This window comes from Bacillus rossius, chromosome 1 (assembly GCF_032445375.1).
Source record: "Bacillus rossius redtenbacheri isolate Brsri chromosome 1, Brsri_v3, whole genome shotgun sequence".
NCBI classification, from domain to species: Eukaryota; Metazoa; Arthropoda; class Insecta; order Phasmatodea; family Bacillidae; genus Bacillus; species Bacillus rossius.
This window is the reverse complement of record NC_086330.1, coordinates 152,949,429-153,093,607: the sequence shown is the minus strand read 5'-3', so window position 1 is coordinate 153,093,607 and position 144,179 is coordinate 152,949,429. Positions and strand designations below refer to the sequence as shown.

Here is a 144,179-nt window from a genome sequence, read left to right as displayed (position 1 = left end):
GTCACCACAGTCTTCAATCATGTCAGCATCACAAACTTGATCAGGATAATTTATTTTATTACGTCGTTTCCATCTTTTTGGTCTCAGACTGCCATCACAGTCTTCGATCTTGCCTCCTTTAGGTGCTTCAATACAGTACTCAATCATGTCAGCTTCAGATGTGTCACCACAATTTTCAATCATGCCCGCTTCAGATGATTCATCAAAGTCTTCGCGCTTGTAAGCTTCAGGTGGTTCTCCATCTTTCACATTTTCATGGAGATGACTAGATATTGGAGTAAATATCTTTTCATTTCTAATGTGGTTCAACTTCCTTCGCTTGTTTTAAATTTTTAATTATTATCTTCATCTAGATCAGTAATTTTAGCATTAGCTTTTTCGCCTTCGTTCCTCTTCCGCGATGTTGTAGCCCATTCTTCGTTATCTTTATTCATCTTAATTGTACAGGTCTTGCAATGTCTATCCAAGTAATATCTTCTACCAAAGGATTTCTGACACTGACTGCAATGAAATGGTTTTTGACAAGGACCCAAATTACACTCGCTTCTCTCATGTCGTTTAGCATTCTTTCTCAAGCTAAACACCTTGCTACAGTATCTACAGTGATGACGTTTTGATACAGCAACCAATCCCGAATCAAGATTCATATTAGTTACTGAGAATAATGCCAGATGCAAACTAAGAGTTTTAAATTAGATATATTACTTAAATAGAATTTTTTAATTATTTCATCAGCTAGAATTAAGTTATCTAATGCAAAGCAAATTGATGCAAGTAGTTCTGCTTTTCAACATCAGATGTTGCCTCATGTTACTTGCAGGTAAATATTATTTAGTTCTTTTATGCGGGATGCGGGATGCTCACTAACGATCGCAAAAGAAGGATGGCTTCGCTAGACTCCAAGGAGAAGGAAGTTCGTCCTTCCTGTAAGTGCTTCTTAGATTTCTCAGAGATTATTATTTGACTGAGTAAAGATGTTTTTTTTTTTTTTTTAAATTTACACCTGATAAAAATATTACAAGTGTTGATTAAGTGGCAGAAATTCACTAATTACATGTAAACTTGAATAAAATGACATGCCTCATTAAGTAAAAAAAATCCTTCATGCAGAGATCAATTTCTCATCTGTAACCAGAAGCACTCGGAGAAAACCATCAGAAGTCTAGTCAGGAATAATCAGAACCACTCGGAGAAAACCACCATAATATTGACAAGAATAATCGGAAGCACACGGAGAAAACCACCACAAGTTTTCTTTGATATCATTAAATTACAAAAAGAAATAATAAAAAATTAAAAATAAAAACGAAAAAAATCAAACATTCTGCTAGCTTGTACTGGAACTCTAACTTTGCACATCAAAGAGAAGTTCACAAGCTAGCTGATTGTTTGTATTTTTTTTTCGTTTTTATTTTTAATTTTTTATTATTTCTTTTTGTAATTTTATGATATCAAAGAAAACTTGTGGTGGTTTTCTCCGTGTGCTTCCGATTATTCTTGTCAATATTATGGTGGTTTTCTCCGAGTGCTTCTGATTATTCCTGAATAGTCATCTGATGGTATTCTCCGAGTGCTTCTGGTTACAACCCTTGTAATATTTTTATCAGGTGTAAATTTAAAAAAAAAATATCATTACTCAGTCAAATAATAATCTCTGAGAAATCTAAGACGCACTTACAGGAAGGACGAACTTCCTTCTCCTTGGAGACTAGCGAAGACATCCTTCTTTTGCGATCGTTAGTGAGCATCCCGCATCCCGCATAAAAGAACTAAATAATATTTACCTGCAAGTAACATGTGGCAACATCTGATGTTGAAAAGCAGAACTACTTGCATCAATTTGCTTTGCATTAGATAACTTAATTCTAGCTGATGAAAAATTTAAAAAATTCTATTTAAGTAATATATCTAATTTAAAACTCTTAGTTTGCATCTGGCATTAGTCTCAGTAACTAATATGAATCCTGATTCGGGATTTGATGCTGTATCAAAACGTCATCACTGTAGATACTGTAGCAAGGTGTTTACCTTGAGAAAGAATGCTAAACGACATGAGAGAAGCGAGTGTAATTTGGGTCCTTGTCAAAAACCATTTCATTGCAGTCAGTGTCAGAAATCCTTTGGTAGAAGATATTACTTGGATAGACATTGCAAGACCTGTACAATTAAGATGAATAAAGATAACGAAGAATGGGCTACAACATCGCGGAAGAGGTACGAAGGCGAAAAAGCTAATGCTAAAATTACTGATCTAGATGAAGATAATAATTAAAAATTTAAAACAAGCGAAGGAAGTTGAACCACATTAGAAATGAAAAGATATTTACTCCAATATCTAGTCATCTCCATGAAAATGTGAAAGATGGAGAACCACCTGAAGCTTACAAGGGCGAAGACTTTGATGAATCATCTGAAGCGGGCATGATTGAAAATTGTGGTGACACATCTGAAGCTGACATGATTGAGTACTGTATTGAAGCACCTAAAGGAGGCAAGATCGAAGACTGTGATGGCAGTCTGAGACCAAAAAGATGGAAACGACGTAATAAAATAAATTATCCTGATCAAGTTTTTGATGCTGACATGATTGAAGACTGTGGTGACACATTAGAAGCTGGCATGAACGAAGTCTGTGCTGACACATCTAAGGCTGACATGATTGAGTACTGTGCTGAAGCACCAAAAGAATGCAAGAGCCAAGCCTGTGATGGTGGCTTGAGACCAAAACGATGGAAACGTCGTAATAAAATAAATTATCCTGATCAAGCTTGTGATAATCACTGGCAAGATGACGAAAGTGACCACGTGGTTGGTGTTGAAACGATAGACACCAGAGATAATAATATTTATTATAAACATGCAAGAATGATGAACGCAGCAGAAGAGATTGATTATACCTCATGGGAAGATCCTAACATATTGGTTGACAGGCTACGACTACTACATGGATCGCTTTGTGCAGGAAACTATTCGAACATTAAAGAAATATCCTTCATACTCAAAGAACTGAGGGAAGCTGGCTACACACAATAATGGCTTAAAATAAATGTATATGTATAAACTTGAAGATAAATTAATATATTTTCTTTCCAGATGGTATCTACCATTTATCGAAATCTGATTTATAAATAAAACTTATAACTGAAAGGTGTAAAAAACGTTACCACTGCCAGTCAAAATGTATACTAATAAAGTCATGTCAGTAATCATGCCAAGTTCGATAAGAAAAGTAATTGGAATCAGTTGGAACCAATTGAAGATGGTGCTGTTGGAGCATTTGGAGCCGTTTGAAGCATTTGGAGCCTTTTGGAGCTGTTGGAGCCATTTGGAGCATTTGGAGCCTTTGGAGAATTTGGAGGCTATTGTAGCATTTGGAGCTGTCTTAAGCATTTGGAGGCTGTTAGAGCATTTGGAGCCTTTTGGAACATTTGGAGCCATTTGGAGCCATTTGGAATATTTTGGAGCATTTGGAGCCTTTTTGGAGCTGTTGGAGACATTTGGAGCTGTTGGAGCATTTGGAGCTGTTGGAGCTAAGAAGTAGTCGTTGCACATCTATGCAGGGTTGAATGTTTATAAGATTGCTGGCTTTCGCAAGTGATTCTGTAGTAGGATAGAAATTGTGTAATAAATATTATGTTTGTAAAAGACTTTGTGGTGTTTTAATCTCAAACCTTACACTTTTCTGATACTTAAATTAAAGTTGTTTTGTATCGGTCAGGGATCGAACCAAGGACCTTAGTCGATCTAATCAATCAGTATATAGATTACAAATTTATTTAATGAATTTTGAACTTTTTCCCGAATCTCTAGGTTATTTGTTACGAATTTCCAATATGGTGGGCTTGATGTCTGATAGGATGATGGTAGTAGAGTATTTAAAGTCTCTTTAAGAATGCTGAACATGGTTTATTGAAATTATTTTTTTTTTTTATAAAATTAAACATTATTGCATCGATCGAGGATCGAACTAAGGACTGGAGCGGATCGAATCAATATGTAAGTTAATGAGTGATTTTTTTAATGAATTTTGGATTTTTCCCGCTTTTCTAGCTACATTATTACATGATTTCAAGATGGCGGCCGAATTTCAGGATGGCGGGGGCACCTCCGTAATAAATGATTACTGCACTGTAGCGGGTTAGAATAAAATTATCCAGATGGAAATGTACTCTATAATACAAGTACTAACACAAGATGGCATACTCCAGCAGGTGGTAGCTCCTGGTAGCATGTACTGAACATAAAATGTCGGATCCATGATGGTCGACAAGGACAAAGTCAAATTTCAAGGTCAAGGTCAAAGTTCAAGATCAAGGGCAAATTTCAAGGTCAAGGTCAATGTTCAAGGTCAAGGAAAAATGACAAGGTAAAGGTCAAATTTAAAGGTCAAGGTCAAAGGTGTGGTGACCAGATAATTATACTAACATGGTATTGGTACACTCTAGCAGACGAAAACATGATGGTGGTCTCCAGCGGATGAAGACAAGATGGCGGCCGTCACGAAAAGTGCAACGGTGGTTTTAAGGATTTTTTTATTATTTAATTAGGTTAATTAATTTTTTTAATGATTTTTAAATTTTTTCCCGAATCTCTAGCATTAAAATTACGGATTTTCAAGATGGCGGACATGACGTCATACTAGGTGAAGATATATATTCTTTGACATAAGTGGTGGGAGTCAGTCTGCCAGCAGCCACCACAGGGGGAAGGAGCGATCGCCATTTTTATTTTTTTGCCCTCGTCGGGTTCGAACCGAGGACTCCGAGCTCCGTGTCGTAAATGTATGTTTTTAAAATAGTTTGATTAAAATTTTATTAATTAAATTTTTTTATAATTTTTAATTTTTTTTCCATTAATATTGGATAATAAATTAAAAAGTTAAAGATGGCGACTGTAAAGGAAATTGCAACGGTGACATCATCATCCAATATGGTGGTCATAATCCTAGATGACGTCAGAGGCTTAACAGCGGCTAGCTCTTAGGAGTTTTAAGCCTCTTTTAGGAATTTGGGTTCTTTCTAGGGCAAAACGACTTTTGAGGATTTTCGAAATCCTAATTTTTGTATTGTGTTTTTTTTTTTAGAGATTTTTTAGCGGAATTTTTTTCCACGAAAATGGAAATTGTGGCGATTTTTGAGGAATTTTGGGCAATTTTTGCCCAATTTTGTTAAGTGTTGAGGATAAAATTCAAGGTCAAGGTCAAATTTCAATGTCAAAACCATCCAAGATGGCCGCCGTGACGTCACATATGGACGTGACGTCAGAGATGTGGCTCGGCACCAGGCACCGGACCCTGGACCCTGTGCCAGGAGCCCCTATTACATACTACTCTGTCTAAAGATAACGAGGACCGATGTCCAAAACCAAGGAAGTGAAATGAAGGTAAAATATTAGACGACTATAATGATCACGAAGAAGTAAATATGCTAATGATAAAAATATTTTACTAGATCTCGCTAATGATTTAAAGTTGAAAACTAACAAAGAAAGTAGCATCTGCATGGGAAATGAATTTACACAAAATTCTAGTTGCCTCCATAAAATTGTGAACAACAGATAACGATCTGAATTTGAAAAGATAGACTGTGATGGAGTACGTGAAGCTCACAAGATCGAAGACTGTGATGAAGTACCTGAAACTCACATGATCGAAGACTGTAATGAAGTACCTGAAACTTACAAGATCGAAGACTGTGATGAAGTACCGGAAACTCACAAGATCGAAGACTGTAATGGACCGTTGAAACTAAGAAATTGGAAACGACGTGTTAAATAAATTATTATGATCAAGCTTCTGATGATCACTTGGAAAATGACGATAGAGACCTTGAGGCTGGTGTTAAAACGGAAGACTGTAGAGATCTTATACATATAAGATGACAACAGCAGAAGAGATTGATTACGCATCATGGTAAGATCCTAACATATTAGTCGATCCTCTGAGACTACTGATGGCATCGATTAGTGGAGGAAAATATTCGCACCTGAACGAAGTATCCTTCTTACTCAAAGAACAGACTGAAGCTGACTACATACAATAATGACTTGTTTTATCTGCATGTATATAAAATTATATATATATATATATATATATAGGTTTTCAAAATGATTGTTTATATCTTTTATTCTAATTTCTAGCTATGACTGAGTTTTTTTAATACAACTTCTAACTTAAAGATGAAAAATCATCACAAATGACTCACAAAATAAAGAGTAATAATTAAGTCATTCCAGCAATCAGAGTATGTTCGATCTAAATGCAATTGAAATAATTTGGAGCAATTGTAACATTGGATCACTTGGAGCTTTGGAGCACTTGGCGCATTTGGTGCTTTGGGGCACTTGGAGCACTTGGAGAATTTGGAGCTTTTGAACTTTGGATCACTTGGAGCTTTGGCGTATTTGGGGCTTTGGAGCATTGGATCTGTTGGAGCACTTGAAAAATTATGGCATTGGAGCTTTTGGAGCACTTGGTTCAATTAGAACATTATGGATTGGAGCTGTTAGAGCACTTAGTTCAATTGGAACTTGCGATCATTTGAAGCTTTTGGTATTTTGGAGCATTGGAATATTCGGATCACTTGAAGCTGTTGGAGCACTTGGAGCTTTGGGGCGTTTTGAGCATTGGAGCTGTTGGAGCACTTGGTTCAATTGTAAATTTGGATAACTTGGCGCTTTTGGAGCAGTCAGGTCGTGATTTGTCTCTTAGTTTGGAGACGCCTGGTCTATATGTTTGAAATTTTACATGACCTGTTTGAAATATAAGCTAAGTATCGAAAATAAGGCATCTTGGCTACTGACTATATATACCTAACCACCAACTGGATGTGGCAGGCCACCCAATGGGTGTGTCTGGCCACCAACTGGTCGTGTTAGCATAACCAAGCAACTGGTCGGGTATAGTCATCTAACTAGACGTACCGGGTTGCTAACTAGTAGTGTCTGGTAAACCGACTGTCATCTATAACTGCCCTGAAAACACATGCAAATGACTCGCTTTGCTTTCTAAGAAGACTTCAGAAATCGAGAAACACTAGTAATATGCTTGTTTATTTTACTTGTAGAAATATAATGGTAAATTTTTTTTTGAAAATGTGTTGTCTCATTTTCTGAACCTTTCGCTCTTTATATTATTTGGTCCGATATTTATTCAAATAACGTTTTGCATCAATAAAGGTTTGAACCAACCACTGTAATCGATCGAATCAATCATTATTTTACAAATTTTATTGAATTTTGGAATTTTTCCCGAATTTCTAGCTTAATAATTATGGATTTTCAAGCTGGCAGCCAAGACGAATGACAAGATGGCGAATGTCATGGTGATAAATAATACTGCTCACTAGTGGGTAAAACATAAAACTATATCGCGGCAGCATCCTCTAGCAGATGGCATGTGTACTACATGGCAATAGCACTTCATTACTGCGGTAGCGCTGTCTTAACAGGCAATGTGTTTTAACTAGCACACTCTAGCAGGCGATGTGTTTCAACTAGTGCTTCTCGCAGAAACTATTGAAAAAAACTATGGTGGCAACGTTCTATAGCAAGTGATTCTAATATTCATTTATAAAATTACAAGTCCGGATATGTGTGTTAAATTTTATATAAATTATTCAATTCTCGGTCTGGTAAATGTCTCGATGGCCGTTCGGTCAAAGGTGTGTGTTTTCCAACTAAGAGGACCGATCTGTCATGGTTCGAATTACTGTGGTTTCAATGTAATTTGTATAAAAACAATAACATTTAATTTTTCTATAAGTACCACAACATTGGTGGGTAATTGAACATCGACCTTACATGCATGTGGCAGAGCGATGCTGATGCTGTCTAAGAAAAAACAGCAGAAACAAATATGTTGGTATTCAAGATGGCAGCCCCAGCAGAACAAAGAAAAACTAAGATGGTGGTTGTGTTGTCATACAAGATGGTGGCCTCCAGCAGACAACAACAATATGGCGGACTTGCTGTCAGAATCTAAATAAGTGACAGTGATGTCAGAACCATGATGGCGGACGTGACATTATAATTCAGGATGTTGATCGTAACGAAAAGGGCAACGATGATGTAATACATGTCTAAGATGGCGGCCGTAACGAAAATTGCTACGTTAGGGGAGTGGGACGTTCGATTTTAAAATGGAAACTTAGGTCAAATGTCAAGGTCAAAATTGAAGGTCAAATGTCCAGGTGTAGGTCAAGGTCATCTTTGATGGCCATCGTGACATCATAATCTAAGATGGCCTACACCGAAACCTACATACTACCTCACACTTCTCTTCTACTTCTGTTTCAGGAAAAAAATACAAAATAAAAATTTAAATAAAGGGGCGGAATCCAAAATTGTAGATTCCGAAATTGCCATCCGGTTCAAGGTCAAATGTCAAGACCAAGGTCATCCAAGATGGCCACCGTAACCTCATAATCCAAGATGGCGGCCGACAATTTCAATCCTCACTCCTACTCCTGTTTCATGACCGACCAATATGTCCAATATACAGTAGGTACTAAAACCTATTCATGGCCAAAAATGCAAACCAGTTTGTTAGATATACATCATTTGCACCGGCTCCAGACTTAACAGACTTTTTAGTTTTTTTAATATGTGACCTATAATATTTTTTAAGCTAATTTTGTTTCTCATTTATGACCTCCACCGCTGTACACCAACTTAGGTTATTTTTTATTCTTTCCCACGCGTCATACATTAAATGTTTCGTTTTACTCTCGGGGTATCGAAGATTCCATAAATTTGGCTTCCTTTTTTAATTTTTATAAGCACCAATATTTTCTCATTAACCCATTCTATGTTTTAGTTGGTGTCGATATTTCCCAACAAAAAAAAATCAAGTACACGTTCGACGCTCTCTAAAGGCCTCCCACACACGATCAGTTCGAATGGAACAATCGGAACTGCCGTGTGCGTGCAAGGACGATGGATTGATCAGTCGGAACTGATGCGCTAAACTAACAGTGCAACAGCAATTGCAGCATGCAAAGTTTCTTCCGTATTATACGATGAAACGATACATCCAACAGCAACCACAAGACTGGTCGTGTGTGGGGAAGGCTTCAGTTAAGTCCAAACTGTAAGTGCGGACTCTTCGGTCCAAACTGAACACCTGGACTGATCGTGTGTGCTGAGGGCCTCAGTTCAGTCCAAACTGTCAGTTCGGACTGAGCAGTCCGAATTGGGAGCTGGACTGATCGTGTGTCGCTGCAACTGGAACAGCGAAGTGCAGCCACGCGTACGAGGTCTGTCACGACAGAACCCTCAGACGCGCGGATATTTAACGACAGCTCCGGGATAGGTGCTCATGTTCGCCCGAATAACATCGTGTCTCAACGAACTACTTGGACAGACTTGTCCTGACAGCGTGGCCGCAGCATTACTGAAATTTACGTTTTTTTCAGTTGTAAACGACGTTTTCACATCCCAGTAAAGATTTTCCACTGCCAATTTAGTTCATGCGGACATTTGACTTATGTAAGTCAACTATCACCTTCTGCGTCAGAGCTAACTGTTCAATAACCTTGGAGAAAATTTTTAAGACCACGGTAGATAAGATTTCAAAAAACGCTTTATAACGTGAAAATATAACGTGGCATAGTGTTCCCAGTTCAACAATGGTGTTGAAACGTACGTTAGCTTTGACAACGTAGCATGCGCCTATCTAAACAGCCACTTGTTAATGACAGTTGCTGGCATTATCAAAATTAAGTACTGATAAGAATGTCAAATATGCAGACATTTAGAGGACAAAAGAGTAAACGATTTACTGATACGAATGCCAAAAACTGTTATGAAATATTTGATAATACAACTCTTTAAGTGGCAATATCAGATAAATGCGGTGAACGCAGTTGTTTCTGTGCTATACAGACTGATTTTTATTTTGTAGTATACTCCATTGCTTATATAAAAAAAAAAAACTTCCAACTTCTCTTAACTTAATTTTTTGTAAAATTTTATACATTAGGATTTTTGTTTTAAAGCTGATTGAGAAGCCTCCTTAATATTTAGGAAAGGTCTTTAGCATGATTTTCAATCAATGTATAAATATGCAAAAAAATTAGATACACATTAAAATTATTAAAATACACTTTTATTGCTCTTTTAATTAAGTGTACTGTTTTAAAGTAGTTTATTAAATATTAGAAATAAAAAAATAATTTTGTGAAATATTAGTGAATAGAAAAAAAAATATTTAACTCAGACCCTACTTTTTAACGTACTATCTTAAGAGATAAAAAAATATATATTTTTTTGTTAAAAAATTACGATGATGATGAGTTGTTTCACTCATAACTGGGTGTCGTAAGCAACGCCTCTGTGATGAAAACTTTGTCGTCCTAATTGCTTGTTGAGGCAGGGTGATTGAGCTGGGATTCACCATTGCCTTCCCTGGGATGACGGAGTACTCAGTTCTGAACCCATGGGGACAATGTGAAAGACCGCTTCCCGGCCGGGAATCGAACCCGAGTCCCTTGGTCCACGAGCCAGACCCACCCGCTAGCCAGTAAACCAAGTTTACACTGGCAAGTGTGCCAATCATCTCCCCCTCCCCCCTCCCCCCTTAACGTTGTATTTTTATGTAACCACGAATCGCGAAATTGCCGTTGTATTTGTTGGTGTATGGGGTCAGTACAAGGAGACGATTAGGACAACACAAATATTACATCCATGCCTTACCCGGGATCCGAACCCAGAGCCCCTGCATCGTAGCCCGGTGCGTTGCCGTCTGCGCTACGAAGGTCGACAACCAAGTGGGCGGACGAAGAAAATAATGCCACCAGAAATATTTTCTTAATGATATATTTGTATAAAAATATTTTTATACGACAACTGCTGTACATACTATTTTATGAAATACAATATAGGAAAACTGAGATAATAGTATCTTGCAACTGTTCGCACGCATAATTTTTTTTAAGTTATTAATATTATTAATTAATAATAATGCAGGATAATGCACGAGCTTCTTGAAATCCGAGAAAAAATTTACAACTGCTTAAACTGTCGAGATAGCATCACGTTCATTCTATACATTTCTGGCATTCTAGAAATTATTGCTGAAAAACACTGGCACCGATAAAAATATCTCTTTTTCAAACATAAAAGTTTGAACGACAGAGAAGTCAATAAGTTTCAGTATTACAGAAATATTATTTAATGTACAGAATGTTCGGGAATCATGCATTCATTGGTTGGGAGAAATGCCAAAACAAGTTTAAAAAAAAAAAAAAAAAAAAAAAAACGTGTGTCTGGAAACGGAACCCGGCAAAAATGGATTGTAGGATTATTCTCCCATCTACATTGAACATTGTAAACACGATTAGTACATATCAAAGGGTTGGTATTTTAGACACGACTTACTTTATTTCATAAAAGTTAACTAATTTTTAAGAGGGGAAAATTCTGGATTAAAATTTATTAAATAGCCAACTTCAAATAAAAGTATATGGCAGAGGGTTAAAATATATTGGAGATTTATGATTAGATTTTACCTGAGATCCTAGTTAATTTAATTAAATTTATTAGTTTTGAAATTTTCTTGCAAGTAGAACAAATTTGAATGGATTATTGTGCGATCCTTCATATTTCATGTTATAAATTAACTTATATTATTCTTTATTATTTTTTAATTTGTTTTTATTTTAGTAATAGTATGACTTAGAATGTTTTATTATGTACTATTTTAACGAAAATTACTCTAATTACTCGAAAGAAAAAATTCTGTTAATTTATAGTAACGTGATGAACCATTTCCGGTACCTGGTACGTACTAAGAGGCGGATTGCGGTACGTGTACCAGATATCCAGTACGTCTGGCGACAGTGGCGCCGGGCCACTCAGTGGCGCCACCGCGCCCACCTGTGTGACGTCACGTGTGCGCGCGGCCTTGAGACGCGGAGGAAGGCGCGCCTGGCAACAGCCAATGGGAGAGCGCCGCTCGCTAAGGCGTGTCCACGGCGGGTTTTACCATTCTGTAGTGGTCCCCATGGGGTCGGGAACTTGTTCCTGGCAAGGTCGCTACTGCTTCAGTTCTTTAACCCACACATCTAGTACGTATTTTTCCCTTCCAAATAAAATAAAGATTTTTTTTGTTTTAATGTTTTAAGCTTTTAGCTAGACAAGGCGACAATAAAATTAAAAAAACTAGTTAATTTCAAACACAGGCTGAAAAAAAAACACCTTTGGAACACCTCCTTACCATGATCACTAAGTGGCTTACCTATAGCTTTAATCTGTGTGTGAATGCGTGTTTGGTTGCAATGTAATACTACTTACTTATTATTGGTCTATTTTAGGAAACGCCGAATTTGTAAGTTTTAATTACTTTCCAGCACGTGTATGCCTATGCTTAATTTTGAGTTACCTGTAAATTATCTTTTTTTGTTAAACTTTGTAATTGTGACCTCTTATTTTTGAGCATTTAGTTAAAACTTATTCTTCGCTATCTAACTGTTTACCTATTTTATCGTCTTTTTTTTTTGTAAAATTTCAATGTATGATGCAATAGTAGAAATTGTGGTTAAGTGTAAGAAAAGGCGTATCGCCTTAACTTCGACACCAATAAAGACAATTATTAATAAATAAGCGTTATTTGTATAATGTGTACGTTTTGACGTTAGGGCTGTTTTATTTTTTACATCTCTGAGATACTGAGATTTTATTCTCGAACGCTTTTGAAATGCTGGTATGAGTGCTGTGAAACTCCCTGCCTCTAAACTGCTTTCTCAGGATTCCTGTGTACAGGAAGGAAAATAATAAAATCCCTTACAGCCAATTTTTAAACTGCAAGTGGCGTGAGATCACTAGCACATTATACCAGTGGTCCAAAGTTTTTGTTTGAAGTAAGTGTTGGTTAAATACTTAAAGGTTTGAGATTTAAAAAAAGATGTGAATGGGTCTTTCAGTTCTCACCAGAGATGTGTAACATCGGACCTCTGTAATGAGCAAATTCGTGTGTTTTCATGTTGTAAATAAATATAAATAAACATAAATAAATACGAATCTCGTACACTCAATTTAACGTAGAATTCTTTAAAATAATCCCGATCGTAATAAATATATTCCAAATGTGTTTACAACTACGTTTCTGGACGCGAATCACACGTAGTTTCTGCACCCGTTGCTAGAACTCGCTGTCGTAGTAGCTACGTCGACTATTGAATCATTTTATTTGCAGACAGATATTTTAAACAATATATAATGAAACGGCTCCGATAAAAGCGAAAAAGACTTGAAATAGTAGGCTACAAACTTCGTCTGAGGACCTGATTTTCAGCAAGGAATTTTATTAAAACAATGCCCATCTTGTTTAAATTCACGAAACAGTTAACGCTATAAAGTTTCCCTTTGGCTTTTTCTTTTATTAAAACAATGCCCATCTTGTTTAAATTCTCGAAACAGTTAACACTATAAAGTTTCCTTTTGGCTTTTCCACAGATGGCAGCATCGTGCTAACACATTTCCTTTCCATGCGACTTCCGTTCCATTCATGAACTCACTCCCACCAAATGCCGCACACCGAGAGATAAGATGTTACATATACAAAAAAATAACTTTTTTCTTACAATATGTTGTAAATAATATTGTCTTATAGACATGAAAAAGTGGATAGGAAAACTTTCTAAAACTAACTGTGACTCTGAATCTCAGGCATCACTTATTAAAGCATAAAAACGTGTAACTGAAAGTGAAGAAATGTCCTAAAGACGGGCCTTCCCATGCACAATAAAACAATCCCTGAGAAAGGTAACTTGGATAAAATAGATCGTGGTGTCTCTTATGATTGGGACTCAAATTCCGAGTTGCAGATATCATCTTAAAAAACAAAAGAGCAGCAAGCAAAAATTTTAAGACGAATTTTCGGCGGATCCCATTTATAATTTTATTGTTTAAATCTAGTTCCACATACCATTGGGAAAACTATAGTTAAAGAGACTGAATTAAGATTATGCTCATATTTTGCAGAACACAACCTGCCATTGAGTGTTATGGATACTCATCCAGCTCTGTTAAAAATAGTTTTCCCAAACAGTGAAGTCGTTAAGAAAATACAGAGTGGACACACAAAATGTAAAAACTTAACTAAAAATGCTTTGTCTGTAGATTCAATCAATGAAATTTCAAAGAAAATTAAACAATATTAGGTACTTTTCATTAATTATTGATGAGTCAACTGACAACTGCAAAAAAAAAATTCTCAGTTGTGGTTCGTTAGTACGATGACTCCACAAAAGCAGTAAAAGAGCTTTTATCCAAGGTTTTGGCTGACCACCAACATGATTTGGATCCACACATCCAGTTATTCCTGTTGGCATACAGGACTGTCATTCATGACTCGACTGGGCAGACTCCTGCCAGTATTGTGTTTGGACGGGAGTTGAGGCTACCCTGTAACGTCAGTTCGGCCGTCCTCGCCAAGAGCCGACCAGCACCACAGACTATGTCAATCATCTGGAGGAGAGTATGCCACTCATACACAACGAAGCTCGTACAAACCTTCGATTAGCGACGTACCGGATGAAGACAAGGTTCAACCTGAAGGCTAATTCGACCGTATTTCAGGAAGGCGATTCGGTGTGGCTATACAGCCCGCAACGAAAGAAAGGCAAGTGCGTAAACTTCAAACTGTGAAGGAAGGCTGGTATGAAGTGTTGAAACGACTAAATGATGTGGTATACCGTAGTGAAGAGGGTGAGCGATAGCGAACGGTGAGAGACGAGCTTCGTGGTGCATCGGGGACCAAAGCAACCAGGTGTTGTATGTGCGACGGACTAGTGAGTAGTGTGAGGCAGTGTGCTGGGACAGAGGTGCGAGGTAAGAGACGAGCAGCAGCAGGTAGAGCCAGTCGTGCCGAGCTCCAGTGGGGAGAGTACACTGTGGACTGAATGAAAGAGTGACTAACTTGACAGGCAATTAAATTGTTACAACTTAATTAACAGTATAATTATTAGCTTATATATAAAACTTTTTAAGTGGGCTATCCTCTTTGAACCTCTTTTTCTTCACTAGTAACAATATCATAGCTTCGTAACAGTGTCGGCTAAAAACTTATTTTACATTCATGCAAAAAAATACGACTAAAACACGGCAGTGTACGTAATAGATAATATGCGTTTGTTAGCTGTAGGCTACTGAAATATGTGGTGGGCCACCTAGATGCTAAGCTTCTAGAATAGCCTTTATACAGCTTCGGTTCGTTTCGCCGACGAACATCTAACCAGGAGGACTTCAACCTCACAAAGGACACCCGCTCCACGGGCTACTACCCATAGCGGGGCCCTGGACCATTTGTTGCTGGCTACAGGGGCATTATATTTTAAAGAGGGGTCCTACAAAATAAAAATATTACGTCAATCTGGAACTTAATAAATTCAAAATTGTTTTTTTCTCACTTATCTCGAGAATTATGTTTTTTTCCTGATAAAAACTCTCGGGTTGGTTTTATAAATTCTTACGAAAATATTCCTGTGAAAACGCGTTATTATGTGAGGCAATAAAATACAAGAATGATTTTCTTGTCCGAAAATCATGACTTGAAAAATGGATTGACCAGGATTCTAAATTGCGTGCTCAAAAAAAAAATCAAAATGTTTGTTTTCCCAATAAGTCCATAGTTATAACCACGATAGTTAAAATGGTTCGAGTCGTCGCGAGGCCCTGGGAGGTTGCCCCGGCCTCGCGGCTAGTAGCTCCATGTGCCCCGTGTGTGCTGCGGCCTAGCAGCGAGTGACGCTCGGGAGCAGGTCCCCGGGCCGACAAGTGTTCCCTGTAGGCACGTGGCGGCCTTGGCTAACTGCGCAGTTGCCACGCAGCAGCCGCTCTTTTCCCGCCTGCAAGGTCGCGTCTGGGTCCGCGGACTAAACACGCCGTGGAAACTTTAAGAGATTCCTGTCTCCGCCAATGGGCTCCCGACCTGACGCTGACGGCAGATCTTTCTATGCCAGCTTCGTAAACAAATTACGCGTGCCTTTGTTTGCTAAGTACTTCAACAGAAAAAACTTGTTTCTTCTTTTTTTAATTAAAGTATCCCTTCACTCTACTTCACCTGAGCTGCCAAAAGGCGCACAGGAACTCGAAAAAAAACAAAAACAATTTAAGGCCTTTTTACGATAAGCATTTGTGCCCCCGCCTACATGGTCACATGGTGCAGAGCTTCAGACTACAAAAACCCGTGATTATATAACTGTTCAAGACATCATTGTGGTGTCTGTTTGCGAAAGGCATTTAAGTATACACTCAGATCGGGTGAGTTGTCCCGTTTCCGTATTTCATTTTTAAACTGTAATTTTAGTAGAGTGAAAATGGCTATAAAAAACTGTGTTTGCAGAGTAAATTTTAGACACGAAACATCCGGTACAGGTTCTTGAAACCACTCAAATAACTTGCATTAAACCTTTCTGTAAATTTCTCCGCCATAAAACGTTGTGGTCACTGCTCATATCTCACAGTTGTCCTTACGCACAGAGGCGGGAAAAAACTGATTTGACAGACGATTTCAGTTGAACAGTTAGTATAAAATAAGCACAAGAATTATTGAGCGTTCGTGAATGTTTGTTTTGATTATAACGTTGTTATTACTTTTGAAATTCTAAGTCTGGCTTGCACAATATTTAATTGTTCAGTAAAGAATTTCTACATTTGATTAACCTGCAAAGTTTTTGCTTAGACTTCACTTCACTTACTCTGCAGCACTGCAGCAGCCCTAGTTGTTGGATGTATCACCTGTCCAACCAAGTTCAACCTTGTCTGAAAAAAAGTTGCTAACCACGAAACAAGTGTATTATTAGGGTCTAAGTAATGTTTCGATTGTAATAGGTTTTTACATCCTGCATTATTAATTGTTACAAGACTGTAACTTTTGCTCACCAAATGTCTCATTTTCCTATGAAACTTAAATAGGAAACAAAATTTTTTTTTTTTTTTAATATATGAAAGGCTCTACTAACGATTCATGAAAACAAGCACAGTAATTACTGTAAACACACATTCTCTTAAAAATGCAGAAATTTGACACATTAATTGATGCTGCAAGGTGCAGTCAACTGTTATAATTGACAAATAATAAATCTAGTGCATTCTACTCAGTTTGTAATATGTTTTTAAAAGTAATTCTAAATGCATTGCATCTTACAATGTTTTCTTTCCAAGAGTATTACATTTGAAGTATTAATTGTTAATATTTATAACTTCATCCCCAATGAATGCTGCTAAGTACAGTTTGAGTTGGAATAAAAACACGAAGATGGTGGAAGTGATTAAGAGGCACTATTGTCTCTAAAGATGAAAATCTTTTCAGGAGAAAATTTTTTCATGTGATGATGCATTGTAGTTTATTTATCAGTCTTGTAGTCAAGATTATTTCTGTACCTACTGTTACGAGCATGTAAGGGAAAACTGGGTTCGTAAAGAAAAACCCAATTAATTATTATACAGTTTTATTAATTACTTATAACTACTGCTTTAATTTAATCAAGAACACTCTCATTACAATCTCTGATCGTAACCTCAGTCTCATGCCGATCAATCACGCATTAGCCCGCACACTGGAGCTAGGCTCGCCAGCGGCTCGCTCTGTCAGTCTGTGCGCTCACCGCAGTCCTCGGCGACTGCCTCACCACTCGCCCACGCCGACCCTGACCGTCGCTACTGTCGCCCCAACTCCTGCAGCAGAGGCTCGAGACTCTACCTCGCGGGTCGCCCTCGCTGGTAGCGCCACCACTCTGTGGCCAGGCCTAGTCGCCCCGATGCCGCGGCTCCACTCCACTACACTACACTACACGCCTGTGCTCGGAGGCGGGGGTCTTTTATACCCGCGGAGGCCAGGCGTGGAAGCGCCCAGAAGCCGCGTGTAAGCGGCCCTGGTCGGGCGTGGAAACACCGAGAAGCCGCGCGTGACGTCACGAATGTACCTGACTCGATGGCGCATGCCTCACCCATCCCCCGAGGCGACGACCCCAGAACTCTTCAGACCTCCCAGCGACCAGATTGGTGGGCTCCATGACTGACGTGGTGGATGCGTGGAGGGGGAAGGTTGTGACTGCCAGGCCGCTAACGGCCATGCGACACACATCACACAAACACACACCTCCTTCGCTGCGGGTGGGAAGGACTTCGCGGCAGCCGGTCGCCTGCGCAACCTTTACATTATTATGTCATAAAACAAATTTGTCAAGACTAACACTTAAAAACATCTCCCCTTCTTCAACATACCACAAAAAAAAATTCTGCTAATGTTTACATTTTTTGTAAAACAGATTTTATTTTGTAACAAAGAAAGTTTACAAAATGTGAAACTGCATTATTTATTGAATATTACTTGGTGCTAGGCTTGCTAGCACAGTAATATTAATGTGAACTGCCAATTCAAACTTGCACATAGCCTTCAGTAAAATTAAAACTTAAAAAGACTATGATAATTATTGCATACTCTTGACTTTCACTTCAAAGCTAATCAACTGCATATTCAATCAGCAAAAGCATTTTCAGATATACAGATGGCAATAAAAAAATATATAATTTCATTTCATTTCTGCTATAAATAAACTAAATTTATTAATACGTTATTAGCTATCAATAAGAAATTTATGCATCACAAATAGAAGTTAAAATGGTAATAATGCTGTTCACAGGCTTTTCATGGGTATAATTTTAAAAAATATATAAACTGTATAATTTATTTTATTTAGTTTTCTACAACTACATTTAATAGGGCTTTGCGATGTAATAATAATTATATTACCTTGCGACTTTCTATTCCGTAGGTTTTTGAAATTTTTAACTTTCTAGGTAAGGTTTGCACTTGATAAGGTATTAAGTAAAAAAATATGTTAGGTTAGGCCACATACAATGATCTTTTAAAAAATTTAAGTTGCTGTTTTACCAATAAGATACCTATTATTTTTTTCAAACAGTATAACTCTTTTAATCGAAAAAGTCCTTAATCTCCCCTTTTTAACAATTAAATAGATTACATAAATTTGTTTCAAAAAACTGAAACTCCAACAAAAATTATAAATGACAATTTTTTGAGCACAATAGAGTTTTAAAATACTTTATTTTTTTAATTATTCATTGATCTTATGAAATAAATCTAATGAAATATTGTTAAAAAGTTTGCAAATGGAAAAAAACTCTGTTAAGTTACCAAAAACAATTATATAATTACAACTACAAGTTCTATGTCAACAGCATTAATAAACAACAAAGACAACATACACTAGTCTATAGCTTGAGACGAAACTTTAAGAGTGAGACAGCGATACTTATCAACAATGAACAAAATACTGATGTTTTAAAATAGATTCTTATATGTCTCCAGAATTATACGTTTTCCAAAGTATACAAATACCAAAGCAATGAGGGTATCTTGCAAAACCTATGACTGACGAAACAATAACAATGGATAGTTGAAGCTAACAGTGTAAACAACGCTCAATCAGGCTATAAACAAAATACTATAGTTCATTCCTTCAATAAAACAAGGATAAGTAATCTGTGCCAGACGAATGCAAATTAAAAAATGGAAATTAAATCCGACAATCTCATAAAAACAGTATCATCACAAAACTATAGTCATCACGTTACAATAGTTTCTCAGGGTTTTAGTTTTTATGCTATAAATTTTTCCGGCTAGCAGTAACCCTGTTGTAGGCACAAAATCTATTCAAGTGATTACTGGGCTAAACTAGAATGATATTTGCAGTATTGACGAACAATAGCTTGTTTACAAAATGTCAGTTGGACACAGATCGTCATTAGGGAAAATTAGTTTTTTGCGTTTCTATTGTTTATGGCCTCCAGTGGCGTAACGAGTAATTGTTACCTGCGGTGCGCCGCGATGGAAACAGCTGCCAGCACAGGGAACACCAGTAGGACGGCTGGTGTAGCGACTTACTTACTGCTATTGTTGCATCGCACTCACACACACGCACAGTCCTATAACGCAGCCCAGCCAACACTGTATTGAATGTTTGGCAATAATATACTGCACGTCCCTAGGCCTACAACAAAGGCAGATGCTATTTTAAAATTTCGAGGTTCACAAAGTCCAAATTGGCGCCTAAATATACTGCTAAGGTTGCAGGTTCAGTCCGTGCAAGCACGAGGAACTCCCCGAAAAAACGGGATCTGGAGTTTATATACCGGCGACGGAGTACCAATACTTTGCTGGGATTGGTTCAGATTTGGCACCTAAGTGCCTAACGTAACAATCGCAATAAACAACAAAACAAAATAAAAGTTTCGTAGTGGTGCATATACCACAACACTCTTAGTATTTACTGAAGTATTATTAAAGTTTAATAATAATTAACTAAATAATTAATATGAAAATATTTCCCGTGGCTTACTGATTACAAGTGTGTAACCACACTGCTGGTAATTTGAAACTCGGTCCATGGAGTACTATGTCTGTAGGATGCTCTCAAAACGTAAACAATGAAACAATGGAGCATAGTTCATGACAGACATGAGTACGGGAGGCGACAGTTCATAAGGATTATGTTTTTATAGTTTATATTTGTTATATTTAGCTTCATATGCGCCGAGTATCTGCACAACAAATTTCTTTGAACTTGCAGTAGGTTTCATCGCTCAGGAACATGGATGGTTTGTTTGTTATGTTTCTTGCTTTTAAAGTCCTTCATTCTTGCTGATTTTCAAATACTTGCACGTTGATACATCGCAACTCTGCGTATAAAATACTTATGTAATTTTTACACTTTGTGTGAATGCACATCATGACATAATCATGGAAAATATGTTACAGTTAATTAATTTTCTTCCAATTTGAATAACCTCATTGTTAATAGGTATTAGATGCCGAATTGAGGTTGTCTAAACTGCTTGGCTGTTCTGATCAGTAAGTACACGAACTGTTTCTTATTCATGTTTAAAGAATAATCACACACATTCGGATGCAATAAACGAATAATATCTTAGAATTAAATTGCATTCGACGTAACTCATAAAATCTAATAATCCATTCCTTTTACGTGTAAACAAACATCGCCGGTTCCAAATGACGCGAAAAATATACAACAAAACAAAGATGTAAGTTTAAAATAAGGCACAGCAGCGCGACTAGCGGAACCGCAGTAAAGCTAAAGTGGTCTCAGTTCGGTCCTATGTAGCTTCCACCCCATGACAACATGTCCATCTCGAATACTTAGGTGTTTTGAATGATTCCTTCAATTGGGAAGATAGATTCAGAACATTTTTATGGCCGCACTCTACTGTTTATTTTCACTGTATGTAATAGAAAAACCAGAAAACAAACAAATACACAGACAAAAAAAAACAAAATCAGTCCATGTCAAATGTATGAATGCACTGACAGCACAGAGAATTCTGTGGAAGGAATTTGTCGGAAAAATATCACGGCACAGACGAACTCAGTGGGCTGACAACGACGAGTCAGTTGTAACAAGAACAGAAAATATAGACAAACAACAACTTTGGAAATCAACAACAACCAACTGACGGGGCCAGGAAATTTATCACGTAAAGTGTAAGGTATGCACTCTAATTCTTAAAGTATTTACGTCACAAGACACAGCGCTGGAAACAGGGTGTCTTATAGTTTGTTTTAGGTACCACAGTTCACAAAATTTAGCACTTAAAATCTGAAGATTGTGTTTCAAATATGGAAATAGAGCAGCACATTTAATAACTGCCCGCACTTACATCAACATAAACACAACTACTTAGTGTCTGGCAATGCTATAATACATGTATCTGTTCCGGTGAAGTTTGTCGGTTGAATTCCGACTCACTCTGTTTATTACAATACACATTTTTATCACAAAACATTTCAAGAAACGTACTTACCATTCATAATTGACTATAATATGATTTCCTACACAAAACTTAGTTTACACCGATATAATTTCATTAAAATTACGTAATCAATACTTTCAGCCTTAAAAGAAAATAAAGCTAATAAGTTTGACTTAAATTTGTAACGATACATTTAGGATTTTGATCAGGATATTGGGTTTAGTAAATGTTATACAAAAGAAGATAATGTGGACAACACAGCGACAACACAGAAACGCACAGGCGAACCCACCGATGAAACTAAACAAATATACTGGACAACACAACGGCGACAGCACTGACGAACGCAGTATGCTTCCCAAGTCAACCAGTTGCGACGTGTAGAGAGCTAATATCTGTTCTCGTCATCAGAGACAAACAAACTGATAGTGGATACAGTAAAAACAGGGGCTTATGTATGTTTGACCCCTTTTTCTATGACGTACAGTGAAAACCAGCAATGGTGTATGTCCGTTAAAATGTTTGAACCCAATTCTCAAACACTAGCTGCATTTAAACTCAAACATAATAAAACTCTACGATGTTTCATAACCTCAACAACAAGCATGCCACGACACTAAATTTATTTTTCTCAATCTAACTCTGTTGATAATCACGCTGTTCAAATTTGAACCCTGTAATTTGTGTGCTGCGCACTTCGCTTGCGCTGTCTGTCTCGACATTAGTCCATGGTCGGCACGGCCCGCCGTCCCTCGGTAGTCGTTCTTGACTCTGCGCCATAAAGTACTCCTTCGCCTAGTCACAGTGTTTGTCCTCGCAAATTTGGCAAGGGGGGGGGGTGTTAAGGGGGGAAGAGTTACGCGAGATTTATAGCCAGTGTTCGTCGAGGGACGAGCGTTGACAAAGCAGTAAATTTCTTTTTCGGTGAGAGTCAAGTTTACGGCAGGCAGTTTAAAAAAAAATCTTCAAAGTAAACAAAAAAATAATCTTACGAAACGCACAAGCTAGTGCAGAAAATAGAAAAGAAATGAATAACTTAATAGCCAGGGACAAGATTCCATGGTAAATTGCAAATAAATTAAAATAACTCCGAAAGGTCCGTCAATGCACCATATAACACCAAAATGTATTTACGAAATGAAAATTTAATAATATCGATCAATATTTAAACAAAACAAATCCAAACTAAAATCACCAAAACAAAATAAATATTAATATGTTAAAAACAATTAATGATTTATTTAGCTTGATTTTCATTCCAAAGTCTATAAACCAAAGGTTGTGGGTGGGGGAGGGGGGGGGGGATTTTATAATTTGTCGGATCTTACATATTTTACTAACTCATTATCACATACCTGTCGTTGTTACATTTTTCAGAACACACAAACGCTTGTCGATTTTTACACGCTTTATATTAGCTTCACCTGAATGTTTGTTTGTATGTTTGTAACCAACTCCTTTGCACTCGATTTTGACCCACTTTAAACGGACAGATTTAATCTAAACTTTGTACACTTATCGAGGACCGGTGAAAATACACTAATTTAATAAGTTTATTTCATTATCCTTATTAGGATCGACAGGATTAAATAATTTCCTCACCCATCCTCTGAGTGAGAGCAAGTGATACAACCGTGCAGTCGGCGCATGCGTACCGTCTGCCTACTTCCCTGCTCGAGCACACGGTAATAGCATTATTACAATGTATTATTGTCAGTTGGTTTGTTGGCCGAGCGGATTAAGGTACGGTTCTTCTTGACGACAACCTACGGATTCACCGGTCGTGGGTTCTAATCCCGTCCACGGTCGAAAAAAAAAGTGGTTTTCTTTTCAACAAATTTTGGGATTGGTGCCGTAAATCCAACTGTAATTCGTCTGGGACTTCACCAATCCTTCTATTCAAACTATAAAGTGAAAAATAAATATAGTTTAAAAAACTAATTAACACGCTTTTGAAGCACATCGAACTAAAAAGTGAAAAACAGTTTTTAAAATAAGCTTAAAACAATAATGAATCAAAAATACTAGTATTATTGTGAAAAAAGCGTGAAGCGCTTTGTTCCATATTTATCGTACATTGAGCGCCCGATGGTAGAGCAGCCGACATGTCATCGGAAGGCTCTGGGTTCGAATCCCAGTCCGGGCTATCCGAATTTTTCTCACATATTCTATACACTCTCATTGAGAAGGTCCTTTCCACATCTTTTCTCAATCCTTATCCTTCCCAAAATTCCTGTTACGTAAATGTGGAACGCTTCACGTAATAATTAATCGGTATCTTCCATTCTTTCCTGCTTCACAGCATTAATTTCGTACAGTATGTAAGACTGGTCGATATCACTTGTTCGTCAATAACCTTATACCATGAAGTCTCACTGTATATATTGATAACGTTAAAATCTTTGAATGGCTTCTAAAATCGAGATTTGACTATCAACACAGCTGTACACATTATTAATTTGGAAAATAATTACAGTTACTTATAGTTATCACGGAATTAATAGTAGATTAGAACAAATAACAGTTTTAAAAAATTTAAAAAAAACATGATTTTATAAATAAACCAAACTAAAAAGTAGAAAATAAATAATAGTTTAAAAAAACTAAAAAAACACGCTTTTATATAAAATCCAACTAAAAAATAGAAAATAAATTTTAATAAATTTGAATTAAAAATAGTGTAAAAAAGTATGTTATTTAAAAAAAGCGTGGGGTGCTTTTTAAGATATTAACAAAATAATAATCTTTCTACTCATATCTGTCAATAAAGAATTATAACTATTGATACCATGCACCCCACGCTTTTTTTTAAATAACATACTTTTTTTTTATTTTACACTATTTTTAATTCAAATTTATTAAAATTTATTTTCTAATTTTAGTTGGATTTTCTATAAAAGCGTGTTTTTTTAGTTTTTTAAAACACATTTATTGTTTATTTGTCCGAGAAATGCTGTCCTAGACATGCATATCGCAATTTTTTTTTTCTTGAGAAAATTTATTTCGTGTGGCAATAAAAATTAGTACATTGTATTAGTGGAAATGAGAGTAATAAAAAAATGTTTGAATGAAAACACTATCTTTATAAATAAATAAAATGTATAAAAACAATAGCACCTAAATCTCTCGTTTTAAGAAATAATCTGATCCGAAAATAAACCTGTTATTATTTTAAAGTCTTCCATATAATACAATACTACCATTTAACAATGTTGTTTCCATCAAACATTGAAAGATAGTTATGGATTAAAATACTTTTGAAAGCAATATTTACTATCTCTCCACCTTACGCCTATAAAAAAAATTCAAACTGTCGAAAAATCCGTTAGTCGATGGTATTAAAAGCCGGTTTAACTTCAATCACTGTCAGTTACGGTTCAATAGCCGGTCACGCTAAGTTTCCTAAAAACTTTATATGAATAAACTGTCAGCCAAAAAAAAATTACGAGCTGTATTACATGTGCAGATGAGCTAGGTGTTTCAAGTAAGTTTGTACGAAATACAGTAAACATCTACAAGACAGTAAGAAATACAGCATCCACGTAGCTTTCAGAACAGCTTTAATCCTGCTACCTCTCTGCTATAACATGCAGTTTGTTAAAACAAAATGTGCCAATGTATGAAGTGTTTTACATATTCGTTGCTAAATTATCGTGGAACAGTTTCACCCGACTTTTGTCATTTGCGGGTAGTTAACATTCGTCATTAATCTTTCTCTGTGGACGCGCGCTCCAAAATATACATTCATCCCTCTGACAAAGTCCACTCGTACATTTTCGAAGCAAAAATAAAAGCATGGCACCAAATTTAGAGAAAATTTTATAATTCGTCATATATGATGCGACCACATGTTTAGTTTCACGAATAAAAAGTAATGTGAACAATTTTTCGCTACATTTCTGTCACATACGTTTTTATTTTATTTTATCGCCAAGTAAAACTTGCCATAGTTTACAATTATAGCTGTGAAGCCGTATGGGCCGGATAGCGAAAATGCTCATTATTTTGCGTTTATAATTTTTTTTTCGTACGAAGTTAAACTGTTACTAAATTTTGTTTATAATTATTATATTTTCCTGACATACTCATTATGTACGCTGTTCAAACGAAAATGTCCAAAACACTTTTATTTTCATTTCAAATCCGTGAGAGAGTCTGCATATAAAATATAATGACCGCAGTTTCAATAATTTGAAACATAAGACAAATTAGACATCAGTGAGATAGTAGTAAATTCATTTTTCCTCCTTCCAGCACCCAACGTTTTGTTATGTTTATTATTTAACTTCACGCCCAAATAGATAATAAAGGAAATATAATTTTTAAATGAAATAGTTTTACTCACAGTTCTGCTACAGTATATTTCTATCTTTCCAATTCTGGCGTTACCTCCAAAATGTCTCTCCTTCTACAATGTTGGTACTACCTCCAAGCTTCTGTCTCTTTACAATATTTGCACTACCTGTGTGCAAACGTTCAGCTTGAGTTGTGGCAAGGAATCAGTGATACCAGCTGGTTGTTGCCTTGCTTTGGACAAGTATTATTTTATTGATTACTGAATTAGTAACAAAACTAATTTACCTATTGAATTTTCATTGTAAATTCCTAATTCTGTTTCAAGGTTGAAACGTAGAGCTATGAAAACAAAGAAAAAAAGGTAGGCTCACCAAACAAAACCATTTATATCCATCTAGTATCGTTATCTTTACCGAGGCAGATAAGGATAAATAGCGGGCCAGTGTACTTGAGAGTAGGAGGCGTAGCACAGTTTACCAAAATTGTTTTTTTTTTCTCTTTAGATATCGGCTCACTAATAGTTTGCCCCCATACCTGATTATAATGCAGTTAGGTTTGCGCTACTGACTGGGCGCGATGCAAGATCTCGTGACTCCACGAACCGATAGCGTTCGTCAGTTAACAGTAAAATGGCGTTGGTACTTACATCGTCAACTGTGGAGGAGCAACGAACTGTGTTAATATTTATTTTTGCAAAAGGAAATAAAGTTGGAGAGATCCATTTGGATATGGCGGAAGTTTACGGAAAATACGGTAATGATGACCTCACCAATCCGTGGAAAATTGCAGGTATACGATTGGAAGTTTTGAAGAACCAACCATACAGTCCGGACCAGGCAACCTCCGATTTCAATCTATTTTGACCCTTGAAGAAGTTCCGTGGCTTTTATCTAAGCGGACGGAGTTCTTTGAGACCAGGGTTTTAAAACTGATTCATCGTTGGGACCAGTGCCTCAACATGAATGGAAGTTATTTGAAAAGTAATAAATTAGTATTACTTTCATTTCTGTTCCACATTGTCATTTTTTTAACATTATGTATGTTACTTATTGATACGCCCTCTTATTTTGAATCTTTACTAAGCTCAGAATCTGATTCCAACAATCTCGAAGACGAAATAATGGCAACATTACGTCATGAAAAGCTTTTGAAAAAATCAAACACATTATACCTAGAATTTATTCTTAAAACCTATATTCTATTAAAAAAAATATATATAAGAAATATTACCGTGTAACTCAAGAACATTTTTTTTTATTTGCAGTGTTTTAATCAGAGAGCCATTAAATGTTTTGGGTTGCAATGTATCAAGGCCAATTGGAACTGAAGAAAAACTAGCTGTTTTGTTAGTTTAAAATATTTATTTATTTACTACAAATTGACAAAATGTTAAAAACTGGAAAAAGATATAAATTGATACAAAATAAAAAGTAAGATTCAAAAATTAAAGTTATTTATAAAGTAAAAATTTACACTAATAAATATTTTCACTTTTCAGTTTGCAGAAATCTGAGTATCACTTTCTCCTCGGCCTTCTGATGACACTTCTGGAAACAAAACTCTTCGCTGCGAGCAGGTTGTAGTAACTAGTGGAGACTGCTCACGGACGCGCTGAAACCGAGTCGCTTCCCTCTGCCTGCGAACACTCGCTGCTACGGCGAGGCCTCTCACCTCACCGCGCCGAACTGCGTCTCAAGTTGCGCCCGACCTAATGCGCGGGAAATTCAAATCTGCGCGATACTTCGCAAGGATGCGATTATGAGCCATTTAAATAAATCGCTTGATTTGGCATTCCCTACCACCTATTGAATTTATGACCCATTATTTACAAACACATTTTATACAATACATAGCCTACGCCTTCATCTTTAGCAAAATGATATTCTCCTTTGCTAAAGACAGCAAAGGAAAGTTAAAAAAAAATAAAAGAACAAAGAAAATTGTGTGTATTCAAGCTTCAACTCTCCCTATTCGGTGCTTTATACAACTGCACTGATTGGTTGCTAAAGCGTCTGGGTTAGAGGCTATACGTACTATTGAAAGTGCTGAAGTGAAGAAGGAAAAAAAAAGTTTTGGGTTTGATACACCATTGGGTAAATGGGCGGGAATATTAAGCAATCCTTACCGTTCTTGTGTTTTGAGCAAAAATGTAAACTGTAAACTCCTTCTATAAGCAAATTTTTAAATATCAATTTATTGTACCTTCATGATATTTATGTGTATCCCCAGCGATGTCAACACCTGTGGTGTAGTCAATGGTTGTAAATATCAGTGGAAAATGTTAATTTTTGAATTACGAATGTAATAATTTAAACGTTAAGTTAAAAAAACATACAATATGCATTGCGTACAAGTCACAGAACAAAGAACTAAGCACAATTAACTTTCTTTTATCTAAACGTAACATATAAAGCTCTTTAATGATACAACTTTTGTCATTAGACAGTGTAAAAACACCTATTCTTAAACAAAAAAAATGTTTTGATATCTCGGTTGTAAAATACAATATGCTATGAAATTATTTTCTTTTGTTCAGGCTTCATTACAGTAAAAGAAAAAACGCAAGGCGTAATACAGTTCCTGATAAAACGCATTCTAGTTAAGGTGCAGTGAATGTATTCAGTAGAAAGGGTTACATTTAGGCACGAAGAACTGTTGCAAATGTAAGAACAATATTCACAATTTTTATTTTTGCCAGACTAATAAATTGTGATATGTCACTCTCTGAAATCATTCCGCCGGAATACATACAAAAGGGCTTTTACACATTCATTTCTAAAAATATTTCATAGTACCTAATCAAATTAGCAAAAATAATTACCATGGCGAGAAAAGATCCGCATTAACACATTTTTGACAATACCGAATTAAATAAAGTTTTATGTGCATGATTAACTTTCCAAATATATATTTATTCATTTTTAAATATCTCAGTATACTTATTTATTCCTACATATTAATGCTTAAACGGTATTATTGTCAGTCATATAATTATAAATTACAAAAAAATAACTCAGAAATTTCAGCAATTTAATGAAATTCGAACTAATATATTGTTATGATTTATAATGTGGGGAAGAACTGGGTTCGTAATGGATATAGCCCAATTAAGTTTTAATACAGTTTTATTGATTACTAATATTAACAATAATAATAATAATAAAGGATCTTAAAAATGTCCAATCACAAAACACTGGCATTTAAAAATGTATATCCTCCAGTCACTCAATGTCTGTCAAGTTATGCAGTTCGCACTCCTCACTGGAGCTAGGCTCGACAGTGGTTCACCCCTTACCTCGCGCCCTGTCTACACACAGTCTCACGCCACTCAGTCGCCGCACTCTCAGGATCCAGTCGAACTCCGCGTAGCTCTACTCACGCAAGGGGGGGGGGGGGTTGTTCTTCCACCCTATTCGCCGATGTTGCACTTCCCTAGCTCTACTCTCGGAACTTTCGCGGGACTCCGTCGCCGAACTCGTCGCGGAACTCACGTGACGTAGGTTTGGCTCCCGGGAGCTCACTGCCTGTGTTGTTTAGGGCTGACTCCCTATGTACGATGGGCATGGCCCGCCTGGCAGGCTTCACCTCCAGTGCCGGTTGTGTTTCTGAAAGACATGGTATTTTGAATTACAAGCTTGCAACAAATGCCAGAATGCGAATAGGTCTTGACTTAATTCACCTTTAACTTTATACACCAACAGTTCCTCTATATTTAACTAGTAGTATAGTAGTAGATATTAGAGATTTGTAAATTAGTAATAAGTCCTAGATACTTAGTAATAGTCATCAAAAATATATATTTCTAAAATAATAATAAAAAATCTTTAAAAAAATTTAAAAAAAATATATTTTTAGTTCTTATTTTAGTTTTATCTTAAGCACTGCTCGTCCATCCCTGAGTTGGGTGTTTGCATATTTCGTAACGAAATGCCTAGTTTGTAAGTCATTTATCTTTTTTCTGTTTTAGTTTCTTAGTTTTTTAGGTGCTGACTGGCGGCGGAGTGAGTGGTCAGTGCAACCACTCACCACCAGGGGCGCTTGCGTCCCTGGTCACTAAATCCAGTACTGGACAACTGGAAAAGCGGACCACGAGTCCAAGTGCCCAACCCCCGCATGGTAGACTCTTTTCTACTCTGTCCAACACTTCATCCAGACCATCCTCTGTCTCCTGTAAATTCCTACACGTAATGCATGCCAATTTGCATCCCGCATGAATGTGCCCAGGGTTTTCCCTGTGTCTATGCAGGTTTTACCTGGGCCCAACCTATCTCTAGTTATAGTCTAGATTTAAGAGTGAGGGGAGTTAGTCATGGCGCCAATCGCTGCCATGGCTGGCCAATCCCCTCCTAGCACATGATGCATGCGACCCTCTCCCTGCATGGCTAATCCCAGCATGACTAGGCGTATAGGCTTCGGCCTGAGACGCACCTAGGTCCCTCCCTAACCCGGACCCCTCCAAAATACACTTAGTTTTAGTTAGGTTAGGAAAAAAAAATCGAACTCTAGTGACACCCGTTGCGGTACTCGCACGGAGGCCGGCATCGCTGCTTAAGTACCCCAGTGCCCTTATCGAACCGACAAGAGAAACAGTGACGAGTCGCGTCATTCCGAGCCAGCCAGACACCTGAAATATCACGACTAGGGTCGTTTGTTCACGTCACTTCACGCGGCGGCCCGGGGAATGTCCAAGGCCACTCACCGATATATATAACAGTGCCAAAGCAGGACATTGCGAGCGTAGCGGAGGGGGGATGGGGTGGTAAAGACCCTTGTAATCCGACCAGGTGCGCGTGGCATGCCTTACGTCACTGTACGACACGTGACACGGCGCGCGACGTCAGTGGCCGTGCAGGGCAGCCAGCCAGCTCCGAACCTGGCATCGCGGTCTGGTCTGTTACGTCCGTAACAATATTAAGTGTAAAGGTACAGCGTGCGACCGCCGACTGAGAGACTGAACAAATAAATGTTCTCCTATCACGTAGTCTACTCAATGGAAAGGTATTAGTCCGGTCAAAATAGACATATCAAATAACAAAAATTCCGACAGAACTTAATTTTGGTAGAGACCTTGGGTACACCAGTGTAAATAAAGTGCCAAAAGTCCCCATGGATCCCATGTGTGCTAAAAAAGTTTTTCAAGGTCAAAGATAAAAAATTTCAGTTTTTTTTTATTTTTCTCTAAAACGGTAAGTTTTATCAAACATATAGCCCAGACAAAAATTGTACATTTTAGAATTATCTATAATAATAGTCCTAATTATTTTTCCTAAGAATCATTATTCCATATATATCGCTACTCTAAAAGTTGTTGGAGTTAGATTCTACATGATATGCACACAAATGCCACGTAAATACCTACGTCGATATGTTAATATTAACTTCTGCAATGGCTCCAATTGATAAAATTATTTACTTTTTAGACCCTGGAAAAGCTCAACAGCGAACAGAAATATATTCTTCAAAACGTTTATCTACTTATCCAAAATGCCAAAACCATAATTTATTTTTACATGCCATAACCGGTTGCGATATTACATCAGCAATGTTCCGAAAAGGTTAAACATCAGTATTGAAATTATTTGAGAAAATGATTTAATTAATTTCGCTCAAGTATTTGAAGAAATTTGCTCTCCTCCTCAAACTATAATCACAAAAGGAATTCGCTTTATCCTTGCTGTTTATGGAGCTCCAAAAAAAATTAATTGCATCGACAAGTATAGATTTTTAAATTTTGTAAAAAATACGCGGAACAAGAAACAAGTACAACTATCATGTCTTCCTTCAACATCGGCTGCTGTTTATCAACACTTGTATCGAGTATACCATCAAGTTCAGACATGGCTAGGCAATCAACTGAACCCCGAAGACTGGAATTGGAAATTTACAGGTAATACTATGGAACCGATTCAAACTATACTCCCACTTGCTACGGAAAAACTCCTAAACACTATTTTTTTGCAATTGCAAAAAATTTGTAGTGCTAAATGTGGCTGTAGAATAGTAGGTTGTTGTGTTCACCAGCGTGCACTAATTGCCAAGGCCAGGCTTGCTCGAATGTTCAATTTAATCCAATACCCGAAAATTCATGTGATATCGATGAAGAGACAGTTGATTCATCTTCAGTTGAACAATTTCTAAACATCCAGCAAGAAGAAGAGGAAGAAGAAGAAATCGAAGAAGACATGACTGTTGAAGTTGAATTTGAAGAATATAAATCAGATTAGAATATTAACAGAAATCAGAACTACAATTTAAATCAATCACCTATATAAATATCAACATCAGTAATCATCATGCAGTAAATACAATATTTTCCCATAAAACTCTGTCATAACAGATCGTGGAGTAGGCCTACCGGGGAAACCACGTTAAATAAAACGCGCCAAGTATACTATCTCACAGGTGACGTGGAAATGTGTGCATATAGTGTAGAATCTAACTCTTACAACTTTTAGAATAATGATATCTTAGGAATTGTGATTCTTAGGAAAAACATGTTTTTGGACCATTTTTGTATATAATTTTAAATTCTACGATTTTTGTCTGGGCTATATTTTTGATAAAACTTACCGTTTTAGAGAAAAATAAAAAAAGAATTAAAATTTTGATCTTTGACCTTCAATAACTTTTTTAGCACACATGGGATCCATGGGGACTTTTGCCACTTTATTTCTACTAGTGTATACAAGGTCTCAACCAAAATTCAGCTCTGTCGGAATTTTTTTTATTTAATCACTATTTTTATGTCTATTTCGACTGGACTAAATGTATTGAGTTTTAATGTCTCGTCCCTTAATATCTCACTAAATCCTTTGCAGGCAATACATTTTTCCACCATTGTTGCAAATAAATATGTATTTCATGTTAAAATATTAAAATCTGTTTATTAGTTTACAAGTCCTGAAATGTTACATTTTTTTAGAAACGTAGAATTTTTGTAAAATAAATTATAGGCATAATAAAATGTCCCTGTAACTAAACAGTTTTTCAAGGATATAATGGTATATTTATATATTGAAAGTGGTTTCGAAGACAGATTACCTATTCTTGCCGTTACGATGGTGCAGTTTCAAAGAAATCTTTACATATTTTTTTTTGTTTCATAGTCCACAGACCTCAAAAACATTGTAAACTCAAAAGTTTATCTACACTACTATTATAAAGAGGAAGTGTTTGTTTGTATCTAAGGGGTAATCTAACTACTGATACGATTCTGACAATTCTTTCACTAATAAGAAGCTACGTTAACCCTGAGTGCTGTAGGATACGTTTTATTTTGAAAAGCTTACTAATGAAATAGTAAATATCAGCAAACTACACCAAATATATATGTATACATTTATAAAATGCATAATACGAAGAAATAAAGTTACACCAAAGAGATTTATGGAAGTGTAGATATAAAATGGTGTGAATTAAACTAATATTTGTTACATTTTTTGAAGTTATACTTCTTTAGGCGCGTTATGAAATAATCATGAGAGCTAAATTTTTAGATGCGCGCGCATCACTGTCACACAAAAATTAACAGGTTCAAGCTGCCCGCTAAACCACTCATTAAGTCTCGAAAAAAAGCTATTAGTCGCGCATGTTGGCACGCTCGTCGCCTCTGATCACTGTTTTCATATTTATAATATTTATGCACGCGTTTCTAGTTTCTACATTCACAACACGTGTTTTAGTTTCATACAAGTGCGAATAATTAATGTGCTAATAAATTATTTTCAGTAGTGATTTAAATTGAATATTTTGATAAATATTATTTACTATTCGTAAATATTAGTAAAAAAAATTTGTGCATTTATATTTTTTCAAGTGCTCCAATATAATTGAGGTTAACTATCCGTATGTATTATTTTTGATATAAATTAAAATATTATTATTTAATATAATTAATATTAAATATTATTGAATTACTAACGTTAAATATTTATTATTGGTTATTTAATATTTACAAAATAAAGAAATGAATTTAATAAAACATTTTATAAAAAAATTGTGATAAAAATTAAAATCGAACATCAAATTAAACTATTAATTTTTAATATTTATTATTATATGGAATAAATATAAAATATTTATAAAAATAAATGAACAAATTTAATTAGAACTTTTTGATAAAAATAAAAAGTGATAATTTAATTTTAGAAAATAATAAATATTTAAAAAATGAATAAACTTAAATTAAATTTTTGAATTTATTATTAAATTTATTTATTTTCTTTTAAAATATTTAATAGTCAATAATAAATATAAAAAAATTAAGAATCTTTTAATATTTAGTACAAATTATGACATATATATTTATTATTCTCTAATTTTTTTTTAATTTTTCAAATTTAAACTGAACTTTATTGACTGTGTCCACTATCTTTTTCCAGCCGTTTTATTATTTTATTGTAATTAATTATTTGCATGCAATTAAAAACTATTTTTAATGATGCCAAATAACTATAACTTCTCACACGCGTACATAAGTACACGCACCCATTTTTTTAATAACGTTCCTAATGAAGTATAACATAATTTAACTTACGTAGGCCCTATTATTTGTATGGGTCTGTTTTTAATTATGTCAATGTTTGCTGCAAGCTGCGCGCGCATCGTAAAAATTCACTCTTTTTTTTTTTTTAATATATAACGTGCCTAAAGAAGTATACATAACCTCAGCTTTATATTTTCATTTGAAAAACGCTTGAACACGGCTGGTGCACGTGGTGAGCTGCAGCGAGGCCGTAACTACAGCGGCGCATACCTACAACGGACGCACGTGTAGCAACATAATCCCAGCGCATGTGCAGTTGGAGGTATGTACCGCTACGGTTACCGTCGCTGGAGCTCACCGCATGCAGCAGCCGCAGGGAGACTTCTGCAATTGTGTTAATAAGTTCAGTTCAAGTATTTTTTCCAATTTAATTATTTACGTGGGGTATGTTATTATATATATATACCGATAAAAATTCTAATAAAAAGGTTTTTTTTTTTCCTTTTCTAAAAATACTCAGACCCTAATATATTTATTTCTAGCCAAACACCGTTAAATCAAATTTCACGCTTCTTACTTTGAAGATGACTGATTTTCTAGTTTTGCAAGCACAAAGCTGAATTTATATATATATATATTTAAATAAATATATTAGGGTCTGAGTATTTTTAGAAAAGGAAAAAAAATAACCTTTTTATTAGAATTTTTATAGGTTTTATTTAAATTATGCTAATATTTAGTTTAGAACCTAATATCCGGAAAGTATAGCGATAAAGGAGATTAGACTCTTTACGGAATGAAAAATTATATTCTTTTCTGAATTCACGCACTAAAAAAAATATGACTTTTACTACCGTATTTTGTTTTCGCTTGCCTGAGTACGAGTTTTACGAGTTGGCTCACAAGAAGTCATTGGAAAAATTAAGCGATACATTGAAAAACTGGAGAAATAGTCAGGTTCAAATTGGTGGAGCATTGGTGTTACTATCCAGTGACTCAAGCAAACGCTTCCATTTATACTTCGCTCAACACCAGTTGAAGAATTGAATGTCAGTTTGAAATATTCAAATTCTAAGAGCACAGTCAAAAAAAAATGCATTTAACAACAAATATGAGAGTTCAGCTTCAAACCGATCCTACAGCTGACATATTTCCAAGACGATTACTTGAGGTTGGTAACGGCACTGTACCTAAAAATCCAGAAACAGGAAAAATAATTTTTTCATTTAATTTTTACAATATTGTGAATTCCAAAGAAGAATTAATAGACAAGGTTTCCAAAGCATCGAAACAAATTATCGAAATCACGCATGGCTAACTATGTCGAAATTATCGAAATGAACAATCTAAACAGAATCGCAGGTGTAACAGTGACATACAAATCCATTGACTCCGTGATAAACCAAAGTCAAGTAATGAATTTTCTCTCGGAATTTCTTAATTCAGTCGATGTTACCGGATTACCGTCACACATTTCAAAATTGAAAATTTTCATGCCAATTATATTACTCCGAAACATCAGTCAGCCAAAGTTATGCAATGCTATACGATTGTTAGTTTAAAAAATTATGAACAATTTAATTGCAGCAACAATTCTAATTGGAATTCATAAAGGTGAAGATGTACTACTTCCACGAATACCACTTATTCCGACCGACATGGCGTTCTATTTCAAACGGCTTCAATTTCCAGTACGCCTTGCGTTCGCTGTGACTGTCATTAAAGCGCAAGGGCAATCTTTGCAAGTGTGCGGTTGGAATTTAGAAAACGAATGCTTCTCTCAGCACAGTTGTACGTCACATGCTTAAGAGTCAATAGACCATATAATCTTTATTTTTATGCAGAAAACGGACAAACAAAAAATGTGGTCCATTCACTAGCTTTAAAATAAAAATTATTTTATGTGAAACAATTTTCTTTCTTTCCTTTCATTCCACAGCATATATATGCCACAGCAACGCAAAGCAGGGTATTGAATTGAATGACGTGTTTCCTCGGTGAATCTATGATTGCTAGAATACTTTGATTTACTTCCCTATTCATTTAATTTCAGACTGAGCCACAGCGAAGCGTGGCCGGGTTTAGCTAGTATACATATTTATAAAACATTTTTATTGATATTTAAAATGCCTTTTTTTCCACATATCACTTGCAAACAGATACATTAATAAAGTAACGATAATCTCAGTCGAGTTCGTTATTGGGCAAAATCCGACTAAAGGGGGTATAAATGGGGAAAACAGAATCATTTTATGACATATATGTTATCCTATGACAACTTTTATCTATTTAGAGTAATACCAAAACTTTTGTCAACAACAATATTTTGACACGACCAACCATAGCTGAAAGGGATGAAAAAATGGTGGTTGAAGGACAAAATAGTTCAAACATTCCTTTGCAGGCACACAATCAAATACGTTCCGATTGTTTGTCAACCGTATAAACAGTTGATACATCTAAACATGGTTGCAAGGATTTGAAAAAATCGGGGTTTGAAGGTTCATAACTCTCTATTAGATACATTATAAAATCTGTTACGATTTATTGTGAATATTCTGAATATTATCTTTAAAAAATTGAAATAATGTTTGATAAATGGAACCATTAATGCAATGCGTGAAAATAACAAGGGTTGAAGGAACAAAAAAAATCATATTTTCTTTTGTACTTATACAATAAAATATGTTATAATTTATTGTAAAAATTATAAAAATTATTTAAAGTCCTGGCTGTACTATCTTTTGATGAGAAAAACTACTACTGCAAAGAGTTAAAAAAACAGAGGTTGAGATTAAAAAAACTTTCATAACTTCTTTACTGCGTACACTATCAAATTGGTTTTAACTAATTGTAAACCTTCTAAACATCGTCTTAAATATTGGTCAAAATACAATTTTTACACGACTACTTAATTTTGCGAGGGATGATATATAGTGTTTGAAGGTTTAAAAAATTTCACAACTACATTAGTAGGCATAGTACGTACGAAGTTCGTTCAAAGTTATTCCATGCTGGATACATTGAATTAAAAACGTTCGAAACATTTTTATTACTTGGAATATGAGAAAACGTTAAATCGATCATTTTGGAACATTAGAGAACATTAAGGATGTTATGTACATAAAGTTCTCAAAATTTTCCAGAAGAATTTAAAGTTTAAAGAACGTTCAAGCAGAAATAGTTACTTCGAAATATACATGTGCCTGTAGGCTGTGCCAAAAGGATAATTTTTAAAATTTATCGCTTGATATTTTCTAAAGAAAATTTAAAAGAAAGGAGAAAAAAATACAATAGCTTTTTTTAGTATAACTGATATTTCCATCTCATTGACTTAGCTTGTATTGAATAAATATAAATATAATTGTGTATAATCTATATTTGTTAAAGCATTTCAAACCTATAAAAATTTTATATAAACTGTTTCCTTCTTGGTTTAATTTTTATATAAAGTAAATATTAAGATGTAATATAAAAATATATGTATAACACTGAGATAATAAGGGATTTACTGTGTGTACAATTTTTTTCCCACATAAAAAATGTAGGTCTACCAAAGTTCTACTTTACTAAAACTTTTACAATTTCATAACTTGTAAACTAATAAACATATTTCAATATTTTTAATTTATAAAAAATTTATGTGAATGGCTTTAATGTTGGAAAAAAAATTGCTTTACAAAAATTGCACCACATGTTTAGGAACAGAAACGTTTTGTTCAAATTTCTTAATGGTCCTAAACTATTGACGCTTTATGATATCGTAAGAGATACTTACGGAACATTGACGTGGAGTAGGGGATGGGGAATACGCTAAGAAAACCTGCCGGCTCGCGGCAACGTCCACCACGTTTCTCGCTGCGAAACAAATAAATAATCGGTGTTCGAAGCCGGGAACCTCCTTGGTGGGATACAAAGGACGCGATTTTAACTTTCGACCATCCTGTTCTGCGAGCGTAAAAATTGCGTGGTCGGCGCGAACCAGCTTTTCACCGGAGCGCAGTCGAGTCGTGATCGATTAGTGCTTCGAGCACTGCGTGTGGGCTTGCAGTCGAGCCGCAGTGGATCGAACCAGTCATCACCGGGTCGAGAACTGAGGTGGCGTTCAAGTGCGCATGTTAAAAAAAAAATAATGAGTTGCGAAAACGTTGACGTGTGCGGAATGCACGCTGAGGTCATAGGTGCCGATAGATAAGGCTGAGATAAGCAAAACAATTGATTGCAACCATAACCGCATATCGACCTTGTTTTTAAGTGTGTAATACTCATTTTTTTTATGTCGTGCTTGAGTGAGCTTCGTGGATGCCCGGAAATAACAAAATCGACCTCTCGTTGTTTTGCTACATAACAAACCTTTGAGTCAGTCGCTGATGCTGCTGCACTTTAGTGTTCTAAATGTATGTAATAATACAAAAAAAAATATTTGTTTGATTTTAATTTAAAAAGAAAAAAACTACCTGCTGATATCTGTACGGAAAACAAAACCGTGTTTACTACTCTATTTAAAAATAAACATTAAGTCGTTTGCTCGAGTTGGTCATTTCACAGTATTGTGATTTGGTAGGTTTAGTTCGTTATTTGCTCAAACTGACAATCCAATGCAGTTAACATTAAAAATTACAAAAGTAGTTTTGAGGAGTATCATTGTTAAAATATCTGTTCTAATTAATTGGTCTAGATACATCCTGTAAAAGACTTTAACGCCAATTTTAACAAACCGAATTACAAACTTTAAGCACAAATGGTTTTCATCCAAATATTCGTAATTAATTTTTAAATACAAATTATTTATTTTTATCTCCATAATAAATTTTCAAGTTAAAATTAAGTAAATAACAGTCTCAAGTTTTTTTTTTTTATTATAAAGGTCAAATCCAATTATGATTCATGCTATTGTGATTCGATAAAGTTTGGGTCATGTAACAAGTTTCGTAACTCCCGATTCTCAAAAGTACAGCTTGTAGAGCAGGTGGGCTGTCTCTCGGGCTAAGTACCCCCTCTCCCCCGCGGGCTGAGGGCCGGTATGTGCCCTGCGAGCGCCGGCGGAGCTGCGAGACTGGCGAGCTGACCATCTGCTACCGACCGCGTCCCGCGGGTGGCCGATACACCCTCCCAGCACTCTCGCCGGAGTGGCTGCGAGTGGAGTCAACACGGCTGTCAGCGGTCTCGTCGGCGCAGGCGCCGCAGGGGAGCGAACTGCGGGCTGGAAGATGCGGAGCTGAGGAATGCTGCGCGCGCAACAGAACTGAACAGCATCGGAACTCGGAAGGGAGACAGCTGTGGACTTGGGCTGGGGCCGCTGTGAGGCCAGTGGCAGCCCTGGGCGGCGCGACCTGCAACCGACTCGGGGATTCTGGACACGAGGGTCTGAAGGTCGCACCCTCGCCGGACTGGAAGACTTGCCCCCACCCTGGCACGGGAGATATTGCTGTTCACTGGAAGAAGGAAGATGAAGATCGAGCATCGCCGGGCTGCCTGGAACCTTGTGCGCCCGCGGTTCGAGCCTGTTCACTCAAATATTTTAGTAGAACACTGTGGGAATATCGTCCCTTTTAACATGGCGAACGCTGACGATATCCGATTGCAGCGATCCTAGCAACTTGCCCTTAAGAACGCCCGCGAAATTCAAAGTCCCTATGTATTACAATGGGCGATACCGGCAAAGATTTTCTCTCGTCGTTTGAAATATTGTTGTCTCAGAGCGATAAATTCATACTCCATACATGTATCTGTATGAAAACAGTGTATTAATAATCGAAACAAGTTTTCGCAATTAAAAAATATATATTACTTTAAGCTCGTAAAAAATAACCTGACTTTAAACTTAATGACGAAACTTTTAACAATGAAACATATTTGACTTTAAAACAGAATTTTTAAATCCTTTATTTTGTAAATAATTGCGTGAAACATGATAAAAAAGTTTATCTCATATTTATACCTGGGTGCTCATATGAAAAAAAGTGAATAAAACTCTGGAAAATTGTATTTGGACTACAACTGTCCCAAAGACACCGTTAAGTGTTTATAATGTCGCTAACTTAAAACAACCATTATTTTACTGCATTTTAAATGTAGCTAACCTAAATTTATCAACAGTAAACTACTTAAAATATTTCAATGTTGTTTATCAGTCATCAAATAGAATGAGAGGAACTCAAAATTCGATTATCTGAAATGTTTATCATATTTTAATAAGAGCACCTACTCTAGAAAATTACGATTTAAATATTTACAAAAATGATTTTAAAAACATTAATAGTTATATTAATAATAAATATTTAACAGTATTGTAAATGATGCTGGTATTTTTGAATACTTTGAATTAGTTCTTTACTTCACAGTCAATGAGATTTTTGTTGACACGCTTTTTTCACAGTTAGATGAAGACAGTAATATTTTGTCATTTTAAATAGCAGTTGTGCAAAATTTTACCAAGAAGTACCAAAATTACGATTTAAGGGGTGAGAATGGGAAATGGGAATTGTTTTAGTAATATTATGTAGACAGTGACATTTTACTTATTTTGAAGGTCAATTGTGTAAAATTTCATCAAGTTCGATTAAAACTTTACATTTGTATAAAAAACATGCAAATAGACAAACATAAACTCTTCTTTATATTTATGTACATACACATGTATGCGTATACACAACAATTATTTCGATTATGTTTATAAGATTTATTTTCATTGTAAGTAAAAAAAATTATTTTATATGCTTACTTAGTGTAAATTAACCAAAGCACCTGATTGGGTTTTGCATTTTCAAATTATTATTGTAACACTTACTTAAACAATAACAAGTACCTAATACCCTTTAACTATTGAGTTAAATTTAATGAAATAGGTTTATAAGAAATTGTAAAAACGTAAATTTAAACTAACGATGATTGATCCCATATACTTTCGTACACTAGTCACGCATAATATCACACTGCTATGTATTGTTATTAATTTTATTTATTTATTTCATATCCTTTCATCCCATTTCTGGTGTATGATACATGTCAAGTACATATAGATTATATATATTCTATATGTACTTGACATATATATATATAAATATTAAGTTTTACAAAAACAAAACACAAAATGTACAATTTCACTAAAAACAAAAACACAAAATATACAATTTCACAAAACAAAACAAAAAAAAACACTAAATATACAATTACATTTTACTTATAAGTTATTAATTACAGCATATGAAACTACTGAAAGTATAATTAAGTGAAGCAGAACATATAACATATAATTAGTATGCAATGAATATAGTAATAGCATAAGTTACAAGTGGGTTTGAAATTACCCTATAAAATCTGTACTATTATTTTTTATTTTTATAAAGTCTTCAACATCTTTGAAGGAATAGAAAAACAGTTTTTCTGCTATTTTTTTAAATTCTATTGCAACTTTTTTACTATTGATATTTTTAACATGCTGAGGTAGACTATTATACAAGCAGATGGCCACATAATTGCAGTTTTTGGCATATTGGCTGGTGGAATGAGATGGTATTCTGAGGTCGAGTGTAGTAGTTCTTGTTTTATACGGGTGTATGTCACTATTTGTTTTGTGTAGATCAAGTTATCTTTCTTTAAAATCGTTAGGTGGATATAATATTGACAGTAAAAAGGTATAATTTGAGATCTTGAAATAGGTGTCTACAGAATGATGGTGGTTTCGAAAATGAAATTAGTACGAATTGCTTTTTTCTGAAGCTTAAATATTCTGTTTCCTTCTGCTATCGTAAGTATAGGAAACATTTTGTATAACCAATGTTTAGTCCTAAAACTATAACTTATTTTTTAAGTTGTGACTATTTCTTTGTGTGTCTCGAAGTTTGCAAAATGTATTCCAGAACGTTTTGCTATCACGAAGATTTATTTGGCACACCGTTAAGGTTAACATGTCCCCCGGTGTTCATATAACGATTACCTACAGGTTAATGCTGCAACACGCAGACGACTTCGGCAACAATGCCCTAAGGTATTTTAACTTCAAACGCAACCTTTTCCGACTATAACAAATAACCACAGCTGCAGAAAACTTGGGAAAAAACGTACATTATAAATGGCCAGAATACCCTTATCACATATGCGCTAACGGCGCAGGATCAGGCCCTGCCGCTAGAATGCGCTGCATGTGTATCCCATTTTTTTTGACGAGTTTTCCTACATTGTTCTATTACAATGTTTGGTTCGCTGGCTCGTCTGTCCGCCGCGGGAAGCCTAAGATGCACATAAAGTTCTGCCATTCCCGATTACACCCGAACAATTCACCTTCGGCCAACCTCGGGTTTATTTATATATATTTATATTTCTCTGTTTATTTTAATGTAGCTATACTAACCTAACTAACCGACCATAGTGTTTTAAAGTGTTTTAATGTAGCTAACCTAACCGACCACTTTTAATATTTGAATTAATTTTTCTTGCGCAAAAATAAAACAAATCCCGAAGTTGGCCGAAGGTGAAATGTTCGGGTTTAATCGGGAATGGCAGAACTTTATGTGCATCTTAGGTCTCCCGCCCGCCGCGGCCGCGCGCACTGCCTCGCAGCTGCAGATGTCGCCTGGACCAGGCTGACCCGCGGCTGCGGCGCTAGGGGGCGGGCACAGTTTACACCCAGCTCACTGGCAGCTGTGGTCGCCCGCCGTAGACCAGTGGCACTACTTTTGAAAGAGAAAAAAATCGTTCACTTGGAAACAAGTTACGTGATACAGACTATACAAAATTCGTAAGCAAAATAGAATCACGGAATCATTTGGCCATTTGAATGGCGTAAAAGTGATGATTTGAATCGTTAAAATTTTATAGATAGTAAAGCACCACGATAAACGAACTAATTCTATAGATGGCTATGTAATATGTTCCAACGTGTGTGATAGTTACCAGTTCCCGAAATTTAATTTACACCAATAATTAAATTAAGTTCGACGCCATTATTTTAAAATTAATAATCTTTCCATATATTTTATGAAATATGATGACTAAGAAAATAAAAACCAGTGGGTGATTGTCAGCTAGTGTGTATGTGAGACCACAGCTGATTCAACATAAAGCAGACACATTCAAAACACTGGGCTTTGAATCGTAAATTAAACTGAATTAAACAAAATAATAATGTAGCATTTAACGAAAAGGAAATTTTAATATACAGGATTAAATGCATAAATGACATAATTTTACAATTAATGTAACATTTATTAAGTATTGTCACTCTTAGCCCCTGCCAAACTCGCTGTCTTCACCTGCAGTGGTACAGGTGAGTGGCCTTGCCTGACAGCATTCAGCCGTGCTCAGTGTTTCCTAGTTCTGGAATGCGTCGCCTTGCCTTTCTCTTCCTCCAGCGCCTATAATTAGAACTGGCTGTAAACAAGTTTCAGGGTGGGAGTAGCAAGTGACGTAGTGTGTGTCATCTCTCCCCTCTCCCCCAAATACCCAAATCTGTTATTGACCGTCACGCTTTCACTAGTAAAATCCTTACGACAATGGCATCAAGAATTCTCTTAAAGGCCTTTTTCTACACTATAAATGTATTTTTTTCTGAGCATTGTTGTAGGTAGCACATAATTTCCATATGCTGGTATTGGTGACATCTAATAAATTTTGGTTTTTGTATTGTAATACATTAATTCGAAAATGCCAAATGCATTTATGTTAAACGATAAAGTGTAATCGTTTATATAATATTGGCGAGGCTTAAGTTTTGCAATAATACAGTTTTTTATTAATTAAAACCAAGACTTTTTGTTACATATTTACACATAGCCTACATTTAGCACATACATCCGACCAGCTTTTTCACATTTACATATAATAAATTATTTTTTATTGCTTGAAATAAATATTTAGTTTCAGAATTCATTTATTATTTAAAAAAAAAAAAATTTACACAAACGTGTTTTAGGTTTTTCCATTATTTCAGTTTGCATCAGTACGGAGACCACGTAGTTCATCGAATGTTGTCATTGACGTACGAAAATAATTCAGAAATTCCCCTTCATCTTGTGTCAGTTCTTGTGACTAGCGAGTCGGTTTGGGGTGAAGTTTGGCAAAACACACGACTGAATGATCGTCAGACACGATGGCACAGCGTTGGGAAACACACAAAACCCGTGCTTTGGCTGCCCAGCAACGTTGTAATGTAAGAAATAGTGTGCTTGCTATTTAATAAATGAAACTGCATTTAACTGGGCTAAATGTCCCGGACTTGTGTTTGTTTGACGGCGTCGTTTGCTGAAGCTGGTGCGTACCAGACCAGAAAGAGGCTACTGCTTGATGAGTAAGTGTCGCCGGCCTGGGAGTGACGTCTGTGGCGACTCCGCGCCGAGAGACCGCGACCAGACCCAACACCCGGGCAGCGGCGCTCCTTGACCGTGACCCCGTGACCCCGTGACCTCGGCGGCGAACCGCGCGCGGAGCGAGGTCGCGGGCGGGCGTCAACGAGTGCCAAGTGGCGGGAGGACGCGACGCGACGACACGCAATTCCGTGCTCATCCACATCCACGCATCGGTCTCCCGCCATGTCGACACCGATGAAGTATCCACGTTTTCGTTATATCGGTGTATTATATTACACTAACTTCCACCAATGCTTTAGGCATACTTATTATAAATTGTTTTTATTTAAGTTTACGTTATATTTAGTTCTTGTTATATCTAAGCTACTACAAAGCCCTGATACAAGTTTAACTCTTTCCAGCAAAAGTGTAGGTATGCAACTATTTTTCTATTTTTTTATAATTCAATTATATATTTTCTGTAGGTTTCGATGGTTTTTCTCCATTTTTTTTATTTTTAAGTAATTTTCATATATTATTGATATACGCTTCTGAAGATGTTAAACGAAAAAGAAGCTAACAAACGTGTAGACTTTATTTACATAAAATTTTAATGAATATTTTTACTTTAAAATTAAATATTTTATTCGAATTCAATATTATCGGAACAAAATATCGGTATTGAAAATTATCGGCACTCAAATATCGATTTCAAACTATCGATATTTGGAATGTGAAATATTGTTTCATCTATATCGAATTATCGTTGCCATTCATACCCAAGGCTTGTCATCTCTTCGAGCCAGGGCCTCCCACAGGAGGGATGTATAGTGTGAGTTGCACGACTGAGAAAAAATTTTGGATTTCAAATGATTGGGGAGGGGGAATAAAAAAAATATATGATCACAAAGTCTAAAACAATTTAATCAGTTTACAACAATTGTTCCTAAAGTGCAATATTTCGCTTAGTATTTAGTGTTATATTTGCATTAAAAACGATTTTAATGAACTAATTTTCAATATTTTTTGGAGTTAGAAACCTCAGACCAACTAGTTGGACAAAATCAAATTCAAATTCCTTGGTAAGTAACAGATATTTTTGACGGTGGGGGGACAGTTGTTGGATTAAGGAGGGGAGGGAGGGCTTATGCGCCATCATCATTGGGGGATGGGCACCCTGAGTATCAGTTCCGCCTCCTCCTCCGCCCGTTTTCCTTACTATAACGGTGGTAGCATTGGCCGTGGCGGGGGATGGCATTCCGAAGTGGACAGCCATGAAGTTAGCAACTTTCAGGAGACTGCATGCTCTAAAGGATTTAGTCCGTCAACACTTAGATTGCAGTACATAGTCAATGGCTCCCACTGTTGCCAGATGGACACTACCCAGCTTATTAGCATTGAATTCCTTCTTTTTTATACTTTAGACAATTGTAAAGTTTTAGAATATTTCGAATTGTACTATTTCTTGCATTTTCTAATACCATAAAATAGTGTCTTTTGATGATATTATTACAGTTGTATACATTCTGAAGAAAAAAGATTCAGTTCTAAACACCATTTAAACTATTTGTAGCAGTCAGTCATTATAAATAACAAGGTATTCCATCATATGTCTTATGGTCAAACAGAGACAAAAAAATTTGTTAACGATATAAAAAATTGTAAAAATAAAACTGTTAAATCCATGATTGTGTCTTTCTGATACATTTTCCTCAGAAGTTAGAACATAATATTTTCAGATGATGCTTTTAATGAAATACAAGAAAATGAATTTACAAAATTCCCATTCCACATTTTTTCTAAATAAAATGTATTACGTACATTTTTAAAAATATTACAATATAAAGTTTTATCTAAAACCTTTATGCTCAGTGTATATACCTGGAAATGACAGTGCTTATGGCAGATATCGTGCATTGAAAAGAGACAGTAAATGCCCATGAAATCGCCCACATTGCACAATGTAAGAATGAGACTCGCTATAGCTGAAGGCAGTTTTTACCTCGCCATGAAAAATGTATGACACAGTACTGTGAGAAGGATAGGCAAGCGCGGAAAACTTTTTATATTCCACCATAAAAATAATAGTCTTAGTGTGCCATAGAGGAGTGTTACCGACTATAAGACTGCACGTCAGTTCGGTGCCTAGCGCGTAGAGGCGAAAAGGCGTGTAATGACAGAATCAGTGCCGTCCTTAGCGCCCCAAAGCTGTTAGAGCTTGTGCAAGAGAGTTAGATTGCTTATCTTTCTGTTTAAACTTTGATGTGCACTTTTACTACCTGTTGACGCTTCAATCCTGATTGTCAATATGTTGGTTTTAAGTGTCCGGGATACTTGGAACACACTGTAAAGATAGCCTACGTAACTACAACTACCATTTACGAGGCAGATTTCCTGTTATCTAGAGAAGAAACACGGAAAATTTAAACAAAACTACTATTGATATCGTTTTGCAATGGAATTTTTTTTCTCGCATATTAAAAATGACTTCATTTAGTTTACGGGATTGTAATATTTTTAAAATGAGCTTCAGTAGTATATGATAGGGGCTCCGGAAACAGGATTCAGGTTGTGGTGACTGTGGTGACACCCGCCATCTTGTATTTTGACGTCACGGCGGCCATCTTGGACGAGCGTAACGTGACAATGTGCGTAACGTGACACTTTTTCGTGCGTGCAGCCGGCGTAACGGGACACAGCGTAACGGGACACAACGTAACGGGACATAACGTAACGGGACACGTATATCACGGCGGCCATTTTGTATCCGCCATCTTGGATCCGCCATTTTGGATGATGTCATTTTGTTTTCTCGAACATTCCGGCGATGTGTTTTCCGCCATTTTGAATCATGACGTCACCGTTGCAATTTCCGTTACGGCCGCCATCTTTAACTTTTTTATTTATTATCCGATTTTAATGAAATTTTTTAAAAAAATTATAAAAAAATTAAATAATATAAATTTAATAAAATATTTATAAAAAACAAACATTATCGACACGGAGTTCGGAGTCCTCGGTTCGAACCCGACGGGTGCAAAAAAATTAAAAATGGCGACCGATCCTTCCCCCCACGGTGGGTGCTGGAATACTGACCCCCACCACTTATGTCAAAGTATACATATCTTCACCTAGTATGATGTCATGTCCGCCATCTTTAAATCTGGACGCCATCTTGAAAATCTTTATTTATTATCCGATTTTAATGAAAAAAATTCCAAAATTCATAAAAAAATTAATGTATTTGAATTCTGTATGATTATATCGATGTACGTCCTTGGTTCGATTCCCGACGAGAGTAAACGGTCGATCCTTCCTCCATGAAAGCTACCTAGACTGATCTACCACCACCAGTACCAAGGTTTATATCATCAACTGGTATGACATCATGTCCGCCATCTTGTCTTCATCCGCTGGAGTCCACCATCTTGTTTTCGTCTGCTAGAGTGTGCCGATACCATGTAGTATAATTATCTGGTCACCATACTTTTGTCCTCAACTGTTGACATTGATCATTGACCTTGACCTTGAAATTTGACCTTGACCTTGAAATTTGACCTTGACCTTGAAATTTGACCTTGACCTTGAAATTTGAACTTGACCTTGAAATTTGACCTTGACCTTGAAATTTGACCTTGACCTTGAAATTTGACCTTGACCTTGAAATTTGACTTTGTCCTCGAAATTTGACTTTGTCCTTGTCGACCATCATGGATCATACATTTTATGTTCAGTAGATGATACCAGGAGCTACCACCTGCTGGAGTATGCCATCTTGTGTGTGTGTACTCGTATTATAGAGTACATTTCCATCTGGATAATTTTATTCTAACCCGCTACAGTGCAGTAATCATTTATTACTGTGACACACGCCATCTTGAAATTTGGACGCCATCTTGAAAATCCGTAATTTTAATGCTAGAGATTCGGGAAAAAGTTCAAAATTCATTAAATAATTCACTCATTAAAGTAATTATTGATTAGATCGATTCCCGTTCTTGGTTCGACCCCTGACCGATACCAATCAACTTTAATTTTAAAAAATACCACAAAAGCGACAGGTTTGAGAAAATAAAAAACAACACAAGTTCTTTTAAAAACTTTTATTACATACATTCTAATCTACTACAAGTACATAATAAACACAGACAAAGTACTAAAGTCTTGTGAATTCCTCGATTCAAACAGTCTTCTTATTGTACGGACAAAGCCTTTTACATGACTTTAAATGTCTATCCGATCCGTTCATCACCGCAGCCAGAGACGGACTGAAGTTCATATCACCAGGGTCCCACTTATATATTCTCATTTGCTGGTACAACACACGAGTCAAAACAATAACCATGTTCATTATACTTCTCGGAGCATTTTTTATAATGAAGATGTAAGCTATCAAGACGTGAAATTAGTTTTTTGCACTTATTGCACTGAAATTGAATCAGGAATTTGCAAAGGGTACCAAGTCCAAGTAAGTAGATTGTTGGGAAACAACAGAAAACATATTATTGTTGACCTGGTAATGAAACAGGTTATCAGTAATGGATCAATTGAAAGTATAGTGGGTGTGTGATGATTTTAAACGTAATTCACATATATACACTTATGTCTGAAATATTTTAAAAATCAATAAAGTTAGTGGACTTAGTACTTTTTGCAAATGAAGTATCATTCATTCAAAAAATGGCACATAAAACATAATGTTTTGGTTAGATACAGTGTTGGTATTATAATGCAAAACTTAATAACATGATACACAAAAACATATTTTACAACACCACCTGATACCATTTACCCATAAATAAATGTTAAGTATTAAATTTACACATATGAGAATTCATAGTGTCATTGGTATAATTTAGTGGAACCTTTTTACATGCTACTAAAATAACTACAAACAACATGAAAACAGATCCTTGAAAAACAATAATGTATGTCATAAACAAAATAATGCACTTGTGGTATACATGGGCATGTCTGTTAGTCTGTGGCAGGCCAATGTAGTATATTGTCGTATAATGTGAGAGCTTCATCATGAACTGCAATGTACCGCAAACACTTGTGAATGTCTTCAATTTTTTTTAATTGGTACAGTTACATTTCTGTAAGCTTTGTTTGTAGGCATTACAATGTGTCTCAACTTTCCTGGGAGCTGGAGATGAAAGGTTAACCAACCCGTGTAGCTGTTCATATACTTTAACAACACCTTTCACATCAGATTTGTACACAAGCTGGTGGTACTTACTTACCAAGTCCAGAGATTGATATCTTCAAAAAAAGGTACCAAATCCAGGACTTGGTACCTTTTGCAAGTTCCACATATCTTTACTAGTCCGTTTATCGTATTTCTTATATAGGACTTGGTTCCTTTTCTTGCTGACAGCAAAGAGAACACTTTGGAGATTCGGAATCTCGTATAACATGAATTTGCTCAAAAAGTGGACTTGGTACCTTTTGCAAATTCCTGATTCAATTGTATTCTTTTAACATTATTAGAACAACTGCTTCTTTCATGTCTGCGAGCATTTGAGGTAATAGTAAATGATGCGTCACAGTATTTGCACCGACGCAATGTATGCTTTTCATTAGTGGAAGAATCCATTGCTGACGATGAAACTTCGGATGATGGCGGTATCACATCTGTTGAAATCTCCTCCAATGTTGACGTCGTCGTTGCCAACGGGATCTGCACCTTCTCCATCGTAGCTGTCGTCAAGGTACCCGTAGACGATGGTACAACCTCCGAGTTCGACGTTAAAGACGGTAAAGATGCCATCGAGGTCTCAAGAACAGCTAATTGACACGTCTTATGCACCAGAAGAAACAAACTAGGTGATCCTTACACCGCCGACGTCAGTAACTAACTGAGCGTCCTGCTGTCTAGGACTCGCTTATATACATGCACCGGATGGAATAATACGCTAGTCAAATCAAGAACCATTTACAATAATACTAGAGTCAAATCTACAAATTAAAAAAGAGGATCATTTGATCGAAAAAAAAAAATTCGATCTCTCCAATATACGCCAGGCTCCAAGAGCTACAATTCACGTCATCAGATCCATCTAAATTTTGCTCCTATGCTTCAATTGACCATTAGCTACAAGTGCTCCAACAGATCCATCAGCTCCAACACGTAATGTACGCAATGTACGCACAATACATGCAATTTACATGCAATAAATGTAATGATCACTCAGTACACACAGGAAACGGAACGTACACACAGTACACACAGGAGACGGAACGTACACACAATACACACAGGAAACGAAACGTACACACAGTACACACAGGAAACGAAACGTACACACAGTACACACAGGAAACGGAACGTACACACAGTACACACAGGAAACGGAACGTACACACAGTACACACAGGAAACGGAACGTACACACAATACACACAGGAAACGGAACGTACACACAGTACACACAGGAAACGGAACGTACACACAGTACACACAGGAAACGAAACGTACACACAATACACACAGGAAACGAAACGTACACACAGTACACACAGGAAACGAAACGTATACACACAGTACACACAGGAAACGGAACGTACACACAGTACACACAGGAAAAGGAACGTACACACAGTACACACAGGAAACGGAACGTACACACAGTACACACAGGAAACGGATCGTATACACAGTACACACAGGAAACAGAACGTACACACAGGAAACGAAACGTACACACAGTACACACAGAAAACGGAACGTACACACAGTACACACAGAAAACGGAACTTATACACAGGAAACGAAACGTACACACAGTACACACAGAAAACGGAACGTACACACAGTACACACAGAAAACGGAACGTACACACAGGAAACGAAACGTACACACAGTACACACAGGAAAGGAAACGTATACACACATTACACACATGAAACGGAATGATCACACATACATTAGCGGAAACACACAGGCTTAGTTGGAAATCAGAATACAAGAAATAAAAACATTAAATTTTTACTTTCAATATTTAATTACTTCTCAACATTACACAAATACAAGTAAAAGAAACCATTATTGTATGTAGCCAGCTTTCCTCAGTTCTTTGAGTATGAAGGATATTTCTTTGATGCACGAATAGTTTCCTGCACAAAGCGAGTCATGTAGAAGTCTTAGTCGGTCAACCAATATGTTTGGATGTTTCCATGATGTGTAATCAATCTCTTCTACCACCATCTTACTTGCTTGTTTATTATAAATACTGTTAATATCACAATCGTCCCAGTGATCATAATAAGCATTATCAGATTTATTTTTTATAACACGACGTTTCCATCGTTTCGGTCTCAGGACTTCGCCACATTCTTCGATCTTGTCAGCTCTAGGTGCTTCATCACAGTGTATGCCTTTGTCAACAGCCTCAGAGTCACTGTAACAATCACTGTAGTAGACATCCTCTTCACCCATATTACCGTATGAATTCGCTATCGATGATGTCGAAGTGTCTTCATCGTCTTCATGCTTCCTTTTTAGGAGTCCATCATTTTTACAAAGAATGGAGGATCTACTGAATATAGGCTTGAATGTATTCTCACTTTTCACGGTGTTGATACTTCCATTAGTTTCAGTCTTCCCGAAGCCATTAGCATCCTTCAATTTATGTTCTTCCTCACAATCGGGTGAGCTAATACCATCACGCTCAGGACAAGGAAAATTATTGTCGTAATGCAGATCACTCTTCTTTAGTCTAGTGGATCCATCGGTGTCCTCTATGCCGTAAGTAGTCTTGACTTTACATGTTCTACCATGTCTTTTTAAGCTGTCAATTCGTGTTAACAACCTGCTACAACGATTACAGCTTAACATGTTGCGTACTGGGTTTCTAGCACAATCATTCTTCTCATGACGTCTAGCATTCCTTCTCATGGCAAAATACTTCCCACAGTATCTACAGCGGCTTCCTTCCGATTCAGCTGCAGATAACAAACCACGATCCATGGTAGCTTCTGTGACTAATGTTAGATACAAACTGTCAGTTTTCTCCAATTGGAACCATTTCTTAAATAGAGTTTTTGAAATGTTTCATCAGCGAGAGTTAAGTTATATAATGCAAAGAAAATTGATGCAAGTAGTTCTGGCTGTCGTCAACAGATGTCGCTACGTGTTGCTTGTAGGTAAATAATATCTATTTCATTAATGTGGGATGCGTAACGCTCACTATCGATCGCAAAGGGAGGTTGGCTTCGATAGTATCCAAGGAGAAAAAAAGTTCGTCCTTCCTGCTAGTGCTTCTCAGATTTCTCACGGTCCGCCATCTTGGATTGTGACGTCACGGCTGCCATCTTGGATGGGTGTGACCTTGACCTTTGACCGAAACATCAGGAATGATCGCAAGCACACGGATTAACCATCAAAATATTGATAAGAATAATCAGGAGCACACGGAGAAAACGATCATAATATTGGCAAGAATAATCAGGAGCACACGGAGAAAACCGTCACAAGTTTTCTTTGATATCATAAAAATATTAAAAAAAAAATTAATAAAAAATTAAAAATAAAAACGAAAAAAAAAAAATCAAACATTCTGCTAGCTTGTGAACTTCTCATTGTTGAGCAAAGATAGAGTTCTAGTACAAGCCAGAATGTTTGATTTTTTTTTTCGTTTTTATTTTTAATTTTTTATTAATTTTTTTTTAAATATTTTTATGATATCAAAGAAGACTTGTGAGGGTTTTCTCCGTGTGCTCCTGATTATTCTTGCCAATATTATGATGGTTTTCTCCGTGTGCTCCTGATTATTCTTATCAATATTTTGATGGTTAATCCGTGTGCTTGCGATCATTCCTGATGTTTCGGTCAAAGGTCAAGGTCACACCCATCCAAGATGGCAGCCGTGACGTCACAATCCAAGATGGCGGACCGTGAGAAATCTGAGAAGCACTAGCAGGAAGGACGAACTTTTTTTCTCCTTGGATACTATCGAAGCCAACCTCCCTTTGCGATCGATAGTGAGCGTTACGCATCCCACATTAATGAAATAGATATTATTTACCTACAAGCAACACGTAGCGACATCTGTTGACGACAGCCAGAACTACTTGCATCAATTTTCTTTGCATTATATAACTTAACTCTCGCTGATGAAACATTTCAAAAACTCTATTTAAGAAATGGTTCCAATTGGAGAAAACTGACAGTTTGTATCTAACATTAGTCACAGAAGCTACCATGGATCGTGGTTTGTTATCTGCAGCTGAATCGGAAGGAAGCCGCTGTAGATACTGTGGGAAGTATTTTGCCATGAGAAGGAATGCTAGACGTCATGAGAAGAATGATTGTGCTAGAAACCCAGTACGCAACATGTTAAGCTGTAATCGTTGTAGCAGGTTGTTAACACGAATTGACAGCTTAAAAAGACATGGTAGAACATGTAAAGTCAAGACTACTTACGGCATAGAGGACACCGATGGATCCACTAGACTAAAGAAGAGTGATCTGCATTACGACAATAATTTTCCTTGTCCTGAGCGTGATGGTATTAGCTCACCCGATTGTGAGGAAGAACATAAATTGAAGGATGCTAATGGCTTCGGGAAGACTGAAACTAATGGAAGTATCAACACCGTGAAAAGTGAGAATACATTCAAGCCTATATTCAGTAGATCCTCCATTCTTTGTAAAAATGATGGACTCCTAAAAAGGAAGCATGAAGACGATGAAGACACTTCGACATCATCGATAGCGAATTCATACGGTAATATGGGTGAAGAGGATGTCTTCTACAGTGATTGTTACAGTGACTCTGAGGCTGTTGACAAAGGCATAGACTGTGATGAAGCACCTAGAGCTGACAAGATCGAAGAATGTGGCGAAGTCCTGAGACCGAAACGATGGAAACGTCGTGTTATAAAAAATAAATCTGATAATGCTTATTATGATCACTGGGACGATTGTGATATTAACAGTATTTATAATAAACAAGCAAGTAAGATGGTGGTAGAAGAGATTGATTACACATCATGGAAACATCCAAACATATTGGTTGACCGACTAAGACTTCTACATGACTCGCTTTGTGCAGGAAACTATTCGTGCATCAAAGAAATATCCTTCATACTCAAAGAACTGAGGAAAGCTGGCTACATACAATAATGGTTTCTTTTACTTGTATTTGTGTAATGTTGAGAAGTAATTAAATATTGAAAGTAAAAATTTAATGTTTTTATTTCTTGTATTCTGATTTCCAACTAAGCCTGTGTGTTTCCGCTAATGTATGTGTGATCATTCCGTTTCATGTGTGTAATGTGTGTATACGTTTCCTTTCCTGTGTGTACTGTGTGTACGTTTCGTTTCCTGTGTGTACGTTCCGTTTTCTGTGTGTACTGTGTGTACGTTCCGTTTTCTGTGTGTACTGTGTGTACGTTTCGTTTCCTGTGTGTAAGTTCCGTTTTCTGTGTGTACTGTGTGTACGTTCCGTTTTCTGTGTGTACTGTGTGTACGTTTCGTTTCCTGTGTGTACGTTCTGTTTCCTGTGTGTACTGTGTATACGATCCGTTTCCTGTGTGTACTGTGTGTACGTTCCGTTTCCTGTGTGTACTGTGTGTACGTTCCTTTTCCTGTGTGTACTGTGTGTACGTTCCGTTTCCTGTGTGTACTGTGTGTACGTTCCGTTTCCTGTGTGTACTGTGTGTATACGTTTCGTTTCCTGTGTGTACTGTGTGTACGTTTCGTTTCCTGTGTGTATTGTGTGTACGTTTCGTTTCCTGTGTGTACTGTGTGTACGTTCCGTTTTTCTTGTGTACTGTGTGTACGTTCCGTTTCCTGTGTGTATTGTGTGTACGTTCCGTTTCCTGTGTGTACTGTGTGTACGTTCCGTTTCCTGTGTGTACTGTGTGTACGTTCCGTTTCCTGTGTGTACTGTGTGTACGTTTCGTTTCCTGTGTGTACTGTGTGTACGTTTCGTTTCCTGTGTGTATTGTGTGTACGTTCCGTCTCCTGTGTGTACTGTGTGTACGTTCCGTTTCCTGTGTGTACTGAGTGATCATTACATTTATTGCATGTAAATTGCATGTATTGTGCGTACATTGCGTACATTACGTGTTGGAGCTGATGGATCTGTTGGAGCACTTGTAGCTAATGGTCAATTGAAGCATAGGAGCAAAATTTAGATGGATCTGATGACGTGAATTGTAGCTCTTGGAGCCTGGCGTATATTGGAGAGATCGAATTTTTTTTTTCGATCAAATGATCCTCTTTTTTAATTTGTAGATTTGACTCTAGTATTATTGTAAATGGTTCTTGATTTGACTAGCGTATTATTCCATCCGGTGCATGTATATAAGCGAGTCCTAGACAGCAGGACGCTCAGTTAGTTACTGACGTCGGCGGTGTAAGGATCACCTAGTTTGTTTCTTCTGGTGCATAAGACGTGTCAATTAGCTGTTCTTGAGACCTCGATGGCATCTTTACCGTCTTTAACGTCGAACTCGGAGGTTGTACCATCGTCTACGGGAACCTTGACGACAGCTACGATGGAGAAGGTGCAGATCCCGTTGGCAACGACGACGTCAACATTGGAGGAGATTTCAACAGATGTGATACCGCCATCATCCGAAGTTTCATCGTCAGCAATGGATTCTTCCACTAATAAAAAGCATACATTGCGTCGGTGCAAATACTGTGACGCATCATTTACTATTACCTCAAATGCTCGCAGACATGAAAGAAGCAGTTGTTCTAATAATGTTAAAAGAATACAATTTCAGTGCAATAAGTGCAAAAAACTAATTTCACGTCTTGATAGCTTACATCTTCATTATAAAAAATGCTCCGAGAAGTATAATGAACATGGTTATTGTTTTGACTCGTGTGTTGTACCAGCAAATGAGAATATATAAGTGGGACCCTGGTGATATGAACTTCAGTCCGTCTCTGGCTGCGGTGATGAACGGATCGGATAGACATTTAAAGTCATGTAAAAGGCTTTGTCCGTACAATAAGAAGACTGTTTGAATCGAGGAATTCACAAGACTTTAGTACTTTGTCTGTGTTTATTATGTACTTGTAGTAGATTAGAATGTATGTAATAAAAGTTTTTAAAAGAACTTGTGTTGTTTTTTATTTTCTCAAACCTGTCGCTTTTGTGGTATTTTTTAAAATTAAAGTTGATTGGTATCGGTCAGGGGTCGAACCAAGAACGGGAATCGATCTAATCAATAATTACTTTAATGAGTGAATTATTTAATGAATTTTGAACTTTTTCCCGAATCTCTAGCATTAAAATTACGGATTTTCAAGATGGCGTCCAAATTTCAAGATGGCGTGTGTCACAGTAATAAATGATTACTGCACTGTAGCGGGTTAGAATAAAATTATCCAGATGGAAATGTACTCTATAATACGAGTACACACACACAAGATGGCATACTCCAGCAGGTGGTAGCTCCTGGTATCATCTACTGAACATAAAATGTATGATCCATGATGGTCGACAAGGACAAAGTCAAATTTCGAGGACAAAGTCAAATTTCAAGGTCAAGGTCAAATTTCAAGGTCAAGGTCAAATTTCAAGGTCAAGGTCAAATTTCAAGGTCAAGTTCAAATTTCAAGGTCAAGGTCAAATTTCAAGGTCAAGGTCAAATTTCAAGGTCAAGGTCAAATTTCAAGGTCAAGGTCAATGATCAATGTCAACAGTTGAGGACAAAAGTATGGTGACCAGATAATTATACTACATGGTATCGGCACACTCTAGCAGACGAAAACAAGATGGTGGACTCCAGCGGATGAAGACAAGATGGCGGACATGATGTCATACCAGTTGATGATATAAACCTTGGTACTGGTGGTGGTAGATCAGTCTAGGTAGCTTTCATGGAGGAAGGATCGACCGTTTACTCTCGTCGGGAATCGAACCAAGGACGTACATCGATATAATCATACAGAATTCAAATACATTAATTTTTTTATGAATTTTGGAATTTTTTTCATTAAAATCGGATAATAAATAAAGATTTTCAAGATGGCGTCCAGATTTAAAGATGGCGGACATGACATCATACTAGGTGAAGATATGTATACTTTGACATAAGTGGTGGGGGTCAGTATTCCAGCACCCACCGTGGGGGGAAGGATCGGTCGCCATTTTTAATTTTTTTGCACCCGTCGGGTTCGAACCGAGGACTCCGAACTCCGTGTCGATAATGTTTGTTTTTTATAAATATTTTATTAAATTTATATTATTTAATTTTTTTATAATTTTTTTTAAAAAATTTCATTAAAATCGGATAATAAATAAAAAAGTTAAAGATGGCGGCCGTAACGGAAATTGAAACGGTGACGTCATGATTCAAAATGGCGGAAAACACATCGCCGGAATGTTCGAGAAAACAAAATGACATCATCCAAAATGGCGGATCCATGATGGCGGATACAAAATGGCCGCCGTGATATACGTGTCCCGTTACGTTATGTCCCGTTACGTTGTGTCCCGTTACGCTGTGTCCCGTTACGCCGGCTGCACGCACGAAAAAGTGTCACGTTACGCACATTGTCACGTTACGCTCGTCCAAGATGGCCGCCGTGACGTCAAAATACAAGATGGCGGGTGTCACCACAGTCACCACAACCTGAATCCTGTTTCCGGAGCCCCTATCATATACTACTAGCTTCCCAAAGTTAATAATTTTATTGCATATTTTTATGTGTATTGTCTAAGGTTTTATAATATCATTTCTCTTCAAGGCGTTTAAGGCTTCAGGATTGATTACATTGGTTTTTCTTATTCTTGGTTTACGCCCTTTAATATTTTTATAAAAAATATTAATTTACATTTTTTTGAAAGAAAACCTGAGCAAGAGAAATTTGCATACTTCTCGAATACATCTTTGAAAAAGTTTCAGTCAACGTTGGGCCATCTTCAAAGGCCTGGTGTTTCGGCGCGGCATCTGTAAGGGCGATTCAAGGCGCACTGTGATTGGTCCACATTGACCGGAGGAGGGTCTGGCCGCAACAAAGGCGTGCCGAAACTTAGTGCAACTCGAGTGTTTTCGCCGGACGTACACGGCCTCAGCCCAAAAGAACGAAGTCCAGGCCGCCAGATGAACTCCGTACTTGGGACTTTGCGAGACAGGGCCCGCGACTGGCGGTAGCCTATCAGGAGTCGCGCGCGCGTCTTGGAGAGGCACGGGTCAGTGCATCGGAGTCGTGGAAGGAATTGTTCTCACACGTACCCATACGGTCGGGAACATGATTGTACTTGCTCACTGGTCGGTTTATCGCTGGTTCGAATCCCACCCAGCTATTGATGTCGGAAAGATAATTTAAGAAGTTCTTTTAGTTAAAGACGATTTTTCAAATATAGGCTTGCGTATGTAGTTTTTATGCAGTGTTTTAAATTACCTGTGTTATACTTACCTAACGACTACAGAATTTTTCACCACATGATATATAGAAACGCTAATTTAAAAAATAATATGTCAGCTATTACTTGGTTAACATTTATCAGTCATTTTTAGTAAACAAATATTCCTCATTTTATCAGGCTCATTTCATTCCAGAGATCCATGACAATCTCCTTTTCTTCTGGGTGGAAATTGCTAATATCAAAACTTCGCCGTCACGTTTATTTGCTTCCAGTTAGATCCATAATTTGTAAAAATCTAACATTTCCTTGGTATTGTCCCTCTACACTAACAGGAAATCATTACCTGACTGTTAAAATATTCTTTAATCATACGAGATGATACTTGTTGCATTACTTTCATTTGCAGTAGAAAAGACCTGTGATTTCACTGATGAAATTCTAAAGTACTCGTAGGGGCTAATGTTCTATCACACAAAAAAAATGCCTAAAATCAGCGGAAGGTAGGAGGAAGGCTGTGTGTTTACTGTTGATATTAAAAAAAATGGTTGCCCAATTTTTAAAATTTTTGTAACCTACCCTTGCTGTTTAAAACTCGACTACCTTAGTATCATGTGATTGTGCAATTCGTAAAAATCATAAAGCTTAGACGTTTTTAGTGTTAAGTGTTTCCTGTTACGTAAATTACAGTAAATATTGCCTAAAAAGAAGCATGGATAAGTGTTTCTGGCGTGGTGTTAGGTTCGGTTTAGTTTTGAGTTTCTTCGACAGCTAGGTCATTAGAGACGAACGTACGCAGAAAAATTAAGGTAAATTTGAGAAAGAGTTGGCAATGGCCTTTGAAGGGGGGAACTTACTATCATGGCATTCGGGAAATCAAGGGTAAACACAAATCGGTATTTAGCCCCAGGTCCTTCAGAATACTATTCCAATTTATTACAGATTCCTTATTTGTTTTGGAAAAAAATATGCTTGGCTTGATGGAAACTACTACTACTTCATTGATTTATTGATCTGTAAACATCCTAGCTCTTGGTATACGATATTTGGTAAGATTCATTTCGTGAAAATGGAACGGAAGTCGATGAACGGAATTGTGACACAAAGATGGCGGACCCACGTGTAGCAACATAAACCTATAGACACTTTAGAAAACATTATGAGACATATCAAACGTATTGGTTTGCCAAACTAAACTTTATAATAGTTTATTATGCTTTATGTCATCATTTATAGTCATAAAAAGAAATGACAACTTAAAAAATACGCAATACTTTTTTGATAATCCTTAGTAAACACTGAAATGTAGATATAGCGCAATATTCGTCATACTATAGAGAATAGAATATTTGTAGCCACTATATATACATTATATATATTTACGACGCTTTTTTTAATAAAACAAATTCATGGTTACTTTTTTACTGTTTTGAATCAGCTCAATATAGTTAAAGTTGTTTGTAGGAAATATTTACAGACTGATTTCTGTCATTTAAGCAGAAACCGATATACAGACATATAATAAGTGTTATAATATGTGTTTTAAAATGTTTCCTGTTAACATTGTTTTAATGTATCTATTGGACTGCAACTTTTAATTCGAAAAATTCTTAAAAGATAGCGCCGCGTTCATAATGGTTTAGAGAACAAAGCAAAATGTTAATTATCTTTGAAACCATGTTTGTTCCAACACAATTTTCTTGGCTAATAATATAAAGGTATTTTTAAATATACGATTAAATCGTGTTGTTTATTTTTATTTGCAGTTTGGCAGTTGGTTTTGATAGTTTAATTGGCTTTGACGTCGTTGTGAACTCTTTATACGATGCATTCACACCCATGCCTGCACGGGACTCTAACCCAGAACCCCTCGCATCGAGATACGGCTGTGCATCAAACTGCGCGAACAGGAGGTCGGCAGTTGGGAGTCTGAAGCGACCTGTTGAGTTTCCTGACCGGGGAAAAACAACAGCAACGAGACGGGACGGCAACGCAGCGAGCGGGAAACTGCAGCTCTCGCGCCCAAGGCCGGGGAACCGCGACATGATTGTTTCCTTGTCTGGTGGCGTCCTCGGCGACCGGGAAAACAGCTCCTCGCTCGTTGCTGGATCAGAGGCGGGTCTGGCGGCGAGACGCACGCCCGCTGCTTGTGGTCTGGCGCGCAGTCTTCTCGTCGTGCGCAGCGGTAACCATCACATTATATGGCGGAGAAATGAAGTCCCTTGAGTGCTTCCAAGGGAGTTCCATGCCTAATTATTATGAAAACACGTTTTTTTCAGCCATTTTCACTCTTCTAAAATTACAGCTTTAAAATGAAGTGACAGCGTATTCTTAAATGCATTTCGTAAACCGGAACTACTCTGATATGTTTATCAGTGCGCCTGGCTGGGCGCTCGATCTCTAAAAAGCGCGATGGGCGCTAAGGGCGATAACGGATCGCGCATCACACGCCTCCTCGCCTCTACGCGTCAGGATCGAACTAGCGAGCAGGCTTCTCGTCGGTGACCCCGCCTCTGTGGGACATTCAAGCGGCTTCTCTGTAATTTAAAGGTTGAAAATTAAAGACAGATTTAGTCTGGAATCCTATTTAAACCTACGTTGCTGCGTTAATAATAATAATAATTCAGAATTAATAACAGGGACGCAAATCTGTTCGAATAGTAATGGGGCATGCGGGAGTTCTCTTGGGTGGTGGGGGGGGGGGGGGGGAGGTGTCCCAAGAGTTGCGCGTGGGTTTTAACCGACACTAGTCCAGTGCTTGTATGTTGTACACAGCCCATATTTTGGCCTATATGCAGAACAGTTTAATACATGTAGACCTTTTCCCCCATAAAACTTAGTTTTAACGTTTACGTTTATCAACCCCGTTACACAGTGCCCCCCCCCCCCCCCCCCAAGGAGGGGCTTCTTAATTCCAGGGAGGTCGAGCACACCTGTTAACCACCTCCCCCCCTGACCAAGCCAGAACAGGAGCTACGTCCAAATGCTGAAACCGTCAATGAAAACACTCGTTATAGCCCTTTTATTTGTCAGAAAAAATTACACGATACAGACAAAACCATGTTCAATGGCTGTAAAATGATATTCGTAAACAGACACTTCAAAAAAAAAAAAGAAACCCTTGTAAAATGACGCGTCAACACTCAGAGGTCTGTACGCCGACCCGGCCAGGCGGCCGTATTAAAACTGCGTCTCACACGTCCAGTTGGTTGTATTATGTTGCCATTGATATTGTTTGTTTGGCATTTTTAATAAATTTATTTCGATATACATACGTTGTTTTTAAAACTACTATCTTTGCAGTGGAGGAGATTATTTCAAAACGATTTTATGCACAACCAGTAGTTGGCGTTCGTCAATAAAATTAAAATAATTTAAAACTGATATCTCAATTTCATTTTTTTTAAATCACAAATTTCTTCAACATATATTTACAAAACATTATTTTTAGGCAGTAAAACGCCACGTTATTGATAATGGTTATAAACACTTGCGTTACCTTTTACCGTTTTTATAAAATATGTATTAAATACCTGTTGAGAAAATATTGAGACGAAACATAAAACGGCAGATTAACAGCGAAAGTCCCCTCAAATAATGATGAAAGAAAATGAAATAAACAAAATGGCGAGTAAGACCGAGTCTCCCACTCCATGGCTCGAGTCCACGAGGGGCGAAAAATACAATATTCGATGGAAGTCTTGAGAGCTTATAAAATAAGGCAGGGACGTCTGAATGATGTCAGCATCTGAAAAAAATATGGAATATTTAAGGCAACATTATAACCTACTTACTGTTGGATTCTGAAAAAAATATATTTCCTTGGACGTGTTTTTCACATAATGTCACGAGTGTCGGAATACAGGTCAGTAAAGGATAGCCTAAATATAATTAATTGCAGTTTGATTAGCTAATATTTACACTTTTAATTAAATTACAAAAAATTAATATTTTTCCACAAATTAATCACACTTTCCTAAGTCCACATTTACTAGCCCTACTGGAGCTCGACTCGACAGTGGCTTTCATTGTTGTTTTCGTTTCGTACCACACACCTCAGTCTCATCACACTGCTTTGCACTACTCGCGTTGGGACACAGTGCCATGACCCCGGTCTTAGCACACGAAGCCCGTCGCTCGTCGTCCGCTATCGCTCGCCAAGGGGTCACTCGCCCGCGTCACTTCACTGCAGTTCGCATATCGATTTATCTTCTATACCTGCCGGCTCGTACCGTGTAAAGGTCTCGCGGCCCTCCGAAGTGTCGAGGCTGCCAGAGTAATAGCGTCCTAGTTACGCCACTTCTTGAGACGGGACTCTGGGGACCAGTTGAACCCGCAAGAGGACCGGAGAGGTGGCACTGATTATCGTATTACCGTGTAGCGACATAATAGGAGTGGGTGCTACCTGCATCGCGCCCCTCCCGCTGGCTGGCCAGCCTCGTCGCTAGCAGCCTCGTAACAACAAATACGTTTTCATCGGACTAGCAGAATCCGACAGACGTTGTCCTGCAATTGCATATTTATTCATCTATTTATATATGTAATTAATGGTTTGTATCTAATCTAGGTTCTATAAAGCGTTTGAAATATATTACATTTTAAACGCATGCACCAAATATTAATTTCATTCACAACCACTATTTGTTGTTATTGAGGATTAAGCACAGTTAAAATCACAACATACCATTTTTCATGGTGATCGGTTGAACGGAATAGAAGTTGATACGCTGCAGCGCTATCAAGTGGTGCTTTATTACTAAAAGTGTAGCGTATACCAATTTTCATGGTGATCGGTCGAATGGTATAGAACTTAATGCGTAGCAGCACCGTATAGTGGGGAGTTATATAGCAAAATGGATAGCATAAAAACACTTCGATTTGGCAACTTTATTGTTGATCGATCAAACGGTGTCGGAGTTTATCAACGTTAAATATACCAATATCCATTTATATAAGTAGATAGGTAACAGCAAATGAGTGAACATTTACTTACCGCAAATATAATTTGCAGAGAAAAAAAAATGCTCACTTTTCTTTTGTTTTACCACCGTGGGTATCCATGACGTGACATGGTTTCCGAATGGTAGTATAAATAACACATGTCTAATGCATGTAATGACCAAATGATTTAGGAGATTTGACTCATTCATACCCAAGGACAAGTCTGATATGGGGTGGGAGGCTGAACACATCAGGAAGTTACTGTGAGGGTGGGAAAACTGCGAAAAATATCACTCACGAGTTTCCCCTCCCCCCCCCCTTCATTAACACTTCACGACCACAAGTCGGAACTGTTCTAACAACGCAAAGACAAGTTATAAAGGAGAAAGGGGTGGTTTGAAATGTCCCATGTTGGGGAGAAGGGAGAAAACATTCCTGGAATCCTCTTATTATGAATGTTGTTCAAAACAAACTCCATCTCTCGGTATTCAAAACGTGATCAATCGTGAGAAGAACACGTCGAAAATTCCTATGAGTCAGAAGCCAAGAACAGAATACTAGGTTTTATTTATCCACCCCCCCCCCCCCCCCAACTTTTTTTCTCACCATTTGTGTGATAATTAATAACTGGAGATAAAAATATCAAAATTTGTTTTCTTCGTATTTTAAAAATACCGTTTTGAATTGTTTGTATTTTAATACGTAAAACATGTAGAATATTTATCTGACATTTCTAAAACGTCGAGTAAAAAATTAAGGTGCGATTTCACAAGCAACCTTGAGATTTTTTTTTTTCAAATCGCAAAATGAAAATAAATATTCAAATACAAAATTATAGCTGACATTGTTTCCCTTTCTCCAATAATAATAATAATAATAATAATAGTTACGTACTTGCTATCTCTTTCTCATCCTTGACGTGTGCTGTGCTTAATTTGTTGGTAAGTTAAACAGTTGATTCTTGAAAACATCACAAAACTATTTACAGACACACTCTATGTGCCCTGAAAATATTACACTTCATTTGAATACGGTTCTATACTCTTTGCATGCTTCGTAAACAAACAAAATTATATCATTTTACAAAACTAATATTACTTATAACTCACGCTTACGAAAACATTGACTGTAAGTGAATCAAAAATCTGGCGGACACTGTTTTCATGAATGACAATAAAATCCTGTAAGTATTATGAGATTATATTGGTAGGTAACGAATTGTAAAAATCATCCATGTCCAATTTGGGACTACATCCCACGATCACACAAGTAGTATTTATGTACGCTGATCCTTAGAAACCAGAGTAAACTAATTTTAAAAACGCTAGATATTAAAAATCTGTTTACAATTAATTGAAAAACACATTGTATAATAGATAAAATAAATATTAAAACAAAATTTAAATTAACTAGCACGAAAACCAATTCGTGTTACAGAATGTCATGTAGCCTACGTATTTTTGTCTTTTACTAGATCAATTATTTTATGTAGGTACAGTGATTTCTTTACTATATATTGTAGATAAAAAGAGCTATGACGGTGTGTATATGAAAGTGAAATATAAATTTTTAGTTTTAAAATTAATTTTTAAAACAGTTTCACAACTTTAGACTGCATTATTTTTAATATATTTATTCTTTAATTTTATGACGTAACAATTATGAAATTAATAATTATCTGGAACGACACAATACCAAATGAATAAATATGTCATATTAAAAGCATTTCTACACGCATAATTGGAAACAATTTTAATCGAAATCCGCAGCCCATACCCGGCTCGTCTTGTACACCCGCTGCGCCGTGGGACCACTCGGCAGCATAGCCAACATCTGAACCGAATAGAAAAAATTATTGGCCGCGATATTGGCAGCCCGGGTCGCCCCGCTTCCCCTGCCGGCGGGCGCGTCCATATCACGCCGTGGGAGAGCACTGCGGCGTCCTTGAATATGCCTCGCTCGCGGCTGGCGCGCCGGCGCATGCGCAGACGGGTGCGCGTGCCCGCGCATAAAACCGCGGGCTTTGGTGCGGAGCGGACGGTGTTGCTTGGAGGGATCGCCGGTACGCACCGCTGCAGTCGGTGGAGCGTGGCAGCTGGCTGCTGTTTGTTGCGGAGCGAGCGCCATTCCCGTATCGATCTCGCCGCAGCCGCACGGAAGTCGACGAGCCGCAGCGACCCGACCATGGCCGAAGACAACCTGACCGCGGTGCTCTACAAGATCAACGACCTGCGACTAGTGAGTACTCCATGTTTGTGAGATATCTCCTTCTCGCCTCCACACAGTCACCAACTCTTACCTGAACCCTTCGATCTCTCTCTCTCTCTCTCTCTCTCTCTCTCTCTCTCTCTCTCTCTCTCTCTCTCTCTCTAGCTTATATTTATTATTAATTTTATGATTTTTTTATTTAGTTCTTATAAACTGAACCCCTGTCTGTGTGGGTGCCTTTATTAAATTTAAACCTCCGTGTAAGATTGCATTTATTTTGAACATTCACAGCCAATAACTTACGAGTTTGGCAACACTGCGGGAGATTTTGTTCTAGTGTGCGCGTACTGTTTCCCAACATTGAAGATTCGGGAATCAGTATTTTTTTTTTGTTCTGTTTTCTGTCGTAACACCAAATTTTTATTTGTGTTCAGACATGTTGAGTTTCTTGTTTATTAAAAAATATGTTTGACATTACATTGTCTTCGACTTATATTTTTATAATATTCAAAGTTAAGAATAGAGGGTTTTTTTAAACTAAGAAGATATAATTTTTTTTTTTTTTTTTCATTTTCTCCATGCTTTTAGCTTTAACAAAAATATTGGTATTTTTGTTTTTTACAAATTCAGATGTGAAGGGAGAGTTTTATTTGTTTGTTTATTTTTAAAACTTTCTATCAGAAATGAGGGTATCATTCCAAATAAACACAATATCCGATTCCAGACTGCGACTTCGAAGGTCACTAATTTAAGTATGCGTTTACTATTGACGTTCAGATTACGTTTGCTATAAAACCATTTTAAGTACCGAGAAAAACTATAAATATGTTCCGTGTGCCAAATTGAAGCAAACAGAATTTAGAACTGTCTAATTTTGTAGTGAGAAATGCTTTTCTCTCATAATATTAACTAAAAGTTTTGATAAAATTTTAATCAAATCAACCCTTTAATCAACAGTATGAGATTTCGGCAAAGAAACTATTTTTTTTTGGAACTGTTTTCTGGTAATTTTTTTCTTCAATATTTGTAGCGGTTTAAAGTCGGAAGTCAACAAAAAACCAAGGCGTGTAGGGAGTAGTAGTAGTGAGAAAACTCACACAACAGTTCATATCATTTGCAGTGCAATAAAATTGTTATTGACTTACGTGAAATATCCATGCATCAATTATCTACTGCATGCGCCTCACGTTTTTTTCCTGGTTTTTGTTTTAAATCTTACAAGTAATTTCATAGGTATTTAAAATTAATAATTAGAAATTTTAAAGAGAAATTATTTTATACTTTTTTTTATTTAAATCTAATGACACTGAAATCAAGCGTCCAACATCTTCGAGCCTGAGCGACGAAGCCACAATGGCGGCGGAGGGGTGTGAACATCGACCTTGCGTGCTGCTATGCCTGGAACATGACCGAGGGCAGGGGGCTGTCGCTTATGCGCTTATTGTACACTAAGGATTCCGTCTATACCAACATCAGAATGTCATTCATGTAAGAGCTGGTTCATAATGATTTTTAATAATGTGACTTGTGAACAAACTATGATTTTACTTTCTTAATATAATTAGTTTGACTCGTACAACATTTGTTTTTACAAGAAAAGTTTTTTTTTATGTTCAAACCAACAAATTTGGATCCCATGTATTGTTTTATAAACCACACTCACTAAAAGATCGTCGTGTTTTGTATATGCCTGTCTCATACGTATAATGTGTAACGCTTAAATGTAGAGGATTCGGAAGACCTCAGTAAACGCTTGTGTTTAAATACCAACATTTATGTAAATTTTTGTGTGACCATATTTGTTTTAATGTTTGAATGTATCAGTTAATTCTTGAAGGCAAAAGTTAATGGTACATTCCTATGTGGTATCTGCGGGTTTTTTAACTACCTCTGTATTGCATTAGATGAGCATGTATATAAAATAACATCGTGATTTTACAAGCCAAGATGGTTATGTATTGTGAAACAGCTAGGTTTATTTAACATTTCGATTAGGGTGGCTGAGTAATAAATAATAGTTTTTTTTTTTTCGGGAGGTTAGGTTAGGTTATCGTAACGAAAATATAGGTTGGTTAGATTAAGTTAGCATTTTTTAAGAACTCTAGGACAGAATATATATATACACTTGCAAAATGGTGTTTTTTTTACTAGCAACCAGAAAACTTCGGGGAACTTCGGGACTGTTCGGGTGTGACTCTCATCCCTGTAAGATAAAAATGTTCGTAAATATTTCTCAAGGTTAAAATACGGAAATTAACTGTGGATACTGAGGTAGGATACCAATATTTATATTGAAATAAAAACATGTCAGGACTTGACCTTAAGGCTTGTCCTCATACGCTATGTAGATTTTTTTCTTTTTAAAATTTTTTTTGTAAGGGCTACATTAAAAATTTTTACTCGATATCTCATTTGCGTTTGTTTTTCTACCACAAATATTTTCAACAGATTTTTACTTTGTGTAATATCACGAGTTAAAGAAGGCGCGTAAGTCTTCGTAGTCATAACCATATGTGCGACGGTTTTACACCCGTAATATTACACTTAGTAAATATCTGTTGAAAATATTTGTGGCAGAACAAGAAAGGCTAATGAGGTATCTTTTTAAAATTTTACAAATAGCCGTAAAAATATTTTAATGAGACGGAGTCATCACAGCCATCAAAGGACTTCCAGTTACATAAATATTTTGCGTCCCCACTCTGGAGGAAGCAATTCTTATTTTCCCGGAAGGCAAATCAGAAAGACTGAAGTACGCGGAACGGAGTGTTTGTCCAGATTTCTTGGTACTGTAGCTCCGCGGGGGCAGTTTCATTGACCCGAGGGGAAGGGGGTAAGGCTGTTGAGCTATTTTGAAAAGAACCAGTTTTTGTTTGGTTTCTGTTCTTGAGAAAGCATTGACTGGATTTTATAGCCGCCATATTGGGGGGAGTAAATGGCTTGGCGTGGCCTAATATCGGTTCGGTTGGATTTTTTTTTCCTAACCTAAATTAAAACTAAGTGTGTTGGGGAGGGTTCCGGGTTAGGGAGGGAGACTAAGTGCGTCTCAGGCCGAAGCCCATACGCTCTAATCATGCAGGGGTTAGCCATGCAGGAGGGGTAGCATGCTTCATGCGCTAGGAGGGGGATTGGCCAGCCATGGCAGCGATTGGCGCCATGACTAACTCCCCTCACTGACTAGACTAGACTAAAACTAGATAAGTTGGGCCCAGGTAAAACCTGCATAGACACAGGGAAAACCCTGGGCTCTGACATGCGGGATGCAAAATTGCATGCATTAATATCAAGCAGGAGGCTTACGGGAAAACAGAAGGATGGATCTGGAAGAAGAGTTGGACAGAGTAGAAAAGAGTCTACCATGCGTTGGGTTGGGGGGGGGGGGGGGAATGTTGGGGGCTTGGACATTGCTGTCCGCATTGGTTTGGGTGGCACTGGTTGTTTCAGGGGCGACTTTAGTCGTTTCCCACCGGACTGCCAGCCAGCCCACTTAAATTACGAAGAAAGAAAAGTATTTAGTTTATTTATTTAAGCTGTAATTCAAAATCTCATGCCTTTCAGAACACAGCCGGCATGGAGGTGAGGCCTGCCAGGCGAGCCATGCCATCAGACATGAGGGTCAGTACTAACACGACAGGCAGAGAACCCGAGGGGGCCGACCATTCACCTGTTCGGTTGGTTTGGCTTTACTTTTGTTAGCACATGCTCTATACAGACACTTCGAGTATCCTTGGGTGGCCACTATCTGCCAAAAACGATTAGATACGAAAAGTACTGTCCTAACCCACTTTTAGGAATGTTTGTTTGATCCGCAAGTAAACTACTGAACGTGTATACGTATAAGTAATTCACCTAAATTATTTTTTTTTTTCAAAATTTTTAAATAAATGCTTATAACCGCCTGCACGCCAAAGGGTTATTTGAATCCAGTAAATAACATGTTGGATCGACAGTAAATCACTGGGAAGTTTTCTTGGAAGCACAGTTCATGCGCGAAATCACATGGTCACTAATGAGGTTATTAGCCATTAACGCGACAGCTAAAGAGCAGAAGTTCAACTTTTACCAATTTATTTCTCAACACTTGGCTATCTAAATGTTTACAGTTAAACGGTCACTGGTTGTTGCAAATAAATGAAATGAAGATACGACAAAATCGATTTTTTTTTCATTTGGACGAACACATAAAAATATATAGTATTTTTTCTATATATATTTTATATTTATAGTATTTTTTCTGATCGGAATATATAGTAACCAAATTTTAAATCTTGTAGAACTTGTTTTAATGTGGTTTAAGTAGTTAAACAATAAAAATTTTATTAATCAAATAGAATTAATTTATTTTCAAAACTATTCACATTATGTTCATAGAATAACATAATACAACCTATTTAATAGTAAAACGAAAGAAAATCTCCCTTATCCCCTACCCCTTCCCCAATCACAAATTCCAGATGACAAGGAAATAGGATAAGTTTGGTCTCCCCGTGGGACTTGACCTACAAGTAGCCCCAAAAATGTTGATATAATTAATTTCCTGTTAACTGAAAATCATGCGCATGTTTTGGTTTTTTTATCGCTGTAGTAAAAAATTATAATTCATCTAATTGTTGTATTTGTACATAAAAATTTAGTTACCGTATTTACAATAATATTGAAGTAATTGTCCTGAAACGACAATAGTGTTTTTCTTACACAGATGGAGTTTTAGACAACCCTTAAGGATCAGTCTCATTTGCCGAGTAAGTTATTTAAATGTTTTATTGTTCATATGAATTAAGTGATTTTTCTGTAAATAAATTCTAATTATTTTCTTAATTTTCTCACCGTTATTTTCGAGCTGTAATATGTTACGCAAATAATTATAAAATTAAAACTAGTGTGAAGTTGTTCCACCATTAGATGATAAGATGATATTTAGTAAATATCTGTTTAAATAATCTATGGCAAAACAACAAATTCAACTATTGCAATCGTGACAGGTTAACATGAAAACCCTTAAATAGTAGGTATTGTTACAAGTGAGGAAATCAGGTTCGTAAGGATAGCCCAATTAATTTTTATACAAGTTTTATTTTTTACTAATATTTACATTACTTATTAAATCGCCAACTTAATGACTGTTCACAAATCACTAAGTATATGTCCAGTCCACAGATCACACTCCTCACTGGAGCCAGGCTCAACAGTGGTTCGCCCCTTACCTCACGCCTGTCCACACACACAGTCTCAAGTCACACACACACACACACGCACACGGTCCCGTTGCTCCGCTGCTCGCAAAGGGGTGGGGGGTCTCCCGCCCTTTTTACAGAACTCAACTGCCGCGGAGACCAGCGTCGCCGCTTTTATACTAGTTGGCCGTGTTTCTGGAATGGACTGGAGTGGTTGTGACGTGTCGCGGCATCCCGAAGCGCCCAGAAACTCGTCGGAGTCGCGACACTCCACGCACGGCCTCGGGGAAGCCCCCGGAGACCTCCAGAAAGCCGCGTGGTGGGCAGCCGAAGGAGTCCTCCGAGGCACGCCCTACGTCAGCGGGCCCCGGGAGCTACCGGGCCGGCAGGCACCCGGCTCGCCCCAGGGCCCTGCTTCCTGCACGCTGTGTGACAACATGAATGACAAGAAAACGAAACAAACAATGAGGCGCGTGGTACCCAACCTGAAGGGGTAGTATCCTAAAATATTTTGCTCAGAAAATTTTCTGTTTTTTGCACATAATTTTAAATAAATTCTTAATACATATAAACTTATTTCATTGTTTATAGAAGGCCTTCTATACTAATAAGTATTTAATGTTTCTTTAAATTAAAGGGAAAAAAATATGTGAATCATTGCATGTACTAAAAGCATGAAATAACTTTCGTAATGTAGCCTTCACTTCAAATGTTTAATACTTTTCGTAATTAATTCATTAAATCAATAAAAAGTAGGTTTTCTCAAAACCCTGAAAAAACTGAGGTTTCTATGGATTTGGGAAAAGCTATTTTTTTTTATTGATTTAATGATTGATACACTGAAAACAATGAGCTTCAGGACGAAGACTACATATGTACGGTTAATCCAAAACTGTATAATTCCATGTGATTTCATTACGTACTAGGACTGACATCAACATTATCCTTTAAATTCATGAAGACCATTAAGTAGAGGGAAATGTTTCCAAAAGATATTAAATGTAGTTATGTTATGGATTTATTTAACTCGTGTTACCAAACATGGAATATTTGAAGCAAAATAATTTAGGATATTGACCCCCGTTAGGCCGGGTAGTATATAAAATACTCAAGGAATACAACGATGCAAGAACGCAACACGCAGTAAATGAAAGAAAATCACGATATTTCATAAGCACGCAAGTAGAAAATATGCCACCAACTCGAAAACTTGAAATTATAAAACAGCAGAAAACGAATTTCTTTACGGGATTGTGTTTGGTCCATTCAAGTTTATCTTGAAAACAGGAAATTTTAATGAAATATTAAAATAATATACTTCACTGTGTTAAATCATAGAAAGAAAACATAATGTTAACAATAAAAACAACATCGTGGCTTTTATGCGCGCAACCGTGGGCGTAGATCCCGATGGGCCCGCTTCCGCTTGCGAAATCGTGACTGTGAAACGGGGTCGATAAAATTAAACGTCAAAACTATGTTTTATGGAAAAAAATTATGATTATTTTAAAGTTTTCTGCTTATTGCATGCATGTAGGCCAACATAAGGGAAGTATATAAATGCAAGCACCCCCACCCCCCGCGAATTTCCACGGGACTGCTTGCGAATCATACAGATTTGCGCATCAAATTTAAAAAAATTTTGGAGCACTTAATTTTCAACATGAGCGTCGAAAATGCAAGCTAAAACGCCAAGAAAGGAAGTTGGAGGTTGAACAATAATTGCGTCGCGATAATGCGCCTTCCGTATAGTTTAAAAGCAGGTGCTCTAAAATGTGGCTGCTGTACCTTTTTGCGTCTTGCGTTACAGAATTTCTCGCAGGACTTCGCAGCCCGTCCATCCGCCGTCGTCCCGGCGTTGCGACGTCCCACTGGAGGCGCGGCGTCGCTATCGCGAGCTCGGCTGCCTGCGGACACGTCCGCCAGATACTCCCGTCGCTTTTTGCCGTCTCTCGGCTGTCTCCCAGCCCAGGCCAGACACGTGACTGGAGGTCCATTCAACACTGCACCCGCCACATCCTCCAATCACAAGAACCGATACATCAACTCCTACCAGACACATGCGGGAAGGATGGCTGCAAAGTGAACATAATCCGGAGACCTACCTTGACAAACCTTCAAAACGAAGCGCTTCAGTCATCAAGAGACATCGCCTTTTTTTTTGCTCAAAGAAGCAACCCTGGCAGCCCTCACTGACTGCAGTTGGACTATCATGGCCACTGCGGACCCAAGGGCCAATTCCAGAGCAGGGCATCTGTTAGCCGTGAGGTACAGCCGGGGGAGCACCAGGCGGCGGAATGCCCCTGCCGCCTCCAGTTTGGAAACTGCTGTGATTAGTTTTTAACATACATATATAGTCTCTGACTGACCAGGTAGCCCAGCCAACCTGAAGAGGAGAGACCACTGATTGGCCAGCAGCTCCAGCCAATCACAGAAGTCCAACTTCGTTTGACCAAAACCACCCAGCCAACCAGAACGAAAGAATCAACTGTCAGGCCCACAGCTTCAGCCAATCAGAAAAAAAAACTCAACTCTCAGGAGAAAGTATTTAAAAGCAAGACGACTTCTAAGACTCTCAGCAAATATTGTAATAGGATAATATGGGAAACAGACAAAAAAAATGCGAGACATGTTGTTCAGCGAACCTGGCGGCGTGGACTGAACCTACGCTTTGGAAACGGCGGTAAAAGGCATTGAAGTGTGTTTGGTGCTATAAGATGATGGTTCTATTTGCGAATAAATAAACATATTATTATGTGAACAGTAATTCAGAATGGCCGGAAATATTTGTGCGGTGTTTGGCTGCAAAAATTACAACGTTACTAACTGCTCAAAGTCTTTTTTTCAGATTTCCAGCGGACCCAACGCAGTAAGTGTTTCGCGTTTCGCGCATTCACAATTTTAACCCCCTTGTTTTATATTTTTGTCTCTTATTATAAAGTAATTATTTATTATAATTCCTTACCATTCTTGTAACATGATTTGTTTGCAGCAGTTTCTCCCGGTTTAATTAAGGATTTTTATTTAAAATGCAGTCACATTTTCAGGTGAGAAATTAATTTCATACATACAATTTACTTCCGTTACTAAAACTAGTTGTTCTTGTTTCCTAAAAAATTAAACAGCTGGAAAACCAATTAGATACTACATAGGCCTACTACTTGTTCAGTTATTTTGATAGATTATATTTTGCACATAATTACATATCTATCTTTGACACATACCTTTAAATAAAGCCTGAGAACAGTTCTGTATGAATAATAGCATTAAATGTGTTTGAATTTCTAGTTTTGGTAAAAAACAGCACTTAATTGTGTAAACATGTTGCCTTTAATATGCACATAAAATTGAATTACGCGGGGCTTTCTTCAGTCCACGCCGCTAGAATGCGCTGCAGTCTGGTGTCTCGCGCTTCGCCAATGCTAATTGGCCGGAGTTTCCCATATTATCCTATTACAATATTTGCTCTCAGTAGGAGACTGTCACCCCGGATGGTGGTGACTTTACTATCGACCAAAACGTTTGTGAACTCTTCTCTTTTGACTTGGCTAAAACCTACAAGTCAAGTCAAGAAACCTTAATTGTATTACGTACTGATTGGTTTATTTCTCACTCAAAGTAAACAGGTTTTTTTAAAAGTAATTTAGAACTATATATATATATATATATATATATATATATATATATATATAGTATGCTTGCTTGTGGTTAGTTGGTTTAATGTCAACCAAATACCTAACCAAGATACCCAAACGCGATTCGTGCAACAGCAGAAAAATCTGCACGTGAATAAAATATGTTAATATGTAAATTAATGTCATTATAGAATGATTGTGACGTAAGATAGCGTTGTGATTAAGATCAGTGTTAATACCCACATAAACATAAACACAAACACTGCAATATACTCAAGCTGATCGATTTCTGTGTAACCTGTCAGACACTTTCTTCTCAATCATTTAAATGTGTTCAAATATTATCTTAAAAAATTCATTAAAAACAGGGTTGGAGATACACACATACATAGTATATTATATATAACTCCCTTACTATGTACACTATCATATCCATTCAAATCCATTGCAAAATTTCTTTGAAATATAAAAACTATTGTCTGTAACAATTTTTAATAAGACCATTCATTAATGTAAAGGTTGGTAAAACAGGGCTTGATATACAAAACATATATACCTATATTTACTTATAACGTCCTTAATGACAATACACTATCGAATAAGTTTGGATTTATTTTAAAACTTCTAAACATTATCAAAAATTATCGTCAAACACACATTTTTATACGACCACACATTTCTGCAAGGGGTGAGACATACCTATACCTTGTATGTAGGACAAACGTTTAATTTATCTCTCTTAGAAGTCATAGTACGACATTTGTTGTAAGTGATGATTATTTTTAAAAAATATGGGTGCGTGTACATAGGTACGCACGTGAGAAGTTATACTTCTTTGGCATCATTAAAAATAGTTTTTAATTGTATGCAAATAACTAATTACAATAAAATAATAAAACGGCTGGAAAAAGATAAACACAGTCAATAAAATTCAGTTTAAATTTGAAAAATTTAATAAAAAAAATTAGAGAATAATAAATATGTATGACATAAATTGTACTAAATATTATAAGATTCTTAATTTAAAATATTTATTATTGATTATTTAATATTTTAAAAGAAAATAAATAATTTGAATAATAAATTTAAAATTTTTTTTTAAGTTTATTCATTTTTTAAATATTTTTTTATTTTCTTAATATAATATTCATTTTTCATTTTTATCAAAACGTTTTTTTATCAATTTTGTTAATTTATTTTATAAATATTTATTATTTATTCAATTTAATAATATATATTTAAAATTAATATTTTAATTTGATCTACGAATTTAATTTTTATCACAACTTTTTTATTAAACGTTTTATTAAATTTATATCTTTATTTTGTAAATATTAAATAACCAATTATAAATATTTAACACTAATAATTTAATAATATTTAGTAATTATTATTATAAATAATACTATTTTAATTTATATCAATAAATAATACATACGGATAGTTAACCTCAATTATATTGGAGCACTTGAAAAAGTTTATAAGCGCAATTTTTTTACTAATATTTACGAATATTAAATAATATTAATCAAAATATTCAATTTAAGGGGATTGGTGCACCAGCATCGTATTAAAAAAACAATATATTTGTTAATGATTCAGCTGCTAGAGAAAATTTGAACCATTCTGGTGTAAAAAATTTTTTTAATATTTTTATTTTAGTTTAGTTATTGCTGATTTTCGGGAATTTTTTAAATTCAAGCTTTATTAAAAAACTATAAAGAATTCAGTGGTAAAACTTTCGCAGATAAATTTTCAGACACGGGAGATATGACTGTTACCATTATTTTATCTGTAATCATTATTATTTTAATGTATTTACAATTTGAATTTTAATAACTGAGCTGCTACGAAATTGCGTGATATTCATTTGCGAATTTAATAACATTCGCGTTTTCATTTTTAATTCAAACGCCAACATATCTGTCGGCTGAATGATTGACTTTATTTTAGTCTTTAGTTTATTGCAGTCGGACCTAAAGTAAAAACGTAGCTGTAGAAGTTTGAGCAGCGTGCAAGCTCGGATACGAGAAATTATGGAGCGCGCTGGACAGTAGTGACACCTTGCGACTGTTTCCCCAACTTTTTGCAGCCAGCCCACCCTGCCAAGGGCGCCCATACCCGGGGGCAGGGGGGGGCCGTGGCCCCCCCCTAGCTTTCAGGGAAGGAAAAAAAATATAGTGTAGTCAGGTGTTTTACTTTAAAGAAAATTATTTAAATTCGGTATTATGTAGAAGTGGTTCAACACGAAGATATTATTGTATATCGTTTTTTACATGTCTACTTCATTTTTTATGTTAGTTGAAGCATTAGTTTCTGCTGCTGCGATATAAGGTGTTGTGAACAGGGAGAAAACGCTGTTCAAGCGCAACGCCCGTGGCGAGTCATTCCCCTTCGTAATCCTGCCCAAGCTCACTCGATAACACAACGCAACAGATTTAGACAAGTCAGAGTTAGACGACGCGACAGTTGACATGTACTTGTAGACGGCGAAATGTTTTGCTACTTTTTCGTCATAATAATGTGTATGTTCACAAATAACATCTCAAAACAGATTTTTCAATAGTCTTTAGGTCTACAGTTTTATGCATCTGGTCTAGATTTAGTTTAGTGTATTCAGTCAGTAAAGATAACTTAAGTGTAAATAAATCAGTGAAAAGTGTAAAGATAAAAACCATTGTTATTATGTAGTGTTTCTTAGTTTTCCTCATTCGTCACATCCGCTCAGAATATTCACAAATTTTAAGGTAAGCTAACACCTTTAAAGTTACTCAAATAAGAATTATTGTTCAGAAAAGTCTACAACGTAAAATTTATGTTGGAATTTTGAATTTAGAGGAAAACCACTTTTTCCCCTTCAAAAGTGTTTAAAGGGATAAGGATTCCGCTACCTTCAGTAGACTCGGAAGCAATTTACACTGGAATCTCGATTTTACGTACGCTCACGGTCGCTTGGATTGCATTCGTAAAATCGTTATCTTCATAAAATTTTAAACACCCCACCCCGTGAAGATACATGTTATAATTTATTGAACGGAATATATATATAATATAAAATAGTAAAAACAATGACTGCCGTCTTCCCTCTACCCTCCCCTGCGTTCCCCTTATTTTTTTAGCATTCCACAACTTGCCTCATTGCACGAGTGATATAAAAGTGACATCACAGCGACTAAACACAGTTGCACCACGCATTGCATCATGTTAACTTTTGTGTGGTGACAGTAGGTTGTCCGACATGCCTTTCTTGGATATATTTCCTTTTCGTAAGACGCGTGCTACTAAAATAAATTTATATTTGAGTTTGCAAACTTGTCCACTCCTTGCCAGAGACGACTGAACACAGACGAGACTATCCAGGGTAGGGTTGATGAGCTGGAAGCATGGGCGCAAATCTGTAGGATTTCCAGGGGGGGCCCGTGAATTTAATTTAAGAATTTTGCGCTAGAGGTCAACCGAAACAAGTCTTCTCTGGATATTAAGCTCGTATGTTATACACTTTATTTTTACGTAAGTGATATTAACAATAAAGCAGAGCAACATATGTTTTAGTAATTATCAATTAATGACTATAGAAGTGATCTCTCAAACATGTTTGAATAATTTGCTAACCTAAATACATAAAATATCCATGAAAAAATCTATAAAAATAATATACGTGAATATAATGCAAATAGATAACACCCCACCCATACATTACCATTTTCCAAAAGTGTTTATTCTAATTTCAATTTAAAAATAAATGATTAAATTAAAATAAAACAAATATTTAAGGGGGGCTCCCATACAACAAACGTGAAAACAGAATAAAATTTCACAAATGATGTATTTCTGTTGCCGCTATAACACTGCGCCCTAAAAACCCAAAGCGCCACAGCTAATAAACGGATCAACATCAAATGAACGATCGAATCATATTAAAACTCTTAAAGACTATTTTATTTAGTAAAGGCATCAACCAGGTAAAAAAGAAAAAAAAAATTTAATGACACAAATGAAAAATCTCGGAGATAGAACTATGAAATTTATCCTACAGCTAATTGAACCACATACATTTCTCGGCTTATATTTAGTATAATCAGTATTTTGGCAGTGAATTATTTAGTTAAAATATGCCTCTTGATTAGTTATTAAAGAGACGCGTTTGCTTCCTTATTAACTTAAATACGGATGTGTAACGTTTAAATACTTCTTTCTCACTCTTACTTCTGTTTACTCGTGCAGTGTTGCAGTTATCAAATAACAAATGTTATAAAGTGATTATCGGCCATGAATTGTGAAAATTATCGTTTGATAATAAAAGGGGAGTGATTTTAAATTCCATATTGACGAGGAAAAAAATTATTCCATGTATATTCACATGTAACGTACAGAGCAGCTAGCCTTACAGAATGGAGATGAGCTAAAAAATTCCAGAAAATGGTATATAAGTTTCAGTTCGTAAATAAACTAAATTCTGCTATAATTACTGTTAAAGTATTAAGTTGTTTATTTACTGGAAAAAATAACGTTACATAATCACTTAAATAAAATATATATTACCTAAATAATAGTCACTACTTATAAAACAATCAAGCTTATCAGGTGAGAATCAGATTATGTTTTCCATTTCTTCCGCGTCACGAACTTATCCATGTTGATGTTTGCCAAGAAAGCAGAAGACTGGGGCACACGAGAGCAAAACCACTTTAAAAACAGACTACCTGAAACCTATAATACTGTCGTTTCAGAGGACAAGGTAGTGTGGGTATCAATGGGGAGGAAAAGCTAACGGAACCCTACCCTAGCTTCTTCCTTTGGAATGAACGTTTTCTGGGAATTAAGGGTTTCAAAGTTCTCACTGGAAAACTCCATACCATGGCTTTCGCAGAAGGGGTAGGGGAAAATAACTACGGAACTCGAAGGTAGGAATGCAAAGCATGTCAAAGTGTCTGTCGTCGTTGTAAATAATAATAATATATATAAATATATATAAATATATATAAAAATATATATAAATATATATATATAAATAATATATATATGTTGTGTACACCATTAACTTTAAAATCACGAAGTGGGCCCCCCCAAGGAGGGGCCCATTAATTCCAGGGGGGGCCCGGGCCCCCCTGGCCCCCCCGGGATCTACGCCCATGGCTGGAAGAATTCCCTGCCTTGCATTTTTATGGACTTCACCTTATCATATTTATCAGTTAATCTTTAACAGATCGGCTTGAAAAATATTAATGAACGCACTTTTAGTAACATAATCGAGGAGAACAAGCACACAGTTCAGTGTACACCTGTATTGTTTCATAAAAGTGATCATAGGTAGGGATTGGAAAAATTCGCGGTTTCAATGACCACTAGGATATACTCCACGATTCTCTATGTACTCGGGCAAATATCACCTGGCTATTGGCTACCGACTCGGGACACCTGTTTATTGCGATTATTATGATTCGATACTTCTTTTGTTGAGTGTTTGCCATTGGCTCAGAGTCCTTCAGGTAAATTGCGGTCCAATCACTGACGCAGCATTAAGCTAAACGAGTTTGGATTCCAGCCTGTCTCGAAAGGAATCCACGAATATTTACGGTCTCTAATCATAGGCTTATTTGGTGAAGAAAAACGCTGCTCTGTAACGACAGACATCCATTAAAAACACAGTACATTTTAGTGCGAGAAGCCCTTGAATTTGTGATAGCCATAGGGAATTATTTGTTTGTATAGTAAGTTAAAAAAAGCTTAGTTAAAAACCCGCTCGTCACGTCTACTTGCTGCGTCACTTATACCATTTTTGAGCGTTTTTTACTGGGAAACCGATGCAGCGAAGGTAATGAATGCGACACATGTCAAGATAATGCCTAATGGCATGGGTTGCTGGATATTAGCGGAAAGGAGAGGAAGTAGCTAGGTACTCAATATCGTTTCTTTCTCTCACGCTTCACAAGGTTTCAAGCTCAGTTGCTATGCTCACGAGCTGGAAATGTTGGAATGGGTAAGGAATGTTGAGTATAGTTCATTTGCAGTAAAATTAATATTTTTACAGCCTTGACATAATTTTTCAATCGAAGTAATTTCGAACTTTGCGACAAATAGTGTACCTAGTCCATTTTTTTCTTTTCGATTTTGAGTTTGATGACGCAATAACGTATACAATATTCACTAACGGTAAATGGATGTAGTATTAGCTTAAAAATATGAATACGCTGTGCATTAAAATTAATATTTTTATATGTTTTCATAGTTTTTTAAATTTTTTATTAAATATATTTTGGTGTCAAATTTTCCGAATTTTAGATGGTTCCTGAAAAATGTATTCGTAAAATCGCGGCTTCGTTGAGTCCGGGCTCCGTAAAATCGAGGTTCTAATGTACTCTTAATTCTGAAGTTAAGTACTGAACATGTTATTTAAGGGTTTATCAGGGCCGTATTTACGCGCAGGCTATCTAGGCTGTAGCCTATGGGCCCGCACCACAAATGGGGGCCCGCACCACACGACACGAAAAAAAAATTATACTGCGACGTGGATCTTCTTATATTCTTAAAATATGCGTCGACATAGTGTCCAGTTGTTTTGTGTGGATTAATTGCGCCGAACTAAACTCTTCTGTGGAAAGCTGATATATGAGTTATGTCAGCATTTAGAAATTTTCGATTATTTTCATTGGTTTTGGTGTCACTTAATTCCTTAACCTCTAAATACTGTTTGGTTAAATTGTCTAGTTAAATAATAAACTAATTTTTTCTGCGCTTTTCTATCACTAAATAAACTTATAGTCCTCGACTACTGAATCCATCTGTGCTAATTCTAAATGATAAGCAATTATGATTCATATCTAAACATAGTAATATACATTTAATTGTGAAACAATTTTTGACTATAATTATAAGCGTAGTTCAGGTGTTACATTTAAAAACAACTGTTTTCTGACTGTGATAACATATTTAAATCGCTTCTCTCCCAAAGTTGAATCTTTTGACCAACACTTTTTAAACTTTATAATTATTTTAGTTTAATTTGTACGCGACATTTATTTATGGGTAAAGAGAGCAATTAGTTGAAGGACTGTATTCTTGATATCCGTGTACCCGAGACGCTGCAAAAGTATAAGGACTGTATTCCTGCATTTTTGTTGCTAAAAATTCATTTGTTTCAATAAAATAGTTAATAATTAATTAATAAAGTAGCCAATATAGATTTTTTATGGCGAATGAGTACTGTAGTCTAGTATTTTAGTAACAGGACAAAAAATTTTAATAGGGTCAGAACTGGAACTATTTTATGGCTAGTAACAAGCCGCAGTTGTCTTCCAAAATATTAAAAATACTTCATACCCCTAAGTCTGGCCCCCCCCTACAAATTATCATATGGGCGCCCTTGCACCCTGCCACAGCTGTCTGCTGTTTACGAAGGGGAGATGGGATTTCGCGCGAAACTGATATGAAGGCCAACGTACTCATTTTCAGTAGATAAGAGAACGTGCTTGGTCTAGCTCGGCGTATAATTGAATGGTTATTCTCTGTTATTATTTAGCACAGTGATTTAGCCAGATGTTTTTTTGTTGTAAGCGTGAGATTTATTCAGGAATAAAATGCCGAAGAAACTCCACCAAGCAGAGTACACAAAAGAACAAAACTATCGAAAGCCATTAGAGCGCTTAGAAAAAAGAATAAAGAAAGATAAGAGATTATTTTATTATAGCTTTTTTTTACCATACATTTATTTTTCAGAGTTGCGTATGTACAACGCGATGGACGCGATGCGACAACAAAAAGATGTGTAAAATTGTAAACATGATTTTTTTTTCCAGCAATGCGTGAACCGTTCATAAACTATATTCAACATGTATCCGTATAATTACGTTTGAATTTTTTTATGACAGGCATCAATGTTAACAAGTTTATTAAGCCACAATAGACTTTTTTCAGAAAAATAAGTGTAGCAGTAAACACTCAACATAGTCTCACACAAAATCAGTTTACATGAATGCAGTTTTAAGAAGTAAGCTACGTAAATAATAGTTAAACATTATTTAATATCTGCTGGTAACGTTTCCAAAGTATCAGCTTCGCCTTCATTCACAAACAATTTTCGTGAGCTTATTAATTTATTTTGCTGGCGTTTCGTTGGTGACTGTTAGGACTGCAAAATTAGTAAACATTTTTCACCCTATCCTGAGTTAAATCTAAGTGTGCGCGGTTAGATGAGGACCTGTGTCTCATGCTTACGCCTTTACACTCTACTCATGCGGGGTATTAACCATGCGCGTAAGGGCGCGTTGCCAATGACTTGTACGATAGTCTCAACAATCCCCTACGGACTCGAAAAATGTCACCTGCTCATTGGCTACTTGACTTGTGACAACTGTTTGTTGTAATGCCTGTGATTCATCGTTGATTTTGTTGAGGAGTTTTCAGTGATTCAGAGCCTCCCATTTAACTGTGGCCGAATTGAAGAAGCAGTACAAATGTTACATGCTTGAATCCATAGCGAATGGAAACCACAAATATTTACTGATGTAGTGGTTAGTAAAAAAAAATATATATTATTCGTTTCGCGTCCATCGCTTCGCGCCATGTTGGCTCCTATATTATATGGATTTACAAAATATAACGATTCATTTACGACACTTAAGATAAGGTGTGTAGGATTTTAAGAATTCACTTGAATTAATATTTAAGAACATATTTCAGGATAACTTGTGAAGACGCTCGTACAGACGGCACCGGTTGTGATGACTCATTGTTACCAGAGCAGGGGCCACGCATGTGAAACCTCAACACAACTCGAAAATCAGTAAGTGTTACATTGAAATGTGTCCGCTACAAATGTTCAGGAATTATAATTTTGAAATCGAGTAGAAATATTCCTGCAATTAGCATTAGGTATATTTTAATAGACATTGAAAGCGAATCATTAAGTAGCTTCAAAATCCAAATACCAGAATACAGATAGTCTGTAACAATACAGACCTCTCCGACTAGATATGGTCTAGATTGTTAATACTAACACATTTGAAAAAAAACTGACTAGTTACTGAATATGTTGAAATTATGGTAAACCTGTTACTTTAGATGATTGGTGATGTAATAATGTCTCTTGGAAACTACATAAAATTTTAACTGCTTTTATTTCGCAAATCACCATGGCGGCCATTTTACGATCACGATTTAGTTCTTAAATTTTAAATTAGTTTATTTGTTGAGAGCCTGGTACAATGTGTCTGACCACTAAAGCGATCCGAGCCGCGTAGTGTATACTATTGCGAGGTTGCCGAAGTAGGCTCGGGTCGGGACGAATTTCGCTGTGAAAAAACAAAGGTTTTTAATACATGGAAAATTATCCCAAAGCCGAAAATTTGTACAGTAGTAGAATGAACATTTCTTAGTAACACGTCAAAAGTTAAAGTACTGCCGCAAACCTTGTGCGTCACACCAAAAACGAGCAGTTAAGTCCAAAATGACATTTTTTTGCAACGATCCACAATAATGAATATTGCAAATGCAGTTTATGGATTAGACCGTCAGTATGGAACCCAAAATAATCTAGAAACATTGCCCTATCTGAGGATAGTGATAAAAAGCACAAAGTTTAAACATGTTTCTATAAAATAGACCATTTAAATCATTAAAGTTAACGAATTCACTTTCATTCAATTTTAAGGAAATATAAATACATCTTACATAAACTTAAAGATCCCAACGTGGAAATCGCTTAAAGTAAACGTTGTTGCATATTTATTCATCTTTAAATTGGTATATTTTTTAAGTGTCTCATACAATTAGTCTGACCACTAAAGCGATCCGAGCCGCGTAGTGTATACTACTGCGAGATAGCCGAAGTAGGCTCGGGTTGGGACGAATTTCGCTGTTAGGAAACAAAAAATTTTAATACATGGAAAATTATCCCAAAGCAAAAATTTTGTACATTAGTAGAATGAACATTTCTTAGTAACACGTCAAAAGTTTACTGATGAAACCTTGTGATCACACCAATAATGAGCAGTTGAGTCCTTAATGATAATTTCTACAATGATCCACAAAAATGTTTCGTAAATTTAATAACTTTAATACTTTTTTAAGTCGGTTCTCATTATGGCACCAAAGTAATATAAAAGAATGTCCTACATGGTAATTGTGATAAACACCTCAAAGTTTAAACGTCCTATTATTAAATTGGTAATTTTAATCATAAAAAGTAAGAAAAAAATATTTTTTTTATAGAAATTTGACTACATGTTACACAAATATGTTGTGCGTAGCGTCAAAATCACTTCATAAATATTGTCTGGTTTTTTTTTTTTTTTTTAGTTTTTTTAGTTTTTTTAGTTTTAAATGTGTATATTTTGAGTGTCTGGTACAATAGTCTGACCACTGATGTATTTCAAGCTGCGTAGTGTGTTTGCAGCAGTGTTAAAGTCGCTTGTGCTGGGACGTTTTTTGCTCCAGAAAACTAAGGTTTTTAATGTATGGTAATTCCAGACTGAATTTTACTCTGAAAGAATAAACGTTTCCTAACTACAAGTGATTTTTTCTGCAAACGTAGATAAAAATCTTCCAGGATGCGATTTGCTTAGGTAAAAATGTTAGTATGATGGACTCTTTAATTTCTAAATTATAAATAAATCACAACAATAGAACTTCCTAGAAAGTTGTGATAAACTGACGATATTGCGCGAGTAGCAGACCCGTACGTGACTACAGAGAAAGGCTATTTTCCTTGACCGTTAGGATTTATGGGACGAACACCCTCTCACAGCTAGAGTCATAAAATACGGTCAAACTCTTGCAAAAACATCCACCACCACTCTTTGCCACTAGCAATTCAACGAAGTCAGCTAGGTGCAGCACTCCAATAAATTAACTTAGAAAAAAATACTAAATATGTAATTCTATCAATACATTTTACAACACAACTTATGTTTTATTTATTTTCTGGGAAAAATAATATTATCATACGAATTATGTTATAAAAGTGACAAAACTCACATTTACGGTGTATCGTTTTCTTCAATTGTTATGTAGTAAACTAATTTTATACAATTAAATATATATATATATTTTATAATATAGGCTACATTAAAATTTTGCGTAGTTCTGATCGAAAATAATATAATGTATTAGAAATAAAAAAATAATTATATTTTTTGGTATTAAAATAATTTTTAATAATTAAATTTTTATAACAAAATACGAACACACATATATAAAACCAGAGGTCCTCTAAAATTTTGATTTACAAGTTCCAAGCAGAAATTGTTTATTGTTAATTTTAATGTATCAAAAATCATTCATATAAGAAAAAAGAATATGTAGTATATCTCAATAGATGTAACATGAATACACCCTATCATATGCATTAAATATATTTTAAGTAATCCTTAAATAAGACCAAGTTTATTGAGTGTCGCAGTACGCAGCGTGTTTCAAAGCACGCCGGCCGCGAAAGATCAGTACGGCCGCAGTACACTGCAACGCTCGGGCAGCTTTCATGAGGCAACTAATTATGCTAGACTCTTTATAAATATACTATTTTAAAGCTAAAAGTATAATTATAACCATTTATTTAGACATTTTTTCGCATTGGGCTCTTCAAATCGGTGTAAATCGTATTTTTATCTGGGTGGCAAAGATAAAAAAAATATATGTCGTGAATTAATCGCTTTATATCATATCTTAAATATTAAAAATTTAATTTTTTTTCTTACATTAATGGGTGTATTACAGTTTCTAGATTATTTTGGTAAGTTTACGGACAGTCAAAATTAAAAACTGTATACTTGGGTAGCATTTTAATGGACTGATGTAAGTTGCTGTCACCTAGGACTTAAATGCAAATTTTCGGTGATAACGCACAAGGTCTACAGCGGTAAACTTTCGGTATATTATTAAGCATAGTCAACTCTACCACAGTACAAAAATCCAGCTTTGGACAAATTTTTCGCAGGTTTGTGCCTTTTTAAGTCTTGGTTTCCTGGAGTAACACGAAAGTCTACGCGGGGAAGGGCGGCTACCTGATCCGAGAATGAAGGATAGGGCGAGATGGGAAGCGAAGATAAGATCTGGTTTCGTGGTTCGCTTTCCGTCCGTGTTGGAGAGAGAGAGAGAGAGAGAGAGAAAGGCGATATTGTGGAAGACCTTCGAAAGATTCCCGCTAGATGGCAGGCCTCAGAGCTGCAACCTCCGACAACCTCCCCTCACAGAAGCTCTCTCGCCACTAACTTGCCAAATCTAAGCCGCTAGCTTATATACGTGCTGGCTGGCCTTACAGTAGTAATAAACAAGCATTTATGAAACACTTAAGCTCATTTCCAACAAATTCTGACGAATGACTGTTTTTTGTCCTGCACCAATCCCCTTAAGTCACTACTGAATATAATTTTTTAGCACATATATAATTTGCACTTGTATGAAACTAAAACACGTGTTGTGAATGTAGAAACTATAAACATGTGGATAAATATTATAAATATGAAAACAGCGATCAGAGGCGACGAGCGTGCCAACATGCGCGACTAATAGAGGTTCGTTATATTTCTATTTTGTTGGTAGCTTTTTTTCGAGACTTAATGAGCGATTTAGCGGGCAGCTTCAACCTGTTAATTTTGTGTTACAGTGATACGCGCGCATCTTAAAATTTCACTCTCATCATTTTTTCATAACGCGCCTAAAGAAGTATAACTTAAAAAATGTGTTTAGAATATTTTTTTTGGTACGTTAAACCGTTATTCCTGAAGGTGGGGAAAATAGCTGTTGAATGAAAACAGACGTTTATAACTGCTTAAGAATTAATGCAAATCTTATAAATAATATAAACAAAATATTTTGTCTAATTTTTTTTTTAATTTCTGCCCTTAGCACAAGATGCGAATCAATTTGTTTAATACTTAACATCTCGGAGTAAAAGGGTAGGTATTCTTTATGGGGGTTTCCTTTATAGGCACAGAACGGAATATACCCGCCTGCGCTGGGCCAGTTTCAAGCTCATGGCGATGCCCTTCTTATTGAGAATTTTCTAAATTTTCTACGAAAATGCTGGATGTATTGAACAGAAAAAATTCGTAACATTTTGTCTGCATGGAATATTTTCCATAAAAAGTAACCACTCCAAAATCCACCTGCACCTTGTAGGCTGTTACAAATTGATTTTTCTTATGGTATCTCAATATAGTGGTATCATTTTTAACTTTTTTTTCAAGAACGAGAAATTCTTTAATTACACAGTGTTACAAGAAAAATTTTAGGATCACTTGTTCGTCCCACAGAGGAGTATTGCCGACGCAAAGTCTGCACACCAGTTCGGCGCTTAATGCTTAGAGGCGAAGAGGCGTGCGATGCGCGTGCCATTGTCACCCTTATTCCCCCGCGCTTTTAGAGCTCGTGCGCCCGGCCAGGCAACCCCATTAAGGCTCGTCGTTACCCTTCATGTAGGGGCGATGCATTTTTACGTCTTAATTTTTATTTCATTGTCATTCCTACGAATTTTTCACTATATTACCATCGGAAATCACTTTTTTTTTAGTTGTAAAATGTTTGCTGCAGGTTTACTCTTCACGTTTTATGCAGTTTGAAAAAGCCAGGATAGCATTCATACTAATGATTTTTGCCTGGCTGTTTATCACTCACAGCTCAGGAACGTATCTGGGCTTTCCTTCGCCCGGGGCACAAATTGTTAATTAGCAAACCCCTCTCTATCCGTTTCCCCCGACCGCACACACACACAGTAATAAACGTACCGGACATAATTTGTTTTACATCCGTTGTCCGTTCATTATATGTCATATTTTAAGTTAAATTTGTACCTCATTGTACTTACCAGTGTTCAAGTTTTTATATAGCAGTATTATAGTTTTCAAGGTTCAATGGAAATACAAAAGAAAAAAACACGAATAGCTTTAACTGTGTTACACGGCCGCTACGCAAGCATCCCGCGCGCAAACTTACCACAAACTCAGTTTTAAAAAACTTCATTGAAAACATGAGTATTGATAGTAAATAAATATAAAATATTTGTAAACATTTTGTCAATACTTTCTCTATTTGCCTTTATTGCTCACTTTCTGCAGTCCACAAACATTTGTCGCCCCCTCCAACCCTGCGTCAGAGACTGACTCCTCAACCCCCCCCCCCCCCCCGCCCCAGCCAAACAGAAAAAATACGTCTCTAACAGAACTGGGTAATGCATACAACTTTATTTATATAGTCACATTTTATAAATATATAATTACATTAATATCCGAAACCATCAAATAAAATCCTCCGTAATGGGCGAATCTGAGCTTTAATGGAGAAACATTTTAGTTTCTCGCCTACACTTCAGCTGTTAAAAGTATCAATGTCCGGTTCGCTGATATCTAGACTTCAGTCCCTCGCCCCAGACAGATAAGGAAGGTCAAGGCTGGTTATCACCGCAATCCGAAAGGTGAAGTTGATGTAACTATTACAACTTCGCCATCTCATGCTCCATAATTTTCGTGTAACAGAAATTTAATTACTTCAAGATACATTACAGTGCGTCCCCCACCCCTTTTATCTTTAACTTGTACAGCGATTTAGTCAAAGTAAGATATAGGTAAAATATATATTTAATTTTCACATTAATACATTTTGTCACTTCGCAGAGCTATTTTGTGGTTTATATATGTAATCGTTGTTTAGTCGATACAAAACAAACGTTACTTTATACAACACGTATACCTACATTCTAATGGTATTACAAAAGAAAAGGATAAAATATTTTGTTAAAGTAAATACATTTTTTCTTTGCCGTAATTGGAGTGCGTATGTAATATGTCAAAAATAAAATATAGGCTACCAGTTTGGTTTGTTTATAAAAATGTACCCTTCGTCTCATTCGCATTTTTTTTTTATTTTACTTTCAAAAATTTTTAATTTTGCTTATTTTAAATTGATGGCGCCGCAAGAACACTAACTGGAGTATGGATTTTTATAAAAATTTGTTATTCCTGAAGCCATGGACGCTCACGTTAGTATTTGAACCCTGAAACCCAGGGTGTGAAGCCACGCACGCGGAACACTTCAGCACGACACAGCTCTGCACGTGTGTAGTAGTATCCTTGGCACGAGGAGACTCTGTTGCGCAGTTCCCATACTTGTTTGAACTGCTGACGACGCGACGCTCAGGTCAACGAAATGAGTCCCCGTAAAAATGCAATGAACCGAAACGTCAACAAAATGCACCGTTATCGATCGTAGTGTGACCTCAACATCTCAAGGTTATCGTCTGGGGAAAGTGCAGCAGGGTTGCCAGCAGCCAATTTAAGAGAGCGGTTTACAACCCACCGCGCCAGGACCGCGCGTCAGGCAGTCACTACCAGCGTACAATTAAAAGGGCCAGCTTTCGTATTTTAATTTTAATGATGTTAGATGTTAGATTTAAAGACGTTAGCTCCTTAGCTTGATCATGCTGTGACTTCACCAACGCAGACATTATTTCATACCTGCAGCTGCTTCCCGATGGAACCAAAACTACAAATGTAGCAACTTTGAAGTTTATTCTCATAAAAGAAATAAAGTAAAAGTGTTACTGAGACTAGTTTTATAACTTTGTTGCTGTTTATAATATATTTACTGTCTTGATATTATTTTGAAAAGCCTTATAGAGTTTCTAAAGGAAGACATATTTTCTTAGCGAGAGCATGGGACACAACTAAGAATAATGCTGCAAAGTGACTAACATAAGAGAAATAAATACTTGGAACTGTAAAAAATTCAAATGGAAATCTTTCTCGTGTTGCTGAAAATAACTATTACGTCTAGTTATTTTTTTTATCAACTATATACGAGCATACATTTAAATTAAATAAACTTATAATTAAAAAACTAAAAAAAACTTTCATCGTTGAATGAACTTAAAAATTAAAAAATACAATTTAAATTGAAGTTTTTTGTCAAACAGCCTTATAATGCATCACAACTCTGTACAACTAAAAGCGTAGGGTGCTGCTCTCTTCTTTCATTTTCGTAATGCCTATACCTTAAAAATTTCGTAATGACTATATCCTGAAATTAGTAATACAAAATTTAAGACAAATTATATCGAGCACCCCATTACTAATTTTAAGTTAATTATTGTTATTAAGTTTATACAGTAATTTTTGTAATGACTATCCTAACATTTTCAAAATTACTATATTATAAAATTTAGTATTGACTGTATCTAGTGTTATAAAATGTTACAAATCATTTTGTTATTACTGATAAAAAAAAACAAAGATAAATGATATCAAGCACTCCATTACTATTTTTTAAGTTCATTTTCGTAATAGTATCTAAAAATATATATAGAAAGTTTAAGAAAAATTATATCAAGCACACCATGCTTTTAGTTACAAAGAATTGTGGTGCATTATTCGGCTGTTGAACAAAAAAATAATTAAATTTTTTTAGTTCATTCAACAAAAAAAGCGTGTTTTTTTCAGTTTTTTTAATTATAAGTTTTATTTTATTATTTTTAGTCTCAATTTGTTAGTTCTAGGTAAAATGAAAACTTTTGACCATCTTTCAAGTATATGTCTACAGGCTTGAAACTCGGCAGGGATATTCTTTATATTATATACACACTAACTGAGCACGGGGTGTTCCTAAAATAAGCCTCCTATGCGGGTTACGGGAGCGTTAAAGATTTTAGGGCTTTAACACCTCCCCGGTACATTTCCCACCATAACCCGACATTTTGGATCGGAAACACTTCACATTGAAAAAGCATTTATTTATGTTTATTTTTTTTAAATGTTGGGTCTTTAACCTTCTCCCCCTCCAGGGGCACAAGCGACCCCGGGGCAAATTCTCACCATGCCCTGACCTGCATACACAAAAAGCTTGGTTATTACCCATATCTCGAAATTAGTGGGTTTTGACTCTCTGACCTCCTACTCCCCCTTAACACTAAAGTCTTAAATTATCAAAATATTGTATTGTCAGAGGTTCTTTATATGTATGTAAAATTTCAACACATTAGGACGTCGAAAAGTGGGTAAACATTGAATGCACAATTTTCTTACATAGTCCATTCATTCATACATACAGGTCAAAAATCGTAGTAAAAAGAGCGACTGCTAAAAAAAGAAAACCTCTTGTTTAAGTACCTGTCACACTTCACACTGTCAAATTTTCTTTTCAAACGATATTTGACAACAAACTTTGAGGGGTAACATCATACGAAATATGAATTTCAAATTCCGTCATCAAATAAAGTTGGGAATAACCTTTAACATGTTAAGAATACTGTCACATTATCAAAGTTTATTATTAGAGTCAGTCAGCTCAAACTAATTTTATCAAAACTTTTTTTAAAAAATTGATTATTCAACTCATTGCTAGATGGTAAAGTTAAAACATTTTAACATTAAAAACTTTTGAAATTAAAATTAAAGTAAATACTTATCGCATATTAAAATGATTTTTCCTTAATCTATAAAAGCCATGTACCTACTTACATATTATTCGCATTTTCAGCAAAATTATTTTATTGAAAACATTCATATGAAAAAAGTTTTATATCTTTACAACTTTTTTTCATCTTCACGTGTTCGAAATTTGCTGAAGGACCCGCGGAGACGGACTCTCTGTCATTTTCGTTTTCGCTGAGCAGTATTCCGATTAATGGATTTCGTCAAACATTTGACAAGTATTAGAACCCGCCCTACGCAAAATATTTTATGAAAACTAAAAGCCACCCAACTTCTCAATTGTCAAATAAACATGTATGGTGGTGTCGTTTCCGGTCTGGTCATTACCTTTAAACTTTATCTCACAGAATTCATTGGAGCTTGCTGGAAGCCAAAGTTTAAAAGCGAAACAGAATATTAAAAAAAAAAAAACTTTAATATGTATGTATTTTCTGTTATGTGATCATTAATTCTATATAATTTACTTAGAAATCAAAATAGTACAGCAATGCACTATTATACTCGTGCACATTTCGGCGGAAGGTCTTACTCTATGTTTGACGTTTAAAAGCGCGTAAGTTGATTCAATATTTCCATTTTGTTTTTAGAAACATTTTAGTTAGCTTTTTTTATGTTTTGACCTGTCGAAAGACATTTTATTTTTGACGTTTTTTGCGTTTTTAAAAATACTCCTTAATAGTTCTAAATTATCAAGTAGTAATCTGGGACATTTGTAATTACGTGGTTAAGTGGAATACGAGAGACGAAGATTAAAGTGAATAAACGTTGGAACTGATCTACTAGAGGTGTAACATAAAAACACGTTACGCACATAATGCACGGACGAAGTAACACGAGGCGACGAAGCTTGATGTGATGAGGATGGAGCACTTACGAAATGTATGATTGGAGTAGATGGGCGCACCCCGACTGTACCCCAGAGTCAACGTAAACGTCCGCCACGTCTTTCATTAGCATAAAACCCGGGTTTGATGAAGCCAGGATCTGGTCACCTTATCGCTGTGCTCTCATAAGCAGATCATATTTTGGTTTATACATATATATATATAGTTTCGTTAAAAATTGCTTTAAATATAATTTTTGTAACCACTAGCTATTTTTTTTATAAAATGCATAGTATATATTTTATTTATTTATTTTTAATACTTGTTCTCTACTTGTTTTATGTTTCAAAATTCACAGTGCCTTTTTTATTTATTGATCTTTAAAACTTGGTCTCTTTTTGTTTTGTGTTTCAGGAGCAGAGACCTATCCCCGAGCCCAAGGAGAATGGTATGAATTGCAGCATATTAGTTTAAATATGAGTTTAGTTGTGAATATGCTACAGAATGTTTCATTTATACCGACAATCTTCGGTTTTAAGTTAATCGCGAATGTAATAATAATCTCAAAATATATACACGACTTATGGTCTACACTGCTTTGCAAGGCTGGTACACGCCTTCGAAGTTGTAGCCAAACAACTAGTTTAATGCAAATAATAAATAAAGTATTTAAGATGGAACAATAAGGATCTCTATATAACGTAAATTAATTTTTTACTTTACATGGATGGTCCTTAGAAACACAGTTGCCAATAATGTCACTCGTAAAATTGCAAGGTAAAGCCTTGTACGATTTGCCTGTTTACAAATCTCTGCCTTGTAGTTAAATAAGTCATATCGTTAGCAACTGAGTATCGAAGGAGTTTCCTTGTTAAAAGTATGAAAATTTGTTTACAGATAATTTTAATTTGTGATATTGTTTAACTACTGCAAAACTTATCACTGCCATTAAATGATTTCATTGAAATAATTAGGAGTAAACAACATATAACATTTTTTTTAAGTTACAAAGGTGTCACCCACTATTATTATTTTAATAATATCATTTTATGATAGTGAAAAATCCGAGGAAGTTTTAGAACTTTGCAAACTTAAACATTATACAAACGCTTAGTATTCCTACTTTCTCTATCATTTGCAATAAACCGGTTGTTCAGTTTCAACTTCTCTTTCAAACACCCGCCAATCACAAAGCAGAAATTACTGACGTAGAACTACCATATCGCAGTCTAGTAAGAGAACGGATTGTTTGGCGAAAAATCGTTATTTGGCACGCCAAAAAAAGTATGTTCCAACCATACGCAATCTGAACAGAAGATGTTAGGTATGTGGTAGTAGCAAATCAACAAAATAATAGACTAGATCATGTACATGTGTGTTGACCCTAGCCTGGGTTTCAGAAAAATAGAATGAATGTGGTCGGACAAACTACAAGGGCGAGAAGAAGTCACCGCGAATTCCAAAATAGCTTGGAACAAATGTTTTCCCGATAAGTCATAATTTCTACATCTAATATTGGATTCAGTGTTAACTGTATTTGGAAATAACTTTACAAGGTTTTTGAACGCGTGGTTTTTCCCCTAGTCTTTATGTATAATTCCGCGGCACTTCTTCTGACGGTCGTCAAGGTGTGAGTTCTAAGTATGGGCTTCAAGTCTACCTTACCACTGAAAGAGTATAGGTACGGAATCCATTGTGATTGGCGGCCGGTTAAAGGAAAAACCGTTGCCTTATTTGGCACAGAACTACTGCGATTCGTGTGTCGACAGTGGGCATGGCCCGGAAAGAAACTTGATCAATCACGAAACACAGACCATACAGTGTTTTCACCCACAGATTGTCTAGAAATATTTTCGCGAAAAATCACCCGCCCACCACATGACTCGATAAAAGTGCCATTAAAACGAAAAACTGTAATCATTCTAGCCTGTCTTAAATCATAAACGCGAATTTTGCAGGCCCTACTTATAATTTGAAATATTTGTACATTCATTACATCTACGGACTGAAAAAATTCGTTGTTTCAGTTAAATCCAGGATATAATCCACAGTCCTCTGCATACTAGAGCAAATGTCATCTGTTGATTGGATTGTGTATTGTGAGACCTCTTTACCGGCTAGTCTCTGATTCGACACTTCTCTGGTGGAGGATTTCTCACTGGCCCACTGTACTCCTCATAACCTGTGAGCCAATAGCGCACCCAGCACAATGTTGTTCAATTCTAGCCTATCACGAAACTAATCCTGTATATAATTATGTGACTTGAGACTAGAAAAATTCGCGGATTAAATATGCCATAGGCTAAAATTTATAAATACACACACGCGTCTACTATAGGCTCACAGCTCACAGGGAATCAGGAATACTGCGGGCCAATGAGACCTCCTCAGCAAAAGAAAAGTAGCATCGAAACACAAGCTCCCTAGTTACGAAGTCTCACAGATCAGCAACCAATGGCCAAGGAACTTTTGCCAGAGTGTACAGAGCATAGGGGAGTATATCCTGTAAGTCAAAAAATTTTCCGGTCCCTAAACATGGCTTAGTTATTTTAGGGCAAATCACACAAGTTCTGCATTGCAGTATGTTTCATTGCGTGATTTTAATGCAGAGCAATTTTTTTCCCCTGATCAAAGCCAAAAAGAAGATAAATAATGCAAGGTTGGACGAAAAATATCGAAGCTTAACTAACAGGTAAAATTTCCCGAGATAACCACTATTTGTTATCATTTGTTTTATTGGCTCCTGACTGCTGACGTGATTGGCACATCTTTCAGAGAAGGTAAGTTATAGGTTTAGGGTTCTCCAGATTGACTGTAAGTCAATAACCAGAGCTTAAATTATTTCACGGATTCCTTTAGCTACCGGATATACTCAGTTAATATACGTAAATGCAGTAAAGCCACGTTGGGGTGATCATTGGTCCACAGGCATGTGATTGGATCAACACTTCTTCTTGTTCATAACTAGCTCATTGTTATAAAGGGCGCATAAAGAAAACTATAGTTAAATCATCGAATTAAATCAGATTTTTATTAGCATCAAGTCTACTTTTTTACATAATGACTCCGCAAAATCTTTGTATCTTTATCTCTAGACACAATCAGCATAAAACATTTTGCGTTTCACTTTTTTTCCTGTCGCGAAATGAATCCCCTAATTTTTTTCGGAATGTAACGCGATAGGTTAAAACCCAAATGCTTGTAACTTTGGACTTCTTTCGCAATTTGGCCTAAAACGAATGTGGAAGACTACATTCCAGTGGGAAACTTTCAGTCAAGGAAGTATCGAATCACAGGTATTACAGTTGAAAGAATTCTCAAACGAGCAGCCAATGAACAGGTGGCATTTTTCCAATGTTTGTAATATGTCTGTGGGGTCTATACTTGAGGTCATTTAACCCGCGAGTTTTTTTTCCAGTCAATACATACGCCACGTATTCCAAAGGATGGAAGGCTCCTAACCTGGGTATCGGCAAATGAGAACATTATATTAGTTTCAGTTTTTAAATAAAAGTGCGGTCTGTCTAGCATTGTTCACAAAGAATACACTTAATTACCGCGGCCAAATAGGTGTACATTACATTTGCGAAATGCCCTCAGAGGTACAAGTAGATAGGATTCATATTAAGCAGGCGCGCAGTCGGTGCAACGATTGAATCTTCCAGACAGCGCCGTACAGCAAGACTGTTCTACCCATGAATACCAAACCACAATGCGTGTAGTACTCGTTCCACACACTGTTCACGATAAGTAGAAATCCGATATTTTCGCGGATTCTTCTGACCTCAAGGTAGAATGTAAAGTCACAGGTGTTCTCAACCCATGTTTGCTTTCCCATTGTTTGATTTCTTAGCGAGAACAGTTTTATTCTTGTTAATTGGCATTACCTGATTCGCCTACTTCTCTCGTAGCTGGGCATCGTTGACTCACGGTCATAGAGGGGCGTGCCGAAGTAACTGCCGTCCAATCATGAACACGGCGTGAGAGTGTGAAAGTTTGCATTCTAACCTGCGACTTGAAGAATGCGCGAAATTTCCGGTCATGGTCATTAAATAAATAACTGAATTCATATTAGACTGCTATAAGGTATGCCCGTGCCAGTTGTTTCTTCCTTGTGATTGGTGGACGTCTGATAGAGATGCCAATTGCCTCGTTTGACCAGGCCATTTGGGACTCGTTTGCTTTCGTACAAAGTTGTTGTGATTAGTGCGCCGACGTATCGGGAAGAAACATAGCCAGTCAAAGAACACAGAAGATGCTACAGTATATAAACACACAGTTATCTCATAATCTTTTCCCGAAAAATATATGCCCCTAATGATTAGCTGGTACAGGGTTACACGAGTTTGTGCTTGTTTGGTCTATTACGTCACGATATTCAGCTGTGGAAGCCCAAACGTTTTTTGCAACACCTGTCGGAAAAATGTCGCATTGTCAAGCCTACTGCAGTGAGCATGGTTGCCAACTATGCAAACTCTTTGTTCGTGATAAAAACATTGATTCTCATCGTAAATAATTTACCGCCAGAAGTTTATCCTCACTTGTGGCTGTACGTTCTGTGGGTCAAACTTTATTATAGAGAGAAATTAATATTCGTCAGAATTATTTTGACTGCAGGTCATTGTTTTTATTTAAAAACATGAATGTAGCGTTTTAAAAAGTGAACCTTTAATCTTTGATAATTATTTTTTTGGAAGCAGGTATTACTCAATGCCGTCATAGCTTCAGTTTAAAACTTTTTTTTGGTTGTATCATGTGAACCAAATAAACTTTATTTTCGTATTAGATTGTTTAAAAAAACTGTTAAAATGGGGTCATGTGTCTCGCTCGTCCGTTATCCCGACCAAACAGAGCGCTAAAACTGTGAAATGGCGAGGGAAAAAAATCTCTGAAACGAATTACAATTTACAGGATGCTTGCGTGAGGACTAAAACAAAACTTGTTGGAGGTCATCCAACTATACATGGACTTTTTTTTCCTTTAAAAGAACGATCCATTTAGTGTAAATTAGTCGAGTGTAGCGTTTGCGGACTAGAACTTTGTTGGTTTCATTATCCTTCGTAGTCATTTTATGTGATTTGTAATCCTATTTTCTCCGTGTCGTGTCACAGCTCATATGATAACAATTATACGTAGGCTCATATTTCTGGGTGGATATCTGCGCCCCATTGGTGTACAGATGTGATTATTTTTAGAGTCGGAACTGAAGATAAATAAAATTTTCTCTTAGCCATCGCAAAAAAAAAAAAAAAAAACTGTTTTTCAAAAAGAAAAAAAATAATTTAAATAAATTGTTTATATTATATATTATTTTATGTGAATATTTTCTACCGCTAATGTTTGTAAAATATGTTATAATATTTAGAATTAACGTTAAAAAGCATATTTCAAGAATATAGCCCTATTTAATGTTTTGGCTTATGCTTTCATATATGAACTATTAACGAAAGCTATTGACGACCCACGATGTATGAATTCAGAATCAGTTTTCATGTGATTTGGAACTGACTATATTGCTATAAGCTCTATTGTGACACATATGTAAAATTACAGCATTTCGTATTAACAGGTCGGATAACAGTTTAAAAAAAATTTCATTTACATCTTTTAAATAATTTCGACAAACTGAAGTACAGGAGTCGTATTGAACAAATTTCCACAGTTACATAGAAAAACAAACATATTGGTTTCTCACAGAAGTGATTTCATAAATAAAATTTCAAAATAATCGCCACCTTTAATTTCAAGGAGTATCGATTTCTTTGGACATGACCGTCGTCAAGTATTAAGGCCAAACATTCTATTACGCAGAGTACAGCAAAACCATTTAACTCTAAATGATAAATGCGAGGCTCTTTGATGCTTCTAGTGGGTATTGACTAAGCGCCAGGCTGTGAACTGGTGCGCAGTCTTATCGTCTTGCATAGGACAAGTTAGTATTCGATCTGAGCAATGAACATAGCACTAAATGGTGGGGAAATGAAGATTAAGGTGTGATGCAAGGCGCTTGTGTGCTTTCAAAAATCTGTACTGGGAGTTTCATGTCCAAACACTATTCTTAAAACACGCGTTTTAGCCATTTTTACGCTTCTAAAAATACAGTTTAAAAACGAAATACGGAAACAGAACCACCCGTCAGCCCTCGGCGCATTCTTAAATTATTTGCGCAAAAAGACGTCACTCGGATATCGTAAGCAGTTTTCATATCACGTTGTGTTGTTGTTTCTGAAGCTCTGCACGCCGTGTGCGTGCGCGTGTAGGCGGGGCCCTTTACAACTCAGTCACGACGAAGCCTCTAGATGCGGCGACCGGCGGAAACTACTCGCTATAGTGAAAAACCTCTGTGGTTATTTGGAGCCCAGAGCGTCCCCACACGAGCGCGGAAAACTTAAATGTAGGGTAGAATTTCCACATTTCGACTAAGCGCATATTCGTCGTTGTGAACATAGCGTCCACTGGCCTCTCGTTCTAACACGGCCTCTCTCGAAAGCGATTTTAACAACCATAGAGGGAAGTTTTTTTTTGTATGTAGTGGGTGTCTGTTTTAAATACGAGATCACTGTGTTTGTCAGCTGGTTAGCATAGAAAGAAACCTTGGCTGTTAAAACGGCAATGTAAACAATTTTATAATTTTGTTTAAAAGTGCAAAAACTACTAAAAAAATATCAAATACTTCAGCAAAGAAATAGCGTTTAACTATTTTATAACAAAAACATATTTCGTTGTCCAGTTGGGAAAAGGGGTGGTGGTTCGTTTTTGTTTTGACTTTATTCACACTGCAGATATTGCATACGCCCACTCCATAGCTTATCCCCTCCACGATGACTCAGGGGTTCCCAAGCTACAGCACGCGGAGAACACGTCGTGTTTCTGTTGGAACACCATTCGTAAACAAACGCTCGTGGCATCGCTCACATTTCAAATTGTGAGGTTATGGTGTCTTAACATAATTTCATGGACATGCACCATTGCGGTTTTACACTGGATGTCACAGAAAAACCTCAATAATGGACAACAAAGATGAATACATAATCACTTGGAGAACAAAACCAAAATCAGCTTGTGATAAATATTGGCTTTTTTCTCCGAGTGTGTATGTTTCCATCTTTGTTGTCCTTTTATGGGGTTGTTATATGACATCCGGCACTAACCAGCAATGTCTAGGGGTTTTGTATTTTTCGCGAAAAAAAAAAAAAAATCTTAACCTTTAATGAACTGCAATAAGGTAAGCAACCGAACCAGTGATTTCCCTTGTAATTGGTTGCCCATTTGCAAGAGAAGCATTTGTAATATGATTTCTTGGACATATGCCATTGCAGTATTGCACTGTTTTCCATGGGGAAAAAAATCATGAATTCAAAATAAGAATTAAAAATGAAAACATAATGTCATACAGGGAACGATCCTTAAACATCTGATGTCAAACAAATAAACCCAACGATGAACCTAAAAGGGTTTTATGGACAACACGACGATGACAGCACAGACGAACACATTCAAACTTAAATATCAGACAGAACAAGAATTCTGTGGAAAGAATCCCGGCGAATTAGGCTTGTTCCCTGTGGGTTTGTGTTTTCATTTTTTAAATACTTATTTTGCATTCATGGCAAACAGTGCAATGCTACAATGACGCATGACCAAGAAATTGCATTAAATCTAAACCCCCCATTGATGAATAATTTAAAGAACGAAAGCAATTGCCTGTTGTAGGGCGGATGATGTTTTGAAATTTGCGTGCCCCGCCTACCTGGGCACGTACACTTTGCGCAGAGCTTCAGAAGGAAAAAACAAACGTTATAAAGAAAAATTGCTGAAAATTTCCGAGTGGTGTCTGTTTATGAAAAACATTTGAGAATCCGCAGAGGTTCTGTTTCCGATGTTTTTAAACTGTAATTTCAGTACTAGTGAAAAGAGGCTGAAACGCGTCTTTTCAGAACAATCGGGGCATAGAACTCCCTTGTAAGCCATGTGATGTCATGCAGGGGCGCAACAACTAAATTTCCAAGGGGGGGGGGGGGGGGGGGCAATATACCTTTTTTTTTAAAAGAATCATCGATCCCCCCCTATTGAGGCGGGGGGGTCCGGGGCTCCTCCCCACGGGAAAATTTGTATTCCAAGGTGGAAAATGGTGCTATTTAAGCAGTTTTACTATCTACAAATTGATTACACAGCACTTTCTTTGCCCCCATTTGCCCCCACTTCGAGGTTTCAGAGAAGGGGGGCAAAATACCCTTGCCCCCCCCCCCCTGTTGTTGCGCCCCTGATGTCATGGACACCGCTCAGATCTCGCACGACGAGAAGTCTGCGCGCTGGAAGCACCGGCACAGACACGTCCCCCCTGGGAGACGCTTCACTGCCCCGTGGTTGTTTCGCCTCGTGACGGAGCTCTCTGCTCTCTGCTCTCTGCGCAGAGGTGCTGCTGCAGATGGCCTGCGTGGGCATCTGCGGCTCGGACGTGCACTACCTGGTGAAGGGCCGCTGCGCCGACTTCGTCGTGAAGGAGCCCATGATCATGGGCCACGAGGCGAGCGGCATCGTCGCCAAGCTCGGCAAGAACGTCAAGAACCTCAAAGTCGGTGAGTGCGGCGCAGGATAACTAATACCGGACAGCTCTGTACCAACAGCACGGGGGAGAGTGGGAAAAAGTGTGACTACTAAATATTTTATGGTCTAATTGTATATTATATTATTTGGTGTCAAACATGATACATTTCCTTTTTAAGGGCGTTGAGGCACCGAGGGGTTAATTTTTCCGCATAAATCTGCACAACAATAAAAAAGAGGCTTTTCTAACAAAAAAGAAAGTTATTTTCGTTGTCATGATGTTGGTAACACATGTATTAAACCGATATATTATCCGTACCGGGCGTACCCATCGGACTGACGTAACAACGACCCTGTAGCTGTTCGGTATTAGTCTCTAGTGTATTTGATACAGATGTTGGTTTCCCGAAAAAAAAAAAAAAGTACTTATTTGGGAATTTTTTTTCAAGGAGTTTTATTTTAAAAGAAAAACACAATTGAAATTTATGAACTATTAGTAGTATATAATAGGGGTTCCGAGCGCAGGTATCAGGTAGTGGATTGAAGATTGTCGACCGCCATCTTGGATTTGTGACGTCACGGCGGCAAAAATTCCTCAAAATTCCTCAAAAATGACTCAAAATGACTCAAAATTTCCCGTTTTAAGAAAAAAATTCCCGTTTTCGAGGGAAAAATTCCCGTTTCGAGGGAAAATTTCCCGATTTAGTCCTTAAAAATCCCAACGGCTAGAAATGTCCTGATAGAGGCTTAAGCATCCTTAACTCAAGCCTCAGTTAAGCCTCTATCAGGATGTGACCTTGACCTTTGACCTTGACCCCGACGGCCATATTGGATCCACCATCTTGGATGACGTCATTTCGTTTTCTCGAACATTCCGGCATTGTGTTATCGGCCATTTTGAATTTGACGTCACTGTTGCAATTTCCGTTACGGTCGCCATCTTTAAATTTATTATCCGATTTTAATGAAAAAAAATTTAAAAATTATAAAAAAATTAAATAATACAATTTTTAATAAAATATTTAAAAAACAAACATTTACAACACGGAGCTCGGAGTCCTCGGTTCGAACCCGACGAATGCAAAAAAATAAAAATGACGACCGATCCTTCCCTCGTGGTGGGTGCTGGCAGACTGACTCCCACCACTTTTTATCATCATCTAGTATGACGTCATGGCCGCCATCTTGTCTTCGATGCTGGAAGCCATCATCATTGTATCGTCGGCTAGAGTGCGCCGATGACATGTTAGTTTAATTCGTATCCTCTAGAGTGCAGTAATAATTTATTACTGTGACACCCGCCATCTTGTCATTTGGCCGCCATCTTGAAAATCCGTAATTATTTAGCTAGAAATTTGTGAAAAGTTCCAAAATTCATTAAATAAATCACTCATTAACTTACATATCGATTCGATCCGCTCCAGACCTTGGTTCGATCCTCTATCGATGCAATAATGTTTAATTTTATGAAGAAAAAAAATAATTCCAATAAACCATGTTCAACATTCGTAAAGAGACTTTAAATCATCTACTACCATCATCCTATAAGACATCAAGACCACCATATTGGAAATTCGTAATTGTAATGCTAGAGATTCGGGAAAAAGTTAAAAATTCATTAAATAAATTTGTAATCCATATAATGATTGATTGGATCGACTAATGTCCTTGGTTCGATCCCTGGCCGATACAAAACAACTTTAATATTTTTAAAAAAGTACCACTAAAGTGGCAGGTTTGAGAAAATAAAATACACCACAAGTTCCTATAAAAAAACTTTTATTACATACATACTACACTACTACAAGTACAAAAAAATACACAGACAAATTACTAAAGCCTTTTGGATTCCTCGATTCAAACAGTCTTCTTATTGTACGGACTAAGCCTTTTACATGACTTTAAATGTCTATCCGATCCGGTCATCACCGCAGCCAGAGACGGACTGAAGTTCATATCACTTATATAGTCTCATTAGCCGGTACAACACATGAGTCAAATCAATAACCATGTTCATTATAGGTCTCGGAGCATTTTTTATAATGACGATGTAAGCTATCGAGACGTGAAATTAGTTTATTGCACTTATTGCACTGAAATTGTATTCTTTGAACATTATTAGAACAACTGAATCTTTCATGTCTGCGAGCATTTGAGGTGATAGTAAATGATGCACCACAGTATTTGCACTGATGCGAAGTACGCTCTTCATTAATTGAAGTATTCAATGCTGATCAAACTTCAGCTGATGGTGGAACAGCACATATCGAAGTCTCCTTTAGTGTTGTCAGAGGCGTTGCCAACGGGATCTGCTCCAACATCGTCGGCGCTGACGTCATGGTTCCCGTAGTCGATTCTACATCCTCCATCGAGTTCGACGTTAAAGTCGGTAAAGATGCCATCGAAGTCTCAGGAACAGGCAATTACACGACTTATGCACCAGAAGAAACAAACTAGGTGATCCTTACACCGACGACGTCAGTAACAAACTGAGCGTCCTGTTGTCTAGGACTCGCTTATATACATGCACCGTATGGAATAAAACGCTAGTCAAATCAAGAACCATTTACAATAATACTAGAGTCAAAACAACATTAAAATAGAAGGACCATCAACGAAAAGGCAGCACATTTGGAAGCACCGACAACGAAACGGCAGCACATTTGGAAGCACCGACAACGAAAAGACAGCACATTTGGAAGCACCGACAACGAAAAGGCAGCACATTTGGAAGCACCGAAAACGAAACGGCAGCACATTTGGAAGCACCGACAACGAAAAGGCAGCACATTTGGAAGCACCGACAACGAAAAGGCAGCACATTTGGAAGCACCGACAACGAAAAGGCAGCATATTTGGAAGCACCGACAACGAAACGGCAGCACATTTGGAAGCACCGACAACGAAAAGGCAGCACATTTGGAAGCACCGACAACGAAAAGGCAGCACATTTGGAAGCACCGACAACGAAAAGGCAGCACATTTGGAAGCACCGACAACGAAAAGGCAGCACATTTGGAAGCACCGACAACGAAACGACAGCACATTTGGAAGCACCGGCAACGAAACGGCAGCACATTTGGAAGCACCGACAACGAAAAGGCAGCACATTTGGAAGCACCGACAACGAAAAGACAGCACATTTGGAAGCACCGACAACGAAAAGGCAGCACATTTGGAAGCACCGACAACGAAAAGGCAGCACATTTGGAAGCACCGACAACGAAATGGCAGCACATTTGGAAGCACCGACAACGAAAAGGCAGCACATTTGGAAGCACCGACAACGAAACGGCAGCACATTTGGAAGCACCGACAACGAAAAGGCAGCACATTTGGAAGCACCGACAACGAAACGGCAGCACATTTGGAAGCACCGACAACGAAACGGCAGCACATTTGGAAGCACCGACAACGAAACGGCAGCACATTTGGAAGCACCGACAACGAAACGGCAGCACATTTGGAAGCACCGACAACGAAACGGCAGCACATTTGGAAGCACCGACAACGAAACGGCAGCACATTTGGAAGCACCGACAACGAAAAGGCAGCACATTTGGAAGCACCGACAACGAAAAGGCAGCACATTTGGAAGCACCGACAACGAAAAGGCAGCACATTTGGAAGCACCGACAACGAAAAGGCAGCACATTTGGAAGCACCGACAACGAAACGGCAGCACATTTGGAAGCACCGGCAACGAAAAGGCAGCACATTTGGAAGCACCGACAACGAAAAGGCAGCGCATTTGGTAGCACCGACAACGAAAAGGCAGCACCATCATCAAAAAGGCCGCACATTTGTCATTGGCTCCAATATTCATTGGCTCCAATATTCATTGGCTCCATTATTCATTGATTCCATCAGTCTATTGATTCCATCAGTCTAGTGACTCCATCTGTCATTGGCTCCTACAGTCATTGGCTCCTACAGTCATTGGCTCCAACAACTGTCTTTTGTCTCACCAACTCCAAATATATATTTGGCTAGAATTCTACGAGTCTAAGAGACTATGAGACCACATGGCTACGAGTCTAAAATGATCTAGCTGGTTACGAGTTATACATGGCTTGCGAGACTACAGAGCTACGAAGTTTCTAGTACACAGGTTTACATGACTGCGAGGATACAGGACTACAAGTCTGCAAGAGTACTTGACTACGAAGGTACTCGTCTACATGACTCCAGTTACCGCATCTGTCTTCGACGGAATTTTCTCTTTTGCTCCAACTGCTCCATCAGCATTATGTTATAAGATTACAAGGCCTCTTGCTTACGTAGCTTCAAGTCTACAAGCCTCCAATGCATCATGACTGCGAGACTACGATCAATGAGGTTACGAGTCTACGCGATTGCGAGTCTTCTAGGTTACATGATCGCGAGGCTATAGGACTACGAAGCTTCTAGAACGCATGGTTACGAGACTGCGAGGCTACAATTCTACGAGGTCCCAAGACATCCAGGCTACGCGACTACGAGCCATGAAGTTACGAGACTACGTGACTACGAATCTTCAAGTTTACGAGACTGCGAGGCTACAGAGCTACGAAGCCTCTAGTACACAGGTTTACGTGACTGCGAGGATACAGGACTACGCGACTTCGAGCCATAAGGTTACGAGATTACGTGACTACGAATCTTCATGTTTACGAGACTGCGAGGCTACAGAGCTACGAAGCCTCTAGAAAACGAGTTTACGTGACTGCGTGGATACAGGAATACAAGTCTGCATGAGTTCTTGACTACGAAGCTACTCGTCTACAAGGCTCCAATTGACACATCTGTCTTCGATGGAATTTTCTCTTTTGCTACATCTACACCATCAGCATTATGTTATAAGATTACAAAGCTACTTGCTTACGTAGCTTCAAGTCTACGAGGCTCCAATACATCATGACTACGAGACTACGAGCCATGAGGTTACGAGACTATGCGATTGCAAGTCTTCAAGGTTACGTCATCGCGAGGCTATAGGACTACGAAGCTTCCAGAACGCATGGTTACGAGAATGCATGACTAATTTGCCGCATGGCTACGAAACTTTATGTCTCTAACTGACTACAATAGCACTATTCAGTGGTGAGAGTTAATTTATTTCATGCAAAGATACTTGCTGCAAGCAGTTCCACTTTTCAACATCAGATGACGTCACGTTTTGCTTGCAGGTAAAATAATATTTATTTTATGCGGGATGCGGGTTGTTCACTATCGATCGCATAAGAAGAATGGCATAGATAGTCTTCAAGGAGAAGGAAGTTCGTCCTTCCTGCTAGTGCTTCTCAGATTTCTCACGGTCCGCCATCTTGGATTGTGACGTCACGGCTGCCATCTTAGATGGGTGTGACTTTGACCTTTGACCGAAACCGCAGGAATGATCGCAAGCACACGGATTAACCATCAAAATATATATAAGAATTATCAGGAGCACACGGAGAAAACCATCATAATATTGGCAAGAATAATCAGGAGCACACGGAGAAAAACGACACATGTTTTCTTTGATATCATAAAATTACAGAAAAAAAAATTAGAAATAAAAAAAATTAATAAAAAAATTTAAAATAAAAACAAAAAATACATAAATAGATTCTGGCTTGTACTAGAACTCTATCTTTGCTCAGCAATGATAAGTTTACAAGCTAGCAGAATCTATTTATGTATTTTTTGTTTTTATTTTAAATTTTTTTATTAATTTTTTTTATTTCTAAATATTTTTTTTCTGTAATTTTATGATATCAAAGAAAACATGTGTCGTTTTTCTCCGTGTGCTCCTGATTATTCTTGCCAATATTATGATGGTTTTCTCCGTGTGCTCCTGATAATTCTTATATATATTTTGATGGTTAATCCGTGTGCTTGCGATCATTCCTGCGGTTTCGGTCAAAGGTCAAAGTCACACCCATCTAAGATGGCAGCCGTGACGTCACAATCCAAGATGGCGGACCGTGAGAAATCTGAGAAGCACTAGCAGGAAGGACGAACTTCCTTCTCCTTGAAGACTATCGATGCCATTCTTCTTATGCGATCGATAGTGAACAACCCGCATCCCGCATAAAATAAATATTATTTTACCTGCAAGCAAAACGTGACGTTATCTGATGTTGAAAAGTGGAACTGCTTGCAGCAAGTACCTTTGCATGAAATAAATTACTCTCACCACTGAATAGTGCTATTGTAGTCAGTTAGAGACATAAAGTTTCGTAGCCATGCGGCAAATTAGTCATGCATTCTCGTAACCATGCGTTCTGGAAGCTTCGTAGTCCTATAGCCTCGCGATGACGTAACCTTGAAGACTTGTAATCGCATAGTCTCGTAACCTCATGGCTCGTAGTCTCGTAGTCATGATGTATTGGAGCCTCGTAGACTTGAAGCTACGTAAGCAAGTAGCTTTGTAATCTTATAACATAATGCTGATGGTGTAGATGTAGCAAAAGAGAAAATTCCATCGAAGACAGATGTGTCAATTGGAGCCTTGTAGACGAGTAGCTTCGTAGTCAAGAACTCATGCAGACTTGTATTCCTGTATCCACGCAGTCACGTAAACTCGTTTTCTAGAGGCTTCGTAGCTCTGTAGCCTCGCAGTCTCGTAAACATGAAGATTCGTAGTCACGTAATCTCGTAACCTTATGGCTCGAAGTCGCGTAGTTCTGTATCCTCGCAGTCACGTAAACCTGTGTACTAGAGGCTTCGTAGCTCTGTAGCCTCGCAGTCTCGTAAACTTGAAGATTCGTAGTCACGTAGTCTCGTAACCTCATGGCTCGTAGTCGCGTAGCCTGGATGTCTTGGGACCTCGTAGAATTGTAGCCTCGCAGTCTCGTAACCATGCGTTCTAGAAGCTTCGTAGTCCTATAGCCTCGCGATCATGTAACCTAGAAGACTCGCAATCGCGTAGACTCGTAACCTCATTGATCGTAGTCTCGCAGTCATGATGCATTGGAGGCTTGTAGACTTGAAGCTACGTAAGCAAGAGGCCTTGTAATCTTATAACATAATGCTGATGGAGCAGTTGGAGCAAAAGAGAAAATTCCGTCGAAGACAGATGCGGTAACTGGAGTCATGTAGACGAGTACCTTCGTAGTCAAGTACTCTTGCAGACTTGTAGTCCTGTATCCTCGCAGTCATGTAAACCTGTGTACTAGAAACTTCGTAGCTCTGTAGCCTCGCAAGCCATGTATAACTCGTAACCAGCTAGATCATTTTAGACTCGTAGCCATGTGGTCTCATAGTCTCTTAGACTCGTAGAATTCTAGCCATATATATATATTTGGAGTTGGTGAGACAAAAGACAGTTGTTGGAGCCAATGACTGTAGGAGCCAATGACTGTAGGAGCCAATGACAGATGGAGTCACTAGACTGATGGAATCAATAGACTGATGGAATCAATGAATAATGGAGCCAATGAATATTGGAGCCAATGAATATTGGAGCCAATGACAAATGTGCGGCCTTTTTGATGATGGTGCTGCCTTTTCGTTGTCGGTGCTTCCAAATGTGCTGCCTTTTCGTTGTCGGTGCTTCCAAATGTGCTGCCTTTTCGTTGTCGGTGCTTCCAAATGTGCTGCCGTTTCGTTGTCGGTGCTTCCAAATGTGCTGCCGTTTCGTTGTCGGTGCTTCCAAATGTGCTGCCGTTTCGTTGTCGGTGCTTCCAAATGTGCTGCCGTTTCGTTGTCGGTGCTTCCAAATGTGCTGCCGTTTCGTTGTCGGTGCTTCCAAATGTGCTGCCGTTTCGTTGTCGGTGCTTCCAAATGTGCTACCTTTTCGTTGTCGGTGCTTCCAAATGTGCTGCCGTTTCGTTGTCGGTGCTTCCAAATGTGCTGCCTTTTCGTTGTCGGTGCTTCCAAATGTGCTGCCATTTCGTTGTCGATGCTTCCAAATGTGCTGCCTTTTCGTTGTCGGTGCTTCCAAATGTGCTGCCTTTTCGTTGACGGTGCTTCCAAATGTGCTGTCTTTTCGTTGTCGGTGCTTCCAAATGTGCTGCCTTTTCGTTGTCGGTGCTTCCAAATGTGCTGCCGTTTCGTTGCCGGTGCTTCCAAATGTGCTGTCGTTTTGTTGTCGGTGCTTCCAAATGTGCTGCCTTTTCGTTGTCGGTGCTTCCAAATGTGCTGCCTTTTCGTTGTCGGTGCTTCCAAATGTGCTGCCTTTTCGTTGTCGGTGCTTCCAAATGTGCTGCCTTTTCGTTGTCGGTGCTTCCAAATGTGCTGCCGTTTCGTTGTCGGTGCTTCCAAATATGCTGCCTTTTCGTTGTCGGTGCTTCCAAATGTGCTGCCTTTTCGTTGTCGGTGCTTCCAAATGTGCTGCCTTTTCGTTGTCGGTGCTTCCAAATGTGCTGCCGTTTCGTTTTCGGTGCTTCCAAATGTGCTGCCTTTTCGTTGTCTGTGCTTCCAAATGTGCTGTCTTTTCGTTGTCGGTGCTTCCAAATGTGCTGCCGTTTCGTTGTCGGTGCTTCCAAATGTGCTGCCTTTTCGTTGATGGTCCTTCTATTTTAATGTTGTTTTGACTCTAGTATTATTGTAAATGGTTCTTGATTTGACTAGCGTTTTATTCCATACGGTGCATGTATATAAGCGAGTCCTAGACAACAGGACACTCAGTTTGTTACTGACGTCGTCGGTGTAAGGATCACCTAGTTTGTTTTTTCTGGTGCATAAGTCGTGTAATTGCCTGTTCTTGAGACTTCGATGGCATCTTTACCGACTTTAACGTCGAACTCGATGGAGGATGTAGAATCGACTACGGGAACCATGACGTCAGCGCCGACGATGTTGGAGCAGATCCCGTTGGCAACGCCTCTGACAACACTAAAGGAGACTTCGATATGTGCTGTTCCACCATCAGCTGAAGTTTGATCAGCATTGAATACTTCAATTAATGAAGAGCGTACTTCGCATCAGTGCAAATACTGTGGTGCATCATTTACTATCACCTCAAATGCTCGCAGACATGAAAGATGCGGTTGTTCTAATAATGTTCAAAGAATACAATTTCAGTGCAATAAGTGCAATAAACTAATTTCACGTCTCGATAGCTTACATCGTCATTATAAAAAATGCTCCGAGACCTATAATGAACATGGTTATTGATTTGACTCATGTGTTGTACCGGCTAATGAGACTATATAACTGATATGAACTTCAGTCCGTCTCTGGCTGCGGTGATGACCGGATCGGATAGACATTTAAAGTCATGTAAAAGGCTTAGTCCGTACAATAAGAACACTGTTTGAATCGAGGAATCCAAAAGGCTTTAGTAATTTGTCTGTGTATTTTTTTGTACTTGTAGTAGTGTAGTATGTATGTAATAAAAGTTTTTTTATAGGAAATTGTGGTGTATTTTATTTTCTCAAACCTGCCACTTTAGTGGTACTTTTTTTAAAATATTAAAGTTGTTTTGTATCGGCCAGGGATCGAACCAAGGACATTAGTTGATCCAATCAATCATTATATGGATTACAAATTTATTTAATGAATTTTTAACTTTTTCCCGAATCTCTAGCATTACAATTACGAATTTCCAATATGGTGGTCTTGATGTCTTATAGGATGATGGTAGTAGATGATTTAAAGTCTCTTTACGAATGTTGAACATGGTTTATTGGAATTATTTTTTTTTTCTTCATAAAATTAAACATTATTGCATCGATAGAGGATCGAACCAAGGTCTGGAGCGGATCGAATCGATATGTAAGTTAATGAGTGATTTATTTAATGAATTTTGGAACTTTTCACAAATTTCTAGCTAAATAATTACGGATTTTCAAGATGGCGGCCAAATGACAAGATGGCGGGTGTCACAGTAATAAATTATTACTGCACTCTAGAGGATACGAATTAAACTAACATGTCATCGGCGCACTCTAGCCGACGATACAATGATGATGGCTTCCAGCATCGAAGACAAGATGGCGGCCATGACGTCATACTAGATGATGATAAAAAGTGGTGGGAGTCAGTCTGCCAGCACCCACCACGAGGGAAGGATCGGTCGTCATTTTTATTTTTTTGCATTCGTCGGGTTCGAACCGAGGACTCCGAGCTCCGTGTTGTAAATGTTTGTTTTTTAAATATTTTATTAAAAATTGTATTATTTAATTTTTTTTATAATTTTTAAATTTTTTTTCATTAAAATCGGATAATAAATTTAAAGATGGCGACCGTAACGGAAATTGCAACGGTGACGTCAAATTCAAAATGGCCGATAACACAATGCCGGAATGTTCGAGAAAACGAAATGACGTCATCCAAGATGGTGGATCCAAGATGGCCGTCGGGGTCAAGGTCAAAGGTCAAGGTCACATCCTGATAGAGGCTTAACTGAGGCTTGAGTTAAGGATGCTTAAGCCTCTATCAGGACATTTCTAGCCGTTGGGATTTTTAAGGACTAAATCGGGAAATTTTCCCTCGAAACGGGAATTTTTCCCTCGAAAACGGGAAATTTTTTCTTAAAACGGGAAATTTTGAGTCATTTTGAGTCATTTTTGAGGAATTTTGAGGAATTTTTGCCGCCGTGACGTCACAAATCCAAGATGGCGGTCCACAATCTTTAATCCACTACCTGATACCTGCGCTCGGAACCCCTATTATATACTACTACTATTTAATACAAACACAGCCAAACAACAAAATAATTCAGCTACCATCGATCGTAGAACACTTTTTTTTTTTTACATAATTTTTGTTAATTTCTATAGAGTCGAGCCACCGATAGTCGAATAAACCGCGAAATAAAAAGATTATCTGATTACTAGTGACATATAGAGCTCATGGTTTTTTTTTCATGACGCTTCTAATTGGCGCATATTGTTCGTGGCATCAGACAGACAAAACTCCGCGTAACTGCATCAACACCACCTGGCGTCACAGGTAATGTTTTTAATCGTAATGTAGTAATTACGTATGTAATGTTTTATAAACCACAGGTTAATTTTTATATTCGCAGATAAAAAAATATCTATCCAAGAAATATCTCGCAATACAAAAAGAAAGATATTGTAACTTCGTACAACACATGGCTAGTATTTTTTTTTTTGCGCACGTGTGAATTACGTTTTTCAAGATAACACTGAATATCATTTTCTACAATTGGCGCATAATTTTATATTTTAATTGTTGTTTCATTTAAACATAGTAATTTTGAACCGTTTGAAAGATAATAAAATATTTAGTATTCAGGCAACGGTTTACAAATAACTGTTGGAGGTACTGTGACAGCACAATATTACTGCGAACACTATTTTTTTTAACGATACAGTTGTTTTGATGTAAATGTACAAGTGTTCTTGCATGAATGTTTTTGTTCCATTGACAATACAAAGAGAGGTGCAGAGTGTGGCGTGTGGAGGTCGGGTGGAGGGGGTTGAAGGAGGCTGTGCGCAGGCGACCGCGTGGCCATCGAGCCGGGCGTGCCGTGCCGCTACTGCAACTTCTGCCGGGAGGGCAAGTACAGCCTGTGCCGCGACATCTTCTTCTGCGCCACGCCGCCGGACCACGGCAACCTGTCGCGCTACTACGTGCACGCCGCGGACTTCTGCTACAAGTGAGTCCCCTCGCACACACTAGTGTTTTGCTGACACGCGGTGAAACCAGTATTTACTTGCTGTCAACAAATTGTTTTTTTTTTTTGTTTGGCCTAACCAAATCTGGTGAGTCACGAAGTTGATTTGTTACACGTAACAAAATATGCAGTTGAGTTGGCAAAATCATTTTGTTGGGTCAAAAAGAAAATCTTGTATAATATCAAGTTCATATATTTATTTTGCCAAATACAAACAAATATTTTGTTGAAACAAACAAACAACCCTTTCTCTGAGTGTGCCGTTCCTCGTCCCGCACAGGAAACATTTTCCTGTTCATCCACAGAAGATTCCTTTCGTAACCAGGAAAGAGTTTTTGCATATATGAAATACGTTTTCTTCGAGATGATACTGAGTGTTTCTAACGAAAATTAGGTACTATTTTATATTTTAATTGATGTTTCGTTCACGCAAAAAAATTCTTAAATCGAATATTTCATCATTTAAATTTATTTTGCTGTCTCGTGCTTTTTAATACTGGGAATATATTCAGGAAGAATTGTTACAACGCAAAGCATAAATGCCAGGGTAATAATCCTTACCCAGTATTACTGCGAACACTATTTTGTAGAGATTAAGATGTTTTCATGTAAATGTACAAATTCACAAACATCTGTGATTTTACACGAATATTTATTTCCATTTGCAAAAAAATAAATAAATAAACAGTTTAATCCCCTTACACGTCACTGGCTCTGCATCGCCGAGGCGTTTCATGCCGTACAGAGTTGCTCACCGCTGACGGGAACATGGCGACGCTGCTGAGGGTCGCTGTGATGTCCTCGCGGCTCTCTCTTTTCCCCCACTGGAGGCTCCTCCCCCCCCCCCCTCACACACACCCACCCATTTGTAAATACCTCAATATACCGTAATTTATTCGTTCACTATCATCTTCATCAGGTGAGTGCCATAAAGACGAGCGCTATAAAGAAATCCGAAGTGGTATGAAGATTAATTTTATAAGAGCACACCAAGTGTTATGAAGATTATCGTAACAGAGAAATAAAGTTTGGTATAATAGTGCAGTTATAACGGAATCCCCAGTGTTACAAACGGAATCCTGTGTTATTAGGAGAGACGTTACAAAATAATCTCAATTTTTTTGTAGAGGATCGTTGTAATAGAATGGCATCATGAAAGAATCTTGTAACATAATTACAAGTGTTAAGTACATAGAGAATAATTATAACGTAATTATGTGGGCTTTAAAGAGTATCTTAACAACGGAAACCTACGATATTAGGAGAAACGTTACAACTTAATCTCAAAAAAACAAATAGATAACCATTATAATGAAATGCTGAGTGTTTTATGGCAGCGTTATAACATAATCCCAAGTGTTGTATCTAAGATTGTTATAATTTAATGCTGAGTGTTGTATGACGTAACGTTATGACATAATTCCAAGTGTTGTATAGAGGATCGTTATAATGGAATGCTGAGTATTAAATGAAGGAACGTTATAGCGTTAACCCCAAGTGTTGTAACTGAACCCCAGAGCTGCAGCCGAACTTGTGCATCGTAGTGGATGTGACCATCTTTTCGTTGCTTCCGAATTGTCACAAGGGATGCATCGGCATCCCCACATGCGTCCACTAAGAATCTAGGTTTCTAGGGATGCGACACTCGCATCGACTAATGCTTATCTACATCCATTAGCTTTGGAATCATGTTTTATTTTGTTTGTATATAATATTACTTTGGATATTTAAAAGAAGATTTGTTTAAAACGTTATAAATTTAAATGATAAATCAAATAGGGACAAATAAAAACCTTAATATTTCGAGATTCAGAACGAAATTTTTAATTTAATAGCTGACATTTATATCAGTCACAATACATAAATTTGTTTTAATTGGTCGTTGTTATTTACGTGATGCTGAACATGCGTGGACGTCGCGACTAGAAACGGCAGCGTGCACATTAGCACGCCCGACTGTCGGCAGGAGGTGCTGGCAGTAGAAGTACTGGGCTGTAGGGGCTGTGGGGGATGTGAGCGCTCGCGTGCCCGCAGGCTGCCCGACCACGTGAGCCTGGAGGAGGGCGCGCTGCTGGAGCCCTTGTCGGTGGGCGTGCACGCGTGCAAGCGTGCCGGCGTCACGCTCGGCTCGCACGTGCTCATCACCGGCGCAGGGCCCATCGGCCTGGTGTCGCTGCTCGCCGCCAAGGCCATGGGCGCCAGCAAGGTCATCATCACAGGTCAGTCAGCATACACGCGGCCCTTCGCGGCCACAACAACCACATGTCAAAACACGAGAACTGAAGAACTCATCTGAATTAAATTAACGGCACAGTTACGTGCTGGGGAAACCGGGTCCTGAAGAACTTTAACGTTTATCTGCCAAATAACCTCTTGCAGTGTTCGAGCGCGTCATCTGCACGTGTGTTTTACTGTCTTAACTTGCAAAGAAAATGTATTTAGTGGTAAAGATAGACAAAATTCTTGGGTCAGGCATGTGTTCCGGAGATAATTCTGGACAAAAGTGGCTTGGCTGTAACAACTGAACTAAAAAATATATAATGTTTGAACGTATTTTATGATATTAAAAAAAAATAGTTTTATACCTGTTGATAGAATTGAAGGCGATGAAGTAGAGAGGTCGTTAGAAACTCCTTAATTTGATGTTGCACAAGAGGGTACGAACCATGTCTCGTGGTCCGTGTCCGCTCGCCTCTGTCCACACACTTATCCGTCACTTGTCCGTCTCGCCGGTGTCTGCTCGGGCCCTGTCTATCCTCTGCGTACTGTTGAGGAATTTTTTTGACAGCAACGTAACTTTGAAAGGGTTCATATTCAAGCAAATCTTCTGTCGTGGTAAATAAAGCAATGTTCATCTTAATGCGTCAACATCCAAGTATATACTGGATAATAATACTATGTTTAAAACCTAAGCAAATTAGGCAGCTTTAAATAGCAAGAGCCTAGAGGGCCAATTTGTGTGTTGTATTGGCTTTTCGGTAAATATCTGTAACGACTATCCCACCTACCCTCGCCCCAGTAATTTTACGTCGTTTTAGTTTGTCATAGAACATATGATAGGACATAACAGCAACTTAGCATTAAAATAGTGGTTATAGTTCTTATCCATATCAAATAACAAGTTTTACTAAAAAAATTAAATTTTTTAATAATTTGATTTAAATTTATCTGGAATTCAATTCCCGATTCTTTTTTTTTTTTGTGGTGGGCCACTGGCCATCCTGGGTTGAGCGCAAAATGGTCCGTGGGCCATGGGATGGCCGCTACTGAAAAAGTACTCTTAGTTGAAACCGCCCCACTTGTCGCCGACCGAAATGGCACAGCTGGCCAGCAGCCTCGCGGAACACAATGCGCCAATCACTGCTCCGGGGGGTTAACTGGCCAGGCGTCGGGCCCTCCAATGAGAGAGCTTCCGCAGCGGAGGGCGACTCAACCAATATACGACCGAGTGCGACGCCACGTCGTTTCACTTCTGTAATCCTGAGTGTTCTGTGCTATTGTAACACGTTAAACGCCCTACCGCACGCTCGCAGCACACAACTCGACGCTCCACAGAGCTCACTGGTTTCGGGGAAAACTCTTGACTGTTTTTTTTTCCAACATTTAGTTTTGTCGAAAATTTAAGATTAGTAACTTTGATGTGTTTATCCCTTTAAAAAATATATGAACCAGTTAATAGTTACCCAAAACTCAAGCACATTATTAGCCAATTTTTAAAGACTTAATATTATATATTTACTCCAAATAATATTATTCCTTTTAAATGAGTAGCTGGACTATGAATTATTTTGGTCTTACATATTTATAAATTCTTGCGGGTGTCGGTGCTACCCATTAGTGCATTTTAAACATTTCCGCTTATGCGCGAGCAAAATTCAACGTGTCGAATATTCTGTTGTGATAACAAATTCATTTTAGTGACCACACAATGTCGATGCCGTTAATAAACTGTGAAGTTGCCCTACTTTAGCCACTTGATGTTTGGATGTATTTTGAGTGTATGTTAATTATTCTGTTTATATATATTTTTTATTTATGACACTTGATAAACAGCAGCACAATTAAGATAATTTCCTGTTCCAACATTAAATTTTTTTTCTTAATTTTAAAGAAAAGTGAAGGCCGGTTTGGACGATAGTTTAAAATTGAAAATAATTACGAATAGAAGTTTCTAGATTCAAGTGAAATTAATAATTTATTTTAGTGTTTTTTAAAAATATGTAGGAACTGTCCTGTTGTTTAAGGATACGGCATACGTTGTCACTGATAAGGAAATCACATTTCCGATTTTAGGGACGTTCATGATTATTAAATAACGATTATTTGGGCTACAAGGTAACATCTTATTTTTTCTGTGGTCACGAGGTACGCGGTGATGATGACTAGTGAGGCATTTCGTATATATGATAATAATGTATTGACTACAATTGTTTGATGTCACACAATGATATTATATTTAAAGACAAGTCATTAATCCTATGGAACTGAGCCGATTTCACTCTTTCCCCGTCCAGCCATTCCTATTTCACTCGAGATAACTTACAGTAGGTACTTGCTAATACCTCTCTATAACATCTGTCATTTTCTTCGGTGTTTACCGTCTAGAATGACAAGGTTGTTGATCAAACATTATTCTGACTTTAAAAAAAAATTATGTATGCAGGCCTAAGTCACAGTACTTCAATGAAATTCCTTGTCGAAAATTAGGTTCAAAGCTGGGGCTTAGTATTTTTTCAAGTCTTTTTTTTTCGTTTTTATCAGAGCCTTTTCATTATATATATTTTTAAAATTTTATCTGCAAATGGAATGATTCGGTAGTCGTCATGGCTGCTCCAGAAACGAATTCTAGCGGCGGCTGCGGAAATTACGTGTGTTTCACGTCTATAAATTAAGTTGAAAACTCAACTGGCGTGTATTTATCACGCCCTGCAATATGTTTAAGAATTCTACGTTAATTTCGTGTCCAAGATTCGTATAATAAGTTTATTTGCAGCATGAGAACACTAATTTTCTCTTAACTTAAGTTTAAAGTTACACATCTCTGGCGAGTCCTGAAAGTATCGCTCGCTCTCTTCTTTCTTTGCCTAAATTTTGATTTTTCCCAGCCATTTTACTTCGTCTTTTATACACCCTTGGTTGCAGCCCTTCACTAAACCCCTTCATGTTAAGGACTGAAGAGTATGTAATTGCGGTAGATATGATTCATTTGAAGGTTTTGGTTCATGGCTTATGCTACACTCCGCTTCCTAATGCGTATCTTATTCTTAGTTTTGCAGTGCATTTAAATATGCAACTACTCGCTCTTCCCAATGCACGATTCCTTCCATTAACGCTGTCCTTTTTTTGGTGTCCTCTGTTTGCCAGATATAGGACACAGAGCACAAACGATTTAAACGCAACTTTGTTATGTAATAAATTTTTGTATGTCCCTGAAACATCGTATTTTGCAAAGAAATAATTCCGAAAGAGATTTTTTGAGGAAAAAATTGCTGTTGTATTTAATAAAGAGCATCATGTGATTTAATTAATTAATTTATTAATTATAAGGAGACGTAATTGAAAGACGCTATCTTTGGTATCAACTGTTATTGTTAACAATTTTTAATATCATTGAGTTAACACTTTTGGCTCTTTTGATCAACAGCATATACTTTTCTGTGAAATAATATTTTATGTTTAGCATTGAATTATTTCTTGTGTCAGAATGACTACGACTGTAATAATACTTTAAATAAAAACTATTTTATGGAGAAAATTCAACAAATAATAAATTTAAATAAAACTTAAAGATTATTACATTTAATGATTGTATAAACAATTTTTTTAATGTTAACAAGCCGGTATTAGATTCTCACCATCAAGTTAGGCAGCACCAAGTATCAGGGATGAAATATCAATAGGATAGTCAATGTTCACCCTTCAGACCTGCTATTATTATCACGTTTCAATTTATTTATGTGGCCTAAATATAGTTTATAAATATAATGGAAAAAAATTACCTCCTCGCAAAAGGTTGTATTTTTTAGTTAGGGCCAATCAACTTGTGACTTAATTATAGCAACGATTACTGAGGTGAGACTCAAACCCACGACGTTTCAGTTGGCAACCAGAATCGCTCACCACTTGATTAGCTTTAATGACCACGTGAAAACTGTCAGCCACAGCTTGTAGTTGAAAACTTTATTCTTTGCTTCGACTATTCCCAAAAGTGTTTGGTCACATTTGGTTAGTTAAGCGTCCGTCGCCTAGAAACACGCAAAAAAAAGGTTCTGTTATTTTACAAAATTTTCCTTTGGAAACCATTTGCCAATAAATAGTATGTAATTTTTCAAGAAATCTATTGGGACCTTGTACAACACATGGCTGTGATTAATTTTGCATATATGAAATACGTTTTGTTCTAAATAATACCAAGTATCTCTTACGAAAATCGGCCCAAAATTTTATATTTTAATTGTATCATTCAATAATATTTTTTTTAATCATGAAAAAGAAAATCGAATATTAAATAATTGGACTTCATTTTGTTTTAATATGCTTATCAATGTGCGCAGTTAGTACTGGAAAGCTATTCAGGGAATGATTTACAGATAACTTTTAACTATTGGAGGTACTGAGACAACACAAAGCATTGCCCGGGTAAGAATACAAACCCAGCATTAATTAAAATATAAAATTATGCAACAATAATCGTAAAAAAAACTCAGTATTGTCTAGAACAACGTATTTCATATATGCCAAGATAACCATAGCCATGTGTTGTACAAAGTTAGAATAATATTTCTTGTAGTATTACAAACTATTTCCTGGCAAATGGTTTCCAATGGAATCTTTTGCAAAAGCACAGAATTTTTGTCTCCTGTGTAGCAGACTCGCGCGCGTGCAGAGCACAGTGTTATCAGCAGCTGGACGATAGACGAAGGTCGTGCGCGTTCGCAGTATCGCCGTGGAGGGTGGGGGTGTGTTGGGAAGGGGGGGGGGGGCCTTATCAGCGCCAGACGGGATCGATGGAATCTGGCGAGGGGGGCGGAAGACCCCGCCTTCCATCACGCACGCAGCACGCCGGGCGATGGTCGGAACGGACCGGCGCAACGCAAGCACAGTGAAAGGGTTTGCGTCCGGCATCGAATGGCTTGGTACATTCTGTAATCCGGTACCAATAGTGACGCTCGTGCTTATGTTATTTATTTATTTATTTTTCCTATTGGTGTATTCCGGCGGTTACATACATTAACGCTCATCTTCAATTTATTTTTATATTTTTCTAGAGAAGCTATTACCATCTTGTTTGAATTAACATTGTACTGTATAGTATTTTTTTTTTTAGTCCCGTTAAAAATAAATTGTCGTCCGATAGTACAGCGAAAGCGTTATTGCTAATAAATAGTTTGTAATGCTACAAAAAAGATTTTGTGACTTTGTACAACACATGGCTATGGTTATTTTTGCATACGTTTCTCTAGATAATCCCACTAATATTATAAGTATAAGTATTATAAATGTAAAAGTTTGGATGAATGGATGGATTGATGTTTGTTACTCAATCACGCCAGAACGGCTGAACGGATTTGGATGAAATTTGGCCTACAGCGAGCTCATAACCTGGATTAACACATAGACCACAAATTAATATGAAATTACATCCCTTAGGGAGTGAAAAAGTGATAATTTCATTTTATAACAGAAAAAAATAGGTCATAGACATACAAATAGTGAGTATCATTTCTCTATATCTGCCACACGATCATACAAATAGTAAGGTCTGGAAAATTAATATTTTTTTTCTTGGTGAGACCAGCCCGCTTAGTGGAGCTCACAGCGGCTAGAAACATAAAGGCGCTAATAACAGTTTTGTTCTTAACTTCGTCAATAGAAAGAGTTGCCTTGAATTTAAACGCACCATCGTTTGATGCGTTTGTCATGTCTTTAATTTTCGTTTGTTTGTGCCGTATGCGTTCCTATACCATTCATCCGATTGCGATGAAATTTTGGTGAGTTGTCATGCGCATGCCCGTGAAGGTTTCTGAGACGGTTTAACTATTTTGCAATAGTTGGAGCACGAATTGTTTCAAAAAATGTGTTTATTTCATATTATATAGCGGCACTTCGTCTGTTTTTGTTGTATAAGTGCGCACGCATGACACAATTAATTTAAATATAAAAGAGAGACAGAGGAGATAGAGTGATATTATATATAGTGAGATAGAGAGACAGAGAGATAAGTTGAGATGGAGCGAGGTATAGAGAATGAAATGGGTTAGATAAACAGATATATAGATGTATAGAGCTATATCTAGATTTATATATAGAAGAGATAGAGATAGTGGGAGGTATATATGTATATATGTAGATAGAGATAAATATATATTTAGAGAAATGGAAAGATGATTTGTATATGTGTAACTACTTCAAACATATTACTAAACAAAACTGAATGAGGCACTGCAATGCATGCCAAGCATTAGCTAGATAATGGAATCTTTTTCAATATTAGTAATCTCTTATTTTTCAGTTTTTTTCTATAGGTTCTTTATAGAGTCTAGATAACATACAGACCACCAATTTTTAGATAAATAACTATACACTGGCAGAACAACGTCTGTCGAGATCTGAAAGTGATATAAATTATATTTTGCATGCTTGACATTTAAATTAAAAAGACAATTACTAACTACATCTGATTTCGAAAAACGTCCCATTCACACCTAGATTAACTAATATCTAAATTTTACATGAACATTTCTGTTCCATTAACATTTACTGGGCAATGATGTGTTTCGACCTTGTTGGCTTTACCCACCGATACATAATCCATTCCTGAACATCTTATTTTTGATTATTTATAAAACTTGCTCTCTTGAATCACAAAATGGCCACCACTTTGCCGATTTAGTGATACCATATACTACTAACAATCATTTGAAGAGTTTAATTCGATAATAATTGTATGTGATTTATAGAAACACTAATATTCTGTAACACGACTGAGGCCCTCACAAATATGTATGTTGTATACCTACTGAAGAAAAAAATAGTTTTGCCACAAAATATGTATTTTCTATGAAAATAAACAAATATTTTAAGGAAACTGCACAATTTTGGTTCCACAACAAAACTATTTATTGATGACAGGACAAAACCGTTGTTGACCCTAATAATTAATTTAGTAGGCATTGCAAAGTTTTTTTTTATTGTAAACAGAAAATATTTGTTTTTATCTAGGTAAATTGCCAAAAATAGTATTTGCAAAAAAAAAGTAATAGTTTTTGAAGTGAAAAGTCTTGAATCTGGTAGTTGTTGTAGGCGATGACTTAAGTCCATCGCTCAGGAGTGCGGCACTCGATGGTGGAGAGGAGGAGAGTGTAATTGAGGGCCTCACTGCACACTCTGGGGTTAAGCTTTGGTGAAGCGACACTGCAGCGCTTCATGTTCCGTTACGCTTTCAATTTAATACAATTATGATGATTGCAAAATATGTGTTGGCATTTAAGATACCGTGAGTGTGTTAAAATATTTGCGTATCCTACAAATTTCCTTTGCCTCTGTCCAGCGACGCACATCTGTAGGGAAGCCGCGCGGCCCGAGAGATTTGCACGTGGGGTTAACCGACACGTAATCTCTGGATACGGTGCTTCTCTGCTGTAAACTGTCCATATTTCCGCCTGAATGCACGTAATAAGCAAAAAACTTCCAAATATACATAAATGTTTTTCATAAAACATAGTTTTGACGTGAAACCCGCTTCGCAGTCACGCTTATGCAAGAGCAAGCGGGGTCCCTCAGTGAGGGGCTTCTTAATTCCAGGGGATCTATTCCCACGCCTCTCTCTATGGAACCATTGAATATATATTCAATGATGGAACTGAACTTCTAACACGCGCGGTAGCTACGCACCCAGTGCAGTTCAGTGTATGGACCCGAGCAAAACCCTCTCGTAAGAATGCCGTAGCCAACAGTCCGGGCACACGCCGAATCACTGCCGGGACTCAATTACTTGGGCGCGAGTTGTGCGCCTGGCAGCGCTCCCACGCACCTCGCAGGGTCGATAGCGCGGCGTGGGAACTCCCCAGACGCCAGACGCTGGACGCCAGGGCACGGCCCGCGGGGTCGCCCGAGGATAAGCCCGTGTTCGCGAGCCCGGACTTGACCTGCCAACTTCAACAAGATTTCACAACTCGTGGAAAGGATTGCTTGCCTCAACTGAACTGGAGGAGGAAAAAAAAAAGAGCCCTTGCAACTCAGTTCACGAGACAGAAGTGAAACTTTTTTTTTTTTTGGAAATTCTAACCTCGACTCGTAAGTGCTCTCTTTATATATATTTGGCGTCAGAAACATTAAAAAAAATATATTTGACGTAAACGTTGCATTAAATTCTGCCTTGAAATTGTAATTGAAATTTTACTCTCATCGCACCCAAAGAAGTTTCACTTCAAAAATATCTAGTTACACAGCTAAAACAATACTCATATAACACTGTTTAACAGCAATTATTTACACAAGTAAATAAATTAATACGTTCTTAAAAGAACACTATTTTCTTGCAAAGTTGGGCAGTAGATATGGTGTTTCTTATTTTAATATGTGTATAAAAGTTATGGGCTGAATAGTTTTTTTTTTTTTGAGACTTTAAAAATCTGTGCTCTTTCTGATATTTTATTTCGACAGTTAAGATCTTGATTTGGATTTGAGAAGATTGAAGATATCGAATCCGAGATTCAGTTATGAAATAAAAATGTGTAATCTTCTCGTCACTACTGAAAAAAAAGAACGAAATATTTCAACAAACTTAGCTTTATTTGCGTATACGAAAATTTAAGGCACAAAGCTAGTAAATTACTACTAAATCTTTAAAACGTTACATTTTTTTTTTCAATGTACCCTTGGGGGGGAGGGTAAGGAAGTAAAAAAAAATTGCAATACACGTGTTTCGTTTGTAAGATCATGAAAGTTTAGTTCATAGTCCACTCTCCAAATTACCTAACATCATAAAAGCGGGTTTTGTTAATAAGACAAATTAAAAAAAAAAAACATAAAAATACGTGCGGGCAGAATTGCAGGTTGCGTGGTGGTGAGTGGTTTTGCATATTGTTGGCTGGGTATGTTTCCGTACAGGTGGCCGCCTGGCTTAGCGCACTAGCTCTAAAAGTGCGGTGACGTTAAGGGCGACACTGGCTTGCGCATCACACGCCTTTTAACCTCTGCGTGCCAGGCGTTCTAGAACTGGCGTGTAGTCGTCGCGTCGATAACGTGCTTCTACGGGACTTTAAGCGGTGTCTCTATAATTTTATGGCGGAATAGTAAAGATAATGGCTTTTACACTTATATACACCACTAAAAACACTTCTAAAGACGAAACCTTGAAATGAAACCTGTATGTACGAGTGCAATGGCTCATAATTGCTGTTCGTAATCAGACACTTTCAAGCATTCTCGACGGGTTGCGCTATCATCCGGAGCTCTGCGCGCCGCTCGGCCGCCGTAAGTGGGAGGGATAGGAATCAAAGGACGTCAACTTGCACAGTACAATTTCTTCATAAATGTAACAGAGTTATTCATGTAAAATTACAGCTATTTGTAAATTTTTACATTTTCATTAAAACAACCATATCGCTACAAAACAATGATCGATTTTAGTTTTTAAAGTAATACTTGGAATTTTAAATTAGTTTTACTTTTGAAAATTAAAGTTTTTTTTTATCTATCTTTTTTAAAATTTAATTTTTATATTGTGTACTTTTTCTCAGTTATAACTCTGAGCAACATTCAAGAGCACATATCGAAAAAAAAATAAAAATACATTTTGTCCGTAGTTTAAGTGTGAGTTATTTTCTTATTTTAGTCGATTTTTTTTAGTTGATCACTTTTTTGTTTCATATAATTATGTTTATTTTTATTTGTATAAAATATATATTCTGTGGTTGAGTGTAAGGCAAGTCGATACCCCTCACACCTTAACTTTACCCCATGTAGGAAAAATACTAATAGTAAGTAAATATTTGGGGCAGAATAACGATGCAAAGGAATTGATAGTGTTAAAATGTTATAAATAGCCATTTAAATGACAGTAAAGACGGGAAAGAATGCAGATGGCGTGTGAGACGGAGTGTTGTGCTGGGTGCGCGCGGTGAGGCTTTAGGGTCGTGCCTTGCCCGCAGACCTGGTGGCGCACCGGCTGGAGTTCGCCCGGAAGCTGGGCGCCGACTACACGCTGCAGGTGGGGCTGAGCGATGACGTGGACGAGCTGGCGGCCAAGGTGCGCGACGCCCTGGGACAGGCGCCCGACCTCAGCGTCGACTGCACGGGCGCCGAGTCCACGGCGCGCCTCGCCGTCAAGGTGGGGGCGAACCCTCCCTCACTCCCTCCCTCCCACCCTCTCTTCCTCCCTCCCTCCCTTCCTACATCCCTCCCTCCCTCCCTTCCTACATCCCTCCCTCCCTCCCTCTCTACCTCCTTCCCACCCTTCATCCCTACCTCCCTCCCTCTCTTCCTCCCTCCCTCTCTCCCTCCCTCCCTCCCTCCCTCCCTCCCTCCCTCCCTCTCTCCCTCCCTCCCTCCCACCCTCCATCCCTCCCTCCCTCTCTCCCTCCATCCCTCCCTCCTTCCCTCCCTCTCTCCCTCCCTCCCTATCACCCTCCCTTCCTCCCTCCCTCCCTCCGTGCGGAGCGACTGTCACCAACACCCCACACGGGGAAGTTAACTTTGCACTGCCAAGGAAAACAAACACATCTCTTAAACATAGCAACACAAATAAAATATAAAAATTGGTTGTCCGTAAAGTCGGTTTGCGGACGATAGTTTAACGTGAACAACGTCATAACAAAAAAATTGACGAAATGATTGCACACTTTCATGAATAAAATTGAATCATTTTTTATTGAATTATCACTATTTTTGCATGGGTACAAAGAAGGAGTGAAATGAAATCTGCAATTTAATTGATAAATTTACTTATATTTGCACTCGTTAATTCAAATATGTTTTATTACTTTAACGAAGAGATTATTTTAACTGTAACATTTATACATGTTTGCTATTTAACTTCTTCCAATCTGTGTTATTATGTTAAGGATAGGACGATGATAGGAAAAGCAGGAAACGAATGGGTGTGTTTCAAGTTTAATGTGCCTCGAAAAAGTCAAATCGATGGTTGTTCCAATCGAGTGGAAGAGAGATAGATGCGGCGCAAGCGTACAATGTGCGCAACGGGACATTTTTTCGTGCGTGCAGCCGGCGTTCATCGATTTATTAGACGTTGTCACGTCAAAAATGAATATTTACAAACAATTTATGGATTGTGGTGTTAACTGAGTGGCGTAGTTATTACAAAGGCAACATATACTTTGAAACAATTTCTGACAATGTTAGGAATGAAATAAGCATGACTGCAAAGCAAAATTTTGTGTGCTTTTTTTTTTTGCAATAGAAATTAAGGTTATGATTTTCAGCGCTTAATTTTTACGGCAATGCAAATTTAAATATTGAAACGAAAGATAATTAATTTTAACATAGTAACATGGAAACGTAATACGGTAAATATTCCCAGAAACGAAAGATCATAAAAAAAATCAATGATGCCAACATTTAATTTCTAAAAATTAACGACTTTCGGGTTGTTAGGTTGCCTCTAAATCCCGCACAGTTCTCGGTTTTCCAAAAAAAAATGAGATCATTAGTTATATTATAGATTTGTCACTCTTTATCTTCCTTGCTTTCTGAGCTATCCGACCAGCAATATCTAATATTTGACTGCCATGTCCGGTTGTTTGACTGAATTTGATAACCGCCTACCCGGGCAAACATACTATGTACAAAGATTCAAAAGGAATCAAGTGGTTTGAAAACCGCTCAACTTGTCTAAGCGATGCCTGTTTATGAAAAGCATCTAAGAATACGCTGAGAGTTAATTATTAGTTCTGTTTCCGTATTTTTAGAAGAGTGAAAATAGCTCAATTGCGTCTTTCCAGATCAATTTTTAGACATGAAAAGCCTGGTACAGATATTTAAAACCATTTATGGGCCTTTAATTACACCTTTATCTTCATTTACCAGCCATATATTGTAATGATTACCGCTATGCACGACGAGAAGACATCGCACCAGTCCACAATCTTACGCTTAGAGGCGATATCGTGTTAGAAACACTAGCGAGCGCCGTACTTACTATTTATTCTGCCTCACTAACACAGATGCACCCATGATAGCAGAATTTTCCGTTACTAACATTCCACGTATTGAAATAACGGATACAAATTTAGAATGTAAGGTTACAATCGTACAAGTATTTCGCTATCGCAACAATGAGACGACATAATATCTTTGGTAAAACGGATTTAATGTATTAAATATCTATCAAGAAAAATGCACTTCCTGACTTCTTCTAGACACGAAAACGGTCCGTCGTCTTTTGCCTTGATTGTTACAGAATATCTCATTTCATAAACGGGACCTACATATAATTTTATTTTCAATAACTCTACGATAATAACACTTAAACATTAAATTTGAGTGTGTGTCCAAACGAGTTAAATATTAATAATTGAACATTCTGCTAAGAAGTTTTTATTCAACTACGAATCCGAGCTTTTAAGATATAACGCCCTCTGACGAATAACTCAACATCACTGAAAAGTAGCGAAATAACTTACCTACTGAAATACATAAACTTTAACAATCCACTAATTAAATTAGAGTAGTATTATTTACGATAAAATATAACTGATTTGGAGAAGTTTCAACTGTTTAAAATTTACGTTTTTTACTTGGCATATAGCTGTTTGAACAATAATACCTTTCCCTAAAATTAATTTTCAGCTTTTTATTTAGCATAAAATTATTTGGTATAAAGCTGAAACAAATTACCTTCATGATATTTTGCCTATAGTTACTTTGCCTAGTCATAAGGTCTTAAACAATTTTGACCAAAAATATTGTTTTTCGTAGGACTATTTTAATCCTAAGTTATTGAAGCAAATACTACTTGGACAAAAGTCACTAGGTTTAAAACCATTAAGAATCTTAAACTTTTATCACTTAAGTTATTTGGTCTTAATTTATCTTGCGTATGTATGCTGTTAGAAATTAAAGTCAATTTACGGATTTTTCAATGTTTTCATAATTCCAGATAACTGTATCTTCCTAGAAACAACGTAATATAAACAGGGTGAACACACACGTGGAAGAAATTAATTAGTGTGTTTTCACAGTCCTCTTTGCAATTTTTTTTTCCTTGCATACTAACACCATTTTTGTGGAATCGTGTTCGAAGTAAATAACTTAGTACCCGTAAATTTAATAAAGATGACAATAAGGGTGATATTCCAAGACATTCGTGTAAGCTAACGAATAAGCACTACCTTGTTCGGATACAACCGAAACCTAACTCGCAGACCGTATTCCAGAACGTATCCAAACCCAGTTCCTGTAAGTTAACGAAAAAGCAAACCGCTTTTATAAACTGTGCCTTGCACGAGACTAGAAACTGATTCCACTATCGCGAGAATTAAATGGTGTAATTTTAATTTTCTTAAGTACTTTTAAAGTTGCTATTATTTGTTTTTCATTAAATTGTACAAAATTTATTCCAGGATAGTTTCGCTATCAAAAAGTTTCATGTGGGACACTTAACATGCTTGGTACATTCCCCTATTATCACAAAAAATGACTATATACGAGTTAATAGCGCCAAACGGGCTCCTCTATCTGGATGAAATCAACGAAAAAGCGAGCTCTGCGCATGCGCAGAATTCAAGCAACGGATGACACCAAAATCCGTTTCCAAAAAATAAGGGAATGGCCGTGTCCTGCCGTGCACTTGGAATGCGGTTAGGGCACAGGTGTAGCATATTCAAACACCTAGAGCCTTATTTTTTGTGTTTTGGAATACCGGCCTAGATGTACGCAGATCCTTGGAATGGTTCGCAACCAGCGTTGTTCGTGGATCTGAGGTCAATTCAATTCAATTAAAAAAGCTTTTTATTATGTCTTTGTCATACATTAGCACTTTTACATGATACACTTGACATGCCAGCACTCTGTGCTCTTTTGCCAAAAATTATATACAATTTAAAAGGTGAAATTGGTTTTACATATTATATACAGATGAACAGAAGTTTCAATTGATTGTCTTTGAAGGAAAAAGTTTTAAAACCTTCATTATAGCCTATGTCTGGAACCATTGGCTCAATGTTTGTGGTATTTAGATGATGTTTGAAAGGACATGGTTTTTACACTGAGTTATATATATACATCATTTATCTATATTTACACTTTCACTTTTATTGTCGCTATGTTTGGCGTTCAATTGGTCCATGGTTGCACTGAATGAAACAAGGTTTACACAAAATTACTAAATTGAATATATTAATTATTTACATTTATATACACTTTCACTGTCGCTGTGGTTGGCGTCCATGTGTGACGTGGTTGTACGGCACTGTGGTGGGCGTCCGTAGTACTTGGCACTGGGTGGTTTTCACTTGGTATGCCCAGTCAGGGTGGCCTGCCGGGTTGTGGATCCGAGGTGAGAACGATGACGTCCACTGGTCGTGTTGCAGAGCACGAAGGGAGGCGGCGTGGTGGCGGTGGTGGGCATGTACAGCTCCGAGTTCCAGCTGCCCCTGGCCAACATGATCATCAAGGAGCTGGACATCCGGGGATGCTTCAGATACTGCAACGAGTGAGTGAACCATCTGCACCAAACATAGTACTGGTAGACCAATCAAATCCTCTCGTCATCAGATCCTTAGGATTCGAAGGTTTCGTTATTCCAGGAAATAAAGAGATTCGAAGGAAAATACTACAGGAAAAAAATAGTAAATTTAAAAATTCAACACCGATAACAATCTGAAGTTTAGTAGGTCAATTTTTTTTTTACACCTATCCTGATACCATTCCCCAGGCTATTGTACTTTTAACATGCAAATATATAAATAAAATTACATAATATATTGATTCTGGAAGCGAAGTTTGTGAAACAAACATTTGAAGGGTTGAATGTTTCAACACCATAGTTAATATTTGTATGTATATATTCATTTCTTGTAGGCCCTATATTATTCCATTTTTGACTCTTGAGACCTATATTTGAATTCGAGATTTATATCGAGACACTCCTTGGGATTCGAACTCGAAATTCGGATTAGATTAAATTGGGATTTGACTTATCAATAGTTAAGATATTTCCCATGCATCCTTTGTGTCCCTATTATGTGTGCTTAGGAAGAATGAGTGAGAAATTTTCCATACAATGTATAGGTTAGCAACTAATATTAAGAGGGAGCGATTGGAACATAAATAATCCATCTTGGTTTTAACTGTTGTTAACCGTAGTAATTTTCTAGAGATTAATTTTTTTTTAATTCGGCCGTGTTAAACCATATTGTGGTAATATTACAATTAAGTAAAATACCTGAAGCTAATAGTAAACTGGCTTTTACAAAATGTTCCCCTTGTGAAGTCATTTTCGATTAGTATTGAATTCATTTCTGAGGTTTATTCTGTCAATAGACACTACGTTAAGTTCTTTGAAAATCTCTTTATGTGCGATATCTGCCCTAACGAAGGCAAGTTTACCATACGAGACGATTTAAAAATTGTAACTGCATAAAAACTTTTTTAATCAATGTGGCGTCTTTCGGTTCCTGAATTTCCCTATGAAAAAAAAGAGCTCATGTAACTCAGTGCATGTGTTAGAAGTGAAACTTCTTTGGCAATTCAAACCGTAAATACATACATTGCAAGGGGTAAAACGGCAGAGAGAGAGAGCTAAAGAGAAAGAAAACAATTTCCTAGATAAACATGAATTAACAAAATTATTACTCATTTCAAAATAACTGCCCAGGATGTCAATAATTATTGATCATTGAATAATAATTAATTAAAAATAAATATTATACACTTTTGAAGTACTCGTACCATAAAAATAAACTGTGCGTGTTACTGTTTCTTCAAACCTAATTCTTAACAGGTAGCGCTATCTATACGGGAAATGCAGGGACTGTCGTCAACAGCGCTCTCTATGCTGCTGGTTGAACAAGGTGGAACACAAGCGCGCTGGTAGCAAATATAAAATTCAAGGCACTCACAGCTGACTATATACGATACCTATATCTATTTTATGAAACAAGCGGCATGCGCACACTTTCTGTCTTATTATTTCGTTCATCTCTCTCTCTCTCTCTCTCTGTTTTATTTTTTTCGGATGGGGAATGAATTATCGCACAAAGAGGAGAAAGAAAACGAGCCCAGCAACATATATAGCTTAGTGTTCTGTTTATATATCTTTGGCCAAGTACTTATTCTCTGTCCTTTTCCCCTCAGAAACGTTTCACAACAATGTTTCACGAAAATTTTGCATTAAAATTCGGCCTTGAAATTTTACTCTCATCGCGCCCAAAGAAGTTACTCTCAAAAAGGCTTTAGACCTTAATAACGAGTATGTAGGTATTATTTTTCTGTATTTTCTTGTAGATGTTCACTCTTTGTGTACATATGGCGTTACCGTCAATATCAGTACAAACAAAACTACAATATTCATTGTCCTAAATTTCCCATCTTACGAATAACCCATGGAGTCATATCGTCTTGAAATGAATGAAACACGTTTGTTCTTAGTGTTAACCTTTTTCTCTAACTGGTAGTTTGAATAAGGCACCTTTCCATCGTAGCCAGTGGTATATCCGTGCGAGCAAAAATGCAATATCAATGAACGGATGACTCTCCAGCTAACAGCTACACACTTGTATCTGTGCCAGAACTCATGAGTAGAATGTCATTTAGGGTGAAAGGAAACGAAAGACGCTATCATGGTTTCAACAGTTTTTCTGCCATAACATTTATTTGTCGTTTAATATCGGAAGCGATCACACATTTAGAGACTTACCAAGCCCATAACATGGTATATGTTTACCAGTATTATTACAGTAGTTATTTAAAAAATGAAAATTTTCCATGCTGAACGTCAGTGAATTCACAGAGTAAAATGTTTGTAGCAGCCAGTCGATATTAACTTCCAGCATTTAATTAAGTTATACGATACTTTTTATCAAAGCCCAATATTGAAAAAAAAATTGAATAGAAAATTGTTACGATCAAAAAACTATTGAAATCAAGATGGCGTCACTCGATTTGTTTATCAATCCCTTGAGCCAGGGGTTGGCCACGTCTGTATGATTACATTGTAACCGGGTGAAGCGGTTTTACGCCCAGATAAATGATGAGCGTCATTTTGGTTAGACGCCCAAAACATTGGCTGAATGGTAGTGTTTGCATTGTGAAAACAGTTTTAAATGATTGTATTGTATATAAGTGACTGTGTTTAACGACGGAGATTCCAATTCGTACTCACTAGCCATCATCAAACGTGGTGCAGAGCCATTTCCGCAATGTTTTGGGCGTGACAATATGGTGATGGCGAGGTAAAATAAAAGTGCATTCAACTACGTCACTGCATGCCGTCTACTGACAATTCCTAACTCCATGATTACAGTTATAGTATTTTACTAAAAAAAATTCTAAATGCCAATAAAGTCACAGGGTAAACTCGTTGCAGCAGCCGTAGACACTGTTAACTTCCAGTATTTCACTGAATTACATATACGCCACGTTTTAACAAAGCCTATTTCTGAAAAAAATGCACTGAATGAAATTGTTATACCTATAAAACTTTTGAAAGCAAGATGGCGTCTTTCAGTTGTTGGATTCACGACGGTGCGTTGGCGGGTTGGTTTGTGGGGTGGGGGGGAGGGTAGGGACCCCGAGAGTTTTGCGCGTGGGTTGCTTGCATGTTGTATACTTGCCATGTTTTGGCTTGTATGAATGCAATCAGTAGAAAGCTTAAAATATACAGAAAGTCTTCCATAAAACATGGTTTTGACCTTAAACCCTTTTCATGATCATGCCTTTGCAAGCGCAAGCAGGCTCCCCTGGCCACAGGCACGTAGCCAGGGCCGGACCCTCCCTTCCAGGATAACAAAATACTATGACAGAATAAGAAAGTCATAGGACATTAGCTGCATATAGCAATTATTGTTTAAGGATTATTGTAATACTTGGTGAGCTATAATAATGTATTCCCTCTTCATAATAGCACGACATGCCTCGTACACAGAAGCAACAGTAATTGTGCTTCCAAGTTATCAATTTTAATGCCAGTTTGCACATGTGTTACTGTAAGCATGGCTTTTATACATTGACATGCGTTTTTCTTCATATATTTAATAACATTAGTGTATGTGATTTTATGACTGGATTTACAGAAATTATCAAATGATTGACATAAGAACGAAGTATTTAAAACAATTAGATAAAAACCAAAAATATTAAATGATAAGTTTCTTCAAGCAAAATCATTACCTACTCTAATTTCTACTTTTAAAGGCGAGAGTTCTAAAAATTGGCTATTCCCTGAGATTTTACTTAAGTAGGATAGTAAATCTTCTTTTAAAATTCAGTTGTAGACAAAAGTTATATAAAAAAATTGTGTTTGTCAAGTTTATTCGCGACAGAAGTGAAACCTTTTTGCTTATTTATTAGTTATAGATAAAGATTAATTATTAGTATTTTTTTATTGAACAAGTGATAATAACTGAGAATGTAAGGATGCGGGTATGAGTTCTAATAAAAAAAAACACAAGCAGCGTTAAGATAATTCCGTAGCATCACTGCTGCTCTCTGTCCATCACCCTTCTGGCCCATTACAACTCGACCGTCTTCCCATTCGACCGCTAGCGCAAGCGTTGGAGTGGCGTCGCCACTGACGCACTCACCTCCTCCACCGGTTCCCCCACCACGTACCTAGTATGAAGGGTCATGCGATTGGCCCCCTCAGCAAAGAAGTTACACTTGAGAATGGCATGACGGTTGTGACGCGTGTGTCGCAGCTACCCGAGCGCCCTGGCACTGGTGGCCTCGGGCAAGGCCGACGTCAAGAGCCTCATCACGCACAACTACAAGCTGGAGGAGACGCTGGAGGCCTTCGAGACCGCCAAGACGGGCCGCGGCAACCCCATCAAGGTCATGATCCACTGCAAGAAGGGCTAGGCGTTCTGCCCGCGCGCTCCCTGCACCCTCTCTCTCTTCTGCATTCCCGCGCACGCGTCTCTTCTTGTGGATTCTTTGTGAGAATTATAATGTGCCTACGCGTACGATTTGGTTTCTGGGAAAAATTTCGTGAGATATTTGTTTGCGTGCCGTTGTTGATATGTACAAAAAATAATTAAGAAAATATTTTTTGAAATATTTACGTGTGTAAATGATTAAATAAATATTGATTGTATGTTCTTGGTCTTGGTTTGTTTTAGTATGTACCTACCTTTTTAAACTTTTTTTTTAACATTTGAGAAGGTGAACACTAATTATAAATATAATAAACATATGACTTGATCCACGTTATAACGACTAAAGTGCAAGTTGCCCAAGTTTTCAAAAAATACAAACTTACTACCCATTATACTTTTGTCTTTTAGTATACATACAAGTAATATGCATAGAATTAATTAAGTTATTTGAAATGAACCTGAAGAAAATTAAAAGTGTTAATAAAGTTATAATTTGTTTACTTAAATTGTTTGCAGATAGAACCAAAGTTTTTTAAACGTTGGCCTATTTGTTCTATTTTTTGTTATTGATAGTTAATCAAGTGTGATATCCTTGCAATCAAATGCACGATAACGAATATCACATTAAAGGATATATAAAAGTTTATTAGAAATGTTTCGACCTAGATTTTTACATTTAACTACATTTTTTAATGGCTTTGTGGTAATTAATTTCCATTCACATTCCCACCTCTCAATCACTGGTGGCATCACTTGTTGATGGACCGAAGGTTTTTGTTTCAGAAACCTATCTTTGGTCGCGAGATTTTGAATCCCTGCTATCTACAATAAAAACATTAAAATCTTTAGCAGCCATAAAGAGCTGTCAATACGTTACAAAAAAAGATAAATATTGCCAGCAAAAATTATGTTCGTTGCAAAGTGTGCTTCAAATAAAATGTTTCTGTATTGAACCAGTTAACGCTGAATATCCAGACCGAATATTTGGACGTTTTCTTTTAAATTTCCTTTGGCGATAAAAAACCAATAAGAAGTCATGAGAATGACCTGTAAAATGTACGAATTACTTCTTATGGTCCAGAAAAATACCCGCACCAGTTAATTTGTTAAAAATAAAGTTTGTACGCGAAAAAAAAAAAAAAGAGAAAAATGTTGAATAAAATTTTTGGGAATAACCTAAAAGATATATTATGTACATCTGTTTTAATATAATAATGTTGACAAAACTAATTAGCGTGTGAAATAAAGCTCTCAAAATTTTTTATTTATACAACATGTAGAAATCGTTGAATTCATTACGTTTAGTGAGTTTTTCAGTCAAATATGAAAATATCTGTCACTATTTTATAATATAAATTGTTTTGGAAGTTCTGACACAGAAGTAAAGACTATGGGATTTTAGGTAGATTTCGAAGAAAGCCTACCTATTGTAACCGTTACCATTGTGTGAATTCCGAAATGTTTTATATAGTTTTAATCTCATGGTCCATAGACCCCAAAACCTCGTCAACTCAAAAATTTATATACATATATATTTATATCACATTTTTATGAACACGATAATTGCCATAATTTTGCACAAATAACTTTTTAAACATATACATAAAATCTAGTAATAAAATATCTCGGTCGAGTTCGTTAATGGACAAAATCCTACCAAAAGGTAAAAAATAATATGAAAAAAAACACATCCGTTTGAACGTATTATTACTTCTACGAGTAATACCATAAACTTTTTTCTAAATACATTTTCGATACGACCAACCATAACTGCCAGGGGTAAAAAAAAACAAGGGTTGGAGGACAAAAAATATCCATAATTCCCTTGGTAGGCACACCATCGAATCCATTCAAATTGATTGTAAATCATAAAATTTTTATCTAAACTTTTGTCTTAAACAATTTTACTAAGACAAGCGATTCCTGCAAGACGTTGAGAAAAACAGGGATAGAAATTTAAAAAAAAAAAATATTTCCGTGCCATTTAGCCTACGCTATTAAATCCGGTCTTAATGTTTGTGAAACCTTATAATGTTATCTAAAACTTTTGTTCTAAATAATTTATTCATGCGAACAACCCTTCCTATAAGGGGTGGAAAAAACCAGGGGTTGGAATAAAAAGAATAAATATTCCGCAACAAGAAAAGAAAGATAAAACCAATCATAACATTTATAGAAGTTATAATAACAAATCAGTTTAAATTTATTGCAAAATTTCTCTACATTATCTTAACTCTTTGGCCTAAACAATTTCTTATGAAACGAACTATACCGTAAAACCAGGGGTTAAAATTTAAAAAATTCATAACATCCTTACTATCACATTCATCGAATATATTTTAAACCATTTTAATTTTATCTTAACACTTGGTCCAAAGCAAATTTTTATTCGACCACGTATTATTGCAAGGCATGAAAAAAAAGTTTTTGAGTAAAAAATAATGCATAACTATTTTAGTGGACATAATACCAAATTTGTTGCAAGCTATTCAATGATGGACGCAATGAGATAAAAACATTCGAAACATTTTCGCAGCAAATAATATGAGAAAACATTTTATAGATTAATTTTTAATATTGGACATACAGGAAGTCATGTAAATTAAGTTCTTAAAATGGTCTAAATGAATATAGAAGTTTCCAGAACAGTTTCAGAAGAAAACGGGGTTTCGAAATCTAACTACACCTGTAGGCTGTGCCCAAAGGGAATATTATTTTATTTTGTTTGGTCATGAAAAGTCAGGAATAATTCAGAAATATAGACAGTTAAATAAAAAATATTGACCCGGTGCTACAAAAATTATTCCCCTTGGTTTATTCTGCTCTACGGACAGCAAAATGTAACCTCAGCAGAGACCAAAAGAAATGAACCGTTAAATATGTGTACTCTTGATTTACCTCGAGTCAGTTTCCAAGACAAATAACATTTGTACATCGCCGGAATTATTTTTTTATTGTAAATATTAAATTTAGGTTAGGCGTGTTACAAAAAATATTCTTTCAAAAAAGGTTTTCTTAATTTTTTCTCGGGAGGTTAGTTTTCCCACGAGTCTAGATCATCGATCATCGTAACTGAAGTGGAAGTATGTTTATGTTGGATCAGTGACATCAAAAATACTTTAAAATAGTGCTAATTTATAAAATATCACATATATTTACTTTTACTGGGACCGCGAAGTCGCACAAGCGAGCGGCGAACTGCAGATGTGTACAGCGCTGGTCGGCGGTCACCGACACTCGCCTGAGCACCGACGGACACAAATCCAGCAATGGATAGAAATGAGAAAGCGGACTATGAGAAAGCGGACTACGAGTACCCAACCCTCCGCACGGCTGACTCTTTTCTGCTCTGCCCAACGCTTCATCCATGCCATCCTCTGTATCATGTACACCCTGCACGACCTTGCGTCCCGCATGTCTGTGCGGGTTTTGCCCGGGCCCAACTTTACATAGTTTTAAGTTACTTTTAAGACAATACTTCCATGGTTGGCCAATTACCTCACAAAGCACACGATGCATATGACTCTTCTCTGCATGGTTAATCCCAGCATGACTAGGCATATTGGCTCCAACGTGAGACGCACCCAGGTCTCTCCATAACCCAGACCCCTCCTACAAAATACACTCAGTCTTTAGTTAGGTTAGGGAAAAAAATTGACAGGCTTCCCAAACAAGCCCGCGGTATTCCCAGGATGGTTTTGGCGCCAACTGGATCTTCCCAGACCTCCTCCGGCAACGACCAGACCTACGTCGAGATCAGTCCCGTTCGACAATGACACGGAAACAGAAACGAATCGCATGCATGTAGACGGATTTCACGGACTAGAGTTTCCACAATAGCCCACAGACGGAGACGGACCCGCAAGGATTAGCTCGGCAGTGCTGAGCGCTTCCGTTTACGTTGCTCCGTGCGACCAATAGAAGCCAAATACTTGGCTGCGGTGGTAGCCATGTTCATGATTTCAATATGTTAAAAATGGTTTCTAGGACCAGTATACCTAGTGTTGTATTATTACTTTGTTTTTTGTATTATATATGTAAATTCTGCACATGCTATGATCTCGAAACACAATATATATTTTTTCATTAAATTCATATTTCGTAAACTTGAAATGCAATCCTTTTGTTTTCGATTTGTTACGTTTCCGTGCTTTGTGGAAGCAGCAGACCTGATAGTGGAATGTTCCGGGAGATCCGTCTTCGTTTACATGATCCGTCTCCGTTGCAGTGCCATTCTAAGACTTGAGTTATGATTGTGCTACGGAGGTTGGCTTCAGCACTGAGCTAACCAGATTTTTGACTGTGATAAATTGTGAGTTACTGATGGTGTAATACCAGGATTACGACATAATTTCAAAGTTGCCTCTTTTTGTTCTTTTCGTAACTTTTAAAAAATATGAAATGTATTTATGGGTAGTTTTAATATCACAAAAATTTTTGGCACTATAACACGCTTGTTAAGCCTACCAATGTTCACGAAAGCGAATATATAGGTACTAGTTAAGGTCGTATTTCACCGATTGTTTTTTTTTTCCTATGTAAAATAGTTGTACATGGGCACTTTAAAACTAGATATTCGTTATTTACGAAGCATAATTTTCAAAATATTTCATTACAAAGTTTATAATTTGGGACTTTTTCATACCATGTTTTTATTTATTATTCATTTATTATGAAAGCGATAAATCAATTCACGAATGTGTTCTGTGTTCTAAAGTCACTTAAATTAGGCATTAATATTTTGGTAAAAACCAACAATAATCCCTTGAGGGAAATTTTTCCGATTTTGTTATTTTATAGTTTGAAACGTAATCTGTAAAATAAAAACAATTTTCATTATTTTAGTATTTTGAAACACCCAAAAATATCCAGTTTTGCAAAACTGAGTTTGTCATATTTCAGTTGCCTACAACACTCTTCTCTTGGCCTGTACTCTAGTTGCAACTGTGTTGCACGCACCCGCTGGCACCCCCTGCCGTTAGGCCGCGCGGATTTTTCTCTCCCCCCCCCCCCCCCCCCCTCCGCCGCTCAGCCAGGTGGCAGCAAGCTGGTGTCTGACGACGATTATTCACAAAAAAAAAAAAAAAAAAAAAACATTGTCAATGTTCAAAGGACAGGCAGAGTGAACATCAGTAAGAAGAAGTTAAGTGAAGTTTGTGGAAATAATTGCCATTTTTATTTTATGTATTAGGTGGTTCATCAAGTTTTTCATATCAAATTATTAATGGATAAACAATTTTCTGGTAAACCTCGGGCTTCTCGTCCACGGAAATGAAACAAACAAACGAAAACTGTGAGGAAAATATGAAAAGCGAGCAGTATTGACAACGAGGAAGAGGGGTAAGCAAAAATATATAAATACGCTTAGTTTAATCGAAATAGAATAACGTATTATTTTACGTGAAACAATACAGTTTGATATTTGAATACATTTCTATTTTATGTCCTTGAGTTGAGCCGAAGTGAGAATTTGAAATATGTTAAAGTTTATGTCTTCACCTGTGTGAATTGGATTTTAAAATGTAAAATGTAAGGCATATTTTTGTAATTTGATTATAGCATTGTGTTGCTTCAAACTTAGGGGTGAGAGATTATTTTCCCATACGGATTTATCAAAGGGTAAAATTCTAAATTTCAGTTGGTATTTTACTTTGTCGTTTCTTGTAGTAATGCTTGTTCAGATTTACTTTTAATAATTGCAATTTTATAAGCATACTCAAGCTGGCTATCATTGTGTACTCAGAAGAACGCCAGCTTATGGTGCAAGAGATTGCAGGTTCGAACACCGGCCAGGTTTAGGTTTTTGTGTTTATCGTTTTAAGTTAATATGTAAGCAGTTTTCCATTATCAATGCAGATTTTAAACCCAAATAATAGAGCTAATTACGTAAAGGTCCACTGAAACTTGATCTAAACAAAATTGCTATAAATGGTAGTACATATCGCAGAAAGTTTTGTTTTATTCCCTGTTTCTTGAATTATAAATACGATTAAGAAATTTCCAATTTATTATTTTATTATTTTTAGCTTATATTGTGTATTAAAAAAAGAATTCTGAGACTTTTACAATCATGGGAGTAGTAGCCAGAAGGGAAAATTATATTGAATTTTAACAAAAAAAATGTATTTAACAAACCTGTGTGTGTTGAATCTCGAGACCACAAATTTTGCTGAGGCATGTCAACGAAATTCGCTAGGAAGGTGGGTGTCGGACCGCACATACATCTATCTTATTTTATCGGTTTTTTTTCTGTGTCATGTTCCTCAACATGTTTTCCCAGCTTTTCTAACACTATGTTAGTTAGCTACACACATGCTTACATTGGGTGGATGTGATTAGTCTTCAAGCATATAATTTGTCTTATAAGTATCTAATTGTCCAATCCAATCGAAAAATAAGCAGATCCTTACAGAGTTTTGGAAATGTTTTGATACAAATTATATAAGTGATATACTGTAATTGTATCTGTTATTTTGATGACGATGTCACCTCAAACTCGCTAAGTTGTATGTACTAATAATCATTTTGAAATTATATTTCTTGCTGAGAGTTGAAAACAAGGATTTATCAGTCTTGTTTTTTATAGACTCGCTTTTGAGCGATAAGTATAAATAAGTAAATTTTAAATTAATTTTTGCACTCAATCATTGAGTGGATAAAATTATTAATCATATAACTGTGGCTGTATTTAGAGGTATAAAAATACTATAGCATCATTTTCTTGCTGTGAATACATTCTTAGGGTCAAGCCACATCACCAAGTACTTTTTTTTAATGCTCCTCCCAAAAACTTTAGCACACAAATTTTAACAACGTAATAAATTCTGTTCTGTAAAGTGACACTATTCAAACGCCTCATTTCTCAGTTCTAAGTCAGCCTCTTACATTTGACTGTGTGCATTAGTTACGAGATGTTTTGTGTTTTTTCCTACATTAAAAACATTTAAGGATACGAGAGAAACATAACCTTACCGGTTTACCAAGTGGAATCATCATCTTGTGACAACACAAGTCATAGAAAGTCTACTGCTGTGTGCTGTTTAAGCAAAATCATGAGTGTTCCTTTCAAAACAGCTTCAAACTCAGGGGTACTAACCGAGATCTTAGCAAGAAGAAGAATACAACTGGAAGACTCGCCTGTGAATCGATTGTTTGGACTACAGTGAAGAACCTTCTAGAACTTTCTGTAACCGTTTCAGACTTTCTATTTCATCCTAGAGAGTTTGAGAGGCAATAGGAGGGAGAGAGTGATGAATTTAGGGTATAAATACTCGGGGTTTTAGGCAGTTCAGGATGAAGCACATCAAGAAACATCAAGACGACGCCATCGTGAATAAATGACATCAGAGAAAGAGACACAGAGAGAGAGAGAGAGAGAGAGAAAGGGGTGAGGAGGGGTTAGCACGAGAGTATTGAGGTTATTGGAGAGCTAAGTATAATTTTTGTGTTCGTTATTTTCTTTAATGAACAGTAATTTTTATAAGTTTGATATGTTTGCTGTTGCACAAAGGTTATTTGTAAATTTCACTAGTATTTACTGACACCTTTTTCCTTGGCCTTTTATAATTGTTAGTTTGTTTTTTTGCTGCTCATAATATTCGGCACTTGTTTGCACTTTCTGCAACTTCTGTGTTATTTATTTGTTGGCCATATTTGTTTCATAGAAGTAAAAGTAACTTAACTCGCCAAAGCCTTGTAAATATTTGTAATTGTATATTGTGTTATTTTTGAAAATGTTTGACATTAATTCGTGTTATGAAAAAACACCTATATATATTAATTTAATGTACCTGAAATATATATTGTATATCTGATCATATTTTTGGTGTTGTTTATGGAATGTTTTGCACATATATTTACAACTGAATAGAATTAATGGAACTTACATTTTTTTGTCAATATTATGCCATATTCTAAAGTTTTCAGCATTAAGGTTATTTCCTCTGAATTTCTTTGAATGCAGGTTAGGCCCCATCTGGACAAACAAGTGTGTACCTTGGTTAATTATTCGTTGAAAAATCCGTAAATTTGCCGTTATTTCTAACGGTGTACGAAACTCAAGTTATATGGGATTGCGGAGAACCCTAGCCACTCAACAGCCACTTTTCCTGACTCTAGTCTGAAGTTTCAAAAATCTTGGTGCATGCGTTAACGGGTGATGGAGCGCAACTGGACAAGCACAATGTGTGCTCGGAGCTCAGCCGGTGAAGCGCTGGAGGGCTCTCTCCAGCAGACGACATAACCACGCAGTTCACAGCGGCCGTCACCTGTGATCCGTCCCGAGGATCTGCAGCGAGACCGCCGCGTGCCGCGAGCCAGGAGAAGGGAGCAGCCGGAATGCCACGCATGCTCTGCTCGAGGGAAGCATGGAGAACCTTCACCAGCAAGACTCGTGCCAGGTGCGTCCGCGCCAACATCTCTGAGTCCTGTCATTCCGTCCTTCTGTCTGCTTCTCGTTCCAAAACACAGCTCGTGCCCTCTAGCGCTCCATACACAGCACGGTGACCTGTGCGTGTCTAGTTGTGTTATGTCTCCCACATGCGTGTGTTGCATGGATTTTAAAAAACTGCATATTTGAAAGGTGTTATAAATAACTACCACACAATACGGTACTGAAATCATTTTTATTTTATTTTATCATTTTCCTTTTTATAACAACACTGTAATACAAGAAGTACACAAACCTTTCATTCCAACCTTCAAAATGTTATATTAAAAATCATTTCAATCACGAATTTACACTTCTCCGTATTAAATTCATTAACACTAACTACAACATTCAGAGTTTATAACATCGTTCACATTATACTTAGCTTTAGACTTAAAATTTATGACAAGAGACTATGTAACATCTTTACACTTGTAATTAATATTTTAAGATTATAATTTTGAAGTACAAACACATAGGGATGATTTTAACTTCAAGCATACATAAAACATATCGGCAGCGTTCAATTTCTTTCAGTTTCTAGCAGGCACTTGAAACACACCAGTTGATTCGCGCTGCCCACACAAAAATTATACAACACTTGTGGCATGACAACCTTTGGTTGTATTCAGCAAGAAATCAAAATAAGTGGGCCTTTAAAAATATATGTTTTTAGAATATTTTTTTTTATTTTTCAATGATATTTGTATCCTAGTTACAACTCTGCATTGTGAGAAATGATTTTGTTCTGACATTCGTTACTGTTTAGAGTGATAAACTGAACAAAAATATCATAAAAATATATATACAATAAGAAACGCGAGTACTTTTATTTACTCGCCTCCACTTATTTGATCAAAAACTTAGTAAATTTTAATAAAAAATTAATATGCCAATACAATGTTTCTCTTGTTTTCTGAAAGTGTTTCTTAGAGCACACGTAAATAAAAGACAAATAAATGACAAAGCATTTCTTTGAAAACTAAAATGTTATTAAATGTCTCAGTGGTTATATCGGGGCAAGTGTGAAAGTAAATCTTAAATAAAATAGCAACAACCAAACATAATTATCGATTACGTTAAATATTTTCTTTTGCTGACTAAAAATAAGGAGAGACTGTGAATTTTAGTAGGAAATAAAATAAACTGATAACTCAAACATAACTGGATTAGTGCTGTGATCCACTAATTTCACAATT

At 37.0% G+C, this 144,179-nt stretch overlaps 1 protein-coding gene across 1 annotated transcript; it reads left to right on the top strand.

Moving 5' to 3' along the window:
• Positions 1 to 65,214: 65,214 nt before the first annotated feature.
• On the top strand, positions 65,215 to 134,774 carry LOC134546300 (sorbitol dehydrogenase-like). The gene is made up of 9 exons (XM_063389022.1): positions 65,215 to 65,320; positions 65,907 to 66,375; positions 93,810 to 93,843; positions 101,810 to 101,974; positions 113,319 to 113,478; positions 115,531 to 115,715; positions 125,652 to 125,830; positions 130,050 to 130,171; positions 134,376 to 134,774. The coding sequence occupies exons 1-9, from the start codon at positions 65,301 to 65,303 to the stop codon at positions 134,533 to 134,535; spliced, it is 1,494 nt and encodes a 497-aa protein (XP_063245092.1). The 5' UTR covers positions 65,215 to 65,300; the 3' UTR covers positions 134,536 to 134,774.
• The last annotated feature ends 9,405 nt before the right edge of the window (positions 134,775 to 144,179 follow it).

Excerpts from the sequence above, each read along its gene's own strand:
- LOC134546300 (XM_063389022.1), top strand. The coding sequence starts at position 65,301 with ATGAATGACAATAAAATCCT. Across the intron at positions 115,716-125,651 it reads CAGCAAGGTCATCATCACAG|ACCTGGTGGCGCACCGGCTG; the intron begins GTCAGTCAGCAT and ends CCTTGCCCGCAG. Across the intron at positions 125,831-130,049 it reads CGGCGCGCCTCGCCGTCAAG|AGCACGAAGGGAGGCGGCGT; the intron begins GTGGGGGCGAAC and ends GTCGTGTTGCAG.